General features: G+C 32.9%; 8 protein-coding genes across 8 annotated transcripts; 5 read left to right on the top strand and 3 right to left on the bottom strand.

The window, feature by feature from the left end:
* Nucleotides 1-23,122: 23,122 nt before the first annotated feature.
* LOC132738796 (beta-1,3-galactosyltransferase 1-like) lies at nucleotides 23,123-26,068 on the bottom strand. Its single transcript, XM_060726396.1, has one exon. It carries the CDS (start codon nucleotides 25,260-25,262, stop codon nucleotides 24,165-24,167), a length of 1,098 nt encoding a protein of 365 aa, XP_060582379.1. The 5' UTR covers nucleotides 25,263-26,068; the 3' UTR covers nucleotides 23,123-24,164.
* A 240-nt stretch (nucleotides 26,069-26,308) lies between these two features.
* On the top strand, nucleotides 26,309-34,073 carry LOC132738795 (carbohydrate sulfotransferase 11-like). Its single transcript, XM_060726395.1, has 3 exons — nucleotides 26,309-26,502; nucleotides 28,182-28,303; nucleotides 30,536-34,073. The coding sequence occupies exons 1-3, from the start codon at nucleotides 26,424-26,426 to the stop codon at nucleotides 31,433-31,435; spliced, it is 1,101 nt and encodes a 366-aa protein (XP_060582378.1). The 5' UTR covers nucleotides 26,309-26,423; the 3' UTR covers nucleotides 31,436-34,073.
* A 1,903-nt stretch (nucleotides 34,074-35,976) lies between these two features.
* LOC132738784 (collagen alpha-1(VIII) chain-like) lies at nucleotides 35,977-38,377 on the top strand. Its single transcript, XM_060726379.1, has 3 exons — nucleotides 35,977-36,198; nucleotides 36,487-36,689; nucleotides 37,347-38,377. Exons 1-3 carry the CDS (start codon nucleotides 36,018-36,020, stop codon nucleotides 37,563-37,565), a joined length of 603 nt encoding a protein of 200 aa, XP_060582362.1. The 5' UTR covers nucleotides 35,977-36,017; the 3' UTR covers nucleotides 37,566-38,377.
* Nucleotides 38,378-45,387: 7,010 nt separating this feature from the next.
* Nucleotides 45,388-48,313, top strand: LOC132738783 (carbohydrate sulfotransferase 8-like). The gene is made up of 3 exons (XM_060726378.1): nucleotides 45,388-45,748; nucleotides 46,667-46,728; nucleotides 47,148-48,313. The coding sequence occupies exons 1-3, from the start codon at nucleotides 45,658-45,660 to the stop codon at nucleotides 48,258-48,260; spliced, it is 1,266 nt and encodes a 421-aa protein (XP_060582361.1). The 5' UTR covers nucleotides 45,388-45,657; the 3' UTR covers nucleotides 48,261-48,313.
* Nucleotides 48,314-57,125: 8,812 nt separating this feature from the next.
* Nucleotides 57,126-63,932, top strand: LOC132738794 (retinal homeobox protein Rax-like). The gene is made up of 5 exons (XM_060726394.1): nucleotides 57,126-57,431; nucleotides 57,952-58,204; nucleotides 58,823-58,972; nucleotides 60,964-61,009; nucleotides 61,995-63,932. The coding sequence occupies exons 1-5, from the start codon at nucleotides 57,359-57,361 to the stop codon at nucleotides 62,478-62,480; spliced, it is 1,008 nt and encodes a 335-aa protein (XP_060582377.1). The 5' UTR covers nucleotides 57,126-57,358; the 3' UTR covers nucleotides 62,481-63,932.
* A 2,496-nt stretch (nucleotides 63,933-66,428) lies between these two features.
* Nucleotides 66,429-71,722, bottom strand: LOC132738782 (glycoprotein-N-acetylgalactosamine 3-beta-galactosyltransferase 1-like). Its single transcript, XM_060726377.1, has 5 exons — nucleotides 71,507-71,722; nucleotides 70,796-70,882; nucleotides 69,064-69,252; nucleotides 67,232-67,893; nucleotides 66,429-66,795 (listed from the first exon to the last, which is right to left on the bottom strand). The coding sequence occupies exons 2-5, from the start codon at nucleotides 70,875-70,877 to the stop codon at nucleotides 66,652-66,654; spliced, it is 1,077 nt and encodes a 358-aa protein (XP_060582360.1). The 5' UTR covers nucleotides 70,878-70,882; nucleotides 71,507-71,722; the 3' UTR covers nucleotides 66,429-66,651.
* A 6,091-nt stretch (nucleotides 71,723-77,813) lies between these two features.
* On the bottom strand, nucleotides 77,814-86,377 carry LOC132738793 (casein kinase II subunit beta). The gene is made up of 7 exons (XM_060726393.1): nucleotides 86,274-86,377; nucleotides 84,023-84,108; nucleotides 81,942-82,044; nucleotides 81,149-81,264; nucleotides 80,506-80,581; nucleotides 79,041-79,230; nucleotides 77,814-78,142 (listed from the first exon to the last, which is right to left on the bottom strand). The coding sequence occupies exons 2-7, from the start codon at nucleotides 84,092-84,094 to the stop codon at nucleotides 78,034-78,036; spliced, it is 666 nt and encodes a 221-aa protein (XP_060582376.1). The 5' UTR covers nucleotides 84,095-84,108; nucleotides 86,274-86,377; the 3' UTR covers nucleotides 77,814-78,033.
* A 3,805-nt stretch (nucleotides 86,378-90,182) lies between these two features.
* LOC132738792 (tyrosine-protein kinase ABL1-like) lies at nucleotides 90,183-139,507 on the top strand. Its single transcript, XM_060726392.1, has 12 exons — nucleotides 90,183-90,484; nucleotides 107,075-107,254; nucleotides 126,703-126,853; nucleotides 127,906-128,053; nucleotides 129,694-129,966; nucleotides 130,304-130,388; nucleotides 130,940-131,117; nucleotides 131,494-131,678; nucleotides 134,090-134,242; nucleotides 134,648-134,737; nucleotides 135,684-135,773; nucleotides 136,457-139,507. The coding sequence occupies exons 1-12, from the start codon at nucleotides 90,385-90,387 to the stop codon at nucleotides 138,691-138,693; spliced, it is 3,870 nt and encodes a 1,289-aa protein (XP_060582375.1). The 5' UTR covers nucleotides 90,183-90,384; the 3' UTR covers nucleotides 138,694-139,507.
* The last annotated feature ends 4,672 nt before the right edge of the window (nucleotides 139,508-144,179 follow it).

Below are 144,179 nucleotides of genomic sequence, written 5' to 3'. Positions count from 1 at the left end.
GTTATTTCATGTGTATTAACATTCTGTTCAGCAATTGTGTCAGGAGTGCGAAATTGCAGCCGACTAAGGTTAAAAGCTTTACGGACAATGTTGAAGTCTTACGCCGAATGTCCAGTGTTATGTGTGGGAAAAATCTGAGAGCTCACTCTTAACATTATTTCAGCCAACGAATACATATCAGGCGTATCTGTCTTACAGTCATGGGAATATGAATTTACTATTTATCGTCCTTTACAAGAATCGAACTCGCGTCGGTGACGAATATTTTTCCCTTCTTTAGAAAGAACATACGAGTTTTACAACGTTTAGATAGTGGTTTAAGAGCATGTTTGATGTTTGTATCTGAAAGAAAATAGCGTTAAATGTAAAAATAATCAGAGACATAGATAACTATTATCTATGTCTCTGAAATAATTTATTATAAAAGTTGCAAATTGAAAACAAAGTACTATTGAGATTTCCATACAAAATACTAAATCATTTTATATGTACTCACTGCCAGAATGCAATAGAAGCAAACAATGTTTTAGTATTTTTTGGAAACTCTAACAGTACGTCAAAAATAAAAGGCTTTTGAGAATTGAAAAAAGCATTTTGGGGCATAATGGGCCCTCAAAGGGCGATAAACTAGGAAACTGCTTTAAATGATTTTAAATTGTTATGCCAGATTCGGCCACGGACTCCGGTTAATCCGTAGTCTGCTGGCGGCAACAGATTCTACCCATGGATGCGACCAATGCAGTCACATATACCGTGAGGACTAATTATCGTCTGCAATGTTTGCAATAGAGCCAGGACATTTTTTTTAATTTAAAAAAAAATGATAAATGGTTTTGTCCAGATTGAAATATGGATAAGTCCATTTAAGATATTTAGCGTGGAAAACATCATAAATATTTCCATAAGCATAAAACTGTAAGAAAACTTCGGAAACTTTTCTTTACAGATTTTTCCTATAGAAAAATGTATAAAATGTTTCCATTTTTATCAGAGCCTAAGATAACATACAGTTAAAATTTAGATATAAATACTGTGTGATATCGCATAAAGAACGTTATAATCCAACATAAAGCGTGTTTATCAATGGCTTTTGTGTTATTATCAGAAATGGCGTAAGTTACCCTTTATTTGGATCCCCTCGGATATATTCATAAATCCATGTGATGTTCATGACATAGCATAAATTACGAAGCAATAATTTTTCGTTAGACTTTAAAAAAATTTTTTTTTATAGAAATGAAACAATATTACAATAGTTTTGAGACTTTGGCTGGAGCAAAAGCCATCATCTAACAATAAAGAAATAATTTATTACATGAATTGTCTATACCTAAAAATTGGAGTCAAACAATCTAAATTACATCTTTTACTTGGGCTGTTTCTATATTTGTATATTTTTGTTTATTAATTTATTTATTAAATTTAGTTATTTGTTTTTGTATTTATTTATCTATCTATTTGTTTGTTTATTTATTATTTATTTATTCATTTAATTGTTTATTTATTTAATTGTTTATTTATTCATTCATTCATCTAAAATATATTTGTATATTTATTTGTTTGTTTATTTATTTAACTGATCCTTCGTGCATACGTGCGTGCGTTCGTCTCATTCATTCATTCATTCATTCATTCATTCATTTATTATTTATTTATTTATTTATTTATCTATTTATTTATTTATTCATTTATATTATTCGTTTATCTAGATAATTTTCAAGAAAAAGAAATCACGATTTTGTAATAAACTGTTCTAATTCAATTTTTCATCTTTTGAATAAGTATATGTATGCATTAATTTTTATATAGGAAAAATGACATTATGCAATTATATTAAAATCCATATACATAGTATATAAAAGTTGCTGTGGATTTGCAGCATTCTAGTATATGATGAATGATGACTTAAGATCATTTACAGACAATTTAAGTAAGCTTTCTCTTAACATACCTCTTACATATATCCGTTTCTATTTCTTTAAGCCTAAGAGTAATTTTCACGCCAGTTAAATCACACGCGCACCGATCACTATCATTATTCCCATTGAATACAGTTTTCTACAAATATGACCAATCCGTTCTTTGGATTTAAATTCCGCGGTCCAGTTTTAAACCAATTCAAGTACGGCCTTATACTAGATATATGATAAAAAGCAGAACCATAAAGAATCTTTGATTAAACACGGAAAGCTGTTTTGTTCGGTTAAACACCAAAGATGTTTACTTATGAATATGCAACGTATTAAAACGGGCTTAAAGTAAATACGGCTGTCGACTTAAAGGGGAATACACTATTTAGTTGATTTAATGATTGAAAATTTTCACTGGCCCATTTAACACTTTTATGATTATGGGTGAAATATAAATATTTGCTAGAGAAGTGCAGTTATCGAGGTCTAAGTTTCTGGATGGCTATCACTTATGAATGAAATGACATCGCGTTGGTAGGAAAAAAAACTAAGGGATCATTTTTTTTCAACGCTCATTAGTACTGACTACATTTTTTTATAAAAAAAAATCTTGATGCAATTTTTAAAGAATGATAAAGAAAAGATAAACGAGGCTCTGAAAATATTCATATTTTTCGACAGATGTCAAAAGAATCTCTGAAACGATGTGAATAATTAACAACAAATTGTATAAATTCTGGGACACATACTAATATAATTCCTTTACTAACAGCAGAGAACTTGCTAGATGGTATTTTCCCTTTAAAAGTCTGCGCACGTTGAGTTTGACATATTCTTTGCTATTTTGGCGCCAAAATGAAAACCACTATATAGTGCAAAGGAAAAAAAGCTGGTCATTTTCCACTGGTTACGGATTAAATCCGAGGTATAAAAGTCAATGTTGCATCACAAATAAACAAATCTTTCCGGTTATATATCCAGATAATGAGCCTAATATATAAACGCCCTAAAATTAAAACGAAATTTTGAAACACGTTTCTTCAATAATACCGATAATTTACGACAATGTGGCCTACATGTTCCGATTCAATCAAAAGTTGAAAATAGGAATTGATATTACGTCCTTGTCATGAAATCTAAAGTGTTTAAACTTTTATATTTGTTTTTTTAAGTATACGCTATCAAAACGGGGTATTTAATATAAATCCTCGATAAATGATTTATTTAAGGCATGAATACAATACAATCTCCTACGGAAAGTAGAGCAAAAAGATCGCATTACATACATTGCAAAGCCGTGTATTACCGTTTGAATAAAAAGAAAACATTTTTTTTTATTGAAAAATTGAAATTAAAAATTATTTTGAATATAATTGTGCATATTTTACCGATGAAAATTGATATGAGCGGCCCATATCAAGACTAATTGACGTAATTTAGTACACGGTGCATTAATTTATTCAATGAAAATAGTTCATTATCTTTAAAAGAGGAAAAATGTGTAAACTTTGGCTTACATATTAATAATTTATATATTTTTGTATGAAGATGTAATGTTTCATTTTAAATCTGTAGTGGCTTCTTACACAAAAGTGTGATTAAAATATTTAGTTAAAATATATTACTGACTGCAAGATACTCAGCTTATGTTATTGAAACTTATTTTATTTACTGCAAAATGTTAGTCGAGCGAATAAATAAACAACTTCAAATAAATAAATAAATAAATAAATTAATTATCCATTAGTATCATTATCTTATCCACTTATAAATAGATATCAAACATCTTTACCTAAGAATATATATAGGCAAGCTCATCGAATTACAACGGGTTTGTTTCCTTTTTTCTTTTCTTTTCTTTTTCTTCGTTTGTTTTCATCTTTTTAATAGTACGTGTATTATCTTTTTTATTTTTTCTCCCTTTTAAGACATTTAATTTTGTAAAAATTAACTTAATTCACGCGATATTTTTACTCTGGGAAACTCCAAGAAGGGGGATCTTACAATGCAAGAAAATCAAATTTTTAGAGACATCCCAAAAACACGTTAAACATTTTTACAGAAAAACAAATTTTAAAAATTTCATATTTTCCCCAAAAGTGTTTTAATAAAAATGGGTTTGGAAAGTAAAACGCTGAGGATTTCTTTTTAAACAGCTTTTTAAAGAAGGGAGGGACAAAAAAGACATGGATATTTTGTGCAGGGTCACTAAGTTCATTCCTTTTCCGCAAAAATTAAAATTTTCCGATTTAATTGGGCGGCAGTGACTGGTATTTCTTTAAATAATCATGAAGACACCACTAGCGGTACGAGTCGGTACCAAGCGCCAATTCATATTAGCTTGAAAAAAAATAACTTGAAAAAATAACAGGGTGCATGTTTTATACGCCTAACAACGTAACCAACGAGTATAGAAACAATCAACTGCGGAAATGCTTCCTGTCGTCTGCTTTTCAGTTTAGATCATGGTTTTAATGAAAGTCACCAAAATTATAAAGATATTTGATAGCTGCATGCCTCCAGATGAGTCAAAGTATTTGTAGAAAATGAAACTTGACAAAAATGTACTAAGATAATTAGAAAATTAAAAAGATTCAAGGTTCAAGTAACAATTTACAATATATTTGCGATTATTGAGTGATTTTGCAGTATTTATTATCACTATATTTGTACTGCGTTTCTACTGCGTTACTAACACAATCAACAAACAAACGATTTGTGTTGATGGTAAAATTAGTATTTTGTTTTGGGTTTTACGTCAAATCGACACAGTATAGGTCATATCGCGACGTTCCAGCTTTACTGGTGGAGGAAGACCTCAGGTGCCCTTCCGTGCATTATTTCAGGCACGAACGGCCACCTGAGTAGAACCACCGACGTTCCGTAAGCTAGCTGGATAGCTTTCTCACATGAAAGAACCCAAAGTCCCTGTCGGGATTCGAACCCACAGCGGTGAGGGGCGAGTGGTGGTAAAATAAGTAATTCAATGCGTATGATAATCTATTTTTCTGCAGTTTCCAGAAGAACATTCTGAAAATTTTCATACAAGGAGCAAAGTGCTTGTACTGTTATGGGTAGACACGTAAATGTATGGAAAGTAACTTATTTCATTACTTAAAATATTTTCGGTTGGATTCGGTCCAAGAACGAATCATTCAATTTATATATTGTTTTGTAGTCATTGGTATTGGTTGTCAAACACTATGCAGACTACGACCAAAAGAAAATGTACTATTTATATAAAATACAGACGTGCTTTTTTTTTAAAATGTACAAAAAAAAGAAAACAGACCTTAAGTTGTATTTCAAAATTATAATACTATCATTTTCAAACGAAGATCTACATACTGATTGCCAATAAAAACACAGACACTTGGGGTTTGGAGCTCAAAACGCCTTTAAAATCCAAATAAAATGCATATTTGTCAATCCCAGGGCATGTACTGATCATATATATCAAAAAAACTTAATATAAGCCGTTTTGAAAAAAAATCATATTTCAACAACCTATAATATTATTATAGTTGTTGAAAATGATTTTTTTTCAAAAACGGCTTATATTAAGTTTTTTGATATATATGATCAGTAATGTCCTGGGATTGACAAATATGCATTTTTATTTGGATTTTAAAGGCGTTTTGAGCTCCAAACCCCAAGTGTTCTGTGAATAAAAATACAACGGCAGCAACACAACAAAAAAAACCCTTTCCTACTGAATTTTGCTAATGGCCTTAATTGTTCATAGGTTACTTTTTCGGATTGTCATTAAAAATGATCGGAACGTATTCTTCCATTTCCTGTTTCTTATTCAAATCCAACTCTCTGAAATGGCTGGGCCATATTATGTTTTAAACGAAAGATCTATCGCCTGCGTTTTAGAGGCATCTTCTTGGCGATCTAGAAATCGAAGAAAACAATCTCTCTTTAATCTACTAATTGATACATGTAAATCATCAGATTATTTTCTGAATATTGGGTATCTTCTGCTGCAAGAAGGCATGAGACATTAAATTTGTTAAGTGGCCTGTCATACTTGATTTGGTAATTTCCTTAGGCGGTCTGTTAATTACAGATGTCGAAACGCACGGTTAAAGTAGAATCTTCTCTCCAAATTCCATACGAGTGACACTATATTAGAAATATAGCAAAGACAATGCAACAATCTGTAATTTTCTGATTATAAAGGGAAAACTCTTTTATGATACTGTAGAACAATGATTTGTCGATATATTTTGTGTTTTCGCATTCTCCCAATTGAACATTATATACATGTATAATGATAGAATTTGAGATTAACTGAGCTCAACAATTAACTGTAAATTTAACCATGTTACTCCCCTTTATTTTAAAAATAAGAGACATATATAGGCAATTAATAGTTGTTGCCTATTTGATGATTTTAGTACCAGGGATGTGGTTTTTGTGGAGTAGCTGTACGGCTGCTCAATATATAAATGTTACGAGGTTCCAACGGTGTTTGAATCTGTGTTATAGCCACCACCTTATTGATACAGTGTCTAATTTACTTTGCAGTACGATACTTCTAATTTTGGTTTTGGCCAATTTTCACATAAGCATGCCAGAATGAACAGAAAGTTCTACGTTGGAAAGGCAAAATTTTATGTTCTTTGGCAGTAGCCCAAACTTAAGCACATTTACTCTTCAGAAATGAAGATGCCAACATGTTTTATTACCGTTGTAAAATATGTTCAGAGCTTTTTATACGCTATCTCTGTAGATAGCTCTGATGTGAATTTATTTGAGATAAATTTTCAACATGTGTCTTGATTATAAAACGTTTTAAAATGTAACAAAGGTTAGCATTTTAAACTTCCATTCTAAAAACTATAGATAACTTTATTCTTACTTATTACCAAACTGCAAACTGAATACCCAAATTAATATTTCTTTATAAAATATTCACAAAACTTTGAAAAAAGATTAAAACGCAAAACAGTATTAGAACTAGAAACATATTTAAATGTAGTCATTTGCGATGTTAAAAATACTAATAACAATACCTTTCTAACGTAACATGTAAAAACGTATATCTTTTGGACACATCTCTCCTTTACTGAAAATCCATATCAAACAACTTCAATTACCGTTTTTCTGAACGTTTCAAATTAGCAACGTTCAAATAAAACGTTTCATTTGATGTGCACGAAGTTAAATATCCCCACAAATTCACCAATCACATCCTAAACACAATCATTTATATATTGTATATCAACATTTGTTTTTCAGAACAGAAAAGAGAAAATAAATATAATATAAAAGTGTCACCCATAAAATCCGCTGAATGGAATCGTGAAATGCGTCTCTTGTAACAAACACTGATCAGGTCTGGCGATTCTAAATGTTTCACTTATTGGAAAATGCTCAATCGTATCAAGCTAAATAAACATAGGCGGTGAACTTAATCAATCCTGGTGCCGCAGAACAATACGTGCACCGTTCCATACGTGAGAAGAATTCCTTACTGTAATTTAGTATGTTAGCGCTCCGATATTGATACAAATATATTTGTTTGTAATTTTTCGTTTGTATTTTATTCGTAGGTTATTAGAAATATTATTTGTCAATGTTTACTTTCGCTGTTTTTTAGTTGTTATTTTAATTTTCTTAGTGTCTGTGTTGATATAGTAATATTTTAAAGTTTATGTTTATGTTGTTTTTGTTTGTTTGTTTTTGTTTGTTAATAATCAATTTCTGTCGTCTTATTCCATGTTTAATTAGTTGTAATTGTTCGCCATTAATCGGTTTGCATTGCACACCCCTGATAACTTTTTTTTCGACCTTATGTCGTCCATTATAGTTTAAGCTTGCGCATTGGACCAATTCAATATCGTAATGTTGGAATGAATAACCTTCTTATTGTCAGGTCACCAACAATTATACTGTCAACCATGCACAAATCAGTTTATGGTAACCAAATCATTAATGCGTTACCACACGGTAATCTAATCGTTAACCAAAAAAACATATCAATTTTGACCACCCAAAGCAGTTCATCGTTCAACACCTATCAGTTTTCGTTAAACCACAATCAATTTTATTTTAACCAAAAATCTGTGAATTGTCAAACCATAACCACATTGCAATTACTCATGTATTTTTTTCGTAGAGTTATTCTTTGCGTTGTTATGTATTTGTACCAGTAATAGGAGATCACACTGCAACATCTTGCCCTTTATTTTGCTTTGGTTGAAGCAGAAGCAAGTTTTGGCAACTAAATAACACAATATTGGTCGGTCATAGTTCGAAATTTTTTCAACGTAATAATTGTTTGTCCTGATCAAACATGTGAGAACAATTCTGCGATTTAGCAAATATTTTTAAATTTTTACCAATTTTTTTGCAACATACCTTGCCGATGCAAGTATACGATTAGATGCTGAGTAAGGTCTGATTGCCGTCACTCGCTTACTTATATTATCCACTTGCTCCATAACTAGGATTACATGCTCGGTGATGAAAATCAGTGTTGTTCGTATTTTGTATTTTATAAATTTCTATAGAAATTTATTTTAAGGAACGTGAATTTAATTTTGAGTTGATTTCAGATTATGTGATAATATAACAGTCACTCTTAGCTGGCGAAGGTCTTCATGAGAATTTGTGGTTAAGCTGACCCTGCTTGAACTGTAACTTGCTGATAGTTTCGCTGGCGAGATTCACGCCCATTGCGGAATGCGAACCCGTGAGTAGTAGGCGTCGTGATTTCGATATTCAACGACTTTGACTGTTGTTGTGCTTCCCTTTACATGTGAACAAGTTAATGAATTAAATGGCTTAAAGTTTAGAAAAATAAATTCGCGAAAGAAATTAGAAGATTTACTCATGGCCATGAGATAATAGAAAATACACGTGAGCTCTTTCAATGCTTCTCCCTTGCATAGCAGTAATTTCACGGCGTCTCAACGATTGTGATGGGTAGTTTTCGGTAGCATGGGCAAAAGTCACGTGACAAAATGCCTTTCGATTTCTAACAGCCGACATTTTATTGTTTTTACGTAATTATTGTACAGCCATTTCCGTGAAAAGTTACATAAAACAGTTTTTTTTCAAAAACCATATAGAATCTAAACAGTTATTTTTTTCAACACACGAAATATCAGCGGATTTTTATATTAACACATTTCCCGGACATCCTTTCGACATGCTTGAGAAATTCGCCCTTGAATGGATTATGTATGGTGGCTGATTAACGCCATCCAAATATTTTCGCGTCTTCGCCTCAAAATGCGAAAATGCGAAAAACACGAAGGAATGTTTCTCATGTCGGATCTATGTCTCTCTCGGAGTGAATCTTTTCACGTGTAAAATGTCTCTTGACATTACATTCCTAATTTCTATATTTGCAATTAAGAACTTAAATTGTCTTCTTTTTTTAGCTCACCACAGAGCCGAAGGCTCAGGGTGAGCTATTAGTATCAAAGGGGGATACTCCGGCGTCTCGGCGTCCGTCGTCATGCGTTCACAATCATCTTCTTCTCTGAAACTGCTGGGCAGATTTTAACTAAAATTTTTTGGTCTGTAGGCATCCTTGTGATAGTCACACTTTAAAATTTTGCTTCATGTCATTTCAATTGCCCCTTTTAGGGTTCAGCAGAGCTAAAATAGAAAAACCTTTAACATCTTCTAACTACAGAACTAATGGATGGATGATCACCCAACTTTGTCTGTAGCATCCTTAGGTAGTCTTTTATCAAGTTTGCTCATATTAATTTGATTGGCACTAGGGCTAAAATGGAAAACCTTTAGACAATTCTTCTACAGAACCAATTGATGGATGATCACAAACTTTGTCTGTAGCATTCTTGGGTGGATTTTTATCAAGTTTGCATCATATTAATTTGATTTGGCCCTTGTAGGGGCTGCTATAGCTAAAAAAAGAAATACCTTTAAACGTCTTCTTCTACAGAACTAATTGATGGATTGATCACCAAACTTTGTCTGTAGCATCTTAGGTAGTCTTGTTAGTCAAGTTTGCTCATATTAATTTGTTGGCCCCTTTTAGGGGTCACTATGGCTTAAAAATAGAAAACCTTTAGACATTTTCTCTACAGAAAAGCCAATTGAATGGATGATCACCAACTTTGTCAGTAGCATTCTTAGGTAGTCTTTAATCAAGTTGCTCATATTAGTTTTGATTGGTCCTGTTAAAGCTAAAGCTTAATGCACTAGCATTCTTTAAAATTAAAGTTTTTTAAAGATATTCTAAGCCTCTATTTTTATATAAAAAAAATATTGACAATGATACACAGTCTCTCCTTATAAATATAAATGATGAAATATACGTGTTTTGACTTCACAAAAAGTAGATATGTTATGTTTTTAAACTCTATAACACTATTCGTGGTCACAGTATAAATATAATGATAGTTCATTACAAAAACTTTTTTTTCTTTTTTTTTTTACATCTTTACATTGCCTCTAATAGCATATTCAGTTTCCTGTACATAGTATATTCATTCTTTTATCCAAATAAGACATTTTCAGCAAGATTTTCATAAATTTCATTGGCTTGGGTCAATGACCTGTTTATGATGTGTAAATATTTCAGGTCGTGGAATTCGACTACTGCTATCATTGTAAGGTCAGTTGTACGTCATTAACCAGGAAAAAAATAGGCCTAAAGAAAGCATAATTTGTTTTCTCCTGTACTTTACTATCAAAGATGAGTTTATTCTGCTCATTCTCTTATTGAATTTTGTAAAAAAAAATGTTTTTTTTCATTTTTTTTGTTGTTGAATTAAAAGGGACAAGGGGTTTAAATTCTGTTTCTGAATTGAATTTTGATATGAACTGGCTTACTTTTGATATATTGATATCGCCTTTACCTACTTTTTGTCCTTTATTGTCAGACGTTGAAAATTTGGACTATGGGTGTATTTTGTGTAATTTTGATGTTGAAAATCAATTTTGATACCAGCTGACCTACTTTAGGTATTACTGACATCATTTGACCTACTGTCTTGTATTTTGACATTTCAGATTTTAAATGTTGACCAGGTTTGTAAATTCTGATGTCGAAATGAATTTTGAATATCAAACTGACCTACTTTTGATATTTTGATATAATTTGACTTTCATTCTTGTGTTCTTGCATACAGACTTGAAATTTGGACTAGGGGTGTAATTTCTGATGCTGAATTGAATTTTTGATATTAACTGGCTACTTTTCATATTTTTTTACAGATGTTTGACCTATTGTCTTTTTTTGAGGTACAGTTATGTTACCATACAGAATGTATAAAAAAATTGTCCCCAAACTGTGAACTTCAAAACAACTACACCTTACATGTTTTTGCATGTGACATTTTGTGTTTTCATTCAAAAAAAGTTTTAAAAAATATTGTCTAATCAAAATTAATCCTGCTCTAGTGTCAGTTTGTTCTGCATTTATTCTACATAGTCTCATAGGAACACACTTGCAACATACATATTTTTTTAACAAATCCTTTCCAAAATATAAGGGCAAAATATTACAATTTTTATAGTGAATAATGAAATGATGGGTTAGATGAGTCATCTAGGGCCATCTTAGTGGTCCTATTGTTTATTATGAAGAAAAAAAGCTAAAACAATCAGTGTTGTGAAAGTATATTATAAAGGGCAAGTTAAAGTTGATCGAGCTGAACTGCCGAAAGAGCTGGACTTGCTCTTTCAGCAAGTTCTTTTTGAAAATTATTTCCAACACTGAAAAACAGTTGTTTCTGGTGAGCGACTCAGGGCCATCATGGCCTCTTGTTTAATAATTTCATTTTTGCTTGCGTGCAATTCTCTAAATGAGAACTTTAGGTTTTCTATATGCGTTTCACAATTAACATCATTCACTTATACAGGTTGTAAAATAACTTAATTTGTGTCTTAATCAGTTTTTACCACAACATCAAACTCATTCAGAATTCCATGTCACGTTATTGTGAGCAAAATTCCTTTAGATTGAACAAGAAAATGTTTATTACCCCCGCCGAAAAGACGGATATAGAATTAGTCTCCATCGTCCGTCCGTCTGTCCTTCCGTCCGTCAACTCTCACATTTTTGTCCGGAAGCATATCTCAAAAAGTATCAATTAGTATCAATTTTTGAAACTTCATAGGTGAGGTATCAACTTGAAACTTCATTTGTGATAAATCATATTTAGGAAAAGTGCAGTGCACAGAATGAATAACTCTACGCTGCATATTTATTTCATTGTTGCCTTTGTTATTCTTCAAACTCAATTTTTGTCCACAGCAAAAAGCCTTTGAGATATCAACATGAAACTTCATGTGGATAGATCTCACTCAGGAGGTGTGCAATGCAAGAGTGATAAATGAACCATTTCTAATTTTGAGTTAGTTGCTCTTTGTTATTTTTTCATACTTAATTTTTCACCCGAGTGGAGCATAAATTAACTAAAAAACAAACTTTGAGATGTCAATGTAATCTTCATAGGTAGATAGATCTTTTTGAGGATGAATGTTGTGCGAAAGAATGATAACTCTAACCTTTATAATTTTTGAGTTATTGACATTTGTTATTTTCTTACTTTTTGTCCGGAGAATATCTAAAAAGTGGTAGAGGTAACAACTTGAAACTTCATAGGTGGATAGCTCTTTTTGATGAGAAGTGCAGCAGACTAGAATGATAACTAACCGTGCATTATTTTTCAGTTATTGCCCTTTGTTATTTTTCATACTTAATTTTGTCCAGGGTATAACTACAAAGCCTTTGAGATATCTACATGAACATCCAAAGGTGGACAGATCTCACTCAGGAGATATGAAGTGCAAAAGAGTGATACTCTACCCTTCATAATTTTTATTATTGCCCTTTTGTTATTTTTCATACTAATTTTTTTCACCTCAGTGGAGCATATCTCTGAAAAGTCTTTGAAATGTCAACATGAACTTCATAGGTGGATAGTAGATCTTTTTTTGAGGAGGAATGTTGTGCGCAAGAATGATAACTCTATCCTTTATAATGTTTGAGTTATTGCCATTTGTTATTTTTCAAAACTTTTTGTCCGGAGCTTATCTAAAAAAAAATGTTAGAGTACAAACTTGAAAACTTCATAGGTGGATAGATCTTATTGGGGAGCATTGCAGCAACACTAGAATGATAACATACCGTGCATTGTTTTTTCAGTTATTGCACTTTTTTATTTTTCATACTTTATTTTTGTCAAGGGTATAACTACAAAAGCATTTGGAGATTTAGCATGAAACTTCATAGGTGGATGATCTTACTCAGGAGGTATGCAGTGAAAAGAGTGATTAACTCTACTCATAATTTTTTGAGTTATTGCCGCTTTGTTATTTCCATTACTAAATTTTTCACCTGAGTGGAGCATATCTCTGAAAAGTATTTGAAATGTCAACATGAAACTTTATAGGTGGATAGATCTTATTGGGGAGGAATGTTTTGTGCGCAAGAATATACCCTTATATTTTTGTTAGTTATTGCCATTTGTTATTGTTTCATACTTTTGTCCGGAAGCTTATCTCAATTATTATTAATTGAGCCTTTGATTTGGCAACTAAATGTGTCTGTAGTTTCTTACCATCCTTTACTGGTTTTAGGATTATCATTATTGTTTAATAGGTTTACTTAATTAATGTTGTTCATTATGTCTTATATATATATATATATATATATATATATATGGTTTATGTTTTATCGGATTTATGTAAAGCACTCTTGAACATTTATTATTTAATGAAAAGAGTGCTATAGAAATGTGGTATATAATATAATAATAATATAATAATAATAATAATAATAATAATAATAATAATAATAATAATTATATAATAAAAATAATAATAATAATAATCATCTCAAAAAGTGTTAGAGGTATCAACTTGAAACTTATTAGGTGGATAGATCTCATTGAGGAGGAGTGCAGCAACACACAGACATTTAACCTACCGGTGCAATTATTTTTCAGTTATTGCCCTTTGTTATTTTTCATACTTAATTTTGTCCATAGCATAACTACAAAGGCCTTTGAGATATCAACATGAACCTTCATAGGTGGAGATAAAATCTCACTCGAGAGGTATGCAGTACATAAGAATGATATTTATTCTGCTCTACTACACGGGGAGGAGGTGTTACACGAGAATGGAGTTCTTATGAATAACTTGTTCGGGAGTTTTGTGATAACTGTCACGGAGTTCGTCGAAAACATCTGTATATCTACAAAACACTCGTTAAAATGGTTATTTTCATCGTTCAAAAAATGAGTTTTAGATGCTAAATTAAACTTTAATGATTATAGCTTGTTTTAATCTTGTATTATGTATCAAAAACTAATTCACATGCCATTTTTAATCGCCTCTTGCTCAGTAAAATTTGGTAGTTTTCAGTAAAATTTCGAGAATAATTTGTGATTTTGCCAATTCACAAGTTTTTGACCTGTTATTTCTGGGTCTTCATCCCTGCCATAACATAATTACTACATTATAATGCAAAATTGCAAAAATAAAGCAGCCGGCTAACAGATATATACCCGATTTTTCAAATGTTCCGGAGTTCTTGTGATAACTCAGTCTGAAGATGTCACAGAGTTCTTATGATAAACTTTTGTTATTGCCGATGTGTTTCTTGCGCTAAATCACGGGCAACGTTTTAGCGTTTTTTATTATTTATAAGATTGTAAATCATTATGAAATGTAGTAACGCTCATCCTTTGCGCAAAAAAATAGGATATATAATGTTGGTTTGAGTGAATTTTAGTTCAAGAGATATTATTTCATACCCCCGTTTCTTTTGTTCATAGTAATTTTTTTTTTGTTTGACGCAGATTTTGTCCGGCTCCTAGCAGTATTTCTGGCCCTTTATCATTTTCATCCAGTCAATACAGACTATTTTTTTCTCAGTTAAGCATCTATGTTACTGCATCAGTCAGAGAAACAATTATTTTCTATGTACACAGCAGTCATAATAGTACAGCGATTAAATATGTTTCAAAGTTTTAAGTTACATTAGAGAACTTGCGACACTTACAAGCAACAACACTGGGGAATTCTAGTTTGAATGCCCAGTGCACAATAACTGAAATCCATTCTAGATAAATCACTACTTTTTAAACAATATATTTGCAGACGACACGGAAAAGTTTGGGAAGTTATCTAATGTGTATTTGAAAACCACAGCTTAACATTGCTTATTGGTAGCTGAATTATATTCAAAAAAAAAAGGTTCGAAAACTGCTCTGAAATTTTGAATAAATGTGAACAAAGTTGTTACATCTCAGGCCTAAATTCCATCAAAATGAAAATAAAAGAGCAACATTAAACATGATAATGCTGGACAGGTACCTAACTTTGTTCTGTCAAAGTTTGCACTCTTTGGTAGACAGATTTTTACTTTATTTTGTTAAAAAAGTTGCGATTTGGTGCCGGCGAAGCTGCTATGAAACTATAGGTGCATTTATGTAGTGATAAAAAATGCGCTCTTAGAAATATCAATAGGTATTTCTTATATCTCTTTATTATCTGAGGGAAAACATTGCTATTTTTCTTAATGATAACAAAAATATAAAGTCCAACAATGTAGTTCGCTTGAACCCTGGAGGAGACAGTTTTCCAAGTTTGTTTTTTTTTAAGAAATCGGTGTTTAAACATGATATCGGTACTTTTTTAAGACACTAGTGATGGAATTTTGTAGGTGTTTTATCTTATATATGGTGATTAAAATGATACAAAGATTCTTAGCCCCTAGTAAGGAAGCATGCTTATTATTGTCTGGTGTTAAGAAAGGTGGTATGCTATAAATGTGAAACTCAGAGAACAAACTCGGTGTTAGTATTTTGAGACCTTTTTGTTTTGTTGGTTTCAGACATTTATTAGCTGGCGCATATCCTGAACGCTGGTTCATTGTACTTGTAGATGATAGCTCCTTCAGCGTATTTATCCTTTGCGCATTATTGTGTAAAAAACTTTTTTTTTTTTTAACTTTTATTCTTTTTCAGGGGTTTATAGGTATGTTTTACTTGTTCTAATGATTTAACAATCTTATTGAATAATGATAATGCTTTTGTATTTAGCGCAGAAAACTACTGGCTAGTAACAAAGTTATATAAGACTCATTGAAATCTTCGAGAGTTTCACCAAAGAACTCCGGCATTTGAAAAATCGGCTACAGAAAGTCTGTTAGCCGGTGCTTTATGATTGCAATGTTTGATTTAATTAGGCTCAATTATGTATTGCAAGGATGAAGACCAGAAATAAAACAGGTCAAAACTTGTGAATTGCCAAGTTATTTTCGAAATTTTACTGAAAACTACCAGATTTGAAGCAAGAGGCGATTAAAAATGGCATGTGAATTAGGCTTTGGCACATAATACAAGATGTAAGACAAGCTTAATCATTAAAGTTTAATTTAGCATCTAAAACTCATTTTTGAACGAATGAAAATAACCATTTTTAACGAGTGTTTTTGTAGTATATACAGATGTTTTCCGACGAACTCCGTGACAGTTATCACAAGAACTCCTGAACAAGTTATCATAAGAACTCCATCCTTCGTGTAACACTTCCTCCCCGTGACTACATATAAACATGGCTCTTGTAACAAGTTACATGATTATGATATTTTAAAACCTTCTGAACAAGTTAACATGTCAATTCAAACAATGCTATTTGGAGATACCTTATCAATATATTTAACTGGGGTTTTTTTTTGTTGTTTTTTTGTGTGGGGGTTGGTTTTTTTTGTTTTTGTTTTTGTTTTTCGCCGTGACAATCATATTGCTGCATTTCCCAGCAATTTTTTTACTTGTTGTTAAGTTATTTTAGTTTGAGCGGGAAGATCGCTAAAACGGTATAACACCAATGCAGTGGCGTTACCGTTTCAAATACCATTATTATATATATATCATATTATATTCCTACTTTTTTACAATTAAGAGGTTTTTCATAGTGATAACTAGACCATAAAAAGAATAACACACCGCATAAGTGAAACTTGTGTGTTAAAAAATCAACATCTCTGTCTGTTTGTTTACTTAAAACAATATCCGAAGAAGAACTTTTAATTTACTCACAACGTGTTGCCGTGATCAATACTAATCGGAAATTGTAACATTTGTGAGAAATTTAAATGCCTTCTATGGAACTTGATTGGCATATGAACTTATGGTAAAGTAAAAAAATAAAGAATGTTAGAAAAGAAATAAATATGCACTGCCACCAAGTTTAATCAGAGACAAACAAACAATTCGGAACACCTCGCTGGTAATCAGTTATCATCGTCCATATCCGGAGTTTGACGGAAGGGACCGAGAAGTTGCAAATGCGGCAGTAGAGAGGAAAGTGTTTCGATAAACAGGCCATGAGTTCACAAAAGATCAAAATTCATATAGAAAGGGACAAAATGACTCAGCAATTTTTCTTTTCCTTACTTAGAAAGGGCAAAACGAGTTTCATACTATAAATAACGGTTTTAGAGCACGTGAGATGCTTATTACATCAAGAAACTAGTACTAAATATGTAATTATTTATCATCAAACGATCAAAATTTTAAGTATTTATCTTCCATACAAAATACAAAATCACTTCAACTGTACTACTCGCACTTGCCAAAAACAGAAGTAAAATATGGTTCATGTACGGTCAATAACTATCTTATACTATACCAACAATAAATAAAATGCTTTTGAGAATATGTCTGGAGATTAATGGGCCTTTAATTATTCTCTGCTTTCTGATTGGTTAAACATTTAACGTTAATAGTAAAGCAGCAGTTTGGGGCGTCCGTGACCGCGTGGTTAAGGTCATTGACTTCAAACCACTTGCCAATCACCGCTTTAAGTTCGAATCCCGACAAGGACTTTGGATTCTTTCATGTGAGGAAGCTATCCTGTAACCTTACGGAACGTCGGTAGTTCTACTCGGGTGCCCGTTCGTGTCTGAAATAATGCACGGAAGGGAACCTGAGGTCTTCCTCCACCAGTAAAAGCTTGAACGTCGCCAAATGACCTATAATGTGTCCGTGTGACATAATACCCATTGCTTATTGGTACTGAATTATATTCAAAATAAAAAAGGTTCGAAAAACTGCTCTGAAATTTTGAATAAATGTGAACAAAGTTGTTACATCTCAGGCCTAAATTCCATCAAAATGTAAAATAAAAGAGCAACATTAAAACATGATAATGCTGGACAGGTACCTAACTTTGTTCTGTCAAAGTTTGCACTCTTTGGTAGACAGATTTTTACTTTATTTGTTAAAAAGTGCGATTTGGTGCCGGGAACTGCTATGAAACCAGTAGGGCATTTATGTACGTGATAAAATGCGCTTTGAAATACTCAAATATAGTATTTTCATGCCTATTTCTCTGTCGGTGCTTGATGAGTATTTCCCCTGGAGGAAACTCTGCTACTTTTGCTTTAATTGATAACAAAAATATAAAGTCAAACTTAGTTCGCTTGAACCTGGAGGGACAGTTCAAGTTTGTTCGAAAGATCGGTTGTTTAACATGTATCGTACTTTTTTAAGACATAGGTGTGGAAATTATCCTGGTTATATACTTATTTATTATGGTATAAAATGATACAAATTACTTAGCCCCTAGGTAAGGGAAGCATGCCTATATATTGTCTGCTTAAGAAAGGTGGTTGCTTAAAACATGTGAAACTGAGAACAACGTGTACGTTTTGAGACATTTTTGTTTTGTGGTTTAAGCCATTATACTGCTGAATATCAGTGACCGCTGGTTCAATTTTTATTGTAGATGATAGCCATTCAGCTATTTATCCTTTGCAGACACTTACGACCAACTTTTTATCTACTTTTTTGTGCAAAGGATGATCGTACTGCATTTCATAATGATTTACAATCTTATTGAATAATAATAAATGCTGTGTTTTAGCGCAAGAAACACACTGGCAATAACAAAAGTTATCATAAGAACTCTGTGACATCTTCAGAGTTATCACAAGAACTCCGGAACATTTGAAAAATCGGCTATAAATCTGTTAGCCGGTGCTTTATGATTGCAATTTTGCATTATAATTAGGAAATTATGTATTGCAAGGATGAAGACCAGAAATAAACAGGTCAAAACTTGTGAATTGCCAAGTTATTTCGAAATTTTACTGAAAACTACCAGATTTGAAGCAAGAGGCGATTAAAAATGGCATGTGAATTAGGCTTTGGCACATAATACAAGATGTAAGACAAGCTTAATCATTAAAGTTTAATTTAGCATCTAAAACTCATTTTTGAACGATGAAAATAACCATTTTAACGAGTGTTTTTGTAGTATATACAGATGTTTTCCGACGAACTCCGTGACAGTTATCACAAGAACTCCTGAACAAGTTCTCATAAGAACTCCATCCTTCGTGTAACACTTCCTCCCCCGTGACTACATATAAACATGGCTCTTGTAACAAGTTACATGATTATGATATTTTAAAACCTTCTGAACAAGTTAACATGTCAATTCAAAACAATGCTATTTGGAGATACCTTATCAATATATTTAACTGGGGTTTTTTTTGTTGTTTTTTTTGTGTGGGGGTTGGTTTTTTTTTCGTTGTTGTTGTTTTTCGCCGTGACAATCATATTGCTGCATTTCCCAGCAATTTTTTACTTGTTGTTAAGTTATTTTAGTTTGAGCGGGAAGATCGCTAAAACGGTATAACACCAATGCAGTGGCGTTACCGTTTCAATACCATTATTATATATATATCATATTATATTCCTACTTTTTTACAATTAAGAGGTTTTTCATAGTGATAACTAGACCATAAAAGAATAACACCGCATAAGTGAAACTTGTGTGTTAAAAATCAACATCTCTGTCTGTTTGTTTACTTAAAACAATATCCGAAGAAGAACTTTTAATTTACTCACAACGTGTTGCCGTGATCAATACTAATCGGAAATTGTAACATTTGTGAGAAATTTAAATGCCTTCTATGGAACTTGATTGGCATATGAACTTATGGTAAAGTAAAAAAATAAAGAATGTTAGAAAAGAAATAAATATGCACTGCCACCAAGTTTAATCAGAGACAAACAAACAATTCGGAACACCTCGCTGGTAATCAGTTATCATCGTCCATATCCGGAGTTTGACGGAAGGGACCGAGAAGTTGCAAATGCGGCAGTAGAGAGGAAAGTGTTTCGATAAACAGGCCATGAGTTCACAAAAGATCAAAATTCATATAGAAAGGGACAAAATGACTCAGCAATTTTTCTTTTCCTTACTTAGAAAGGGCAAAACGAGTTTCATACTATAAATAACGGTTTTAGAGCACGTGAGATGCTTATTACATCAAGAAACTAGTACTGAATATGAAATTATTTATCATCAAACGATCAAAATTTTAAGTATTTATCTTCCATACAAAATACAAAATCACTACAACTGTACTACTCGCACTTGCCAAAAACAGAAGTAAAATATGGTTCATGTACGGTCAATAACTATCTTATACTATACCAACAATAAATAAAATGCTTTTGAGAATATGTCTGGAGATTAATTGGCCTTTAATTATTCTCTGCTTTCTGATTGGTTAAACATTTAACGTTAATAGTAAAGCAGCAGTTTGGGGCGTCCGTGACCGCGTGGTTAAGGTCGTTGACTTCAAACCACTTGCCAATCACCGCTTTAAGTTCGAATCCCGACAAGGACTTTGGATTCTTTCATGTGAGGAAGCTATCCTGTAACCTTACGGAACGTCGGTAGTTCTACTCGGGTGCCCGTTCGTGTCTGAAATAATGCACGGAAGGGAACCTGAGGTCTTCCTCCACCAGTAAAAGCTTGAACGTCGCCAAATGACCTATAATGTGTCCGTGTGACATAATACCCATTAATAAAGCAGCACTGCATGCATATAGGTTATATAAACACCACACTTATCCAATGAAATTTCAACATGACAAACGTGCAGACAAGTTATATAAGAATGTAACGGTAAAATAATGTAAAATGTTCAATTTTATTTTTATAAAAAGATATTTTAAGATCTTACACCCAACGTTCCTCACAATCTATATAAATGTCTTAAGATCAACAATTTTTATATAAAGTTATTTGTGTAAAAAACGGGATGGGAAGCAGAGCTCTGTTTCAAATAAACAGCTGTTTCGCACCAAATGAAAACATGTTGTAAATATATTGTATATACATGTTTGCATTGACACTTATACAGCATAAAACGTGTATGATGTTGCAATTACAGTATTTCTTAACACATTTATTGTTTATATTAACATGTATCATTAAAGTCGAGGTTTTAATGTGTTTGCCATTTTTACATTGAAAAGGAGAGGTAAGCTGAAATGCACTAGTTGAATTATAAACAAGAAAGCCATGATGGCCCTTAACCGCTCACCCGGATACAACCGCTCCGTATAAAAAAATTTTAGTTCAACAGACCAAAACAAAATAAATCTTTATGATAATACCACACACAAATTCTTCGTCTTGAGTTTCATCAAGATCTGGTAAATTGTTAAAGAGTGTGTATTTTTTCCCAAAGTTTGGTAGGTATTTTCTCATATTTTTCCTCATAGAATGGACATACATAGTCATTATTCAATGACTTGCACACTCGTTAGATCAATTACAAACACACGCGACATACGATAAACATTATAAACATTTCTAATGTGCCTCTTTCGTCTTTGTAAAAAAAAGCATGTTATTCGTCGTAATAAAGTATACAAGAACAATTTTTACAAATAACATTACGGCTTAGACTGAAACAACCTTACTGAAGTCTTTCCTCAAATTAAGATAAATGTTATCACAATATTTGTCTCATATACTGAAGAAAAAAGTTTTATTTTAGTTTATTGATTTATTTTATTTTATTCCATTCCATTTGATTGGAAATAGAAAACTCTATTTGCTCATTCCTTAAAGTAGCATGGAATTATATTTCAGATATAATATAACATTAACATGCATTTTAAAGTTGCAACAAAAACACATTTATTAATATGAATATAGAAAAACCACTACAACAACATCAACAACAAAACTTGAACTACATACTTAAAACAGTATTGAATAGGGCAATTATAATTTTTATTTTTACATTAATGGAATTGGTCCAAACATAACGGACGATTTGTTGAATCTCGAATATTAATGTTGACAATATTTCTAGAAAGAAATCTCAAATGGTGCCCTGGCATTTCTGTAACCTCGCATTTATTGGTAAAGGCCCATCAGGGCCCCAAAATAACATTATTTCAATTTCTCAAAACATTTAAGATTTTAATTTTTTTTGGTGTCCAGTTAAAGTTTTAAAAAAAATATTTTTTTATATTTATAAGTCCTGTTACAGGTTCAATAATGTTTCTCATTGTCTACATAGCTAAGTAAACTTTTGCCTATTTTGCCTTTTTGGCAAATTAGTTGTTACATTGAACGAAAGTCAAAATAGCTCTGTGTTTATATTTTACTACTTTGAGGACAAATTATTTTTCATTCATTGCGGCTTTCTTTCATTAATGTGCATCTTTATATCTTTATGACATGTTTTTTATCACATTTTAAAATATTATTAAATACAGGTTTGACTATTCTAAAGAGTAAACACGTCCTTATTTCTGATGCGTATTGTGCCTGCCATAGCAACTTCTGAGGTTTGCCTTTCACAGTCAGAATCAATAACACACGTGTAAAGCAACCACAGAGTTGATTCAAACCGAATTATATATAAACCAGTGCTTCTTTTTGTTCGCAGCTGCATGCAAACATGTTTTTCTGAATGTGAACCACATTTCTATTTGTATGCCAACAAAAATATTATACCTTACACCATAGTTCTCAATCGTTAATTAAATTAAGCGGTACAGTGTGACACATGTTATAATTGATAACCCAGTATTCATAGGGAACGAATAAAAAACGTTACTTTTTATGTTTTTTTCATCAAAGATCTACGGCTAGACAGCTTTGGTAGACATCGACACTGGCAGTTTTTTCGTTTTTATTCAAAATGAAAATTGCCATATTTAATGGATATCAACCCAACGGACAGTTACAAATACAAAAAGCAAACGTTTTATGTTATATGTTTTAGTTGTGCTTTGCTTGAAAGTAATTCTTTATATTTGCAATGGCCACTTGTTAAAGAAATAATATTGCTGATAGATAATCCATTGTTGTACTAGAGCTTTGCTGAATAATTACTTAAATCCATAAAAGAGAAAATAACTCGACAACAATTAATTAGTCTTGTATTTAAATACATTCCAACCTCGCTGGAAACCAACAATGCTATTTTTACTAAATTATTCACAATTAAAAACATGCATAGATAAATACAATCAAGTTGCCAATGTTGTCAATTTGATGCAACAAGCTGGAAGGAATAAATGTCATTTGAAACAAAAACAAAATTTTTGCTTCATATTTTCATACTATTAAAGTGATATTCAGTATATACTTTATCAATATATTGTATAATTAAAATGATATACTATAAAAAGCAACAACAAAAACAATACATTGAACAATGGTTTTGATAAATGAACGTTAATTTAATCTATCAATTTACAGTTTAAAAAGCACCCTTTTTGAAGATGATTCAGGAGGGCAAATAAGTAACATTTGATAGTAATCAAATGGATAGAGAAGATCCTTCGAAATCAAAGAAATGGGGGCGGGGAACGAATACAACTAAAAAAGAAGACCCAGTTGAAATAAGTCTGTCCAAAAGAGATAATGAAAATTGGAACATTTTTATGTCCTAACCTCGGTTATTTTAATGATTAAATGTCATACAGTTTTAAACAATACATGACAAAGGTTGAACCAAAGAAACTTACATTTAACAACATAACATAAACAGAAATAAATTATAAAGAAGAAATAAAGTAATGGTGCAAGCAAGGTAGCAATACAAGGAAATCAAGCAAGCAACAGTCATTTTCTAGAATTGTTAAGATAACTTTTACAATTGTCACCTCTTCATTTAATCAGCCAATCAATCAATCAATCAATCAAGCAACAAACCAACAAATCAAATTCACAAAAAAACAACAACCAACTAACTAATTGTCAACCAAACAATTAACCAATTAATTAATCTATGCTTGAATTCACTTCATTAAAGTCATTCAGTATTTTTTTCTTTAAAATGTACATTCAAACATAATAATCTTCATCAAACAATAAAGACATCTACAGATTTCACTTGTAAACGTGATAAGATAATTCATTTTAAACAATTAAAGATATTATTTGCTTCTTAGACAACATTTTATAAGCAATAATATTAGATCATATTCGGTGGCTCTGTTTTAACATAGAAGTCCAAATAGGTAACATTTCTCCTTCATGGGAGACCCCTGCTACAAACATCTCACATGCTGTCCTGTTAAAACATTCCATTACATTTGCTATGTCTAAATGAAAGTCATACCCTTTCCTATATTGTTTGTAACTTATACCAGGTATGTTTTGCATGACCAATCCATATAGGTAGACATCTTCTAACCAAAGGAATGGAGTAATTGATGCCGACTTCAGAATTAGTGGAACAAGGTCAAATGACATAAACACGAATGGTCCCTTACAGTATAATGGGTATGAATGTTGACCATAAAAATAGTTCTTTGGCAAGTATGATTTATGTCTTACTCCGCGGAATATGATACTTCTTGCACTTCTCCAACAGAAGACTTGCCGATCATGCAGCTTCATTTCTGGGACAACTTCTTCATAAAATCTGAAAACGTTGATAACAATATCATCGTCAGCTTTGATCAGGATTTTAGCATTTTTACAGTTTTCTGATAACCATTTGAGCCCCATTATTCCTTTTAATGTAAGGTTGGCATAGGTGTCTAAGAAATCACCTTGTAGTATATCCCCATACTGTTTGAATTCTTTATCAATTTCAGATTGCAACTCTTGTTCATTTGCTGTTCCCAAAAGGAAGATAAACTTTGTTGTTCCTAGATTTGATAAAAGCGTTTTATTTAACCACGTCTCTCGCATTATTTTGCGTCTTTCAAAATTTGCTGTCGCAGTGTAGACCATCACTGCAGCATCGACTATTTCAGATGAAGAACAGAGATGCTTGTTCTGGAGGAGGTATCCTATATTAAACATGGACGGAACGTTCTTTTCTGTTGAATTGATCATCTCTTTTAGCCCTGGTTTAAGTGTAATAGATTTTACATCAACAGCTTCGGTACCCGGCTGATGAACGGTTGTTACAAAAACTTTTCTGGTGAGTTGAGACAATAAAATGTAGACTATAAGAAATATTAGTAGTGCAAAATTAACATTTCTCCTAGACGTCCTTACCAGGAAATCAATTTTCAACCATTTTGATAGCCTGTTGCCATGACTTTTTGATTGGGCGCTTTTCATTTCCTTTTAAAAGTTTCTTTACCGCATATAGATTTTAAAGACTGGCATGTGCAAGCATTGTTAATAAACAAATTGACACATTTTTGGTTTTGGCAGACACGCATTTATGCAGATTGTAAAAACAACACATTTTACTTAGACAGTTTTTCTTGCAGATCGTACTAAAAACCATATGCATAAAACCATTAAATAGATGTACAAAAATATGCAAGAGTCGAGAGGCATTTCATAGGTGTGCAAAGAGCAAACTTCTGTCGACGCTTCAGTGAGAACAGAATTCTGTTCTAGCTAACTGTTGCAGCTGTTTAATCGACTGAAATCAATTTTATTTTTTTTCAAAGCCAGCAAGTTCAGCCAGATTTTAGTTGTTAATTTTATTGATGTCAGAACGGTGTCTTGCTAAATCACCTCATTACTTGAACATGAAATTTTTCTTTAACTGGAATATATGTAACATGTTTACTTCATTCCATTCCGATGTATGACAATTTAATGAAATGTCTGTCCTTGATATTCAGATCAATATACACTTTTTCCACATATGGTTCTTAAATCATTAAATTCACACATGTATTCGCCATTCCTTTTCACAAATGAGAAGATATGCTATAAGATTATGTCAAATTGTTGAATGTTTATATATATGAAAAAAAGCAACTTAAGAAGATGTCTCAAATTGTAATGAAACTTCAAATCTAAATTGTCTTATACAATTCTGCTTTGTTGAAATCAATTGTATAAGAAGTAGTAAATCCATATATTGACAGCTTCACAATATCGCAATACCTTTAGCATCATTGTCGCGCGAAGTGTCTTCTTTTTTTTAAAATCCAAGATTTTGTCAAAGCATCTTTTTTGTTACAATATGTCGTCAAGAAATATAAACGAAATATTTTGTAGAATTCATTATAGAAATATCGTAACGGTAACAAAAGGCAAGAAGAAGGCAGGTCGATTCTTGTCAATTGCACCATAGAGGTATTGAAAGTTACACGTCTTAAAACATCTGTCGACGGAAAATTGTTTCCTTTTTTACTTGTCGCTCCCACACTTTAGAACAGATCACCGAGTGTGTGTATAAGAACTTATTTAATAAAAAAGAAATAGCATTTATTTCTCAGTAAATCTAGAAAATTAAGGATATCATATATTAGTAAAAGTATGTTTCGAAGAAGGTTTAGCAGATGGTCGAGGTTTTTAGCTATTGTTGGACTTTGTAGCCTTGCGTTTGGATCTTTATGTAAGTATACTATTGTCTATGATCATTTTTATCAAATGAATAAGTTAAATTAAACCCAAATTGTTTGACTTTGGATTAGAGCAGTTTATATGTTTTTCTTTTATAATTTCTGACAAATGATATACTAGTATAACATTCAGCCAGTCTGAAGCCCACTTCTTTATTTTTTTCTTTGAAAATTTGTATTTAAGTGAGTACATAATTATGTCGTTTAAAATGGTTATCTCGTCTAAACCTGCTTTAAGTTTTGAACGCGTTCATTTAAAATATATCACCTTAGGAGAATTTAAATGCCACGTGACTCTTTACAACTGTATAGGAACGGTTTTATAAGAACTTGTACATGTAGCTTGTTTGTTTCAAACAACACTGGGACCGCCTCTGTGGTCGAGGGGTTAGAGTCGATGACTTCTAATCCAGTTACCTTTCTGGTGTGAGTTCGATCCCCAGGGGATGCTTTGGTAGTTTAGCGCGGAGGAAGGTAGTCTAGTACTGGTGTAACTCTCCAGGAACGATGGTTGGGAAACTAACCGCCTATATGACTGAAATACTGTTGGGAAAAGGCGTAAAATGAAACAAACAAACAAAAATCAAACATCACTATATATCAAAAATTGTGTACGACGTTCACCTAATTTAACCTCAGTTAGAATCAATTAAATTTTTTGTTAATGAAAACAACATGTTTTCTAATCAACAAACAGATTGGAATTTATGGTTTTAAACAACATTGCTAGGTTTATAATATTTACATTCATGGAAATTGATCGTGCTTCTGTTAAATTGTTTTCGTCAGATATACTGAAGAGATTATCTTATAGATTACAAATTAAACTCAAAAGTTTCATACGATCATATTTCAATTTCATGTTATTTTTATATAAAGCGATAAAACGTCTAAATATTCCAATGTACAGTGTATGACATTAAAATTTTTAAGGGTTAGCCAAAATGTTCATTTCGCAGGTTTATGTCCACTGAAAAACTTTGGATAGAAGTCTACGGTATCCAAGGATAAATGAATTGTTCTTAAAAAGGACATTTCTTTTGATAGATGTATTTATTTAGTAAAAATATTGAATTCACATTGCCTCTCTTCTTAATTTATTTATTCATGTTACTTTATTTATGTAATAGGTAAATATTAGTTAACTAACCTGAACAATCGAGAAGTAGGTGATACTATCAAATGTTTCACATGTGGTTTTAAAGACCTTAACTTTTGAAAGAACTATGTATCATTTGATAGCGCCCCTTTCCAAGAAAGAGCAAAATCCGTAAATGATATCAACATATTATCTAGGCGCATTCAACCTACTTAACCATATTACTATATAGAAATTAATATGTTTTGTCTTATTGTAATATTAACATTATTCTGCCTCTCCCAAGCGAGATGTCATGTGAAACCACTTTTCGTTTAATCTTTTTCCTTGAAGCTTTTTGGTTTGCTAATTTTATAAGACACCTACAGTGAATCAGCTTAAAGTGTATGAGTTATTTTCCCATTTACCAAAGAATTATTTCCCGTGAATACACATGCAATCTCGACTTCATGTCACGTATTGCCATGTTTCTATTTTTGTATGTACATTTGTATATATATTGATGCTTTGTCAACGGCTCTTTTTATGGCTTTAGTACAAATAAAAGTTCTTCTTCATGTTTTAAATTTTCAGATGTTAAGAACAATGATACATCTATCCTTAGTGGGGGCGACCCTTTCTTGATGATAAAAAGATCCGTTGAAAGCGAAGCAGCTCAAGTTAAAACTACTCAACCACCGACCGAAGAGGAAAAGGTATACCGAAAACAATTTTCGTACATCAAACAGTTGATACAGTTTTCATACATCAAACAGTCGAAATAAAATGTTTATATCTTTAACAATAAATCAAGCTATATATTTCACTGTTTAATATTTACAAAGATGCTCACATCTTATCAACTGCATGGTTACCTTTCATTTTTTAGTATCACTGCTAAGAGAACCCTTAAATTTATATATCGGAGTCTTTACATTGCATCATAGCAACTATAATTCACAGGAATAGTCTTCAAATCCGTGACCCATTTCAATCATGGTTATTGTTTAACCCTTTCCCTCATGAGCATATTGTGAAAAATGGCCGTTTTCATTGAAAACCCTCCTGTTACAAGTTCAAACTGCTATGAAACTATGAAAAATGCTTCAATACTAATCAAACTTTGCACAAATGTTGACTGGACCATTGTCTTTGTAACGACATGCTCAGTCTTAAATTTCCTGTTACCATGGCAACGAGGGTACATCTCAAAATTGCCAAAAATCGCTATTTTGCCTTGATTTTTTTCCATCAAAATTTATTTCAAAGCGCTGCAACTTCTTAAGGGATTGAGATAGAGTCAAAGGCTTTTCAGCGTTGGTTACACGTTACTTTATGATCGACCTGGGGTCTTTTTTAGCCTCTCACAAGTCCAAAATTTTCTTGGCGATGAGGGGGACTACCGTCCCCCTTCAACCCCCCCCCCAAACAGATGGGGACACAGCCCCCTTCTGGCAACCCCCTGATGTATCTTTTGGATGGGGGGGGGGCGGCCCCGAAAAAGTGCTCACTTTTTTTTAGCAACATTTCTCAAACGAAAACATGTGTTTGGGGCCCAAACAGGACATTTTTTCACTATTTGAGGCCTAACAGAGGGGAGGGGTCGAAAGTGCGTTGTTTCGCGTATATGAGGTAAAGGGTTAACAAAAAATGATGAAAAACTTTGGAATTACCCAAAATCTAGTTTTTCTATGTTAACATGTGGTCCTTCACCTAATTTTGGTGAAAAATTGTTGTTTTGTAACATTTTTAATTTTTTTACTTAACCCTTTCTCTCATGAGTATATTGTGAAAAATGGCCGTTTTCATTGAAAAGCCTCCTGTTACAAGTTCAAACTGCTATGAAACTATGAAAAATGCTTCAATACTAATCAAACTTGGCACAAATGTTGACTGGACCATTGCCTTTGTAACGACATGCTCAGTCTTAAATTTTCTGTTACCATGGCAACGAGGGGACATCTCAAAATTGCCAAAAAATCGCTATTTTGCCTTGATTTTTTCCATCAAAATTTATTTCAAAGTGCTGCAACTTCTCAAGGAATTGAGATAGAGTCAAAGGCTTTTCAGCGTTGGTTACACGTTACCTTATGATCGACCTGGGGTCATTTTAAGCCTATCACAAGTCCAATTTTTTCTTGGCGATGAGGGGGACTACCCCCCTTCACCCCCACCCAAAACAGAAGGGGGCACATCCCCCTTCTGGCAACCCCCTGATGTATCTTTTGGATGGGGGGCGGCGCCGAAAAAGTGCTCACTTTTTTTAGCAACATTTCTCAAACGAAAACATGTGTTTGGGGCCCAAACAGGACATTTTTTCACTATTTGATGCCTAAAAGAGGGGGGGGGGGGGTCGAAAGTGCGTTGTTTTGCATATATATGGGGTAAAGGGTTAAATGAAGGGTTTTTTCTTTATGTCAACAAACTCATTTCAAAACAAGCACTGGCAAATGCAAAATATCACTTTACTTATCCAGCACTTTGTAATGTTTGCACTGCCTTTCTATCATCAGGGTAATCTGGAATCTCCCTAATTAAAATAAAATTCACAGGCTTACCGCTGTACTATTTCTTACACGAGGAAACTCTTACTTATTCTTGAATTATATTATGCACTTAGATTATAAAATGTTAATATTCATTATATGACCATTATACGTGTGTTTGTTGGATTTTAATTCACACAGACACATCAAAGGTCATATGGCGATATTCAAACATTCACTGGATGACGTAGACTTCAGGTACCCCTTAGTGCAATATTTCAGGCACAGCGGATTCCTGGGTCTAGTCATCGATCTTCCGTAAGCGACCTGGATTGCTTTCTCACATAAAAGAAATCAAAATTCGAACCCACAGGTGTGAAGGCCAAGTAGTTTTAATTAAGTGAGTGACCTTAACAACTCGGTCACGAAGGCCCAATTTAATAAGAAGTATATTTATTTCAGGCTTTAGCAGAGGAGATGAAAGCCCGTACAGAAAGAGTAGATAAAATATGCAGAGAGATGAAGGAACAAAACATCACCTTGCCTAACGCCCAATCATTTGAAAACGAATATTGGAAACACTTAATGGTCATTGAGAAGACGAAATCAGTCTGGTGCTACCTACCGAAAGTTGCGAGTACAAACTTTAGGAGAACTATCCTAGGCATGATGGGAATTATACCTAAATCTGAAGTTCCGACGATAGGTGGATACGAAGTTTATAACATTCATGACAAAGAGTTTAAGTATATTAAAGACTTCGATGAGGAAAAGCAAAAAGAAATTATGTCAACATATACAAAGTTCTTTGCCACAAGAGATCCAATAGAACGACTTCTGTCTGGTTACATGAGTAAATTCCTACATCCAAATCCTGTTAACAGACAAGAATTCAATAAAAGAGTTTCTCTTTTCTACGGAAGCCATCCTGAACTGGACCAACTTCATAAAATGAAAATCGATTATGAAAGTAGATCGGTATTTTTCGAAGAATTTCTGGTCTGGTGGTCTGATTTGTATGATGAAAACTTGTATGTAAATGAGCATTTTGTACCAACTCACGTGTTGTGTAATCCCTGCGCGGTAAAATATGATTATATCGGGAAATATGAACATATCAATAGAGATATGGACTATATTTTTAAAAGTCTAAATATAGATGCTGAGTTTCCGGGACGAAATGACAATTACTCTGTGAGAAGAACCCATACCATGGTTGAGGAGGTATATAAACCGTTACCCGGCTGGTTGATGCAGAAGATATGGAATGTAATGAAATATGACTTCATAATGTTTGGATATCCTGTCCCGGACTGGTTACGAGAAAATATACACACTGGGGATGTACCGGATCAAATTTAGGTTCTCTTTAAAATTGACTAGACCTTTCGTTCCATTTAGAATAAAATATATTTGCATTTTTGAAAGCAGCATGCCTCCAGATTAATCGTTATAATGGTGTATTTCTTTGAAAATTGAACAACTTTTCAATGTAATAATGTTTAAGATGTGTACAAATGAAGGGGTTAACTAGCCCTAAGGACCGACTATCCATAGAATTTACCTAAAGCATGCCTAGATATGCAGACAAAGCTCATGCTCGGTAACATGGTAGAAATGATCATGGTGAGAATATTGTACTCATATATATATAATTACTTATTTATTTCTTTATCATTATTTTTCTTTCTTTTGAAAAGTATAAATTTATTTATCACTTTGGAGGCAATTCATATTTAACACGGGTTTGAAGTTTTGATGCGTAGGAATTGACCAAATGGCATCAAAACATAAGTCGTTGTTCACGAATAGTATTTTACTATAATTAAACTGTTTAAATATAGAATCTTCCGACATTTGATTTAATTTCTGATCGATTAAGATTTAAATTTTATACGCATAAATTTTGAGCGATTATTTCTTATATATAGTGGGTCATACGTAGATGAAATTAGAAGAATCTATTGGGAATGACTTTCGGGACTATTTTTTATTACAAATTTAATAAATAAAGTCACCAAATAGTGTGCAGCACGGAAAAATAAGCATGCATATTACAGTTATGTTTAAATACAACGAAGCAGTTTGCTAGTATTTGTTTTATATTTTTGCCTAAAAACTCGTTAGGCAAAACTTGTTTTTATATTTTTTGCCTAAAAACTCGTAAGCCAAAATTTTGTTTCATATTTTTGCCTAACTGCTTGTTGGGCAAAATTTTGTCTAATATTATTGTCTGAAAGATCGGGGTTTTGTTGTTTGTTTTCGTGTGAAATATTTTACACGTCATTAAAAACTGTAACAGATTTTTTTTTACTTCCCATTAAAATATAAATAGTTGGTGAAAAGACATTGTTATCTCAATTTTTTAAATGATAAGGATCTTATCTAATAAGCATCGCTTAAAAACTGAAGATTTGTCAATGATTTAAAAGGGTGTAGTGCAATAATAGAAAAATTATAAATATTGTTAATGGTCTACGTCACGTGACATTACAATCGTTTTCAAATATAGAGCAATATTATAACACATGTACATTGTACATTTATAGCATACACAATTTTGATACTGTAAATAGTGGAGTAAATTATACATGTATATACATATATATGCAGAGATAGGTTGCTGCCTATACATGAGGTAAGAGTGGAAGGCAACTTGTGCTGGTCTTAAAATACGTAAATTTTATATTAATTTTTGAGTACCTATTTCAAATTGCACTACATTTAGTTTACCTTTAGTTCGTTGTGTCGTTGAACTTAGCTTTATAATCAACGCAGCCATTACTACGTCACGTGTCAAATTTTCATTGAGCGCTTTCAGTCTACTAGGCAAGCTGTCTTCTAAAAGATTCTGTGAGCTGTAAATAATTCTTCACAATATGTTGAGCAGTACGTATGATAACTATGTGTTAAATTCTTTGAATAAGTGTCTATGTATACGTGTACATATGTGTGCGTGTGTACGTGTGCGTGTGTGTCCGTGTGGGTGATCCAAATTATATATTGAACATTGCTTGTAACGCTAATTTCGCTTATGACCATTTATGTACGACATAGACAAGCTTTGAGATAGCCATAAACGAGTTATAGCGTTATGTTGGCTTTTTTGTTATTCAGCAGTATTCTGTCACAGTTGTTAGTGTAGCTGATAGAAAGGTGAATTTAGTTTACAGTGCAACCTTTGCAGAGGAATAACCTCTTTACAACAATATTATCAACTCTCCCAAAAGTAAGCCTTTCAATAATTCTAACCTCTATAAAACAACCACAATATTTGTCTTCCAAAGGGTAGTTGCTCTACATATGTTGTTCTGTACCTTAAATAAACACGAAACATATGTATATCTTATTCGGATCATGATAATCTATGAACAGAAACACTCAGAAGATGTAAGAGTGAATTTTCAGTTTTTGTCAACTCATATTTTTTTTTTTGTCAACTCAAACTGATATCCATTCCCTATTCATATATGAAATTTGAATTCTGTGTCATTTAATATACATGTATGATGCCAATAAAACAATTATAACATTATATATCTTTTATGGAATTTCCCTTTGTTGACTTTTGAACAGTTTGAATAGATCAATTAAAAGATTTAACTCATATTTTTAATGTGATTGGTGAATCACAATTTCGTGTTTTATTTTTTTTTATTTCACAGTGAATTAGATACATGTAATGAGGTAAATAAATCATATCTCACCGATTAGTAATATACAGTATTTTGAAATCGATTTGCACGAGATAAAGGTGAATATATCATAAGATTTTTCATTATTTCTTTGAAAGCAGCATGCCTCCAGATGAGCCAAAGTGTGTCAATAAAATCAAACTTTAGAAAACGGTACTGATATTTTAGAAAAAAAGTAAAAAGATTCAAGATTCAAGTTATAATTTACATGTTTTGTGTGGTTAATGACTGATTTTTCAGTTTTTGTAACAATATTTCTACTGCGTTACTAACGTACTAAGAGTTTTTTTTTGCATATTGTAACCTCTTTTTTGGTAATTTACGTGTGTTTCAAGTGTCTTTGATAATGTGTTAATTTTTTCCTTCTGGTTACTTCACAATATTATGTTTTTAAATACATTTTCAAAATCGTCAAGAAAATATCATGAATCTGGAGGCGTGCTGCTTTAAAAGAAAAGAAACTTAAAGCAGACAAAAATCAATGTTCATATCATCTTTACGTGATTTTTGTTCGTCACTGAATGAAAATATATATAAACTGCTGTTGCCATGACAAACCATGTAAAATTGTATTTCAAACTTTCAGATATGTATCATATTTAGTTTAAGTTTTGTTTTGTTATTAGATAGATTATATATTGTAACGTTTAGATAATAAAGTAACATATCTTTGACGATTGAGAGAAAAAAATATATTTGGTAAAAAAAAACATGATAATTTGTCTTGCTAATGCATCCCGCGTGTATATTCCATGCATAATAAGGGTCCATCCGCCCTTCAATCACTAAAAGACCTAAATATTCGGGAATTTATTTCATTTTATTAGGTTTAGCTGAATTGACTTTTTATTTCAAAAGATTGACTGTTTTAATGGTGACTGACCAACAGTTGATATTGGTAAATGCTTAAGATAAAATATAAATATGCCTAAAATATAAAAAGACTGTCCCCACTCTTTTTATAAATTGAATTTTATAGATACATTCTGATTGACATTCACAGAAATTTCCTTTGGTCACGCGAGTTATTTATCGTTCATGCCAGGTAAATTATAAATTGAAAAGAAATATTGCAAAATGAAAACTTATTTTGACCTTTACCTGTTCACTCACTATATACCCTTTGGCGTGCATAATATTCCTTTAACCTTTCACTGATGATGCATAAAATGTACCTAAAATCATTTTATCAATTTTTAATCAAATTTAATGAAAAGCACTTTTTGCTGAATTTGCTGAAGTTGTTTCTGTAAAGTGGGTCAAGACCTCTGAATGAAACATGCCATTGTTTCTAAATACAAAAGTTCTTTCCGTTCATGTTGAACAGAACAAAACAATACAAGTTAAATTAATTTGCTCCTTGGCGTCTTATTCAATTACAGTTAAGTTATGAACATTAAATCGCCTACAGTACATGTACACTCATGACTCAAGGTCACGATGTTTTGATGGTCACGCCATGTTGTTGTTGTTTTTCCTGTTGTTCCTGTTGTTGTTTTTATCTTTTATAAACTATTTGTTTCTGGGTCATAATGGGGATTTAAAAGATCTAGCGTATATAGTTATTATGAAGAAGTTATGTCTGTTTTTTTTTGTTGTTGTTGTTTTGTTTTTGTATTTTGCTATGCGCCTCAAATTATGTCATTATTTTCAAACTCACTATACAGAAAAAATATATAAAAGTTATCAAACCTTCAAAAATGCTGAAGTTAATTTGCGAACGGAAAATACCCAAAAGCAAAAATCGCGGACCAGATATTATATTTCAAAAATTCTGTTACCGTAAAGCCATTTGTTTTGGGAAAAAAAATAGTTAAAGGCACATTCTGCCTAAGAAATCCATATTTTTTGTTTGCTAAGAAATGTTTACAAGTGTTAAATAATGTTTTAATGATAGATTTAATGCATGTAAGATGTTTAACGACTGAAGAAAGTAACGCTGAATGTGAAGTAATGTGTCAGGTAGCAAAATGTAAACAAAGTAGTACTTGTATTTTGACTTCTATACAAAATACTAATTTACTATAATCAGACCAATAGCCAACAGAGTAAAGAAAGCAAAAGATAGTTCATTTATGTTACAAACAGATAGAAATGATCTAGTGTTCTTAGGTATAATTGGCCTGTAAGTTATATGGCTCCATGCCTTCTAATCTAATAACGATATTTTGGTATAAATAGCCAAGAACATCAGCAGTCAAGTTCAAATATTTCTTAATAGAAATTTGTGCCAACATTCGAAAAAAATCATGCTAGTTTTACTTGTTATTAGTGTGGCTTTAGCATTTTTGAACCGTGCTGAGGGCGGCTTGGATATCGAACCCGGACAATGTTTGTCCAGGTACGACTATGATTACAAAGTTGTTAGACAACTGGTGGACCTTGAAACAAAACTTGAAAAATTACAGAAAGATGTGAAGCATAACCAAGGTAATTACTTTATATATATATCGAAACTAATCGTTAAACTAATTTATTGTATTTAAACTGTAGATAATGTAAGTGTTTTTGTTGTTGTTTATGTTTGCTAAGATTTCGATGTATTTTCTATATAATTTCAGGTAATTTTCAAGGAACTTATATATACATACACACACGATTATTGTTGTTTTTTTTTTTTGTTTGTTTTTTTGTTGTTTTTTTTTAAATTTTTTGTATACTTTTTTGAAGTTCGATGAACACTGTCTATATACCAATATCTTATTTATTATGTTCCAGAGAGGAAGTCAGTGGCTTTTATGGCAGAGTTGTCGACCAGTATGGTCAATCCGCCAACAGGCACCGAAGTTAAATTTGACACGGCTGTAACAAATATTGGCGAAGATTATGATCCTGAAAGTGGAATATTCGTTGCCAAGGTGGCAGGCACTTACAATTTCCACCTATTTGCCGCGTCTCCAAAAAAGGCAGTCGGAAACTGGGTCAGTATTTTTATAATATAATAATTTTGTCAAATGCATTGTAGCTCATCGGTTGAAACAGTATAAAAATTTTGCTTCATGAATATGTGAAAAAGAATTATATGTGAACTAGCAAATGTGTGTACATGTGTACATTTAGAAATGAATTTCAATATCAGCAATATCATGAGCAATTGACCGGAGTAAAAACCCTGATTCAAATTATTTACTTTAGCTTCCGTGATTGTTAACTACAAACCATTTTGCCCTCTACTGATTTGGGTTCGAATCCCGTCAGAGACTGAACTCATTCATACGAGGGAGCAGTATTATAAATTATCGTATAATGCTGCACGTTTGTAACGTCGCTTTTCATTGGACAACCGTGATGTTTATATAGTTTTATATACACGACTGGTGTAATTTTTTGAAGAAATCTCTTTTTTTTCTCTAAAAAAGAAAGTCTATTGAGTTATAAATTCTTTATAAAGATTCTTGACACAACATATACAATATAACCCTCGACTAGCTGCCCGGTTTATATAAACAAACAACTGTTTATATAGGACCATATAACCTGTCAATATAATAATATAATAAAACAAAAGCACGTATTCGTCCTGTAAAGATAAAACAAACGCAGATGTTAATCACCGGCGTATGCATATGTATTTACAGCTTCACCTGTTTATGATGAGGAACACGGAGCAGGTTGGATACGTTTGGATGGACGATAATAACGATCGTTGGTCAGGGCGTTCTGCTAGCGTTGTTGTACATTTACATCCGGGTGACAAAGTCTACGTCAAGGTTGGCCAGCTACGAAATTCCGCTACTCTTGCCGGATGTTGCTTCCACACACATTTCAATGGATTCCTTCTTCAACCGGACAACTAACATTTGATTGGCGGACGACTAAAAAGAAAAACAACAAACAAACAAAAAAACTCATTAATGGTGCATTAAAGGGACTTAACTGAGGTTAAAAGACATGACGGGACTGGATTTTTGAGATTAAAATGTTCTAGTTGATGCAGATCTAGACAAATAACTTGTGTTCATTAGCTCACTCCGTTCTTTGAGAATAATTATTCTAATTGTGAAAAATGACCAAAAATAACTTAAATCGGTCTGAGAGCTGAGAATAGCTCAAAAATACGATTTTCATTCTTTTTCCTTTTTTTATTTTCTTTTATTCATTTACTTTCTTAGGGGGGGGAGTGGGTATGACTCAATACATTTTTGCATACCATTTTATTTTAAGTGTCCCAGCTGATCCATAAAATACTTTCAAGTTTTATTTTTTTAAGGCTTTTTGGACCTTAAACTTTATTTCAGGATAACTTACCTTTGTGGTCGGCAATTAACTGATGTAAGATTAACAGTAAAGAGATAAATGCCGGGGGAAAAACTCCTGATAAATGACCGAAAATGATCTAGTTAAAAGTCTACTTCTACATCATAAATAAGTAAAGACAGATAAGATATGGACAACAATTCTCAAAAAAGTTCACCGACTGACCAGACGCTGTTTTATTTCGTCTGTTAACTGTAAACAATTTTATACTTCTTAAAAGATCTGCCATTTTAATGATCATATGTTACTAACCTTTACATTAAATATGGTTAATGTACATGTAATTTAATGGCATCTGTTACGGAATTGTTGTACTTTTAAGGTTCAAAAATAAAGTGAATATATTAAAACATGCCTGGTTCATGTGTTTATTCCTGGTAAAAATAGCTAAATTTAATCATTTAATCATTATATCCCTGAAGCATGCGAGGTCGAATGTGTTTTATATCATAGATGGCGGATACTTGTCCCTGTGTGTTGGTGCACACTCAAATTCCACAGGGGACTGTGATTTATTTTACGTGTGGTGAAAGTTATCCAGTTTATTGACGGGCGGTCGATTGAATCTACCCAGGTGCTATGTTGAACCCTTATTATACCAAGGTATATATGTGTGTGTGAGAGGGGTGAGGAGGTGGGGAACAGGGCCCCTGAGCATCTTGGATTCTCCATCACCCGTAAAGCCGGAAAAGTATCAATTACATTATGCAATTGATACACAATACCATTGTAAACGCACAAATTGAAACAAAACATTGCTTTTATTCTCTATAAGATACAGTTAAACTACTTTATAAGAAAACTGACATTTTAAAGGCACATTATGCCTTAGAAATCCTGTGTTTAATAATATTTTGATAATGGATTTAGAGCATGTAAGATGTTTATCTACTGAAGAAATAGCGCCGAACATGTAGTCATGTGTCGTAAAGGTAGCAAAATGTAAACAATGTAGTATTTTGACTTCCATACAAAATATTAAGGACGTTTTCGGGAGTTTTTATATAGACATATAGGCAAAATTAAAACTGTTCAATAGAATTTCTTTAAACTTGGCATGTTGTTAGAATATGATAACAGAAACATTGTAAACGAAAAAAAAATGGGGTCACCGTTCTCATTTTCGAGTTATCTGCCCTTGAATTGGACTTTTTCGTTAAATTCAAGGGCAGATAATTTACACTGAAAGGAAACAATACATTTTTTTTCTTAATTTCATGAGGCTTACCTAAATTTTAGTTGATATGCAAAATTTCAAGAAGGAATTTAGAGTGGATAGTTTTTTTTCCACTTCTTCTTTTAACCTGTGCATTTTTTTTCTTAAAAAATGGCTTATTTTTTAAGAATTTAAAGTATCTTTATTTTCATTGAAAAAAAATAACAGAAATGATATAAGGAATTGCATGTTATTATGTCTAGTAATCAACAATAAAAAGAAAAACATAATTCAGAAGTAAAAACAAGAATTCATTTAAGTATGTATAAGTTATCTGCCCTTGAAATGACCTCAATTAAGTAGAAAGTTCTGATTAAAAAAAACAAGACCGGTGACCCCAACTTTTTTCGCTTTAAATGTTTCTGTTATCATATTCTAACATGACAAATGTAAAGGAATTCTATTGAACAGTTTTAATTTTGCCTATATGTCTATATGAAAACTCCCGAAAACGTCCTTAATTCACTATAATTATACCAATTGTATTTGTCGGTTACCCATGGTATATATTCCGTACATTCTACATCATCTATTATCTATGTAGTATGTACGGAATATATACCATGGGTAACCAACCATGACCAATTGCCAACATAACAAAGTTCGCAAAAGATAGTTTATGTACATGGCAAATGAGTATTTCTTTTTTAAATTAAAGATACCAAAAACAAAGCTGTTTTTGGGAAATCAAAATGATAGCATTTCTGAGACATAATGTGCCTTTAACATCTTTATTGATTAAGAGGAACATTTGTTATAAGGTTTTGAAGATGTCAGATTGTATATAAAAAACAACATATTACAAATATTGATCAACGTCAGAGATGACAGTTATATTCTTGTGTTATACATGTATATGTAAATAGATAAATGACAATATTTAGTATACATGTATATGGATGTTAACAAGGTTTAAGTTAATTTTCCCTGAAAGTATCTTGGTAACAACATAAATTATGGTTACAAAACTGTTTGAAGTATTTATTTAAGTCACCACAAACCCCTTTTTTGTACAAATTGATCAAATGGCATGATTTCTTATAAATATTTTCTTGTTGAAAATATCTCTTTCCATAATCAAATTTTGATAAAGATTCAATCAATTTTATAATGTAACACTTACTTTACTATTATAATCAGGCATTTTAGCAATAAAATACAAAATAATTCTTGAATATTGTTCACCACCATGAAAATAATTCATTAAAATGTGTACATTATGTACTCGCCGAGGACACACGCCTTGGAAGTCATTCACATAGTAATTAGTACATTAGCGTTTGTCGGACTTAAATACTGTAAGTTTTTCTGACTGTTTGATTAAACATTGAGAATAATATTTGGTCTCTTTGCACATTTAAGTAGAATAGGCTGGCATGTTCCTCATCATACTGGTTCTAATCCCTATTAACGGCTATTGAAACGATAGGTACCAATATTTTACAGACAAACACATTGAATCAGAATTTTGACAAATCTACGATACACTAATCCGCGTTTTTCAGAAAGTTATTTCTAGATGGAAACGAGAAGCAAGTCTTTTATGAAATTGAATCAGTCTGTAATCGTTCCATAATTATTTTGTGAAAAAAAAGAAATAAAAAATGTTTTTAAAATAAATGTTACTTCAAGCACTGTAAACCAGGGGAAAAAACTGTTACAAATAATTTTTTTGAGTGTTTACGTGATTACTTCCCTTTTCCAAAGTATAGGTACTTGAGAAATATTGTTGAAATAAAATGCGTATAAATTACTTTTTCCGTATTTTTATGTAAATAAATTACATTTGTATTTCTCACTGCAGTGCAACATAAATTCCGTATTTTCACTGATGTCTGTCGGACTACTTTTTCTTCCAAAATGTAATGTCAAAAAAGGGAAAAATGTATAATAAACATAAAATGTACTACATCGTTTCTGGGCAGGCTGTCAAGCAGTTTACCAGTACTAGTTACCTTCACTTTCAGAGGAACTGATAATTTCTATACATGCCAGAGCAGAGGTACTGTGTGAATGACCATAGAAAAGATTTCATGACCAATCACAACGAAAGTGACCTGTACCGTCCAGGAATCGAACCCGGGTCGCCCGATTCACAGTCCAAGGCTATACCTATTGAGCTAACCGGACGGCACTAACCACTAGGCCACCGCTTAGTCATATTTTTTACACATGCGATATAACATCAGACATCCTAATAAAAATACTGTCAATTTTCTTTTACATGTTATTGATTCAGACGCTTGTGGGATGTAACAGTTTGGTAACTTTTAATGATATTAATTTCTCATCACATCACATCGCGCGTGCCTTCAGGCTAATTGTTAATGTATCAATTAAGCACCATTAGTCCCTCTGTCTTTCCGTTCTAAGCTAGATATATCGAATATAAGCATGCTGAGTTGTAATATAGAATTTGCTTAACCGTGTAACATTTTGTTATCAAACTTTAACATCTGTAAACAAACCGATTTTAAACTGCCTGCTAGGAGAAAAAAAACTATGCGGGAAAAAGATTTTCTAAAGTGCATGTATTGAGGTTTTGCAAACCCATTATGTTGGTTTTGTCGTGACGCGGCTCATTTATCGTTAGCGGTGTACAGATTTTATGTCAAACATTAAAACTGACTGAAATTTGGTGGTCCACATACAAGCGGTAATCATGACCCCCAACCCCCCCCAACCCCCCACCCCCATCCCCCAAAAAAACACCCTCGGTGGTATAATTTCGAACCTGTTAGGGAATAACATTGAATTTGTTTTCTGGTGTTGCTGCTGTTTTCTTACATACATGCATATGTACTTTCTTCGAGAGTTTAACAAACGGAACATTTTCTGTCATTTCTAGGTATTTTATTAGGTTTCGAGCCATCGACTAAACGTGTATAACTTTAGTAGGTACTCCTGTAACAATTTTGTTATTTTATATAATCTTAGCGTAAAACAATTTATTTGCACAAAATATGTTACATTTCTTTTCTTCGAAATCATGTTGGCTTTTTTCTGTGGTACATGTATTAATCAAAAGTGATATTCTTCTGCCGTTCTAATTTGATGACATATGTTACAAATATTTGATTACTGACAGAAAGTAAATGTAAATTGAACTATATTAAATGTTTTAGAACAAAAGAATGCTGCGTCTTTCATAACTATGGCAACATACGGTGTTTTGTTCGTATCTGTTCTTTTAAGTAGAAAACATAATGTGTTAGAAAATATAATTTGTAGTTTATATGGGCTTTGTAAGAAGTTTTCGTGATAACTGATTATAGTTTTGCTTACTGAACAAAAGGCTGGCGTGCGGTTCCATTGAAGAGATATATTTTCTAATAAACATGTTGAATTAATCAGCGTGTGAAAAGCAATAGCACGCGCACCTTTCGTATTTCCATTAAGTAGCATGGTATTCAGACGGAGATCAAACGGCGTGTTTTCTATAGACATATATTGTTTCTTTATAAGTATACAGATATGCAGCCGATTGGCCGTGCATTCAAAACTATGGCATGTATGGTCTATGGTTGATTTACCTTCTTTGCCTCTAACCAGCCCGCATAGCTCAATCGGTAAGAGCGCGATATTTTTGGGATTTGATTCCCGGGCTCGCCACCTAAACTGACAAGTCCTTCGAATGAGACTTTAAATCGAGGTCCAATGTATGAGTGCCTAAACACTTTGCACACTAAAGAACCAGGAGAAGCTTCCGGAATTGGAATATGGAATAACTTTCTGTATCTTGCACTGTCCTCCTAAATCTAAAATAACTAATACTTTTCTGGAGGACACGCCCATATGGGCAACCGGTGGCGAATACAAACCATTTACCTTCAAACTATATAGATGTAAATATTTTTTAACCAGAGGGGGTCGCAAAATTTCGACATGGGGAAATGATATCCAAAGAAGGGGGCGGAGAGGGGGAGGGGTAAAATGGTAAAATTAACTTTTTTCAGAGGGATCATGAGTCAAAGTGTTGCTGCTTTTTCACACGTGATATTCAAATCTCAGAGGGGTTCCGCATACTAGCCAAATTTAATTTGATAATTTTATATTATATTTGTATATATTAATACAATTCAACATCATTAAATTATCTGAAACATTAGTCATGACCCCCTACCCCCTCCCCCCACTCACTTCCCTGGATTTGCGCGTGATATATTTATTATACATGAAGTATGAAGTATTGCGGACCATCGTCACACATTCCGTATACAGTACATTTAATAATTTACCGATACATGTATAAGGTAAATAGCCTGGGTTAGAGCAGTAGACCAACCCTTACTGCGCTAAGTATGTTAGCGAACAGTGCAGACCATGATCACACGGTCGGCTTGTTTTGGTAGGTACTCGTCACACAAATTGGTAGAATCTATTGTCGCCAGTAAGGTAAAGGTTAAATTACGCTCACTTCAAATTTTGAACATATCTTTAACTTAACAAAAACTATTTTGGCAACTTTATGAAAGCTTTTATTTATATTTCATTAATTGCAAACATTGTGACAAATTTAGAGATGTAAGAATATAAGACAAATTTTATAGTGTTGTTGCCAGGCATAACTTGTCATCCATGTGCCATGTAATTTAAGAACACATGCTCTTGAAGGCCCATTATGCCTCAGAAACAAATAAATTTTTACTTCTATAAAAAAGTAAACATCAATTTTATAACGTTTAAATGATGGTTTTAGAGCATGTTGGATGCTTGATACCTGGAGAAAGTAGTGCTAAATGTGAAATGATTTGTCATAAAAGTAACAAAATGTAAACAAAGTGTAATTTTAACGTCCATACGAAATATATATTCACTATAACTGTAGGACCTACTAAATGAAAAAAACAATAGGAAAAAGATTATTAAAATTATTGTCCAATGATTAACGTTTTTGAAACTATAAAACTACACCAAGCATAAAATGCCTTTCAGATAAAGAAACAAAAGCAATTATAGTGCATGATGGGTCTTTAAGGCTTAATTGCTTATTGGTCTCGATATTATCTTCAGGTAAAAAAATGGTCCGATGAGCAACTATAACTTACAGACAAAAAAAATTGCCGAATAGTTTACTTTTTTATCACTAATTCTTTTTAAAATCGTCTTAAGCAAATTTGCATTTTTTAAAATTATTATTCAATTTTGATTTGGTTCAGCTTTCATTTTTAAAGAATTTAAGAGGAAGAAAAAGTTAATTCAACTTCTACATTTACAATGAGGTAGGTCCAAAAGCGAAAAAGCATAGATCGTGATATTTTTTATGTATTTCAACTGAGGAATTTAAAGCGACAGAATCCCAACAGAGACTTTGGATTCTTTCATGTGAGGAAGCTATCCAGCTAGCTCGCGGAACGGATGTTGGTTCTACTCAGATGCCCGTTCGTGCCTGAAATAATGCGTGGAAGGGCGTCTGAGGTATTCCTTCACCAGTAAAGCTGGAATGTTACCATATGACTTGAACTGAGTCGGTTGTAGAGCGGCATTCAGTATGAATAAACTTTTGTTTGATCTTTTTCATGTCAAAATTGAACCCTAGTTTTCGTTCAACAGCTTTGTGTCCATTTGCGAAATGTGCTTGATCCTTTCCCGTTAGAGATTTTCTACTTTTGGCATGAAATGACCAAGTGGTACCGGTTGCTGCTTTCGTAGTCTTATACAAGAAAAATATGGCTGGTAATACGTAATAGGCAACCCAGCTTAGATTCCTTATTACAAGACCTGTTAGCTCTTGTTTATCATTTTAGACCATAAAAGTATTTTCGTTTATAAGTAAAAGAAATAATGTATCCCTGTCATGCCAATGTCACTAAAGACCTTGTGTTGGGTTTTGAAAAAAATCTATATTTAAATTTAGTTTTGTATATTTTGTACCTATAATTAATTTATATCTATTATGGTGTCAATTGTGTAGACATTTTCGTTACATTTGTATTTATTTATTCTAAAACAGTGACAAAATATTTAAATCTAAAAATAGAAACATGAAAATTACAGAATTAATAAATATTTTTTTATCGGAGTGATGAAAAGCCGAAAGTACCTGAGTTTTTTTACCTTTATTCGCAAATGACCTTCCTTGGTGTTTACTACGTGCTTAATATTGACGTCACATATTTTTCCTCAATAATAAATCTAATTCTTTCTTAGAGAAACATATGTTAACTTGTAGATATTTTGTCGTAAATATAGCATTTCTTGCGCATATATAGAAAGTTTTTTTGTATTTATTAATTCAGCGTATTTAATCAAAAAGGGTGTAAACAAACGATATTGAATGGAATGCTGACGTGGTAAAAGTTTTAGATTTGCAGCAGACGACAGTTTCGTCGGACCGGAAATACAATCAGACGGCGTTCTAAGACCAGTATAGGATTTAAAGAAAATTCTGAAATAATCACAGATGTCTTCTGATAATGAAAAGAAAACGGCGTGGAATTACGAGACGACGATATTTTCTATTGTTAGTGTTTTTGTACCAGTTATGCGCCCTTAAATTCATGAGCGGTAAGTGCTTAAATCGTATTTATAGTATTTTATTAATTTTACGGTGGTATACAGAAATCATTTTATCCTGTTTTAACAAAATAACAATCAAGTCTTGGGAACGAGATAACAAGTCTGCGCACCAGACATGGAAACGACATAATTAGCCAATAACAACACAACTGATGACATGTTTTTTTTTAAACTTTAAGACCATCGATATTCAGTAACTTAACTAAAGTTAAGTTAAACAAGTTAAACTTAACTTTAAAAACTAAGGTTGTTTATTACAATTATATAAGTATATGTATATATGTATTGATTTTTTATGTATTAATTCTTAAATGTATTGACTCTTTTATGTATTGACACATTTATGTATTGATTATTCTAGTATGATACTTTTATGTATGATTCTTTTATGTATAATTCTTATATGTATTGATATTTATTTGTATTGATTTTTTATGTGTTGATTCTTAAATGTTTTGACTCTTTCATGTATGACTCCTTTATGTATTGATTATGTTATGTTTTGACTCTTTTGTGTATTGATTCTTTTATGTATTGATTCTTTTATGTATTGATTCTTTTATGTATTGATTCTTTTATGTACAATATGCACAATTGAAGGCGTTTTAATTTGCTCCACTCATGATTATAAACACAATTTATAGATGTCTGTGTGAGTGTTCATGTTAATACAATGAAAGCTAATTAAGTAAGTAGCCATATTTGAAAATAATGTAGACTTTTGACACTAAATCTGCCGGAATTGGAAGTGAGCCAGACCAGCCTGTACCTTCGTGCACCATGCAGTCTGAACAGGTCCTATACTGTTAGCGGTTTAAATGTCCCCAAATTAGTGGACGGTTGGAAGCCGGACAAGTCCATCTAAGAATTTATGAATGTTATGGGTTAATTATTGTTATTTTACAGATCAGTTTTGGGAAGCACGGCAAGCAAGTTTTATTGATAACCCTGGGACAACTCCAGTCGAGGTAAAAACCTTTGTTTATTCTTTTGTTACTAACTAAGGATATTTTTACTGTTTTTTTTTTCAGATTTTTTTACTCTATTGGGATAATTTTTACTTATTTCGGATAATTTTTTACTTATTTAGGATAATTTTTAATTATTTTGGATAATTTTCACTTATTTGGATAATTTTCACTTATTAAGGCTAATCTTTTATTAATACAGTATATTTTAATTCATCTGGATTTTTATATATAGGATAATTTTTACTTAATTAGGATTTTTCTTACCAATTTAGGATAATTTTAACATATTTAGGAATTATGTATTTAAGATATTGTTTGCATATCTAGGTACATGTACTTATTTTGGATAATTTTGGATAATTTTCACTAGTTTAAGAGAACTTTTACTTATTTGGGATAATTGTTTACTTATTTAGGATATCATTGTGACAGTCGAGAGGAGAAACAAAGAACGGCGTGAACTGATATGGGACGTCTGCCAGAAAATGGGATACAAAAACTATACGGATGAAATAAATATACGGGCACATATGACCCCTAATCACTCCCTCCTGTATTGCCGTATAAATAAATGTGCGTCCACCTTCACTCTAGAGGTTATACGGAGACTTTTTGACTGCGACACCAAATGTCTTATCAAATCTTCGATTTATATTAAAAATGAAACAAAGGCTGCTTTCGAAAAGATGACCAATGCATTCTCGTTTATTTTTGTAAGGGAACCATACCGGCGCTTGTTCTCCACCTATGCTAACCAGCTTTATCTGCCGAAAGAAGACTGGCTACATAAAGGGACTAAGATTGTAAAGCAATGCCGGAAAAACCCATCCGAGAGAAGTTTAAAGTACGGACATGATGTTAGTTTTGCGGAGTTCATAAGATGTACGCTTGAACGATATGAAAGTGGGGAAAGACTGGATGAATTTGTACGGCCTATGAGTCACCGGTCGTGTAGTCCATGTCATTTTAATTTTGACTTCATAGGAAAACTGGAGACATTTCAGCAGGACTGGAATTATATTGTTGAAGAACTGAATTTGAAAAACGTCACGAACGTTAATCCTCATGACGTCATTTCCGAAGTACAAAAATGGTCTATATTAGGACCAATCAAAAACGTTATCCATGCAGTGAATGTGTTCAGAAAATCGGGTATTTCCTTATATAATATGTACCTACGTGCATGGACATACTATCAGATAATAGGGTTCATCTCAAAGCAAATACCGATGCCTTATTCAAGGTCAGATGTCAATGACATTTCAACAGCAGACATTTTCAAAACCATCCACAATGCTATAGAATTATCGGAGTCAGATAGGGGAGTAAGCTCACAGAATGACGAGGCAATGATACAAGCCTACTCGACTATATCCCTGATCGACTTAGCTAGAGTTAGGAAATTAGTTGAACAAGATTGTTTACTATTCGGATATGACGATAAACCGGACATTTTGTTTAATAGGAGAAACAAAGAACAAAAAACAAAGAAGTTTAACTACTTTACAGGAATGGATATTCAATACTAAAAAGTATCAAGTAATTTTATGCCATATTGAGTGTTTGCGAGAGTTTGTGAGAAGTAAATAAAGATTATGAATTGTGCAAGAATCATGACAAAACATTGTTATTTAATTAACATTGTGATAAGAATTTTGAAGGATGCAAACACACATTACACCAACATTGCTGTATCTGCTCAAAGTATATTTCATAGAGCTAGCTTCATTTGTTAGATTATCGTTTTCGTCTGCTTACATGGTTTTTGCTTTTTTGCGCGGGAATCATTTCAACATCGTAATTGAGATTTAAGTCGATATTTTAGCTCAAAGCATTGTTCAGGTTTTATGTAGCTTTCATCAAGTTATAATATTGTTGTCGTCTGCATATTATCATTTAAAGGAAATGAAGAAGTGAACCGAGGCAACTTTAATTTATTAAATGGTGTGAAGAAATATTGGCAATACAATTTAGATGAAACGTTCTTAGTATGTGCAAGTCTTGAAGATAAAGGTCTATATTGGTCATATAGGTTTATATTAAACCTCATTTCTATATTTAATATGACGTCATCCGGTCCATAAACCGCATACAGACCGGGGGCGGTCCATAATTCTTATGAAGACCGTTTTAACGTAACTTTCACGACGTGCGAATTTCACGACGACACAAACAGACGATACTGCGATTCGCTTTTTTATCAGAGACATAAATTTATTACATGTTGATCAATAGTCATGATTTGTCTTTAATTTAATTCTAAATTTTATTTACACAGTTTGTAATATTCTTTAAGTCCGGGTTTTTTGCCTAGTAACATTAAATATTTAATTTGATTAATAAAAATGGAATATTAAAAGAAGAGCATGATTTTTTGCTACATCGCTTGAAAATAATAAAACAAAATCCGACTAGGGTTTGAGATATTTCACACACTGAACAAGTAAAATTATCATTTTAAAGCAAATAATAGTAAAATGACAGCACAAAACAAATGGATGAAAGGATTTAGATTCGGTATAATATAACAAATAAAACATGGCCTTTCGGGCAAAATGCAAGTTTACGGACTGGTTGGTCAGACTTTAGAAGGAATATGGCCCTCAGCTGCGCTTCGGGCATATACCTTCCTCAGTCTGACCAACCAGTCCGTAAACTTGCATATTGCCCTCAAGCCCATGTTTTATTTGTTAAATAATGCCGTAACGGAACAATTTCGTGGTAATATGGTCACGAATGTTTACAAAAAGTAAAATGCAATAAAACTGATCATCATACTCATAGATCTACTTATATGCTCAAAGCTTATTATTATTACAATTATCATCATCATTATTATTATTATTATTATCATCATCATCAGCAGCAGCAGCATCATCATCATCATCATCATCATCAGCAGCAGCAGCAGCAGCAGCAGCAGCAGCAGCAGCATCATTACCACCATTATCATTTTACTAACAGAAGAAAAAATAGTTCCTATCATAACATTTAGGCGAAAGTAACATTATAAAAATAAACAAATTTCTCAGTTCAAAGGCTTGAGACAATATTGAGTGTATATACTGTACATTTGCGACGTGTTAATACAAATATTGTTACACATTTACAAATTCATATTATTAAAATCATAGTAAATACTCAAGTGTATTTCTAGTGTTTATTTACTGTTAAAGTTTTTGTAAAGTGTTGTTTTTTCATTCGGCATTAAATACAATTTTGCATGTGTTTCAATTTTCACACACTCGTTAATATATGAGCCGCGTCACGACAAAACCAACATAATGGGTTTGCGACGGATGCGCAGGCTGGTCTGGATCCATGCTGGTCGCAAACGCATTACGTTGGTTTTGTCGTGACACGGCTCATATGTTTATTTTTTTGTTGTGTATATACATGTTAAATTTGTTCTCTGTTTGAAAGGTATCAAAGGCAAAACTTTCTCGTTATTTGCCTGAAAACTTTTTCCTGTTGTCTTATAATTATTTTTGCATGGTATTATTCATTGAATTAAAATCAATCGTTGAATTTCAGTTGTTTTGTTGTGTGTTGTTGTTATTTTCTAAGATTTCCTTCATGCAAAATCATTCAAAGGGAAAATCTATAGATAGCTATGACAACAAATACAAATGTATCAAAAGGTTAGAAATTGCTGTCTCGGTTTTTTAGTCTGTTCATGAAAGGTTATGAAAGTGCAATCTATCCTCCCGCCCACACCCTGGCACCGCGTGCTTTATAATTCAACTATAATCAATTTACTAGTCAGCATGTATGTTTGTATATGAACTAGTAATCGATAGCATGTATATGTTTCATCAAATAATGTTCTTGGAAGTGTTACAAATGTTTGATATTTTGAAGCGTTCCAACGACAAAGATGCGGCAGTGTCTATTCTAGGTTTCGAAAAACAGGGAGGTGGGGGATTTTTATCGAAAAATGTGAATTTATTACATTTGTTGATCTTTTATCTTCTTTCTCTATGTAAAATTTCCCCCCTGCCTCTGAAAAATAGGGGGGGGGGGGAATTCTCAAAAACATGAGTGAATCCTCCCCATATCCCCCCTCCTAGAATAGACACTGATGCGGGTGTAGTCAAAGTAGCTTAATCTGGCGTTCTTCTTATGATACTGAATGGTCCTATTGTTAAAGCAATATAAAATGTGTGGTAAAAGAAACTATGTTGACATTACCAATCATAATAATATCCTCATTCGTTCTTCAAAATAAGATTTATAACCTGAAAAGTTTTTTTGTACTTGTCGATATATGTCATAAATATTTTGTTTTCGTTTCGGTTAGGGTTTCTGTCGCACCGACTCTTTAAGGATCATAATTATACACAAAAATGTATCGAATTTCCGGTTCAGACCTCAGTATTTCTGGCACGAGTGGGCACACGGAAAGAGCCACCTACCTTTCGTTAATAAGCCGGATAGCTTTCTCCTAAGAAAGTATTCAATGTCTTTGTTAGGATTTGAACCACGACTGTGAGGGGCAAGTGATTCGAAGTCAATGACTTTGACTGCAGACGATGTCACATTGACAATGACATGGTCAAATGCCCACTTTCCAGATTAACACGGGTTGGAAGACCCCTGTTGCCCCTCAGTGCATTATTTCAGGCACGCACGAGCACCCGAGAAATACACTACTGTTGGTTAAGTAACTTTTAACAGTCATCTTCAATTGATTTTAGACAGTTTCAAAACTTAAAGCAAGGCAATTCCGCTACACAAATTCAGCAGGTCAATGTTTAAAATGAGCTGCAGTTAGGACAGTGAGATTCCCCTTGTGGCTGAGGGGTTGATGCATCAGAGTGATCGTAAGAGGCGACTAAATTGGTTCGAATAATTGGAGTTTTTTTACCTCTAAGCTTCAACAGGCGACAGCGGTTTTGATCCATGGTGTTGCTTTCAGTTTGTAATATCCAAGGTTCCTGTTTTGACGAAGTGAAATAACCTGTGTTTGTGCGCCGTAAATCCAAACAAACAAACAAAACAAAACAAAAAACAAAAAAACAAAAAAAACAGTGAGAAATTATTAATTGGGTTGCTCCAATACGTAATTTATGTACTTCTTAAGTAAGCCAATATAACGGGGAAGGGCGCGACCCGTGGGGTGAGGACACTACTTGCGTTTACCTATGTAGCTTACATCTAGTCTGCTCATTAACATCACATTACATAGTAATTTCTCTTTACTGAGAATTATTTTCATCCTCATATAAAGATTAATAATGAAATATCAATAAAAATGTGTTTATAGCGTTGTACAAAAAGTCACTTTCTCAGTTCTACATACGGTTATAGATTTTGAGAGTTGAACTAAAGATTTTGTGCGAGAGCTGGTGCAAAAGATACAAAATATCCGAGTCACGGTGCATATCCATATCGGTACCCTCTTTGCGAAATCTGCTGAAACGGTACCCTCTTTGCACATGCACAGGCCACTCTCTGCTAAAAACAAACCAGCGATTGATAACAATACAGTAAAATTTCAATATAATAAGGAAAGAAGGTATGACACGTAGAAAAGATGTATACCACGGAACACTAGAATGTTTTATCTATGTGCTGATTTGTCATGTTCCCGTTTTTCATGTACTACAAATTCACAATAAGCTACAAAAAATCGACATGCCTTGCTTCGACCATCACCTCGACATATTTTTTGGGCTGAAATAAACCTGTGGCTTGATTATATATGCATCATACATATTTAATATGTTCATATACATATCATCTTCGGACAAATGGCAGTATAGTGTCAAAAATAAATGAAAAATTCATAAAAACATCCTACTTTCGGTTTTGCAACGGCACGGGCTACCTCTCTTCATTTGAATTTTTATATCACAGGTACCCTCTCATTTTTTTTCACATATAGGTACCCTCAAGGCACGACATATGCTTTTATTTGCGTTAATCGTTAGGTATGTAATATTTCTTTATTTATGTAAATATTACATACTTAACGATTAACGCAATTAAAAGCATATGTCGTGCATTGAGTATACCTATGTGTTAAAAAATGAGAGGGTACCTGTGATATAAAAATTCAAATGAAGAGAGGTAGCCCGTGCCGCTGCAAATCTGAAAGTAGGGTGTTTTTATGAATTTTACCATTATTTTTGACAATGTACTGCCATTTGTCCGAAGACGATATGTAAATGAACATATTAGATATGTATGATGCATATATAATCAAGCTACAGGTTCATTTCAGCCCGAAAAGTATGTCGAGGTGATGGGCGAGGTAAGACATGTTGATTTTTTGTAGCTTATTGTGAAGTTGCAGTACATGAAAAACGGGCACATGGCAAATCAGCACATAGATAAAACATTCTAGTGTTCCGTGGTATACATCTTTTCCACGTGTCATACCTCCTTTCCTTATTACAATGAATTTGTACTGGCTTGTTATCCATCGCTGGTTTGTTTTGAGCAGAGAATGGCCTGTGCATGTACAAAGAGGGTACCGTTTCAGCAGATTTCGCAAAGAGGGTACCGATATGGATATGCACCGTGCGAGTGGACAGTGTGTTTTATATGACCCCATTAAAACATATGATTAACAGTTTACATTAAAGGCCCGTTAAGCTTAAATATGCTTAATATCTTAATTTTCTAAAAGATTTTTATTTAAGTGTCCTGTTCAATTCAATTGAATACTCTTTATCGGTAAGTCAGGTTACAAATATGGTAACAACATGACAATTTATCTAAAATATTAACAATATGTGGGTTAAATTTAAATCATATATTAAATAGCTATTTATCAATATAAGGTAAATGAGCATTATGTCACGGGGACAGAATAATAAATACGTTCATGTTATTCGTCAGATGGAAAAAACAACAATAGTGACAAAGAAAAAGACAACAAATACAGCAAATGTTGATCATCAAAATACAGTCAAACCTGTAGTTAATGTAAACAGATACCGTGGGAATATTTATTTACTATAGTATTACTATTTAAAGTAGGCACGCTTTCTATGAATTATTCGTGGCATTTCCTTGTAATTGCCAGACCTTTTTTTAACAAGGTTAAAGCTGCATGCCTCCAGATGAGTCAAACATATTTCCAGATGAGTCAAAAATATTTCAATAAAATCAACTTATGTTTGACATTTTTCGTAGATTTTAAGTGCTGTTTGTAATGGGTTAATTACTTTCCTTGTTCACTTGATATTATTTTGCTTCTTAATACATTTTAAAGTTGTTCATGAAAATTAGCACGAATCTGGAGCCATGCTGCTTTAAGTGCATCGGGAACAAAACAAAAAAGGATAATGCATAAAAAAAGGATTACTAAACAAACATTTAACTGGTATGGTTATAAATGCAATTTGTTCTTCGTGCTTAATTTTAGTTTTTCTTTTGGATATTATACCAGTTGTTATCAAATATTACATTTATTCTTATTGCGCAGATGTTAAGTAGAAGGATGATATATATATAACGTAGATTTAATGTGATTGGGGAAAATATTTTACTTGTATGGTGGCTGATTTGGTACACTTTGCGCGTTGCGTTGTCGATAGCGACAACACCCTATATCGGAATCGCCTTTTTGTCTTGTCGTCCTGTCGCTAGCGAAACACGCCAAACGGCTTGCTGTCAAGTGGCGCATTGTCGCGATGTCGCAAGTCCTTCGATTTGAGCCGAGCGACAATGTGCCATCGCGACAACTCGCTGCCCGACAATGCTCCGTCGCTAGCGACAACACGACGCACAAAAGTGTTCCAAGTCAGTCACCATATAGTTCAGCCGACCTTTCTTGAAACGAAAGGGAAAGGTTAACTTATTGGACACCAATTGTATATTATGTTAATTTGGACTATCTTTTAAATGTTGTCAGAAAAGGGCGATATTTTTAAGTTCCTTGGTAGACTAAGAAGACAGAAGTTGTGAAACTTTAAGCATATTGAGCCTATTGATATAGTACAGTTTTATATAACGTTTTCTAGAAGCTAGGAAAAAGGACATTTGAGAATATAATGAAACTCATCTTCCAAATCGTTAAGTTGACATTGTTGGCATTTTCGTTCAGCATGTGGGACAAAAGACTGCCTCCACCCGTACTGCCTGTTTCTATAGGGAGCCTGGGGTTACCTGTTCTTAAGTTTAAAAAAGGTCAATCTTAGATAATTATGTAGTGTAATGAGGTACTGTTCGAAATTATTGTCGCATTTAAATGATTGGTATGTCAGACCTTTTGAAGAACCTGTGAATGAACTATTCCAGTTTTGCAAGAATTGGTCAATCAACGTACGTTTTATTGTCATACTGAACATTTTTAAGATTGATATTCATTTGGTTTTCCCATATGTATGTTTTACCTGTGTTATTTAAAATTTGTTTTATATACTGTAACCATTTATAACTTTAGTTAGAACTGAGCATTATATCATAACATACTTGAGAAATTTTATTTCTTTTACCCATAACTAATTTACACCAATAATTCACCATCCTCGATTTAATGACTATTTCCATTGGGTAGCGCCCAAGCTCTCCGTATAGCATATATAATGGTGTACTTTTGTGCTTTTAGTAATAGTTCTTAGGAAGTTATTTGTACCGTTTCAATTAAATCTAGTTTTTCGAATTCCCGACCTTCGCAGCTAAAAGTAAGTTTATGAACAATAGTTTGGTCTCAAATAATTTTAACTGATATCAACTGGGATATTAAGGTTAAATTTTTTTTATTAAAGTATATGCATTAATTGCTTTATTTGCTTGGTTAACTAAATATTATCTAGCTTTAAGGAAACTTCCAAAAAATTAGAAAAGTACTCCCAAGTATTTATATTCCTTTATTATTTCAAGTGGCTCGTTGTTTAGGAGGAAACGGAAATTACCGGGTTTATTCTATCCAAATATAATTATTTCAATCGGAACAAATTCGGCTATTATTCATAATCCGAAAACTGACGGAAAGGGCTGGAAAGTTGCGATTGTAATTATTTTAGTTAAGTAGGCCTCAATATCAAATTGTTTATACTCTAGAAGTTTGAGTCTATCATCCGTGACTTCATGTTTAGCACAATTCAAATACATGTATCGACTCGATATTTTCGGAGACCCATCATAGACATGTTTTCGATAATAAAGTTTAGCTTTTCATCTACAGGGAGTTGTTTTATATGTTCAAGTCCATGGCCGGTTGGATTTGTGAATTTGAGTGTATATTAGAATTTGAAGTTGAATGACAAAAATGTTCTACTGACGTCACACCCGTTGATCGACGTTGACGTTTCTGCCTTTGAACATATTCACTGTTCTCTCTGTCAAAATTGATGTTAGACATTGTAGCAGTATCAAAACTTCACTGGGATTTATTTGGGATACACAACTTACTGTTATCAAGTTGATATCAAGCTAAAAAATCTTGTTTTCTTTCGATAAAATCAGCGTCAAAAATAAGACGTCCGCCTTTTTTGTACCCACAATTCAATCTCATTTCTAAATTTTAGAAAAAAAATGTATTTTATTCCAAATCTGTACGGTAAATTATGTTTAAAGTTTATTCAAATATTGATTGACCGAAACAATAGAAATGTATCATTTAGATACTATTGTAAAATGTTGTTTGAAAAATAAAAGTTGATACAGTTCTAATTAGAATGAATATTTATATGATGAATATCATCATTTTGTTTTAGAACATTTTATTATCTGCTAAAGAAATAAATATAATATCGGATCATATGTATCTCACACTTGCCAGCATCTTCCATATATAGTTGTTTCTTGTTTTTATATTATTATTATTATTATTATTATTATTATTATTATTATTATTATTATTATTATTATTATTATCATTATTATTATTATTATCATCATCATCATCATTATTATTATTATTATTATTATTATTATTATTATTATTATTATCATCATCATCATTATTTTTATTATTATTATTATTATTATTACGTCTGAACGTAAAATATTCATTGTATTCCAGACCTTTCATTATAGACCAAGTCACTTTAAAATCTATAGCTATCTTTGATAATGTCTTTTGAAATTAAAATCTTAATGTAAGCTTTACAAAAATGGAGAAAACTATAGATTTTGTTCACAGCTGGTGTATTTCGATTTCACGTTACACGAGCGTTAATTTCTTATTTTCAAGAGATGCGTCAATAACAAATATAAACACAAGTTTAATCTAGCACGCGCCTTGTGATAATAGGCTGGTTTTAAACGATATTACTAGATGGAAAATAGTTATTGCGGCGGAGGCAGGCTTATTGATTCATAATTAGAAACACGCCCTCCTAGTTAGTTACTGCTTATTCAAAGACACGCCCCATTATTGATTAAATCTCTCTCGAGCGTAGCGTATACGTTCTATTATGGTTAAAATAATTTTAATTATATTATAAATATGTGTTAGATGAATCGCAAATCTTTTCCTCTCATAATGATATGAATATTTCACTGCTACCGTATAAGGTGTTGATAAGATAGGCATATAAGAATTTTACAGAAGACGATATTAAATACCCCTGGAAAATATAGTGTTTATTTAATAAATAACAAAACAAAAAGAAAAAAAAACTTTAATTTATTTGGTGGTTTTAACTTTTCGTTCTTTTATCGATAGAAGATGAACAGTAAATTTTTCAGCATTGATTCTTTGATTGGAATTAAACAAAATAATGAGGAGAAGTCAAACCGAGGTGAGATATTATTATAGTTATATAACCATTACTACCATTACTTGTCCATTTTTCAATCTGGATACAACCATTCGTCGTTTTCAGAGAAAGTTTTAAATTAGGTACTGAAAATAGCGATCAGTGCAGACCGTTTTTTGGTCTGCACTGGTTAATACATGGGTAGAATCACGGTTAAACGTTTAGAGTGTGTAATGCTATACATTACTATTGTTATAATTATTATTATTTTTTTTTTATTATTATTATTATTATCATCATTATTATTATTATTATCATCATTATTATTATTATTATCAGCATCATCAACATCGTCACCATCATCATTTTCATCAACATTTTTAATATCTTGTTTAATATACATTCATGTTGCATTTTATTAGTTTAATAATTTTACAGTGAATTTATTTTTGGTAATTGTTCGTGTTGGTATGGACGGATCACCCAATAAACAGCGGCCGATTTTACCTACAAAAGCAATAAGTCGGATTTTTGAATAAATCTAATAACATCAATGTTTCAGCGCCAAGAGATGACGATAGTGAAAACGATGACCTCAGCGATGACAGATTAGAAGATGATGATAAACATGATAGCGATAACAGACGGCTTAAAATACCCTCATTTCATGCAAGTATAAGAGACAGTAATAGACATTCCAGCGTGCACGAGTCATGCTCGAGCACGAGACACGAAAAATCCATACCCGAGTCAACCGTACCCGGTAATTGTCGACCGAAAGCATGTAGTTCACACCATGTGGAATCAGTACATAGGTATTTAACAGTTTTATTTTATATGGGACATCGCTTGATAATTTCATAAACCCAAACCCCTGCTAAATGTGTAATATAGATGGGGGCCTAGCAGCCTAGAGGCGTGCAGTTTGTGACCTAGCGACCTGGCAAAGTGTCTTTCTTACAAGTCTGAAAGTCGCCTGCTAGTCTTGGGATTTTTTATAGGCTCTACAGGAATAATATAAGTCTGTTAAAATCAAAGATACTTGAGTATGTAATGATTAGTTTGAAAAAATGTGAATGAAAGGCAATTTATTTTGATGTATATAAGAAAACTGAGTTCTCTAATATTCTAAAAGATCTGAATTTGCTAGCTAGTAACATACTATGTATGTATAATCTTTCAAATATAGTTTTAGAAATTGTTAGTTTGCTTAAAGCACAATAAGAAAAACATAACTAGCGATACATGTATACAGTTTGTCTCAGATAAATATTAGGGGCTTTTCAAAGTAACTAGGTATTATTTTCAAATAACATAACAATTGATAATGAATTCATCAAATCGTACGAAATTGTACAATAAGTTTCATCAATTTAATTCAATAAAAGGAATTAAACGATTTTTATTTACGATTTTCTTTGCTTTGCTTTCAGGTATGAGGACCACAGAACTTTATCCGGCGAAACATGTCCGAATAGCTGTAAACTTCCGCCAAAACAAAAACGACTGTCCCTCACGAAGCACCAATTAGGGGAGTTAGAGAAATGTTTTCTGAAAAACTATTACCCTACCGAGGCAACTAGGTGAGTAATTATTATTGAAGGAATAAAATCCTTTTTTAATATACAAATCAAAAACAGTACTTAGTATAAAAGACTCTAGTACATGTAGAATCCACACAACCCAGCAGAATCTTTTTATTTGGTATTAAAAATTTACAAATGTACATGTACATAAATAGTCATTCAAAATAATGCATATTTAGGAAACAAGGAAACGAAATAAAATTTACTGGAACAAATTTAGAGCGTAACTGGTATTAACGTGAATATAGATAATTATTATCTTCTTAAACACATAAAAACGAGCTATTTTTTAGATGGATTTTTTTTTGTAAATTAAGTTTGGAGGCAATAAAGCGTGCAAATGAGCTGATGAATCCTCAAAAATACATACAAAGTTTAAAAGTGCATTTATAGTGACTGAAATAAAATAAAATTATATTAATCTGTAAGAAACAATTTGAATGGTTTATACTAAATATGACAGAATTGGGTTATTTCATCCATTCCATTACCGTGCTAAATATGTTTAATGAACTTTACCAGCATTAAATCTGGACGAAACCATTTATCATTTTAGAAACAATTTTGAAATATGTATTGACCGAATAGAAACAGTGCAGACCATGGTCAGATTATGATCTTGTCTCTGCACTTTTCGCATAGGTAGAATAAGTTTGAGCTAGCGGAAGTAGTATTATGTGGATAGGAAGTGACGTAAGCAAAGATAAATGAACCGTGCCATGACAAAACCAACATAATGCGTTTGCGACCAGCATGGATCCAGACCAGTCTGCGCATCCGTGCAGTCTGATCAGGATCCATGCTGTTCGCTTACAAACCGTATAACAAGTAGAGAAACTGATAGCGAACAGCATGGATCCTGACCAGACTGCGCAGGCTGGTCTGGATCCATGCTGGTCGCAAACCCATTATGTTGGTTTTGTCGTGACGCGGCTCATATAGTTTTGAAGACATTTTAACTTACCAATACGACTAATTAGTATGTATTACAAAAGAGGCGTTCTGCTTTAAAGGAACTCCACTGGTCCAAAAAGCTTAAAACATAAAATTTGAATTACTTACATAGATTAGCTGGGACACTTAAAACAGAAGGATATGCAAATGATAGTTAAAAATGATACTCGTGAATTTTTGTACTGATCTAGCTCCTTTTTGTGCAACGCTTTTCATTTTTGGTAATTGGGTAATAATTTTGAATAATAATTCTGGAAAAACCGAGTGGGCGAATGATCTGAAATTTTGCGCACAACTTATTTGTCTAGATCTACATCAAATCGAACATTAATTTCGAAAAATTATTCCCAGTCCTGTCGTGTCAAAAAACCTCAGTCGAGCCCCTTTAAGCATATTAAAATAATATGTTATTTCGTCGGTACGATTGTTTCATATTTACTAATCTACATGTAACGTATCTCTATGCATTACGTTCTCCTTTGTAGAGAAAAAAAATCAACCTTATGTCGCAGATCGATTTGATCTTAAACATTGTTTATCTTCAAACTTCATTTAGTTATTGTTTTCTATGAACATCAAAAGGTATTTATGGCTCACCTTTTCATTTTCATGCTTTGTCATAAAAGTATGAAAAAAGTAATGTTCAATAACAAATGTTTTAATTGCCGCTAACTTGTTGTTTCAAACTATAATGTTCTTAATGTGATGTTTTTAGCATCTCGATTGATTTTTACCCATTTATTCATATCTAAGGAAACTTTTTAGCTTTTTCTGCCAAAGAAAAGTCAGGTTTCCCCTCCGTGCATTATTTCAGGCACGTGCAGACAGCTGACGTAGAACCACTGACCTGTGTTGCATAATAATATTCGGATTCCTTACGGGGTTCCGAACCCACAGCGGTGAGCGACAAGTGATTTGAAGTCAATTATCTTAATCGCTTGCCCACCATGGGCCCAATTATTACTTTTATTGTTTTATGTTAATTCTTATCACAAAAGAAAATTACAAAATTATTAACTATGTTTTATTTTCAGAGAAGAATTAGCTGTACGGCTCGGTTTGTCACATGCCAGGGTCAAGGTATGGTGATTTTTTTTTATTATCTATTCATCATTTTGTTTTGTCTAAAACACACATATATGGTATTCCTATTAGGACCGTGTTAGGTTTTGTGCGCGGTAGACCGAAAAGTACGGAAAATTATATTTAAAAAACACAACTGTTCGTGTTTTCGTTTATTTGCCTATTCGACAAAACTTCGAAAAACTGTATCATTGATATAGTATATAGGTTATTTTTTTACATGTCTGTAAATATCACTTATTTGACAGAATTTCAAGTTCCTCTGGTTCAAAATTATTGTTTAATTCAAGGTATACACATAACATGAAGTATATCCTCACAAAATGTACGTATGTTTAAGTAATAGGGAGAGAGAGAGAGAGAGAGAGAGAGAGAGAGAGAGAGAGAGAGAGAGAGAGAGAGAGAGAGAGAGCATCGAAACACGAGGCCGAGTGTTTTGATGTTCTTTCTTTTTTTATCATAGTCAAACATAAAGACACGGTCCCTGTTGTCACAATATGAAACCCCAGAAAAAAGTAACCAATGAACGAGCGTCTGAATATGATATTGCTATCGCTTTCCCTTTCTCTTCCGTCACAATAAGTAAACCCCAGCAGAATTGAGCCAATTAATGGGCATGCTCTGGAGTGCAGGTAACTAATACCTGCACTCCAGTTAATATATATATATACATATATATGAGCAAAAACGCTAATTTAAATTTGCCGTAGCTTTCGGCCTTGCGGCCTTCTTCAGCAGCATTTATTTTTCACGTACATATATATGTATACGATTTAACCCTGACACATTTTCAACAGAAAGGTCCCCAAACTGCAAACTCTAATACAATCTCATCTAATAATTCGTTTACCATCTGGTATATAACCTATCAAATTGAGTTGTTGTTGTAAGTAATTATGTCTGCACATATCGGTTAAGGCATGCATATCATGTTTTCTTTCCTTTTTCCATTTTCTTTTTTCAAAATTATTTTTACTTTCAGGTTTGGTTCCAAAACAGACGCGCAAAATGGCAGAGAAATCAAAAGATTAAAACCGAATGGCAGTCATTCCTACACAACCCATTCACCGCAGCCATAGGGTTATCTCATCATCGTTTATTACTGCAGCATCAGCACCAGTTGCTAGCTGATGCTCAAACCAAGGACTATGACCCTCAGAGTCTTCAGACTCCTATACCGTCACTATACCCCGCCTTTCCTCATACAAATATGGCGTATATGTTACCAAGACAGGACCTGATGTCATACACCATTGGCAAGCCACCAATGCAATCTTTAAACGCTTACATTTTGGCAAAGCAAGCCGCCGTAGAACATGAGAATAACGCTAAAATGTGCTTAACGGATGAGTCCGACAGCGAAGAATCAACTAAAAGTGTTCAGAATAAAAGCATAGCAAATGTGACTAGCGCATCTAGTGTACCTGATAAACCATCAGGGCTTCAAGCGGGTCAGTTCTGGTGGTAAATTATTTGTATACGGAATTATATTGTAATATTTAGGAATTGAATGATATGGTATTTATGGATATATGATAGCAGCTTCGTTATTTACCATTTTTTAAATCAGTTTTAATTCAATTTTCCAAAATAACAAAAATTAATTGTAATATTAGCTTTGAAGTGTAATAAAAGATGTATTTATGAAATATACAACCTCAACTAATACCTCGACGAGTATGGAAATGGATTTGTAAATCCTTCAATCTGGACTAAATCATTAAAGCGACATGCCTAAAGATGAGTCAAAATATTTCAAGAAAATCAAACTTGAGAAAAATAGTACTGATATTTTAAGAAAAAATAAAAAGATTCAAGATAAAAGTACATTTGTAATAATATCCATGTTATATGCGGTTAATGACCCATTTTGCAGTATTTTTCAACATATTTCTGCCGCGTTAGCTTATACTATGTTACTAACTCATTAATGGCTAATTTTGCATATTTTGACCTCTTTTGGGTCATTTACATGGGCTGTAAGTTTCTTTTGCAATGTGTAAATTATTTTCTTTGTTCACTTCACAATATTTTACATTTTAAATACATTTTCAAAATTTACATGAAAATTAGCATGTTACCTACAGGCGTGCTGCTTTAATCAATTTAGGGAAATTTTCAAAATATGTGCTGACTAAATAGCGAACAGTGCAGACCATGACCAGTAAGCACGAATGTTCCGGCTGGTCTTGGGCTGCATTGGTCACATGGGTTTATTATGTCGCCGCCAGCAGGCTTCTGGGTAATATAAACTAAATATATAATAATTTACAACAATAGGTGCAAACCTCTAGCATATTGGTTTAAACATATTTATTCAACAAAGTATTTAACAAGTGAACAATATTTACAAAGTACATTTTGGGATTGGGCAGAAAGCATATTAAGGTGTAATAGTTACCGATATAATAATGCCAAGTTTTGATTTCATCCGCCTGCAATTTGACTTTTACAAGCCCCAGCGAATTGATTTGGATTAATACCATCAGAAATTAGAGCATTTGGGCGCTGTTTAACATAGAAATCTTTAACAGTCATGCCGCACAGTATATAACTTTACAAAGATTAAAAGAAATAGATGTGAACAAGACTCCAGATTGATAGGGGAAAAAACAAGCTTGGAGAGTCGGGTATTTAACGTGTAAAGTACGTGTAATTGTAATGTAATGTAATGATCTATTTATTAATAGAAAAACGAAAGTATCCGAATATCATTCTAGTCAAATGTAATGTAACTATTGTATGTATTTAACTTGAACTAGTCATCAATCTAACAAATGGCTTTGTTTATTATTACAATATTCTGTCCACATGAATTTTCAATGATTTTCATCTTTACATGTTATATGCATTATTTACATATTTCTATATTTTAGAGTTTATATATATGCTGGGAAGAATAAATAAAGTGTTTTATATTTAAGAATTGGTGTCTTTTTTATATATATTTATATATATTACAACGATCCGTTAGCGGCGCATTTTTACACAAACAGACACAGTGATTTTTCAATAACGGGGCTGGAAAAAAAACTATACGGATATGACCGATACCGAAGAACAATAGAAAATTTGTAGAAAATGAATTAAAAACCTATATAGACCATATGAAGTAAATACTAAAGAATAACGCGGCAGACGACAAACAACGCCACGACGGGCGTTTCCATTATTTTGTTTGATTATATATATATTTCCATACAACATAAGGTATTTCTTGCCATTTGTTCTTGTCGATAATTCTATTAAATTCTATCTTTGGTTTATCCAGTACATTTTAGGTGATAAGCGCTAAATGAAAGAGAGAAATAAACTTTTTACATACGACACCACGCGCACACACGATATGCCATGCACGCGCAAACACAATGTGTTACAAATGTATATCTTTTTTTGAATTTGCACGCGAATTACGTGCCATTCATCAAAAGTAATAATGTAATTTAGATTTTATCTAGTTTTATCTATAGATGTCCCTTTTATATTCATTGATGTCGTTTGCTTCTAATATTGGTAGATAAGTTGCCTTTGACGAGAAGTATCAGAAAAGATAAAAAAAAAATTCGTTTGAATCCAAATAATGGGGAAAATATTTCGTTTAAATTATAATTAATAAAGACAGAGATTCGTCAGATAGGAGGTAAATTAATGACGAACGCGGCATTTGAAGCGTTGTCATACACGGAATGATTTTGCAACAGTTTGTGAAACTGTTCTTTTTGACAATTGTCAATATCTGTAATAATCTATGGCTAGTTAACTTTGATGTTTTCCGCCGATGATTGTTTTTTCTTTCACAACTCAAATAATACTCTATCCCAGTTATCACATTGTACATAGACAGGATTGTTAATCGATTAACGAAGAAACCTGTTGCATCTATCATTAGCAATATTGAGGAACGAACGAGTCGCAGAAGACAAAACGAGGAAAAGAAAGTACGAAGACAGGCATGCTGTGTCGATATCAAATCTGACAATCTCTACGATTTGTACGGGAAAAAAACCACACACCTTTCTTTTCATTGCGGACGCCCCACAACCGTTAGCAACATTTGGTAACAAGAAAATCTAATTTTTTGACTAAGTCAAATGTAACATGTTGCAGAGAAAGGCAGTGAAAGTGGTAATTTGTGAGATAGCTTTTTAATCAAGTTTGATGTCACTGAAGCGTGACGCTTACATACAGTTGATGACAAGCTGACAATTATTCGGGTACAACGGAAACAAGGCTGACGAATAATATTGAAAATGTACTAATTATGTACCAGCGTGTTTCCATTTTCCTTTTGCAGCGCTTTATACAGAATAACTCTATTCTGTTTGACTTTATATTAATTAAAAGCCGCTAATCGGAAAATACGGAAGCGTAACTACGCTACTACTCATGTTAACGACAATTTGTCATGGAACGCTCGAGAAAATCATGGATACTTTCATAAAACCAGATAAATAATCCCATTATCTTACATGAAAGTTTGTGCGTTAGTTCTTTAAACAGGCAAACGTATGTAAAGCCAAATATTTTCTATTGAAATTGAAACTAATTTTAGCAATTAAGTGATAAATCTATTATTTTCACAAAACTTTTTATATAAAACTTAAAAGGTGGAATTTTAAGCACTTTGAGAAAATTATATAACTTTTGTCAAAAGCTGTTCCTTATCTTAATTTTTATGGTAAATTATCATGAAATCTCCAATTAACGTTAACTTCTCATTTTCTTGTAAATATATGATAAAAAAATGATGGCGCATCTATGTTTCCGTGAAGAAACACTCCTTTGATAAATTACGCATATGTTACAACATGTTTTCAAACGTAGATATCATTATTATTAAGAATGCTATCAATTCCATGTAACAATAGAAAGGGTGTTGTTTTGTGAGAAATATATTGAGTATATAGAAATTAATCATTCTGATATGTAACAGGTCGTTTGCTGTTTTCTCTGTTTCTCGTGTTATTTTTGCTGCTCCCGGTTCCAGTATTTTTGTGAAGTGTTAAATATTCAACAATTGTAGTATTTGATCAAGTTATCTCGAATTACCAGTTATCTCGAATTACCAGTTATCTCGAATTATCAATTATCCCGAATCACCAGTTATCCCGAATTACCAGTTTTGCCGAATTACTTGTTATCCCGAATTACCTGTTGTCCCGAATTAGCGGTATAACAATGCAGTATGAATCAAAGGCCTTTTTATATAATGTATTGCAACATTGTAGTTCAATGGAACTCCATTATCTCAAAGGGATTATTGTTACTGACTTCTAGTATTGCATAAACATAATTATACAAAGAGTTTTCAAGTTTTGCATGGGCATTCCTTCTTTCTTTTCTAATTTATAAAACAATAATGAATAAGATCTATATAGAATTTTAATTTTTAATAAAAAAATATTAGTGAATTTCTAAATGTACGCAAAACTACATATAAAATACATTTTCGTGTTCATAAACACTTAACCACAAAAAAAACAACAGTCCAAAAGTAATTGAATAAAAAACAAATCAAACTCAAATATTTTAAACATGCCGAGGATCTGTTCGACATAAATAAGCATGATTGTTCAACTGTACAATTCTTATTTGCGTTTCAAACACTGCTGAAGTTGGGTCTGAAAAGTGCACGGAATTCACGTGTGTTCTTGATTAATATCTTCAGTGACATCAATTGAAATCCCATATGGTCTGACGTGGTATAGAAGATGATGGACAGTTAGAATCTGATTCTCCATGTAATGAAATGAGATCGGGTGCTTACTCATGCTCTCTGTTCCCTAAAAAATAAAAAATGTTATATTGTACAAGTCAAATTTTGCTCATATATACACTAACGCCCCCCCCCCCCCCCCCCACCGAAGTGCTCCGAAACTGGGCCAGGGTTATAAAATGTAAACTGTTGTGCTCAATATACCTTCTTTCGAAAAGGGTATTTTTCATATCATGCGAACACCGTGCATTTTACAAAGTACAAAATTGTATAATCTATTTTGTAATGTAAAAAGTTGGTGTGTACTCAATGAAAAATTTAAAAAGTATATGCATTTTTCAAGCCATGGTTTCTGTTTCTTTTACTGTCACGCACCCTGCAACTTTTTTTGTTTTCTTGTTGTTGTTGTTGTTGTTGTTGTTTTCTTCAAACATTTGTAATTTGATGTACGAGTAGTATAAGTAGATGTAAATTAATATGTAGTTTTATATTCTATTACTTACATATCGGGCTCCATTGGCGTCATATGAATAGTACCATAACGGATAGTGTCCTCTCAAATGTGTTTCCGGATTAAAACAATGGAATCTATTCCTTCCGTACTTATCTGTTGAGTTACCAACTTTGACCCCTAAGTTCCGCATACATTTACCAAAATTTACATCGCCTGCTACGCCATGTTGATTTCTGCATAAATTTGATTCGGTGCCATATTTACCAAAACGTCGCATCGCTTCCTTGCTAACCACAAATCCAGACCCGCCGCTAAAATAATCCTGCTCAGCGATTGGTTTAAAATGATGACCGAAATAAATCGGTTCTTCTGTGTTTTGATTGGATAAAAAATATTTTAAATTTTCGACAATGACATAAGCGTCGTCGTCTGCTTTTAAGAACCAGTCACCGTCATTATAATGATATTTGTAAACATAGTCAAAGCCAAGCATAGTTTTCTCTGTCAGATGGTACCGGCCTTCGGATGTATCAACACCAAATGTAGGGAAAGTTTTGTTCGTCTGCGAACTTATAAATATATGCTGATCACATCGTCTGGCCCATGTTCTTTGTACGTATTTCGCACGCTTCTCCAAATTCGCTGGGCTTGTCATTATCCAACAAAATATGCGAAAATTACGTTTTGGTGTATTTTCGGTGCTTCCTGTGTCTAAAACGAATGAAAAAGATGGAAAGGTATTAACCGGTTTTTTTAAGTAAATCAGACTTCAAACATACACATGTAGATCTAAACAAATAACGAATTATTTCGATGAAAAGTTGAATTTTATATTCCTAAATCAAGCTTCAGAGAACCGCGTTCGTAAAAATAGACATGTAGTGACGTAAAATAAAGTGAATATTAATGAAACCAAATAAAGCTTGACACTGAGTATGTAGCTTTTCTACAGAAATACAGAAACATTCTCGGTCGCTATCGCCCCCGTCGAAGTTTTGGGTGGAGTTTCACTCAATTAATCAGTGTAAATATGCATGGTCTTCAACTCCACTAGCATTAAATTACTATTTGTTTTCATGTTTAGTTTCTTAGCTTAGGTTAGACCGAAATCCCGTTCCAGTATTGTGTCCGAAGACTGACGATAAGGGTCGAAAAGTTGCGATTGTAAATTATGTACCTAATTCTCTAGATTTACATACATAATGTCTGTTGATAAATGCAACAGAACGCATATAATCAATGAGATAGTCATGAAAGAAGGGTCAACGATGAGAAACTTGAGGTTCGGCACCCGGAGTAAATTCCACGGCAATATTTCAACGATTATATATAACGTTTCACGAGAAAGATAGGAAAATTTCATGATTATAAAATCTGATTCAAGCAAAAGATAAAAAGGTAAATTGGAAACAAATGTTGCGAGAGCTGTCTAACTTCAAAACATCTTGTTGTAATTGATTAAAATATTACAAAGAAACAAGAAAATACGCATTCTTAAGTGAAAATGAATTTCTTTCATTTATCCTGATATATATCATAGATAAAGTGTGGCATATGTTGTTTTCAATATAACTATTTGTTTTAAGTTATGTCTTAATTTCGTTTCCATGGTAACAACGACAGACTTCTTCCTAAAACTGTGTATCTTCATTGTAAATCAATGTTAAAGCATTTAAATTTGTTTTAAAAAAAATCACGTTGAAAGATCTTATCAAAATGAGCGACACGTGTGTCATTTACGTGACAAATTATATATCGTCTGCTAAAGCTATATCCCACGATCCAATGCGCAATATGTTGTTATCGAACCAATGTTGTTGATTTTTTTCCCTAAAATTAAACAATTTACTTGATTACAAATACACTTTATGATTACTGCACCATTTTTTGACCGTGTATAGTTTGTTGAGTTTGTTAAGCGAGTAGCATCAACGTCTGTAAGCAAAGTTTGAACACCATCTTCCGTGGCGGGTTCACTTCTTGTGCTGTATTTTATTGGCAGCGTATCACGTACGGTGTCTCTAGACTGGGCACAGTTACACTTTAGTGATCGTCGGTTGGAGAATGAGTCTACAAAATGATGATACAAAAATCAGAATTAGTGTCATTGTCGCACATTTCTTTCTCTTTTGGTTCATTTTAAAAACTTTTGTGTATTTATGCGTTTTGCAAACTCGACGAAATACAATAAGTATTGTTCTTACTTAGACTGGATATACTGAAGGGTCGGGAAGGGGTGGTATATGTACAATGTATACATACGTATGGCTCTGGTTTAGGTACGGGTCTGGTCACTGGCGTATGGAATGCCTGGTAGAATTGACCAAACATAGGGGACTGTGTAAGGATTGCTGGCCGCGTGGGTTCAAACCCCCTCTGGGCAAGGCTATTGTTTCAGTGAGAAAGAAATTTTAAACTCATTGCTTAGAACTGGTTGGTTCCAGGAACGGATTCGAGAGTGTTTTAATAGGCTTAATTATAGCTTCCAACACATTCAAACTAAAATAAATTTGTATTGTGTAAACTATAAGTAGGAGACTATTTCAGGACGAGTTGACATGACATTCTAGTTTATTGATGGGTCAGTTGTATTGAAGGGTTGGTGTTTTGGAGGGTTAGTTGTATTGAAGGGTTGGTGTATTGGAGGGTCAGTTGTATTGAAGGGTTGGTGTATTGAAGGGTCAGTTGTATTGAAGGGTTGGTGTATTGGAGGGTCAGTTGTATTGAAGGGTTGGTGTATTGGAGGGTCAGTTGTATTGGAGGGTTGGTTTATTGGAGGGTCAGTTGTATTGAAGGGCTGGTGTATTGGAGGGTCAGTTGTATTGAAGGGTTGGTATATTGGAGGGTCTGGTGAATGGCAAGGCTGATATATTGGAGATCAAACGTAATGAACGGTTTGTAAATTGGAAGTTCTGACGAATGACAAGGCGGATATATTGGACGGTCTAGATATGATAAGGCTGGTAAATTAGAGGGTCTGGTGTATGGAAAGGCTGGTGTATTAGAAGGTCTTGGATATGGAAGTGCTGGTATCCTGGAGGACCTGGAGGGTCCAGTGTATGAATGGTATATAGGAGGGTCTAGTGTATGGAAGGACTGGTTTATCGGAGGGTCTAGTGTAGTAAAGTATATAGGAAGTATATAGAAGGCTCTGGTATATTTGAGGGCCTGGGCTAATGAGGGAGATGGTATGCCGTAGGGTCTTACGTAGAGAAGGAGTCGGTATTTTGGAGGGGCTAAGGTATGGAAGGGGCGAAAATATATGAATGGGAAACATGTGATCTTCAGCAAACTAAATTAATAACGAATGCGTAAGATGTTTGAAAGTTCGAAAAAAATATCATAATTAACCTATGTATTTGACAAATTAACTTGCATTAATGCAAGTAAGTACATACATCAATCTGCTTTTAATATCAGCTCCTAAATAACGCTACGCATTACATGCAAGAAATAAGCAGATCTAAACTCTAGTTAGATTCAATGCTACATATGATAATTATGTAATTCTTTTGAAACTGGCCTGGAAACTATGGAATATGTTTTCTAATGTTTTGTCCTAATCGGTTGACCTTTGTTTTGTTTTGCGCATACATAATTTGATATAACTTACCAGATAATAAGAAAGCATTCAAGTAGGCATAGACAAACCCTAGTGTCAGACCAAATACAAACTCGAGCGTCGGTCGCCACATTTAAACTGGAAAACATTAAATAAACCAGTGACATGTTATGTTCATATAAAATTTCTTTATAGAGATTCCAGCATTTACCATCATGAATTTGTAACATGGATTTGCCCAACTTTGAATTCGGAAGAGTCCATTAATCCCTGTGTTATCTTAAAGAGGCGACTAAATGGGTTCGAATGATTGGAGTCTAGGCATCTCTTAGCTCCAGCAGGTAAGATGGTTTTGATCCCTGGTGTTGCTTTAAGTTTGTAACACCCGACGTTAGCCAAAATTATCTTTCCTGTTTCAGCGCCATATGAACAAAAATTGCGTTGGTGCGCCGTTAAACCAAACCAAACAAACAAACGCAAATGTGTTACGTTAATTCAGCAAGTAAAAAGTCACAATGACAAGTTTGGAGAAAAAAACACACCAAAAATCTTGTGATAATTTGTTAACAAAGGGTTGTGCTATTCTTATTCAAAGCACACGAAGAGAAAAAAAATGGTTACCGTGTATCTATTACATGTATCAAATTTTTAAAAGTTAAAGTAGTTTTCGATTTCAATAAAACAAAACGTTAAAATTTATAGATCATCCCACACCCTTGAGCAAATTACGAAAAAATAATCAACAGCTTTAAACAAACATACCTGTTTTCTCCAATATCTGTTGTCCACGCGCTTCCTTTCCGCGTCACTCGTCAAATATTGAATCAAATGCCAATTGTATTATACTTATGTGTGTATTTAGGTTTCATTATTGTACATCGCAAATAGAGTATTATCATAAAATATAGTCATTCATTATTCAATTATATGAGACTATACTATCGCAGATTCCTTTTACATGTAGGGATGTCACTTGGAGCCGAAACCGCCATCCGGATATCCGGATCAGACATTTGGATACATCTTTTTTCAAAGAAGAAAAAAGAAAAAAAGCATGCAGTCACTGTATGAGTGAAATATATTAGAATCATAAAATTATGAACGGTAAATATTGACACAAAACTGTTATTGTGAAATGTTTGTAAAATTATATAGGTAGAAGATGAAAATCATTTAAAGTCTACATTTAAAACAATATTGATCTAATAGAACAGCTGTTTCTTAAAGGAACCAAGAAATCTTTATATATAATTTTTAATTATATACCTTTTTCTCTTTTTGACATTTTAATGTAATTTGAAAGTTTGAAAGACTACCCCTTATTTTGTGTTTTGACTAAATTTATTAGAAAGTATAGTCCGACAAAACACCAGGGAAAACTCAGAAAATATGTTTCACTGCAGTGAAAAAATAATTTCTTACAGTTAAAATATGGAAAAAAAATGAAATTACACATTTTATTTTATCAATTATTTCTCAATATTTCATTCGAATAAGTATATAATCGACAACGATATCGTACAATAACAAAATAATCAAATAATTTAAGTCTAAACTAAGATAATAAGCCTATAATTAATTTATTAAGTCATTGCCTAACTACATTGCTGAAATATTATTCCTACCTGAAAATAACGGTAGCTCTGTCATTTACATTTGCCATTACATGTACTTTATAAAATACATGTACTTTATTAGAAAATCAAATTGTTCAATATCAGAGGAAAAGCACATTCATACCTCAGAAAAGAATATTATTTTCCTTCTTTGGAAGACAAAAGCATGAGTTTTGTAACATTTGAGTTAAAGATCATGGTTGATGCTTATCACCTGAAGAAAGTAGGACTGAAGGTGCAATTATTTGTCATAAAAGTAGCCAAATGTAAACAAAGTAGTATTTTGACTTCCTTACAAAATATTAAATCACTAAAAATTAAAATAGTTGACAAAATCTGAAAGTCTATATGCACTCTTCAAATACGCAAAATAATTAACGTTTCCTTAAACGTAAAAATGTGTTATTAATTATTTGTTTGATTGGTTGGTTGGTTGATTGATTGATTGATTGATTGATTGATTGATTGATTGATTGACTGACTGATTGACTAACTGATTGATAGTTGAATTATTTTTGTTCGGTTTAGTTTTTTCCTATGGAGCGGCGGTTTTACGAAAGGCGAAATCATGATTAAATTGTTGAGTTTATTGATAGTGATACCGCCAAAGCAGAAAAGAATGATTAAAACAAAAAATCAAAGGGCTGCATGCTCTGTGGTATTTTCTGATCTTTCCTGTATAAGTTTATTTTTATATTTTACGCAGCGACTGCGTTTAACAGTTTGTGATTGATACATATGGAATTTTGCATGCCTAGAGTTGCATCAAAAATAATTTTTAATTTTTTATTACAGCCACACTTTATCCTTGCATATCGTGGCTACTTCCTTAAAAAAGACACTTCAAAAAAAAATGTTGCCTCGACAAGGATTTTAACCTTAGGCCTCTCACACCCTAAACGAGCGCGCTACCTCTGCACCACAGTGAAGTAATAAGTATGTAGCGTGAATAAAAACAAATATATTGTAATTCTAAAATTGAGAATTTTCATTTCGTATTTGTAATCCTTATTAATTTCAAGGTATTTTGTTCACGATAAACCTGTTGTTAAACACTGATGAAAATAATTTAGCGAAAATCCTCTCGCCAAAACAGTCCGACATGTATATATTCCGTTACTCCACAGTCAGATTTATTTGTGTACTACGCTCTGGAGTATTCGGTAATCGACATAGCTAAAAATAGCATTTTCATTGATTAAGCTTTACGGAAATAGTCGAACATTTTTCATTGGGTAAAAAAGATATTCATCCGCGAAATTTGTGATTGTAACCTCATATTTCTATTGACTAATGTAAACTTTAAATGCACTGTAATTCGTTTAATGCCTACATTAAAAATTATTCTTTCTTTTAAATTGCTGGTTTTTAAGCAGTTTTGAGTGAGAACTACTTTGCGTTGTTAGGTCTGTGAGGAAATTTTGTGTTAGACCGTGCATGTTAGCTATGTATTTACTGATCTTGCGATCAGAAAATACAAAAAAACGCAATGTGGCTTTTCCATTTAACCTTTCCATGTATACATATGATGACGCAAATCGGCTGCAACAGTTCTCCATTTACGAGCGCTTACCTCCTAATTTTACGCAGATATCTGTGGATAATCATTAAGGACATTCAAAACCAAATGTTGAAATGGCAATTTTCAAAGAACTATATAAAATAATTCGCTCTTTTACGGCAAGTTAATGTTGTTTTATAAACTACCCATCTACAGTTAATATCTCGATCTGCCTAAAAGGTAAAAAATAATAGCATTGCAACAGATTGGTGATTTTAGAGTAATTGCTGGCACTGGGTGCTACTTTAATTAATTTGCTCGTTTTCTCTAGTTGTCGTTGTCACACCTTAGGCGAATTTCCAGAGAAAACAAAAACAGTTGTTGCTTTTTCCAATCCGATAAGTGTCTGACTGTTACGGTTTTAAATAAAATTTGCGACATGCTGAGCCATTAAAAATGATGACAATATCAATAAAGGATAAAACATCATATCTAACGGTTTTTAGCTCCATTTTGATGTCGTTGACTATAAAAAATATTGAACATTTTCAACGAAGAAAAACGTCTTCACTATTCTAACTACAAAATTAATGTACTTTTGGTTGGGTTTTGAACCTTAACGCCCGTTGCATTCAAGCTTTACCTCTGGAAGATGTCTATACAAAAAAGATTCAGGCATCCGGATTGAATGATCCTGAAATTGGTTTCATTTCTTTAAATCCACATTGTTCCTCAGAAATTGAAAAGACAAACATGTGTTACATAATTGGTATTACGTCGCATCGATACTGTAAAGGTCATACGGCAACCTTCCAACTTTACTGGTGAAAAAAGACCTCAGGTGCCCTTCCGTGCAATATTTCAGGCACAAACGGGTACCGGAGCAGAACTGGCGATGTTCAGTAAACGAGCTGGAAAGCTTCCTCATATGAAAGAATTGAAGTCCCTAGAGGGACTTGAAACCACTGTATGAGGGGCTAGTGGTTTAGAGTCAATGACCTTTATCACTCGGTCAAGGAATTCGTTTGGAATCTGTAAACAGACACAAACATATATAAATAAAATTAAAATCTTTAGAAAAATAATACTTTAGCATTTCTGAGGCTAACTGGACCTTTTAGCATAATTAAAGGAAGGTATATGAACTTGACCCGTTGTCCATCTTGACTGCCCTATAAACAAATCTGGTCTGCAGAACTCAGATCAGCTATTGAATTAGAAATTTGAAATACATGTATAAAGATAGAGAATATAGTAAAAAGTATGGCTTCAAAATAGAAAAACAAGGGCCGGAAATGAAAGAAAAAAACACCCATTAGGAAATGATGTGAATATTTTAATATACAAAGATGACATCACTCAAAACAACACAATATTATACATTTGTATGTCAATATTTTTTTCATGTTTTCAAGCACTTTTACCAACACTGAAAATGTTGACATTCTCTCCAATATTAATTACAAGGTATCATCCTATTACTAGTATATATATATAGACACATTTTGTTATGCCCCCAAGATATGATGTAAACCTTGTATTTTTTAACATTTCATTTCGTTTCGTTCAAATTTAGGTTGGCAAAATGCTTGGATTAGATGTCACATTTAAGAATTACTGCCAGATTATAAAAAATACCACATATGTATATGCCATTCTACAGCAATTCAGAATTATTTCAGGACTGTTTATTCATTATCTAGGTAGTCCTGACCTCTGTACATTATTTCAGGCACGTGCATACATTATTTCAGGTTTTTATACCTTCAAAACCTAATCTCCATACTATAAATTAAATCAGGCCCCTTTACTTTTTATCATACAATAATTCAGGCACCTACATTATTATTTCAGATATTTCAGTACATTATCAATATTTCAGTACTAACTTAACCATTATTTCAGACACTTTTCATCCATTATTTCAGGCACCTGCATAAATATTTCAGGCTCTTCAAACATTATTTCAGGCACCTCATCTACACACACTATTTCGGTACCCTTCAAACATTATTTCAACAATACACTGTTTTCACAAACCTCCGTGCATGACTCCAGGCAAAAGCAGGAACCTGTGTATAAAAATATTGTTCACAATAATTCTAATTCCCATACTTAATCTCAATACAAATAATACATAATACATTAATCTTAAAAAGATTAAATTGAATTTTCATGAAGTATGACAAGCTTTCAAGACAGACATACAAAATGTACAAAATAAAATTCATTTCATTACATTATCTCAAAACTGTAAAATCCAAAATATTTGTGACCAATAATTTTTCAATGATTTTTTGCTTGAAGATAACAAATCGGTCATTATCTAATTGTCCTCATATTTCCTCTTATGGTATAAAATCTTAAACAGAATAGAAACTACAAACAAAAACATAAAAAAAGAATAAAAAGCATTTATGTATCATTTAACAATATGTTACAGTTATTTTTAGTTTAGCTATTCACATGACTGTATCCAGTCACATGACCCAAAGCAATCACACAATGAAAGTTAATCACATGACCATATTTAAGTTCATAACCTTTATTAATAACACATCTAGAGAAAGTCACATGACCACATCTAGTCACATGACCACATCTAGTCACATGACCACATCTAGTCACATGACCATCTATATCCAGTCACATGACCACATCTAGTCACATGACCATCTATATCTAGTCACATGACCATATCCAGTCACATGACCATATCTTGACATCGTGAGAATATGTAGTCATATGACAATATCTTGTCACATTACCACGTCTAGACAACGCAAAGAATCAACCATTAAAGCCATTAATTATAAAGAAAATCCAAGTTCATTGTCTTAAGAATTCTGCAAGAATATCAAAAATTTAAATTCCATCAGAATCAGACACTAAGATATCAAGGTTTAACTAAAATGTATTTGTGAACTAATTTCTTGAACTACCAAATGTTACTTAAAAGGGACTTCTAAAATTGAGATAAGCAAAATTGAGCTGCCAAAAACAAATAGACTTGTCAGAGTTCATAGAAGTGGTGACATGCCTAAATCTACTCTAGAAATGGCGATTCAGTATTGCCACCAGTACAAATACAGAGTTAAAATTGCCAGATAAAACAAAGTCCTCAAATGGTGTAATAATAAAAATTACTTAAATTAGTCAAAACTAAATGTCAGTTAGCAACTAAAATTCGACACTGATAGTAATGTTTAGTAAATCTTCTAAATTCACACTAATGGCTACATACAATGATGCTTACAAATACAAGTCTATCTGATGTAACAAGGTGATTGGACACAATATAAAAATGTTTTTGATTCATATATGATGATATCTAAACATGCTCTGACATGTGAGGTCAAAATACTGAACAAAAAATATTGGTACCACCAATGGCTTATGACATCCAATGACACTTTGACAAAGCAAAATAAATAGTGTTACCACCAGGAAAGTACTAAGAACATAGAAAAAAATTTCCTAGTCAACCTGTGTCCCAGGTTTATCATTATATTTAAAACCTCAAACTAAGATCTCTAGTATTTGAATGGTTAGGAACAGCTACAAATTGTAAATTGACCAATGAAAGTTCTGATTTTTACAGAGTTCAGAAAAAGTTTCTTTTTATAAAACCAAAGACCTGAAATCCAAGCCAATAGTGGTTCAAAGTAGACATACCAAAATGCCCAAGATATAAGTCAATAAATGAAGGAATTATGAGAAACAGTGAGTTAAAGTGGTGACAGAAAAGACTGACTGTCAAACCTGGACATATGTGCTCCACTGTAAACTTACAGGGCGCAAAAATAAACACTCAGAAAATGTGAATGCTTGTGTCCAATTGTAAAAACCCATGCAAAACAGTGAACATTATATTCTGTTCACAGAAATTTAGATTTGATTCATAATTGTACACAATAAAATGCACCTAAACTATTAAAGTCTAAGTTTATCAGATCCTATTCATAACTCATTACCTTACATGACAGTTCCTACCTGGAACTCAATGACTAATTAAGTATATAGCTTTTATTAATCTATGTCACTTATGTGATGATAATGATGTGATATTTTATATAGAAAATGTCGTGTTTATAGTTTAAACGGAACAAATTTTGAGATATATTTGTACAAAAACTGTCACAGTGATGTCAAACTATCATACACGTCTCTGTTCAGCGTTTACTGTTGTTATGTCCTATACCCCTCATCGGCATTTTGAAGTTAGCGGCTGCCTGAAACTGTAACTGGTACGCTAACGGGTGAATCTTGAATCCATATAACCTGAAATAACACAGGATAATTCATTGTTGAGATATTCACAAGAGGTATAGAGACAGACAGTTAAAGGGAGAGAATTCAAATACAAGCTGCTTGCATAGAGCTTCATTACCATTTCCACGCTTGAACCTAGAGAGATAAGCTGTTGCGGTCAGTATAAAGCCAGACCAGCCTGCTTTTCAATCCAATAGCTGTCCGGTATGCTCAATAGGTAGAGCTTTGGACTGTGAATCGGGCGTGTTCAAATCTCATATGGTCACTATTGTTGTGAATGTTCATGAAATCCTTTGTTCGGTCATTCACACTGTACCTCTGCTCTGGCATGTACAGAAGTTATAGTTGAGACAGTGAAGGCAACTAGTACTGGTTGGCATCTCCTTGTTTTTATTTTGTGATAAAAATCCTAAGAAAAGAATAGTTTGTTTCAAATTTAAAGCAAAGCAAATCTATTGCCAAGAACACTTTCAATTTGTATGCCACAAATTTTGACTGAAAATAATATGAAATCAAGACATTGCACATCCTTCTTTTGAGAGTAAATAAATTTTTTTTAAGTCCAGCAAAATATTGAGGTATTTCATAAAGTGCAAGACTAGCTACAATGTAAGGTACCCACTGTACTTCATATTTCCATAAATTTGTTAGAACGAAAAGGACTTAGTTTCACCGACTTATTTTACAGGTATTGCCGATTGCTTCTGAACTTTAAAGTACACATATCTAACAATGTTAAATAAACAATTTTTAGGTCAATCCGCACTACGTATATGCATATAAGCATATGTTCGATTAGCCCGAATACAGAAGACAAACAGGGATGTGTTACACATGAGAAATGTCATACCAGCAACCCATACCCTAAGAGGAGTACTATAATAGAAAATATACAACTATCATATACCTTGGTACAAACTGATTGGCTGGTCTCTTCGGTCTGTATTCAGGATGAACCATGAACAGCATGTGTGGGAACCCAGTACCGAAATAAGCGCCATCTGTATGATGGTGACGGGAAGATTTTGGCGTGTAAACATCTTGACATTTAGGACAGTACAGCTTTACCATCGCTTCACCAGGAACATCTGATAAACCTACAAGTGTAAAAATAAATACAGAATGTATGAATTTATTTTGGAAAGACAATGATTAACCTTTAACCTGCTAAATTTTGTGTTAAAAGTAGCCCTGTTTTAAATTTGGAACAGTCCATTTGAATAATAAAGGGATTTCAATATCAAAATACACAAATTGAGCTAATTCAAACCTATTGAAAGTGGCCAGACAGCACAGAAGTGTAGTTTTGTCTGGCTATATATTGTAGGCAAAGACTAATTACTTTTGGTTTATGCTTGGTAAGATTAAATAATTGTTAACAAATTTCCTAAATGGACTTCCAATTTAAAACAGTTTATTGTCAATTTCAAAGAATTATATAAGTTAGCTGTGTTAATATGATAAAAAATGGAACTACCAAAATAAAGTTGGAGATAGTTTATGTTTTTCTAAATATTTCACACCTTTTAAAGTGTTACATAAACTAATAAAATAGGTAAGTTTAGAACTGACAATTGAATGCTGGTAATTTTTCAGTACCATTGCCTTTTTGAAAAAAATGGGTCAAAGACAGAAAAGGCCGGGTTGCATTTGTATACCAAATATCATGAGGCTGTGATGTTACAAAAAATGTTTACCATTGACCATTAATGTCAAAAATTTAACTAAGTCGGTAAACAGGAAGTGGATGAGCGACAGACCTGAAATTGAATCCCACAGTATGGGACCATGAGGCAATGCTGTATGCTAAATATCAAGAAGCTGTGATAAGTAGTTGCTGAGAAAACTGTTACGAAAATTTCCTACCATTGACCATTAATGTTGAAAATTTAACTAAGTCGATAAACAGGAAGTGGATGAGCGACAGACCTGAAATTGAATCCCACGGTATGGGACCACGTGTCAATGCTGTATGCCAAATATCAAGGGGCTGTGATAAGTAGTTGCTGAGAAAACTGTTACGAAAGTTTTTCCCCGCCCGCCGCCCACCGCCCGACATTCACCATACTATAACCCGGGTTTGCACCAGTGCAACCCGGCCAATAAAATACATGCACGCAATAATCGCTGAAAAAAAAATTGGCTGACAGAAAAATTTGCCAGTGCTAGCCCTGGCTGAGATATAACTTATTTCTGACTATTTTTACCAATACATTTGATGGCAAATAGAACAACATGTTATGTTTGTTGTTTAATGTCAGTGTCCCAAGATATGGGCAGAGAGACCTACTTCAGGTCTGAACCTGGTAAAATTGGTATCATTTAAGACAGCTGCACCTTATTTTACTCTATATATAATGTACATGTATTACCTATTGGAAGCATTGGTTGATTTTCACAGTAAACTCTTGGACAGTAACCAAAGTCACCTTGTTGCCACTTCTCAATCTGAAATATATATAATATACTGTTAAGTTATACACCAAGGGTGGTTAGTTGTAAAATTTGTGGTAAAATTTGAAGCTGATTCCCTTTGCAAAAACACTGATCTGTGGTGAAAAACTTAAGAAATCTAGATCCAGGTACAGCAAAATAACAAAGAATACAAGTGCAATTCAATTGGTAGTAATATTTTTATGGAAAGGTGAGTGGTGGCTTATTGGTGAAGGGGCCCATTAAGGTGTCTGCCTCTCAACCCAGGAATCATGGGTTTGAACCCTAATTGGGTCAGGACCATGTTTCTTCATATTACACCAGTACTGGTTGGTTCCGGGAGGCCAACTCTAAAGTGATTAATATAAGTTGCAATCAAGCTTATATAAATATGTTTAAACAAATATATCTATGTGTAGGAGTGTTGCCACCTTAAACATCTTCCCTATTCCCCAAACCCATTGAAAATGAATAAATATAACTTTACATGTTTCAAAGCTTTAAATAAAATGTATAAAAAATTGTATAAACTTTGGCATGACTATATTATAGATTATATAATTATATGGATAAAAAGTTTACCATTTGTGCAATGCCTCTATTTGTCATAATATATCTAGCATGTATAAGTCCGTACAACATTTCTGCTGCCTGCTCTATAAGATCACTCTGATTTGGATTGTCTTCAAGTTCATCATCTGTAAATATATTACATTATTGAATGAAAGAAGAACGAATAACAATTAAAAAGTAAGTGAGCGAGTGAGCAAGCAAGTGGCCTCACCTGTATAAGTTTAGATATATATATGTATCTGACTGAAAGACTAAATGAATTTAGTGTTAACTTGTATCTGATTCGTATTATTTCTCACTGTCTTAAACTGTGAAATAATCATACTGCCTTATATATTCTTTTACACTGTCTTTTCTTCTATTAGTCTTACTGTTTCATATACCATTGTTTACATGTCTTTACATTCACCAGTACATGACACACCCACTTCTCATGAAGTTATCAATCACAATGACGATGGAAATACTTCTTTTCAAATCCAGAACCATTTTTAATTTTATAACATAAATCATTTTAGGTTTTATATTAAATACAGATATAAAAGAATTTCTTTGTCAGAAATAAAAACATTTTTTATAGACACCTTTTTGGAGATATAGCAGAGGCTGTGTATCTGCATCTTCCCTACAAGAAAATTCTTTTTAATAATCTTAATCATGCAGTTTACTCCTAAATTTCATCAAGATTTTTCTATTCCTTTTTCAAAATTACTATGTGTACACTTTCCCCAATATTAAAGAAAGGGACCCTTTTCCTATCTGTGACAGAAAGCCCTGGTTTATATACATGTAAGTTTTTTACCTGGTTCTAGATCAAGTATCATGTCAAGGGCTTGTCTGTAGTGAGGTACTTGTTCATTTAATCCGGTCAAGTTGAATTTATCTTGTATATAATCTTCATCCACCTGCAAAAATACATAATGAGATAAGAAAATAATTTGAATTCACTTAAATATAGTGGGCATGAAATTTTGTCTAAAAGGAAATTTTGTTAATTGAGTATTGTTTGTTGGGGTTTTTTTTGCAAAAAAATCACATCATATCAAAGGATGGCAAATCAAATATTTTACAAAAATCAAAGAAAATGGCAAGTACATGTAATCCTAACTGACTGTATAGTGAACAGTGCAGGGCATGATCAGACATCATCGATAATTATTTAACCCTCAGTACTGTTGGCATGCTAAACTGTGACTTTGCACACTGCTCTAACCAGCACAGTGACCAGTTTGTTAACTGTTAAAACACCAAGATGCATATTTCACATGTGAAAAAGGCTGAAAAACAACTATTTACAGCAGTATGGGGGAAAACATATTGTATGACTTGTTCTTATGAACAGTAATATATGCAACATAATGTATGCATACATAGATAAATAGCAAAATAATAGATATGAACTAATGCATAGTGCTCTTGTCAGCAGTCAAAAGATTAACTCAAATTTTCATGTAATTGGTCATTATTTTGAGAAAACTTTTTCTCATATTTACATCAATATCTTCCATTTAACTGTTATTTCAACATTAAAAATCTTGTGCACACCTATTCCAAAGAAGCAAAAATATTTTCAGGGCTCACACTGGCTCAAATAAAATAATAGCCAATAATTTCAACTTAAAAAAATAATAGCCAAAAGTTCAGCGGACTATTCACGAATTAGCGATTAACAACATAAGCAGTTGATTCAAATAAACATTACATTTATATCTTTCAGTTTTATAAAGATTCTCAAATAAACTGATACATTTGTGTATATTGATAACTACCTTTTTTAAATAGAACCACAACTTTAATTGTTATTATAGAACAGAATAAAAACGTTATAATTAGTATAATTACTGTATAACAATGATATTAAAGATTCATTATAACTTTACAACTCAGACAACTTTTTTTGTTTGTTCTAATCAAATTTTGTCAGCTATAACCACTGTTAATTTCCACATTTCACACAGAACTGGAGTAGATCTAGGTCATATTAGCCTATAGAAATTACACAAGTTTGCAAACTCATTCACAGAATGCAGCCTTTTTTCTGAATAATTTACTGAAAAATATCATCATCACCAATGAAATACAAATTTTCTGCCATAGTAGTAAAGATTTTTAAACAGAACATAGCTTATTTCACCTTTAAATAAATATCAAAATTATCGGTGTCGCGAAAATATGTGACAATCGGATTTTTCCTGTTTTCTGAAGAAATATTCACAATTTTGGTTGTTGTGCAAATAGTAGTTTGGAAGTTAATACTTTTTAAACATTTTACCATTGTTTTCCACTGGCGATTTAGTCAAGTAGCTTAAAACAAAAAAAATCAAAATTTGCAATTACTGCAATTCACGGTAAATTTTGGGCAGTTTATCAATTTTAAAACGATTTTTGTGGCTAATTGACGGATATTTGATGGCTATTATAAATGCTGGACAATATCTTTAAAGTATTTATACAATTATACATCTCGCATGTATTTTATCACCTCGGGCAATATAGTTAGCAGCACGTGACCGGTAAAAAGTTGACACTCGATTGAATGCACCCCGCTGGTGTTAATTGGGTCTACTGCATTCATTATCGATTTTTACACCTTATATAAACACTGTTGGAAGTAAAAAATAATCGCCAGATTTTGTAGCCAAAATGCAAAAATAATCGCCAATCTTATAAAATAATCGCAAATGGCGACTATGGCGACCGACAGCGTGAGCCCTGATTTTGTTTCTGATGGTTAATGTGCCTTTAAAGTTTAAATTAAACAAATATTTATTATCTCTACTTGACTGATATGAATTTTTGTTTTCATGCAATTTACCTAAATCCATGATTAGGTTGGCCGGCCATACCCATTCCTAAAAGAACTGCAGAAATGTGCCTACTCACCTCACAGAAGAATTCATTTCCTCTGAGCCCACAAAACCAAGATATCCATGACACCTCCTCTGAACTACTCATTATCAACTGTTAATCTGAAATGAAGATAATACATTATACAATTAAAATAAATGAATTAACAACTTGTCATAGTTTAATAGTCTGTTAAACACAAAAATATGGTGACTTTTTTTAAATTTAAATTTATATGAGGATTTTTCCAAGTTTACCAACATGGCAAGGGCTAAAATTCAGTTAAATTTCATTCAAGAGTTGTGGGTCTTGGAAGTGCCAATAACGAGGAATTCTACCAATGAAATATTTTAATTTTCATACAAAATATCTTCACTCGTATTTTAAGATTGATTATTAACAAGGAATAAGTTCACATTGAAACTGGTAAAGACAGAAGATACATGTATCCCATAAATTTCAAATAAATAGTCTCAGGGATTTTTTTAGCTTATTTTATAGCTGATATTCGGTCATATTCCCAACTGAAAATAGACTTAGTGTATTATTTTCCGAATCCATAGGAAAAAATTCCCAGTTGAAAATTACAAAATAAAAATATTGAATAACAAATTCTAAAATTTTTGAAAGTAAGGGCTTCTTCACCAGGGGTTTTTTTTGCTATATAACTGTAGCCGTTTAACGGCTACTTCCCCAGCTGAAAAAAATTTCCCTTGAGCTGAAAAATTCCCCATGGTCTGAATAAAATCAACTATTATGGCTTGTTTGTTTAAAAAAATCACATTTTTGTTCAAATAGTTAAAATTTTTATAGGGCCTTCAGTGTTTGATATTACTGATTGTCCTGCAAGTAAAAAGTCCAACGCCGCTGATCGGCAACCCTCTCCCCTACGCTGATCAAATCTCTAAACATCCTGTCTTTGTGAAAATTCCACTCAAAATATGCAGAAATTTGTAAAAATATGTTTTCTTATTTATTCTTATAGATTTCAATCATAGTCTGGGGGAATATGGAGTTATATTAATACCAAAAATCGGCAAAATATTCTATAATCACATATTTTCGCGACCTACTTCCTGTTTGGTTTTCGGCTGGAATTCGGAGATGAATGAGTTAGTTTAAGTAAATAAATTACAAAACATAAAATAATCAATTGATTTTTATGCATTAAATGTCAAAATGTCATTTGAGAATCATCATCTAATTAATTTAGCACTCAACGCAGTTTTAACATAGAAAAATCAAAGCAACCATTCTGAAATAAATAGGGGAGGTTTGTGAGGAGCTTACAGCAATGTTGAAGCTTGGCAACACCACAAATGATATTAACTCAAGTGATATCCAACTTAAATAAAGTGGTATTGTATGTTAAGGAATTCAAGGCCAAGAAGATGGTTCTGAGATTTGAACTGTTTTCATTGTGTATTACTCACCTGACTTTTGTTCCATGTTTTTATTGTTTATTTTAAAGTGATTTACTTATTTTTTTAATGTAAGAGATTTTCCCCAAAATGTCATTTTTTCGCGCATTTTTTTCCCCTACTGAAAGGCCAGGCCTTTTCCCCAAAACTGAAAAAAAAGCCCTGTTCACTGTTATGGTGCTCAAATGTTTGAGGATGCCATCCTGACAGCGATTCTTTAAATTCATGCAATTACTGCAAAATTTAAATCATGTAATTTTTCCTAATTTATCAAAAACAAAACAAATTTTCCCAATTCCATGGGTATGGCTCACGTTCCCAAAATCCTGGGAAAGAAACCTGCGGTATAAAAAAAAGGAGAGAAAATCTCTTGTTTTAAGTGACCATCTATTTCCAAATCTACGCTTGTGCAAGTCATTGCATCCTAGGAAAATAAACAATATATCAGATGCAATTGTTTTAAATGTAAATGTGACACTTAATGCCTTTCTATTATCATTGTGACAAACAACAGAAAATTTTATTTAAAATTTAAGATCTAGCTATGTTTTTATTTATTTTAAATCTTTTTTTACTTTTTAAATAAACATGTGTGTTCAACAAGCCAAAAATGGTCTGCTTGGAAATAGCATTAACTTTCAAGTAAAACGAAAATAAAGTGCCGAAATATAAAGTTGCATTAATAAAAAAAACATGAATCATTTTGCTTCACATGGTTTTCAGTTTCAAGTTGATCAACTTCGACGTCAGGCCCAGTTACATCCTGATTTTTACTATTTTCAGGTTTTTTCTGACAGCACCAAAACATGAATTATCACATATGATAAACTATTTGTTAATTCTGAGTACAAACTGTCTCAACTAACCAATATTTGCCGAAATGCTAGGCAAAATCGATTTTTTCCTATATATCGGAAGCGGAAGTAATGTAACGGCGTGAAATAAAATTTTGATTAATTATACATTCTACTCATACTAGGTTCAGCGCCACTAAATATCTCGATCGGTGCATAATCGTGTTGAACTGTTCCTAGCTTAGCCCTTCCGGACAAAAACCCTCCCGGACAAAAGCCTTCCCGTCTAAAATTAAAAAGGCGGACGAAAGCCCACCCGTGAAAATGACAGGGCGGACAAAGCTCTCCCGTGAAAGGACTGGGCGAACAAAAGCCCTCCCTTAACAAAAAAAGTAAATACCTGTGTTTTTTTCCAATGCACTCCTAGCAGTTAATTACAGCATTTATGATAGATGTTATTTAGATGTCAGTCATATTAAATAAGATCACATCCTTCTAATATTTGATGTTTATATTACATATACCGTACCAACCCAATAACATGCAATAAATCCTGTATTGTAGCAGAATCATTTGTTATAAATTAATATAAACAATACGTTTAACCATCTTTTTTTCTTTCAGACGACTGAGTGACAATTGATATTCTGCTTAAAATCCTTGTCACATGGTTTTATCTTTAGGAAGTTAAATATTTTCATTTGCCAACATCAACTTCTTTGATATTTCTTCCAAAAACAAAAAAAAACAAAAAAAAAAAAACCATCACGTCAACATGCAGGGTTGCTTGGGTCTGTTCACGTTAGGTTTGCGTGTTTTTGGTATATTACATACCTATTTTTCTTCCAAAAACTACATATCTTCTTAAAAGATACACCATACTTAAAATTTGATATTTGAAATGACTTATAATTGCTATGTACAGTCTCTTTTTTCAATTTAAATTATCGTAGGTAGCATAATGTAAATGAAGTAGAGAAAAAAACTGAATCTCCAAAGAACGCCCAAACGACAAAATTGAAAATATTGCAGGCTCGGTTTGATTGGCCTGTCCATGGACGGTACTGGGAAGCGCAAGTTTCCGTCCACGCCCCTTAGCACCGACATAAGCAAAATTCAACATTCAAATACAGAAATTGTTGAAATTTTGATTTTAGAAACATCCGCCGATGTCTTCATACGGTGGTTATAATGGGGCCTTTGGCGGTTAATTATCATGGAACCTTTAAATGTGACACGTTAGTGACATTCCATGAAAAGAAGCGGCGTATGATTCCCACATTAGAAAGTGCGCTAACGAAAAAAAAAAAAAAAAATGGGTGGAACTAAATAAAAATGGAATTTTGAAATCTAAGCTTGCATATCACAGACAATACATCAAAAGACAAATTTAAAAAGCAGACGTTGATTATACAGTATTCAAGTTGGAATACTGGAACCACCGAAGTTGAAAAAGGTGAAATAGAAGGAACTTAAAGTACTTGATCACTTTTACTGTACTTGTTGCCCAAAAGCAACACACGCAACAAACGTTTGCCCAGGTAATTGGCCAATCAGTAACTTTTTGGAAACAATAACTTAAATATAAAATCTTTTTGGAAATACACTTTTTAAGGTATAATGTGGCTTAATATAATTATAAGAATATTACAGCTTTTCCTTTATTTTTTAGACTTTCTTTTTTCAATTTGGTCCATTTGGCCCCTGGTAAATGTAGTTTAGTCTATGAATGTATACTTAAAACTTTGGTTTAAAAGTATCTTTATAGAACTTATTTCTGTATTTGTTTTTACTTTCTGTGGGTTAATTTTTAAACGAGTACATACATGTATCATGATTATGAATTGGACAAGACAATGTTTCTTAACGTGTCTCTACCAATGAAAGAATTACGGTTGTACAATCTACATGTTCTATAGACAGGTGATGCCACAGTCAAATACTATACTGACACTGTTTTTATCCATTTAACCCAATGTAACTTTTTAGCATTGCTAATGTTGGGATGCTGACACTGGAGTAAGGTTACTTACACTTACCCGAAAGCAATGACTTACCAATAACATTTACAAATATTCTACATGTATATACATGTATATTTTTACTCGAATTTTACAAATACATCTGTTGACCAGTTAATCAAATTAACATGTTCTCCATTAGATACATTGACGAGGTCGATTTCTCTCGAGTTGACAAAAAGACGAATATTGAGTTGATCGGGCATTACGTGTCAGTTGATAAATTGTGTTTGCTGCCCATGCATTTGATATTTTCGACATATTTTGATTTGATAACCACACAATATTTTATGTCTAAATTCCTTATCTCCTTAACTTATATGTTTTCTTTTCACGAAGAACTTTTGAATATTTTGATCATCTATATCAAATCGAATTTAAAAGATTATCTGTATGAAATCGAACTGAACGGGAGATACAAATTTATGTGTGTGTACATTGTTTTAAAGTTCATTTATACTCGTTACCGGCTTCCCATTGTTTTTAAGTTTATTTATACTCGTTACGGCTGCCCATATGGGCGAGTCCTCAAGACGAGTATTAGTCATTTTAGATTTTGGATTAAAGTGCAAGATACAGATACAGAAAGATGCCCCGATTTCATAGGCTTCTCCTGGTTCTTTAGCGTGCCAAGAGTTTAAGCACTCATACAGGGGACCTCAATTTAAAGTCTCGTCCGAAAGATTGATAAGTAATTTTAGTTTGCCAGCCCGAGAGTCGAACCAATAATGTCGAGATTACAAGTCGCACGCTCTAACCAATTGAGCTATGTGGACTGGCTTAAACGAGAGATGATCCCTCACATGGTGTAATTATTGTCCTCGGGCGCTTGTTTTGCATGTATATTCAGCACTGATAGAATTCGAAGTGAAGGACATAATCTGCTTGTTGTTGAACTCATAGGCATAAAAAAAACCTTTTGAGAGGTTTGTAGAATTCAAATTTGATAGAAAGTAATGATTTTTAAAGTAGGTGTCTCGATTCTAAAAACGTCATTTTCGGATATTACTAAAATGAGGTTTTTATCCCGAAACCAAGTGTCTATGGTTGAACTGGGCTTACGTTATCATATCAAACCGTACATTCATTTCTAAACTTAATTTTTCCTCTTATTTATTTAGATTTCATTGATAAACTTAGGGTTATCTTCTCAAATGCAATATGTGTTGGGCAAATTTGTTTGAACTCATACAATTTAGATGCTGGTGACAAATTCTTTATCTTCTTTTTGTACCTTATTTGCGTAAGCTGAAACCTTTAAAGAAAAAAAGCTCGGTGAAAAATTTATTGAAAGAAGACTTAAAATGTATTTAAAGAGCGTTTTAAATATCATTTTTGTAAATTGTTCGATTGTCTTAATACTTGTAATTCTCATACTGAGAGAGTATTTAATGTCATTAATAAATGTGCAAAGAAAGGTATAAGTCACCGTGGATTTTTTTTATAGATATACCTCTTTTAGCCAAACTACCGTATTGAAAAAGTCTAAAAGTGCGTGCAGTCCTTAAAATTAGGGTAGATTCTATATTTCTATATTTTTTACTGATTCAACTAAAATACGGCACTCAACAATATTAAACAGTTTTTTTTACAACTAGTAGATTTTTTTTTGAAAAATGTTGTTATATACTAGAAAAATCATGCGCTTTAAATTTATAAAATCGAGTTGCATTACATGAAAACTAAAGTTGATCTGTTTTGAATTAAAAATGTTGTATTAAAAGTTCCAATAATTAACTGTTCTCCCGCTCTGTGCTGTTCTACTCGACATATTGTCTCTTTATTTTTGTTCGTATGACCGATTTTCAAGTTTTAAAGAAGTAAGTAGTGTTATCACACTTTTGAATTTTTATTAAAGTTATCACGTGCTATTTGGGCAGGTCTGCGACGCGCACTTTAGTCGGCACATCCGCATTCTCCAGCGTACCGTCGGGGGTCATTTGGTACATCGGCCGAGCCTCGTTTTCAATTCTCGAAGCAAACCAAGATGGCGGCCGCCTGTAAGGGGAGGAAGTAGAAAATAGTGAACAAATTACATTAAAAATTACCGTTTATTGTTAAAATTTAAAAGTAGAAATTGAGTCTGAAGTGAAAATGGTATGTTCATGAAATGATTGAAAGGGTTCAGTGTACAGAAAAGGCATATTTTGGGCCAAGATAATATGGGGGCCCAACAAGCAAAAGAGACAAAATCCGGGAAACGAGAAAGGAAAACAAAGGATAATCGGCAAATTATTCAGAATTTTGCTCAAGACTCAAATGGTAAGTTCGGTGCAGATGTTGATTTTTAATCATTTTTAGAAGTATTTAGTTTGCAATAAATGTCAAAGTGTAGAATAAACGAAAATCGGCCAATAATTATGACTCATCAACTCAGCTGAAAACAAATTTGATTGACAATCCCAAGTTTTTTTTATTCATGGAAAGGATCTCACTACAGCAAAACCCTTCTCAACAGTGGAAATATTATTTTGAAAATATCTTTATTTTCATCATTTTAAACTAAAGGTATATTTAAATTGCCCAAGTTTAGAAATAAAGAACTATATTGAATTGGTCTAAAATCAAAACTATATGTAGATATGTGCACTGTCAATCAGACAGTATAATAAATAAATTGAATAAATTTGAGTGTTTCAGCCCAGGCTACACACTGGAAGTAAGAAATAAGTTAAAAATGGACTTAGTTAAAGCAATCAGCGAGAATAAAATTAAAGTCAGTCAAGGTTAGGGTTGGTTAGTATATATGTTGATGTGCAGACCTATGCAAGGAGTGGGAAGTAAAGTAGAAAACCTTACTCCATCAGTGTCAGCATCCCAACATTAGGCTAAGTAATGAGCAATGTTAAAAAGCTACATTGGGTTAAATGGATAAAAACAGTGTCAGTATAGTATTTGACTGTGGCAACACCTGTCTAGAACATGAAGATTGTTCCATAGCAATATGGGGGTGTGGGGAATTATGAATATTTATATTAGTTAGATGTTACTTGGATTACTCTCAGGGTCTGTACTCTCAGTGCTTGAAAGTGAAAGGACGGATAGACCCTTACAGGGGTGTGGAATTCCTATGTCCGACTTGTCCGACTCGGGCCTTTTTGCCAGCGGACAAGTCGATTTTTTCATTGGACTTGTCGGCGGGCAAGTGAATTTCAGAGCCATTTAAAAAAAAAATAAAAGCCAAATTTTGGTCACAGGTTACTCTATATCATTTTATTGGTCGGGTTGCACTGTTGCAAACCCGGGTTATAGTATGGTGAATGTTGGGCGGCGGGCGGGCGTCCGGGCGGTGGGCGGGCGGGGAAAAAACTTTCGTAACAGTTTTCTCAGCAACTACTTATCACAGCCTTTTGATATTTGGTATACAGCATCAATTCATGGTCCCATACTGTGGGATTGGATTTCAGGTCTGTCGCTCATCCACTTCCTGTTTGCTGACCTAGTTAAATTTTCAACATTAATGGTCAATAGCAGGAAATTTTCGTAACAGTTTTCTCAGCAACTACTTATCACAGCCTCTTGATATTTGGCATACAGCATTGACACATGGTCCCATACCGTGGGATTGGATTTCAGGTCTGTCGCTCATCCACTTCCTATTAATCCACTTAGTTAAATTAGTTAGATTTTTCGACATTAATGGTCAATGGTAGGAAATTTTCGTAACAGTTTTCTCAGCAACTACTTATCACAGCCTCTTGATATTTAGCATACAGCATTGACACATGGTCCCATACCGTGGGATAGGATTTCAGGTCTGTCGCTCATCCACTTCCTGTTTATCCACTTAGTTAAATTAGTTAGATTTTTGGACATTAATGGTCAATGGTAGGAAACTTTCGTAACAGTTTTCTCAGCAACTACTTTTCACAGCCTCTTGATATTTGGCATACAGCATTGACACATGGTCCCATACTGTGGGATTTGATTTCAGGTCTGCAGCTCATCCACTTCCTGTTTATCCACTTAGTTAAATTAGTTAGATTTTTCGACATTAATGATCAATGGTAGGAAATTTTCGTAACAGTTTTCTCAGCAACTACTAATCACTGTGAACCTCTTGATATTTGGCATAAAGCATTGACACATGGTCCCATTACCCTGGATTGGATTTCAGGTCTGTCGCTCATCCACTTCCTTCCCTGTTTATCCACTTTAGTTTGAATTAGTTAGATTTTTCGACATTAATGGTCAATGGTAGGAAATTTTCCTAACAGTTTTTCTCAGCAACTACTTATCACAGCCTCTTGATATTTAGCATACAGCATTGACACATGGTCCCATACCGTGGGATTGGATTTCAGGTCTGTCGCTCATCCACTTCCTGTTTATCCACTTAGTTAAATTAGTTAGATTTTTCGACATTAATGGTCAATGGTAGGGAAATTTTTTCGTAAACAGTTTTTCTCAGCATCTACTTATCACAGCCTCTTGATATTTGACATACAGCATTGAACACCATGGTCCCCATTACTGTGGGATTCATTTCAAGTCTGGCAGCTCATCCACTTCCTGTTCACATTTTATTTGTCACTGGTAGGAATTTTCGTAACATTTTTTCTCAGAAACTACTAATCACAGCCTCTTGATATTTTTGGCCATACAGCATTGACACATGGTCCATACTGTGGGATTCATTTTAGGTGTGTAGCTCATCCACTTCCTGTATACCCTACTGAATTAAATTTTCAACATTAATGGGTCAATGGAAATTTTTTTTCGTAACATCACAGCCTCATGATATTTGGTGTACAAATGCAACCCGGCCTTTTCTGTCTTTGACCCATTTTTTCATTCCAATATTGCATATCACCTTTACAAACTAGTTTAATTATATAACCCATTTTGTTTTGCTTTTTACCCCCTATGAAGCCTCTCAATAGACGTATGTGCTATAGGAACTCATTGGTTGTATTGCGGCAAAAAATATAAAGCACAGATGATTTCATTGCAAAGTTTATTTCTTTGCATACAAAAAAAACTTTAACAAATTCTTTATAAAGAATGAATAGTTCAAAGCCTGTAGAAACTCCAAAGAGTCAAAAAACGAAGTCAGAGAGAGATACTAGAAAAAATTAGTATGATTCGAAAGGAATACATTTATTTCAGGATAGCTAGTTTTATTGTCTGGCTGCCAAAGAAGGGTAATTCAGGACAATGTCTATGGTCAAACTTGCAGATAATGTTCAGTTAGTAAAATATAGCTGCTGAACTTACATAATCCGCACTGTTTTTGGGGGGCAAGTAAATTTGGGCTGCGGACAACTAGAAATTTCAATCCAACTTGTCCCTCGGACAAGTGGAAAAATTCCAAAATTCCACACCCCTGCCTTATTAAGCTTAGAAACTTTGAGACTGCAAATTTCTGGTTGGCCTTTATAATTCTATGAAAGATGGCAATTAAATTGCTACTAGGTTGTGGTAGATCATATAGAACACTTCATGATTCTTGAGTCATATCTGCGATGTTCAAGAGAATGCGAGAAAGAATCGTTGTAAGCTATGCTGCATATCAAGGAGGCTGGTTTGTCAGGAATAAATCCTTTTTGACTTCGCCTTAGCCTCCTTTTTGCCGGACCAATCTTCGACCTGTTGGTATGTTGAAGCACCAGGGAAGTGGATGTATATTCAAAACTGGAATCTAACAAAAGGATTTTTGTGGGCACATTTCTTTACCTATTTCCCTTCCTTATAATAAAGCCGTGGCTCTTCTTTGTGTTTTGTTATGTAGTTCTTGGAGATGTTTTTACTGTATAATATTCAGATAAGAGCGGCCCTGAGTCCGAGGCCACTAAGTGACAAAATATGCCTCTATAAGAAATTGTTTAGCAATTGACATTTAAACTTTAACTGAGTAAGAATATTCTCTGAAATCATTTTACCAATTACCATACTAGCAGTCTTTGCAAATTTAATTTCACCAGACGCAAACAAATAAAACAGTTATAGATGCACTATATTTACCAGGATTTTTTTTTGATGACCTGGGGTGACGCACCTGTAAGGTTACAGGGGTACTGGGGGGACATTACTCTAATAAATCGTCGGAATTTATCTTTTAGAATTTAAAATAAAACATTGTTATTATTAAATTTTCCAAATTTAACCGTGACAAATTATTGGCCTTTTTTTCCTTTCTATAATAACCCCTACACCCATCCCAAGGCAAAATTTTTTTTCATTTGGGCAGGTTACAAGACTAAAAGCTTGATGGCCTCTGACCACATTGGACCACTCCATCAGGAATGCTATTTTTTAAACCAGGCAGGGTCTTGTGGGTCGATTGTCATTTTTCAGAATTTGGACTTTACTTTGAAGATTTTCATTAGGCAAAATTTTCAAATTTTTGTATCATAAATTCAAAAGCAAAAAAATTAACTCATTCACTGTTATGAATGAAAAATCAATGGGAAAAAAAACTAAAATTGAAAATGAATTTGTTCGTAAGAAAGGAATTTTTTACATTTTGTTATATTACCTGACCAATTTCACTTTCGTATACGTTACTATTTTGTAGATGATAAATATTGCAGATGCTCCTCTATCGCTTTGGTAACCGCTAGTGTCAAAAGCATGTCTGGTGCCCGAGCAGAGCCACAAACCATCCCTTTCAAGATTCCTCTCATAAAAGAAGAACATTTATATTGTGAGTTCAACAGCAAACATCACAGAAAGTTATAGGTACCCACTTGTGACAGTAATAATGCCACATGGCACCTAAGGTCTTCCTCCAACATAGAACTTAAAGAATGCAATTGCAATATGATGGTTTGAATAATTGAGTTTCTGAAACACTCTAGAAAAAATGACAACATTTTTGTAAACTTTTTTTTTCTTCAAAAATTAATGTTGCTGAACTTTGAAGTTTCCAGCCCCAAACTTTGTATAATTAAAGAGAATCATAATTAATTTTAAAACAAATTGATGAAATAATAAAGAATTTGGGCATCCTTTCTACTATTTAAGTTATCTGCCCCTGACACAGGGAAATGTAAAGATTTTACCTTCTGTAAGTCCCTGTACTACTAACTTGGTTAATTATTTTACAAGCTGAAGCAGGTAGGGGTCTGTATCAGATGTTTGATAATCCAAAAGTCACCCAATATTCCCCAAGGTTAGGGAGCTAGGGTTGCTTTGTGTGAATACATGAAATTTTGTTCCAATCTAAAAAAATAATAAGAATAAAAGAAATAATCAAGCAACAGAAATATGATAAAGTTATCATTGGTCATTATTCTTAAAAAATGTCTTTGATTTGACTATAAACATCAATAGACATTGTTCTGTTTTTGTTTCTTTTTCAGAACAAAAACCATTAATTTTGGGAAAACCCCCCCTTTAAAACTGTTTTACGGGAAAAAATACTGAAACATGTAGACCTTTAAAAAGGTTTCTACATTTTGAATTTTTGATAATGCTCTATTGGGGTTTGGGTTTAAAAATTAAAAACCCAGTTTTTTGGGGAACTTTTTCTTTTACGGGGTTTGTTGTTCCCTAATTTATCCCAATGGGTTTAAATGTTTAAATGAAAAATTCAAAAAATTTTCCCGGGTAAAGTGCCCCAAGTTGTTTTGGTAGTTTTTTCCCCGAATCGGGGCAGAAACCCACATTAAAATTTACCAGAGCATGTGATCATTTTTAAAAAGTTCATATTTTAAGTCTGTTGTCCCTTTATGTATCAAAGTTATAAAATTTTTTTGAGACTAGAAAATTTTCCCTTTTGGGACTGAATTGGCCCCTTCTTTTTCAATTTACCTTTTATCGTAAAATCGGGTTGCATCAATCCCCCACTTTTTCATGATTTTTTTACCATTAGGATTTTGCCCGGGTTTTCCCCATTTTTGAACTGTCCAAAAACTCCTTTTTTCAAATACGGGAATTCAAGGGTTAATTTAAAAAGTTATTCATTTCAATTTTGGGAATCGGGCTCAAATTTTTGGGGAAATTTTTTTGTCACTTTTTGGTGCATTTTTTGAGACATTCATTTGAAGAGGAATCCAGCGGGCATTACTAGGTTACCCAGAATGCACTATTTGACCAATGGTAAAAAGTGTCTTCCTAGTATAGTATTACCTGAGGTTACAGTGTGCAAGATGGGTCATACTGTTAGTATCTTTATTATGCTTCCCCGAAAAAAATTTCGGGGAGCATATTAGTCGGCGGCCTTGTTTCCGTCTGTCCGTCTGTCCCGTCTGTCCCGCCGGTCCCGTCTGTCCGTTCTGTCCGTTCCGTTGTTCTTGTCCTGGTCGGAGCATAAACTTTTGAAAACCCCCTTGGGAGATAATTTGTTGAAACCCCTTCATAAACAGTGTAAGAGGGACATCGAGGGGAGTTGCAGTTTTCCCAAAGAAACCAAATAACTCTATTTTGCCCCGGTTTTTGAAAATTATCTTCCCCTTATAGAAAAAATCTTGTCCGGGGCATAACTCTAAAACTATAAGAGATATCAACATGAAAACTTTGTAGTTGATAGATCTCAATGGGTAGGATGTTGCATAAGAAACAATAACCCTTTTTGTCCTAATTTTGGAGTTATTGCCGCTTTTAATTTTAAATACTTTGAAACTTTGTCCGGAACATAACTTGAAAACCCTTGGAGATAATTTGTTGAAAACTTCATACAGTGGTAGAGGGCATCGAGGGGGAGTGCAGTGTCAAAGAACCATAACTCTATTTTGCCCGGTTTTTGAATTATCTCCCCTTATAGAAAAATCTTGTCCGGGGCATAACTCTAAAACTATAAGAGATATCAACATGAAACTTTGTAGGTGAATAGATCTCAATGGGTAGATGTGCAGTGCATAAGAAACAATAACTCTTTTCCCGTCCTAATTTTGGAGTTATTGCCCTTTGTTAATTTTAATACTTTGAACTTTGTCCGGAACATAACTTGAAAACCCTTGGAGATAATTTGTTGAAACTTCATACAGTGGTAGAGGCATCGAGGGAGAGTGCAGTGTCAAAGAACCATAACTCTATTTTGCCCGGTTTTTGAATTATCTCCCCTTATAGAAAAATCTTGTCCGGGGCATAACTCTAAAAACTATAAGAGATATCAACATGAAACTTTGTAGGTGAATAGATCTCAATGGGTAGATGTGCAGTGCATAAGAACAATAACTCTTTTTCGTCCTAATTTTGGAGTTATTGCCTTTGTATATTTAATACTTTGAACTTTGTCCGGAACATAACTTGAAAACCCTTGGAGATAATTTGTTGAAACTTCATACAGTGGTAGAGGGCATTGAGGGGGAGTGCAGTGTCAAAGAACCCATAACTCTATTTTGCCCGGTTTTTGAATTATCTCCCTTGTAGAAAAATCTTGTCCGGGGCATAACTCTAAAACTATAAGAGATATCAACATGAAAACTTTGTAGGTGAATAGATCTCAAATGGATAGATATGCAGTGCAAAAGAACCATAACTCTGTTAAGCCTTATTTTTTGAATAATCTCCCCTTTTTAGAAAAATCTTGTCCAGGACATAGCTGTAAAACTGTAAGAGATATCAAACAATGAAACTTTGTAGGTAGATAAATCTCAATGGGTAGATGTGCAGTGCACAAGAATCATAACTTCTACCTTGCCTAATTCTGGAGTTATTGCCCTTTGTTTATTTTTACTTTTTGAATTGTCCAGGAACATAACTCGGAAATCATAAGTGATATCATCAAGAAACTTTGTAGGTTGATAGATCACATTGATTAGAAGTGCAGTGCAAAGAACTGTAACAGCCTTGCCTAATTTTGGAATTATTGCACTTTGAACTTTTTCCACGGACATAACTCTGAAACTACAAGAGGTGTACTTTCCTGTGTCCAAAACCTATTCGGGGAGCATCACCCGGCTCAAACCGGGCTCTTGTCTCAGCTAGCTCTTAGTATTACAGGGTTAGTTTGGAGTTAAGACTGGTCAGGGAGAGGTCAGTATCCCAGTACTTTCACTGTCCAGGGAAATATGAATATTTCCCACTTGAATCACGCCAACCCTGATCTGTCTACTGTGACTGAGTGGGGTGTAACTTATGGAGTTTGCATGAAAATTGTAATACCATTGAAATATAAAAATTGAATTCAGCGTGGTCATTCAGGTAAAAATTGTGTTTTCTCCTGTCATTTAGAGATATTGTATAATATACAATATATAACTTCTAAAACCTTGGGGGTGGGGGAGGGGTTGTATTGGAAGACATGTTTTGAGGGAACACTCTCAGACCTCCCCTGTTGCCTTCATATTATGAACGATAATGTTGCCTGTGAGATTAATTTCTGGCTTACATACGCAGGCCTTGATGTTATCATGGTTTGGTGTGCCACTTAATCAGTAAATCCCCTGTTTGAAAGCAAGAGCTCCTCAGCTTCTAATTAAAAAATGCTTTGTGTATCAAAAAAAAAGTCAAAAAGTCATGTTGATAAGCACTTTTTAAATTTTCATTCTGTGAATTTTAAATTTGTAAAGCATATTTGCAGTACAAAACATGTACTTCTTACACTGGCAATTTAGCTTCCTTTTTTTACACCCTTTTATAAGAATATAAGGCTTATTCTGTGTATATAATGAGTTGAATGAAGATACATTTAACACTTAAAAAGGTTTGATTTCTTCCTCTTTTATTTCTTCAACATTCTATTCTTACATTTTGTACATGTAGTAGTTTGCAACTTAAAGTGTTACCATAATTAATTTTCAAGTGAATCCAATTTCTTGTTTTCCCCCCCAAGGATGTAAAAATCAAATTGAAAGTTATTTTAGTGGTGTTTTTTTCTGCTAACAACAATGTGCCCTTTGATACAAGAGTGATAAATACTCCAGTTTTTTTTTACTGAATTATATTTTCCAGGAAAAAAAACATGTTTATATAAATATAGCTTTTTTTCAGCTCCCCTGAGCACAAAGTGCTTTGATTGTAGAGATGAGCTTTTATAATGGTATGATGACTTTTGTTTTTTTGGAATCCACTATTTCTTTAAACATTATCGCCTTAACCAAGTGGCAGGATTTTATTAAATTTAACAGGAATTGTTTTAATAGTAATAATACAGAGGCTTTTTACAAAAGTTTCATAAGTTGATCATAGTGCCTGAAAATAGAAAATCACCATCAGCTTTTGTTCACTTGTTGTTGTTGTTGTTGTTGTTTCTGAGTTCGTTCTCAATCCCTAATTTCTGCTTAATTTTGTCACTCTCAGCTTCGAAAAAAGAAATTGTATTCCGGGCGTTTTCTCTTTATCACCAGAGGCTGATATAAGGCACCAGACCCGATTCAAAAATCCTCCCCGAAAAATTTTTTTCCAATTTCAAAACCCAACACTTGCAAAATATATCAAAATTTTTTAACGTTTGAGAACTTTTGAACTGTAAAAAAAATGGTTTAGATGTTTTTCTTCAAGTTGACAGGTCATATGAATAAACTTGCAAGTCATGTACAAGGTTGTTTTTTTTTCTCAAATTTACCAAAATGTCCTAATTCCCCCCCCCCCCCCATTTATACCAAGGACCTTTTCCCAACGTAGCTGGAAGAAAAACTCGGTGTCCAGCTTAACAGTCTTAGTGGAAAAGTGTTGCACAAGTGTCTTTACTGCTTCCAGATACTTTCTCCATACTGCCAAACATATTTTGAAACCAAACCTGTAGAAAATAGACTCCTGTGAAATCTATTAGTATTTGAATGACATAATGTTTGTTAGCTTCAAAGAAAACCTGAATAATGTAGGCAGTTCATCGTATTAGTAGGTCAACTGGTATATTTTGCAAATATGAACTAATATGAGCGGTAGCTATGTCGTGTGTTTTAGATTAATTTCTCTTTTTATCTTTCATACAATTGTAAAGAAACTCATATTGTAAAATTTAACTTACTCATTTTGATAAATTTGTCTTCTAAAATCTTTATAATGATAGTATTTGACAAGATATCGGCAGTAAATTGTTGATGTGCCATTAATTGTTACCCTTCATGAACAGAAACTGATAAGCCTTTGCCACCGACCAGCCTTCACATCCCTGCAGACTGACCATGCTCCATATTGTCTGCTGGCTCGCATCAAAATCTGATCTATCCCCACTTCAGTGAGCAGTTCTAAAAATAGGAGGTTTACAATTAGTCCATTATAGGTCAATAAAGTCTCAAAAATGCCATTATTTTGTGTCTCAAAAGCATTTTGTTTTTGGTGTTTTGTTACAGTTTCCAAAAAGATTACACATTGGCCATAAAGTTGATCCATCTTTTGCTTCCTTAAATCTTTTGCATGTTGGCAATCAAAACAGTTATTGTGATTTAGTATTTTGTATGGCAACTTTGTTTACCTTTTGCTACTTTTATGACAAATTATTTCACATTCAGTGCTATTTTCTTCAGGTGATAAGCAGCATGTCACAATCATGTTCTTAATCAGTTGTTACAACTTTATAAAACACATACATTTGTAATACACCTTTTTATTAAATAAAAAATGTATTCATTTCTGAGGCATGATGTGCCTTTAATTTTAAGAAATTCTTATTCATAAGGGTTAATCACAAACAGTGATTATTATAGAGCTACACCGCCTGTTTGCTAATAATAGAAATACAGATAGCAGGCCCTTAAGCAAGCAGAACACTAAAGATTTGCCCAAATAACTGTTTGTTCATTCATAAATCATAACTTATAATTAAATAGGCTGTCCAGCATGGTTTGTTTTTTCTTTTGTGAAATTCAAGAAGAATTTGACCTGGGGGTCTGATATTATTCAGCACTATGGTGATTAATGAAGAAACATCAAAGATTATGACTCAAGCTTCAACCCTCCTACTATCTGTTTATAATAATGGACTAGCTCAATTATGAAGGTGGAACAGTTCATTTTGTGTTTAAGGGGTGTCAATTATCTTAAAATATTCCTCTTAAATCTAAAACTTTACATAATTAGCAAAAATTTTTTCCTTTTTAAATTTTAAAGGGGTTCTTTATCTTTGGAGTGATAGTGTAGTCGTACCTCATGGTTAGCCATGTCAGGCTCCCTGTCAGTAAATTTCCCCCTTTTTCTTTTCTTTAAAAAGGGGAATTTTACCCTAAAAACCCATTTAAAAAAAATTAGGAAAAAATTAAACAATTTTATAAAATGTCATGTTGTTACTGTATAATTAAATTTAAAAATTTTTTTTAGCAATTTGAGTTTAAAATTTTAAATTTTTTTCGGAAAAATTTTAAAGAATATTTTGGTTTTTTTGCTGTCAAAAGAAAAATTGATTTTTGCGGGAGCGTCATTGCCCCTTGTTGTCATAAAAACTTTTTGTAGCTCTTTATTTAATCTTTTAAAAAGTTATAACATAAATCTTAAAAAATTGCTTCATGAAAATTTTGCTTTTTAGAAAAGGGCGTCAAAAATTCTGAATGCAATTTTTTTTAAAATTATGCCTCTTTCTTAATACTTAAATTTGTTAATTAATAGAAGAAGGTTAACTATGCATGCTATGCTCTTATTAATATTAAAGGTTTATGTATTATTTTTCTCCCAACAAAATGCCGGTATTTGGCCTCGTACTTGTGCCATAACATCGCTGCCTGGCTTTATTTTGGCACAGGACATGTATATAAGTTAGCATTAAATGATATCAAGTCAAGAGAACTATATATTTGACTTTATTATAGAATTGTTTTACATTTTAAATTTTATGAAACAACCTAACATTAAATTCAAACAAATTTTGAAATATAGGCGGAAGTTAAACTAGTGGTACTTTAAAGGTCATATTAAGCAATTTAAGGATCAGTGATTAAAAATCATGGAACAATAAAGAAAATTTGTATAATATATCCAGTGTCACTCTATCTTACAGATAATTATCTTAAATTATCTTAAAGCTTGTTAGGTGTACTACTAACAGTCATTTCTTCTGTGGTTTATGTTTTCAGTCAGTACTTAATAATGCAAATAAAATTACTTTTTTGCATCGTCAAAAATTGAATAAAATCATTTTTTTCCTCTCTTTATTTAGGGTTGACACAAAGTCGGTAAGTTTACAATGAATTTATTCTTCCACATACATCGGTCTGAAATAATGTGTCTTTCCATTCATTGTCAAACTGTATGTTCATTAGAAAAGAAAACATTAATCTTCACAATTTACAAGTTCTGTATTGGTTTGAAAGAAAAATGTTTACATTTGTCGATAGAACAGTCATCCCTCTGTCATAAATGATTAAGGTACGATGTTTAACGCGGAGATTTTTTTTTCACGGGTGAGCGTGTCTTTGGTCATCGTTTGTTTTGTTGCGCAGATAGTCAACTCAGACTGAGACATCGTCAAATTTCGAATGGCTTTTTTTACGAAAGTTTTTTGAGTGTTGGATGACACCCATAGTGTGTTGATTTTGAAGATCCTAATCTGCCCGATAATGTATTGAACTACTTTTTCGGTGAATTGTTGATAGTCGTCGGTTTTTGTTAGTCAGCCCTGTTTGTGTACATGTACACGGAGATCAGTGATGTTTGTTTAAAGATTATTGAAATGTTTTATCTGCGGAAAAGAAGTTTAACCGCACAAGTTATTTTATCATTACGTAATAAGTTGTTTAATTAGAGGGGTTGGAATAAATAATAGGAAAGATGCATTTGTTTAATGGAAATTTCAATAGTGCGAGGGTGGTTCACAGCACTTTGATAATAGAGTTAATGTATTGGGAGTGATTTTAGTGATTAACTTCTGGTCTACCGCTGACTTTTTGTTGGATTTACCATTGAAATTGTGACAATTTTTATTACTCTTTGATGTTTGAAATTGCCAATTGGTTATGATGGCATTGTGACATGAATTATTGTTACACTGACATGTTTTAAGACTTCAATATTATTGAATGCTGGTGTAAAATTGGCCGATATCGATGGATAATTAAGACAAGATATGGTATTATTTGCAGGTATTATGCTTAACCTTTGCTGAGTATTTCTTCCTTTTTTCTAGTCGTACCATTAAAAAGATGTACTTCCATATTCATGCTGTTTATGAAAACCTAAAAAAAAATTTTTAACTCAGAGAATCAAGATTTTGACAAGGCACCAACACTACTGAAGTCGGGCTAAATGTATCAAATGAACTTCTCAATCTGTTGAAATTTGGAGACAACCATCATTTTAGAGAATATACAAAAATCCTTTTTGACTGAAATGTGAATATTTCAGACCATCATGAAACAGCATAGATGTGCTGGCTGATCTTGGTCTGCACTTGTCTCAATTCTACAATCTTTTGCCAGAAGCTGGCTCTGAGTGAGTTCAAGTATGCTGAAGAAGCAGAAATAACCTCAATGTACAACACTGTAGAAATATGTGAAAAAGACAGAAAATTCGGTCACATTTTGCATAAAAGATGCAAAGTCTCTTCTTGAAAAATGAATATATTTACATTTGTTAAACCCAGTATTTCTGGGTTTTTTTTTAATCGATACTTGCTTTTCTAAGAAAGGAGGGGTTTTGCTTTAAAACTGGTATGGAAAAAACTTTAAGTGGAGAATGTGTTTGAAATTTTGATTAAAAATAAGTGGGTTTTTGGGTGGATGTTGTGATTATAATGGGTTTGAATTACTGGAGTCCATACATCTCTTAGCTCCAGCAGGTGAGGTCAATCCACGTTTTGACCATAAGTTTGTTAGCCAAAATTATCTTTCCTGTTTCGGCACCTGATATGACGTAAATTGTGTTAGTGCGCCATAAAACCAAATAAAAAACAGAAAACATACAATATTTACATTGCCCAGTAAAATTAAGGTTGTAGGACCTTTTTATTTCATGTGCATGGTAAATTTTGACTTAAATAAGTTTAATTTTAGAAATGTTTTGCATTCTGAACCCACATAATGTTATAATAAATAGATCTAATAAAGTTGTGTGTAAAATTTGTTAAACTTAGATAGTTTCACCTTACCCATCACAAGATTGCCTGATGGATCTGACTAACTGTGAGGTGCCTGCTTGCATCTATAGATACTTGACTAACTCTTCATAAATAAAGATAGAAAAACCGTCATTCAACCTTAACAGTGTTTGTCTGTGTGTGGCTTAAAACCCAAGCAAAAATTAAATAAATTTTTTTTGACCGTTTAACCCTGAGCTAAAAATTACAATGCTTGCGATACTAATTACAGGCTTAGGCCACCTCAGTATTTAATCAAGCCAGCTTTTTCATCCATGGCATGATGCAGTCTGACCAGGCTCTTTTACTATTTAAAGCTGCTGCTGAAGTTATAATTTTGTTGTTGAAATCCCTTGAACTAGAAATAGACTGTTCCAAATTCAAAGTGAGGCAAGTCCATTTTTAAAAATACAGGGATGGATAACTGTAAAGGTTTAACGGTCATTTATATTTTGTTGTGAAAGTCCCTAAAAACTAGCAATGGACTATTCCAAATTCAAAGTAGGACAAGTCCATTTTACAAAATACAGGGATGTGTAACTGTAAGGATTTAACAAAGTCATTGTATTTAATATAGTTGTCATGTATTTCATAGAGTGTGTAATACATTTTTGTATCCATGGATGATAATTACATGGCACACTGAGACATTAAAGACCTTTAGGCTTTACCCACGTTAAAAGTTTGTTAAACTAATGACTACCCTTTCTATCGTAACGACCATCTTTATATCCGATGTTTAAATACTTGTTTTATGACTAAAAAAAGGTCGATGTTTAACAAATGAATTACAAATAGGTGTGTAGTTAGAACACATTAGGTTAAGCAGGGCCTTTTTACCTTCTATAACAGGGGCCGGTATAGGGCTGCTTCCCCAAAGAAAATTTCTTTAAAATCATGCAGTTTTCCCCCAAAATTAAATTTACATCAAGTTTTTTCTTCCCCTTTTGCAAATATACCATATAATTTTTCCCCAAAATTAAGGGCTGGGCTGCTTCCCCAACCTGTGAAAAAAAGCCCTGTTAAGGTTAATATATTGTTTGAAAGAAAACACTTTTTAGTCATATAATAATTATGGTATTGTAAAAAATTAGAGAAAAAAAGTTTAAGGTATGTCCTCAATGCTAGAAATCTCTTGCAAAGGATTTTAACCCTGCAAGTCTGCTGGCAACAACTAGATTAGGCCATGCAACCAGTGCAGCCGGCACATCCATGCCGTTTGATCATGGTCTGCACTATTCAGTCTGTCTTTACATATTTTTAACTTATCCTGAAAAAGGATGGATTAAAAGATGGCCAAGTTCATAATTTTTAATTATAAGATATATAAAGCAGGGTTGCGGTAAAAGACCCTAGAAATTTCTTTTGTTTTTGTCATACTGGTAAATGTAAATTGTTAATTTTTGTATATGTTAATACATACATCTATCAAACTTCCCATGAAATTTGCTTAAGTTTGAATTTTTAACGGAGAAATAACTGTAAGTCAAACAGTATAATGTAGAGAATTTATTCATATACATTTGTATGAACCAATAAAAATCAGTGTTGTAGAAAAATTGATAGTGTGTCGCTTTTGGACATGTCATGGCTATATAAATAAAATGACATTTAAGATAATCTGCCTCAGCAATTTTTAACCTGCTTAATTTTATATATTACCCTGTTTTCAGTTGACAATTGTCAAATTTAAATTTAGGATTATTATGTAACATAATGCAGTCAGCAGTAGATACAATACTGAAGCAGGCACAGTCCTGCCCCCTAGTAGTTTACAGGATTTTTAACACTTTCAAACCATACTAAATAATTTGTTATATCTTAAATGGACAAATTTAATCCTGAATTTTAAGGAAAATTTTAAAAGTATGTCCTGTCTGAAAAGATACTGTGCAGAATATGAGATGTCTAAAAAAATTTACATGGCTATATTTGATATACATGTAATATGTACATGAAATAAATTATATAGTTTCTGTTTCATGTACATGTATATGATTAATGATGTATATCAAAATGTATGAATGGTGAATGATTTTGAAATAATAAACCCAGATTGATTGATGTATAAAAGCACAGACCAATTGACTATCAATAAAATAAAGCAGATCAATCAATCAATATATTGGACTTGAAAGTTGAAATAATAATGAATAATAAGGATCAAAATGGTGCTTTTAACTTATGACCCGAGTGTTATATAAAATTATTACAGATGCTGTCATAGATCCATTATACTTAGCTTTTGTATTTGATTAAGATACTCTAAACTTGCCTGTATTATGTTTTTATAGACTATGATAACTATGCAAAATAAATCATTGGCATATACAGTCTCTTTAGCCAATTAATCAATTAAAATTAGTTAGCTTGATATCCCAAAGAATGATAATGGACAGTTCCAAATATAGAAACTGAACTAGTCCATTTAAGAAAAACAGAAGGTTAAAGATTTCTTATTATAATTTTACTCCATATCAGTAAGTCACGAAGTCAGTTATGACTTACTGACATTTCAATGTACTCTTGAAGTGTTTTGATATAACCCAAGAATAACTTCTGCATTAGTATGCTGTATAAACCATTTTATAAAAATTATGTGTGCATTGAGAGTAATATTTGATAGGTTTTTAGCTTGTCCATTTCAAAGAAAAAGTTGAGCTATTATGATAGCTGCTTCATCATTGTTGTGACAAATAACTTTAATTTAGCCCATTAGTTAGATATACATATTATATAATCTTTTCAAAAGCTATCAACACAAAACTTGGCTCCCTATGACAAGATGCAATTGTGAGACGAGGGGCATAGTTCTGAAAGCAATATTTTTGGAGTTGTGCCCCTTTTTAACTTAGAATTCTTAATGGATGAACTTAAACTTATCTTAATTATATAAAAACTTTGCCGGTAAATCTCAAGTGTCATTGCTTAAATAAGGTTCTTTTTTCTTTTTTTTTCAGAAACCATATTCCAGGCAAGGCCTCTACCTGATGCCCCGGGGTCAGGCTTGGATACCCTCGGGTCAAAATGGATGTCCAAAGAGAACCTCCTAGCTAACCAGGCAGAAGATGATCCCAACTTGTTTGTAGCTCTGTACGAGTTTCAGTCAGGGGGAGACAATCAACTTACAATTGTTAAAGGTAAATTCTTTTACAATGATCATTAAATGTAAATGGTAGATATATAGGTAGATGAATAGAGTTACTCTTGAATAATGGATATTTCGAGTATTTTTTTTCTTGCTTATCCAAGTGTACAAACAAACTTTTACAGTTCCACTTCTAAAATGATGTAATGGGAATGGTGGTGTGGCGTGAAATGGTAAAAGTTTTGTGGTTCAGGTGGAGGGAGGGTCCAGCTAAGAAAATCTGCATTTTTTGAGTTTCTGGTAACAAATATTTCTGTATAAGGAATAATTTTAGATGTTCAATATAATAATAATACCTCTGGTCATCTGTCCATTTGAGCAACTAGATTAGCTTTAGTGGCATTTTTATGGTAAATAAATGATAAATTCATTCATTCAGTTACATTAGAATAAGAGACCACCCCACTGTGCAACAAAAGGAAAAAATAACAAGAGTGATGGCCCCTCAAGTCTAATTTGGTCAAGAAAGTCTATCCTTAACAGACCTTAAGCAATTTTGTGTCTGTTTTGTAGTTTTTAAATTGATTGAAGAAAATTGTTTCTATGTGGCAGAAATGTTAACCGAAATTGAAACTGCTTGGATGTTAACCATAATAAGATGATATGTAGATCGCAGGTTTGATGGTTCCACGGATGATTATAGGTCATAGGTCAAGGTCATATTTGTTCATTTTGTAATATGCCATCTAATAAGCATTTCTTTGACAAAGAGGAAACAAGTAATGTTGGAGTACAGTTTCTCGAGAATGTGATGTAATAAAACTCTCTTTAACACAATGCTTGACATTATTTCTAGCTTCTTTTTCCTTCTGGTTTATCAATGATTAGTAGTTTCATATGTTAGCTGTTTTATATTATAGCTTTTTATGGTACTTTCACTAAATTGGAAAGAGGCCTTAGCCACTTGATTTGGGGAAAATTATCGCTGAAATTGCATATCCAGGAAGTAAAAAAAGCTGACCACTGTAAGGTTATCTTTTTTGGAAAAGTGTATGATTTTATAGAAAATTTCCATTGGGAAGAGGCCTTATAAAGGCCTCTGTTATATGAGGTGAAAAATTACCGTTTTTGGGGAAATTTTGTGGTTTGAAGGAAACATTGAACCTTTATGCCTTATGTCTTTGTCCCTGCAAGGGGTTTGACATTAAGTATAGGTTAGAGTGCATATTTGTTGTTCTTCGTAAATAAGACAGCTAAAAAGGAGCGGAGCTTGCGAAGCGACTGTAGCTTTCTTATTTAAGAAGAACATCCAATATGCACTCTAACCGGCTTAGTGCTCCGCCCACTTGCGTTTTATAATATAAACGTCCAGTTTATATAAAATCTGTTCTATTAAGATTTGAAACCTGAAAATTTGAAATATCCTTGTCGGTGATTGGCTTTAAAAAATTGGCGAGCACTAATGGAAGATAAATACATATAATGAACTAGTCTATCTTTCAATCTGTGAAGGTAGTTGGGGGCAATTCAATCAATGGCTCAGAGGTATATATTATGCCACTGAGTTAGAAGCACAGTTCTTTCACTAAATGGGGTTCAAACCCACTACAGATCACTAAATTTGTTGAAGTGACAAATTTGTTAACCACTTAACCTTTTTGAAGATTAGATTCTCTTCTCAAGTGCTTGATTACTTTGCAACAGAATAAATTCAAGGGATAACAGTACTTGTTACAGTCTGGGCACTAATAGGGGTGCAAACCCACTCTTGATCATTAAATTTGTTAATGTGACAATTCGGCTGTTTACTTATCTTTTGATAAGTGTGAGACTGATTCTTCTTATTATAAGTGTTTGCTTGCACCATAATTAATTTACAGAGGTGTCTTTGGATGTCTTCTGGTCACTCCCACAATTAAAAGCTCCATGACCATGCATTATAAGATAATTAATATTCTGACCTTAAAAAATGTCATTGTAGCGGAGAAAACCCCCCCCCCCCAACCCCACCCCCCCCCCCCCCCCCCCAAAAAAAAAGAAAAAGAATTACAATCCATTTTACATAAACAATATTAATTTTATTGTTACTCAGGGGAAATATTTCAATTTTCAAACTGTAAATTTGAAGATTTTTGACACTTATTATTTTCTGATATCAAGGTACAGACATTCCTACTGTTGTCTGTGAGATGGAAGTAAATGTTTCTAACAAACAATAAGGTTCTGATTAGCGGCAGTTTATAGAGTTTAGTAAGTAATTACTTCATTTCATGTTGAAGTGATTGCTAGAATCATGACATAATATAATGGCATTTTATTGTAATAATTTCTACAGACTGGCACACAGCTGGTTAAATTCAGACTGGTTTTTAGCTCGACTTTTCTATGAAAAGGGGAGCTATCCTACTCGCCCCGGCGTCGGCGTCGGCGTTAGCGTTAGCGTTGGCGTCACACCTTGGTTAAGTTTTTCGTACCACCCCACTTTATTTCAGAAGTATTACAAGTATGGCTTTGAAACTTACCATACTTGTTCACCATCATAACCTCCATCTACAGACAAGAGTACATAACTCTGTCAAGGTTTTTGACAGAATTATGGCCCTTTTTTGACTTAGAAAGTGTATTGAGCTTGGTTAAGTTTTTTGTACCACCTCACTTTATTTCAAAACCATTGGAGGTATTGCTTTGAAACTGACCATACTTGTTTACCATCACGGCCTTCATCAACAGACAAGAGGACATAACTCTGTCAAGGTTTTTGACAGAATTATGCCCCTTTTTGACTTAGAAAATACATTGAATATGGGTAAAATCCACTTATTGCCTTAAACCCTTTGAGATATTGCTTTGAAACTTTTTAATGCTATTTCACATCATTACCCCCATCTGTACGCAAGAGAAGGTAACTCTGTCAAGGATTTGTTTTAAAAATTAAGGCCTTTTATCGACTTAGAATCTTGGTTAAGTTTTTTGTACCACCTCACTTTATTTCAAAACCATTGGAGGTATTGCTTTGAAACTGACCATACTTGTTTACCATCACGACCTTCATCAACAGACAAGAGGACATAACTCTGTCAAGGTTTTTGACAGAATTATGCCCCTTTTTGAACTTAGAAAAATACATTGAATATGGGTAAAATCCACTTATTGCCTTAACCCTTTGAGATATTGCTTTGAAACTTTTAATGCTATTTCACATCATTACCCCATCTGTACGCAAGAGAAGGTAACTCTGTCAAGGATTTGTTTTAAAAATTAAGGCCTTTTATCGACTTAGAATCTTGGTTAAGTTTTTAGTACCAGTCCACTTTTTGACTGAACTGTTTGAGATATTAATTTGAAAGTTGGAATACTTGTTTACAATCATGATTCCCAAACATGTCCAGGAGAAGGTAATTCTGTCAAAGATTTTATTTGAATTATGGCCCTTAACTGTCAATGTTTTGTATTATAGGCAAGCACTAAAAAAGTCGAGCGCGCTGTCTTACGGACAGCTCTTGTTATTTTTTCTTCCCTATCCCTGACTGTGCATGTTAATATTTTGCTGAGTCATGGTCTAAGAGAGAGAGTGAGAGAAAAACCGAATACAAATGAGTCCCAGTCTGTTATTGTCATCAGTGGTAATGTTGTGCATATCTGCTGCTATAATACCTAACAGTTTCTGAGAAATAATTTTAGTACTGTAAAATGAGAAATTAACGATTTGTAACAGTTACCATTCCATCTTGTCTTATTAATGAAAATAGGACTGGTTATTTAAAAAAAATTCTTTCGGAATTTGCTTAAGAATGAAATTTTTGCTGATGATGTAAGTTGATAAGTTCATTTGAAAAAAATTATAAATTGCAGATTACTTTAGACAGGGTTGCATAATGGCTATAGGGTTATTAGATCTAAGACATTACACTGGTATCTAAGCCCTTGCTTTAAATGTTACAGACCATAATGGTTTGCATATCGTCACCTTAGTGCAATAACTGAATATGTCCTACTAAATTCAATAGCACTTAATCAGTTATTGCACCAAGGTAACGATATATAAATACTTTTATTTTTGTTTTGAAAATGATGGCAACCTATTGACCCAACAGTGACATGATCGTAATCTCAGAGCTGGGTTTGAACCCATGATCCCAGGGTAAAGAGATAGGGCCCTTAACCACTAGGCCACCTGACTGTTCGCAATTCATTATTAAGAATACAATTTAAGTTCAACTAGTTCGGAGCAACTCCCATATCTGTACTGATACTATCCACGTCTCGAATTAAGTGGAGAAGTTGTTGCATTTTATTGAAGGAGCTGAATAATTGGAGAGAAAAAAAACATGCCATACAAAAAAAACCTCGTAATACTAGTAATTTGCAGTGAAAAAAAAAATTCTGTTGAAAAAGTTTGTTTTAAACCATTGGCATTCCTTTATTAAATAAAAATCAAAAAGGAGAAACAATAAAAAAGGAAGTATTGTTGAAATAAACCGGTAAGCTGTGAGCCACTTGTGTGGAGCTATCTCCCTGTCAGTGGATAATGCTCTAGTGTATTATTCATTGTAATTCAGGGCCGATCTGTGAGATATTAATTGCGGTAATATCTAACCAGTATTGTGCAATATACCACTTCACAGTGAAGAGCTCTCTATATCTGTAACAAACAATCCCAGCGATTATTGGTTTTCCCAGAATATAAACGATATAAGTGGCAGTCTGATTTCATGTTTCAAAGAATGTAAAAATATTTTCTCTTTTTTTGATCAATTTACATATAATGCAGATGGTGTACTGCAGATTTTTGATCTTTGATCAACTGTTGGTAATAGGTTAGATTTTAAAAACCCTTAGCCTGTTGGTGGCTAGTGATGTTTCACAAGCGACCAGTGCAGACGACATTCATTTATATAAACAGTTTAGAAACATTTCAAACTGTATGGAAACATTAATGTAAATTGTATAGAAACAAGTTTACAAACATGTAAAGTGTATGAAAATATCTATGTAATTTGTATGGAAACATCTATGAAAACTGTATAGATTGTTAACTTTGTGTTGTTTGATTTTGCTGCGCACCAATACAATTAAGGTTGTATGGGGCTGAAACATTGAGTTTGGCTAACCTTAGGTGTTACAAACTATGTAGAAAGATCTATGTAAAATATATTGTAGGATCTATGTCAACTGTGCTTGAACGTCTATGCAAACTGTATGGAAACATCGATGTTAACTGTATGGAAACATCTATCTCAACTGTAAAGAAACATCTATGTAAACTGTATGGAAACATCTATGTTAACTGTATGGAAACATCTATGTTAACTGTATGGAAACATCTATGTAAATTGTATGGAAACATCTATGTAAACAGTAGGGAAACATCTTTATTAACTGTATGGAAACATCTATGTAAACAGTAGGGAAACATCTATGTTAACTGTATGGAAATATCTATGTAAACAGTAGGGAAACATCTATGTTAACTGTATGGAAACATCTATGTAAACTGTATGGAAACATCTATGTTAACTGTATGGAAACATCTATGTAAATTGTATGGAAACATCGATGTAAACAGTAGGGAAACATCTTTATTAACTGTATGGAAACATCTATGTAAACAGTAGGGAAACATCTATGTTAACTGTATGGAAATATCTTTGTAAACAGTAGGGAAACATCTATGTTAACTGTATGGAAACATCTATGTAAACTGTATGGAAACATCTATGGTAACTGTATGGAAACATCTATGTAAACAGTATGGAAACATCTATGTAAACTGTATAGAAACATGTATGTAAAGTGTATGGAAACATCTACAAGTAAACTGTTTGGAAACATCTATGTAAACTGTATGGAAACATCTATGCAAACTGTATAGAAACATCTACAAGTAAACTGTATGGAAACATCTATGTAAACTGTTTGGAAACATCTATGTAAAGTGTATGGAAACATCTATGTAAACTGTATGGAAACATCTATGTAAACTGTATGGAAACATCTATGTAAACTGTATGGAAACATCTATGTAAACTGTATGGAAACATCTATGTAAACTGTATGGAAACATCTATGTAAACTGTATGGAAACATCTATGTAAACTGTATGGAAACATCTATGTAAACTGTATGGAAACATCTATGTAAACTGTAAGGAAGCATGTAATATATGGAAGCACTTTTATCTCACTTTTTCTTAAAACAATGGTATATATATATATCCCTCATTGGAAACATCTACTGTCCATGTCCATATATCTTATATTAAAACATCAATGCAAACTGTAATCACATTTTCATAAACTCCATCATGGAAATTTTCATAGAAACCATGGAAATATGTCCAAAGCCTTTTAATGTTGTACCAATTGAAAAACATGTATACAATGCCGCATCATGACAAAACCAACATAGTGCGTTTGCGACCAGCATGGATTAATACCAGCCTACGCATCCGCGCAGTCTGATCAGGATCCATGTTGTTCGCTTACAAACCCTATTACAAGTAGAGAAACTGATAGCAAACAGCATGGATCCTGATCAGACTGGGCGGATTCGCAAGCTGGTCTGGATCCATGCTGGTCACAAACGCATTATGTTGGTGCAACATCTGTGCAAAAATGTATTCTTATATGCCACTATTGAAACATCTGTCGATACAATTTGCTGGGAAAAATGAAACTGTGGTAGAGTATCAGAGTGATAATCACTTGTGGTGCATCTGCAGGAAATTCTCAACAATCGATAAAAATAAAATAAAATGAAATTAACTTCAATGATGAATATTTTATGCCTTTATGATAATTTTTTTTTTGCGTGTTTTTTTTTGTGTACTTACTCATCTCTTTTAAAAAATTTATTGTCAAGAGTGAAAAATTTATTAGAATTTAAAAAAAATCAGAGGGCTGATACATGATTGTCACTGTGTAATAAAGATAGATAGAATTTTAAGTTTTTCAAGTTCTCGCACTATGACATTATTATCATGTATATAGTTATTACATGCATACTAGAGAATACAGTTTTATGTTGTTGTATCAAATTTAATTGTTGTACTTTAGTACTTAATGTGGTGGAGCAGTTACTAAAGTGATTGCATCTCTGAATTAGCTTAATTGACATTTACACATTAATCGAATGTTATAATAATCATATTTGCGTACAACATTTTGAGTTTTCCACAACAGTGTCAATTTGTAGTAGAGGACTAAGTTAGGGATAGCACATGCAAATGTCATGCATAGGAGGCTATCATTATAATGTTAGAAGGCAACTTGTATGGTTTATTATATATTTTAAAAAATCAATGTTTTCATTTTAATAGAACCGATTGATAAAATTTTCTGATTTTCTCAATGCGATAGGAAAATTTTCTAAATTTCTTGAAAGCATTGGCTGTTGCAGGAAAAATAGTTATAATATCACTTGATGTTTCAAAGACTGGATTATTGTTTCAAGTAGAAGGGAAAACTTTTTCTTTCTGTGGTAGAAATCTGGCAACATTTCATAAGATTGTTTCATCCTTCTCACCTGTTGTTCTTGTACATAAACATATGCCTGTTATAGATTATCATGAAAATATGCCTATATAACTTTCAGGTTGATTAAAAATAATGTGCTCTCAGTAATAATTGGGCAATAGGTCAGAGGGGACGGTTGTGTGTGTGTGGGGGGGGGGGGGAGAGGGGGTCTGGGTGATGGTTACAGGATTCAGGGCTTTTTTTTCACAGGCTGGGAAAGCAGCCCTGCCCTTATTTTGGGCGAAAATTTTTACAGTATATTTTCAAAAGGGGAAGAAAAATCTTGATATAAATTCAGTATTCTGGGGATAATTGCATTCTGATTTTAAAAAAAACTTTTTTGGGGGGAAGCCGCCCTTAAACAGCCCCTGCTATAGAAGGGAAAAAAGGCCCTGGGATACAGGACTGTAAAGTGTTCTTGTGTAAGTTTTCAACTAACTAGTAACCTGTCAAATGCGATGTAATAACCTAGTTGATGGGAACACTGGTATTATCAAGTATGAAAGGTATTGACGCTAATTGTACAATACATAAAATACTGAGAGATTTTGTGTGATGTTAAGTACCACTTACTAATCAAGAGCTGTGACTCAAATATTCAGAATTTTCCCAAGAAAATTATACTGATGGTCAATTTCCTATTCTGAGAAAAGTCTGAGGTGTCTTCTTTATAGAGACAGAATGAACTGTCAATCTATTTTTGTCTGTCCATTTGTTACTTTGGACCATATAATTGATACTTTATATATGTACATATTTCAGGTTTTCTAAAGTTGACTGTTTTGTTAGCTCACCTGTCACAAAGTGACAGGGTGAGCTTTTGTGTTGCTTTTCGTCCGTCGTCCGTCCGGCCGTCCGTCCGTCGTCCATCCGTAAACTTTTACTTTAAATGACATCTCCTCATAAACCACTAAGCCAATTTCATCCAAACTTCACAGGAATGTTCCTTTGGTGGTCACCTTTAAAAATTGTTCAAAGAATTTAATTCCATGCAGAACTCTGGTTGCCATGGCAACCGAAAGAAAAAACTTTAAATATCTTCTTTTCAAAAACCATAAGAGGTAGAGCTTAGATATTTGGCATGAAACATCTTCTAGTGAGTGTCTACCAAGTTTGTTCAAATAAAAGCCCTGGGGTCAAAATTGGCCCCGCCCCAGGGGGTCATTGATTTTCCCTATATGCATATAGTAAAAACTTAAAAAATCTTCTTTTAAAGAACCCAAAGAGCTAGAGCTAAGATATTTAGCATGAAACATGTTCTAATGGGTGTTTACCAAGTTTGTTCAAATAAAAGCCCTGGGGTTAAAATTCGCCCCGCCCCGGGGGGTCATTGATTTTCCCTATATGCATATAGTAAAAACTTAAAAAATCTTCTTTTAAAGAATTCAAAGAGCTATGGCTAAGATATTGAGCATCAAACATGTTCTAATAGGTGTCTACCAAGTTTGTTCAAATAAAAGCCCTGGGGTTAAAATTGGCCCCAAGCCCTGGGGGGATCATTGATTTTCCCTATATGCATATAGTAAAAACTTAAAAAATCTTCTTTTAAAGATCCAAAAGTGTTAGAGTTAAGATATTTAGCATGAAACATGTTCTAATAAGTGTCTACCAAGTTTGTTCAAATAAAAGCCCTGGATTAAAATTGGCCCCGCCCCCGGGGGGTCATTGATTTTCCCTATATGCATATAGTAAAAACTTAAAAAATTTTCTTTTAAAGAAATCAAAGAGCTATGGCTAAGATATTTAGCATCAAAACATGTTCTAATAGGTGTCTACCAAGTTTGTTCAAATAAAAGCCCTGGGGTCAAAATTGGCCCGCGCCCAGGGGGTCATTGATTTCCCTATATTTGCATATAGCTAAAAACTTAAAAAATCTTCTTTTAAATATCCAAAAGAGTTAGATCTAAGATATATTAGATGAAACATGTTCTAATAAGTGTCTACATCAAGTTTGTTCAAATAAAAGCAAAATTGGCCCCGCCCTGGGGGTCATTGAAATATGCCATATAGTAAAAACTTAAAAAATCTTCTTTTAAAGAAATCTACTAAGATATTTAGCATTAAACAATGTTCTGGTGTCCTACCAAGTTTGTTCAACATAAAAGCCCTGGATCAAAATTGGGCACCGCCCCGGGGGGTCATTGATTTTCCTTATATGTGTAATAGCAAAAACTTAAAAAAATCTTCTTTTGAAAAAACCCAAATAGCTAGAAGTTAAGATATTAACATGAACAATCTTTTAGTGAGTGTCTACAAAGTTTGTTTCAAATAAAAGCCCTGGGGTCAAAATTGGCCCTTGCCCCGGGGGGTCCATTGTTTTTCTTCATATGTGTATAGCAAAAACTAAAATCTTTTTTTGAAAAAAACCCAATATCTAGAGTTAAGAATATTAAGCAATGAAACATCTTCTAGTAAGGGTCTACAAAGTTTGTTAAAAAAAAAGCCCCGGGTAAAAACTGGCCCCGGCCCCAGGGGGTGTCTTGTTTTTAACTATATGTGTATTGGGTAAAAACTTAAAAAAAAAATCTTCTTTTAAAAAGTCCAATGGCTAGAGGCTTAGAGTTAGCATACTAACATCTTCTTATGGGGTCTCCAAGATTTGTGCAATAAAAGCCCTTGGTTAAATTGGCCCTGGCAAACGTTCGGGTTGGGGGTGGGGGGGGCCTCTATATCAGGTGAGCGACCTCAGGGTCCCATCATGGCCCTCTTGTTTGTTTAATGGACTTGCCCAGGAGACAAATAACCTGATATGTCAATTAAACTTACTTATAATTTGACTGAAGAACAATTTAGCAGTCAATTAACTTTTATATGGCAGAAACCAGACTTTTATATTTTGGCAGAAGAACAAAATAATGTTTATTGAATATTTAGCAGTCAATTAATTGTATGAATTTTGTGATATCCGTCCATAATTTTTGTATGTATGAAAAAATGAATATTTAGCTGTCAATTAAAACAAAATTATTTAGCTGTCAATTAATTAAAATGAATATATTGCTGTTCAGTTAATTGGTTGTCTGTATAAATAAATATTTGTTATATTTGCAGAAGTCTGTTCTTTTAGATTACAACAGTGGAAGGAGGACAAATCCATTGTAAAAATGTTAACTGAAATTAAAACTGTTATAATTTGAGGGAATAATGCTTTATATTTTTGTTTGATAAGCATGCCTGTGCTTTCAATATAGAAAATAAGGTTTACAGATCTTAATTAAATGTCTTGTATTTGAAAGTAATTAATGAAAAAATACTTTTGTTTTATTCCCATGCTACTACTTTTGATTTCAGTCCCAAAATTTAAATATGAACTTATATGTTTGGGGTTAAGAAAGGGGAAGGGGAATTTGTTCGTTGTGGGCCCAATTTTTAAATTTTTTTTTCGGGGTAAAGAGATGATAAATCAATTTCCCACCGCACTTACCTTTCCAAAAAATTTTTTAAATTTTTCAAGGTTAAGTCATTAATTTTTTTTTTCCGCTTAAAATTTTAAGCATTTTTTTCCTCCCCTAGACGAGATGTTTTAATTTGTTTTTCCTGGTTTAATTACATGGTGTTTTGGGGACTATCTCGATTTTTTTTCAGGGGGAGGGAACCCTTTTACCAAACCCCTGAAAGATCGTGAAATTAGATTGGGAACATAAATGGAATGTTAATTTTGACCCCGTTTGACAGCCCTTGTTTTTTAAAACTAAAAATTTTCATGCCCTGAAAAATTTCCAAGAGATTTTTTTAAGTTTTGATTGATTTTAAAAAGGACATTTTTATTAACATTGGTGCAAATTTCTTAATTGTTTAGTTGTAAATTTGGAGAAAAAAAAATCTATTTCATTGTTAATTTTTTTTATCATTTTGTGAAATACTGTACACATTCTTATATACTTCTTGTATTAACAGTTTCATGAACTTTCACATGTCTTATTACGCAGTATACATAGTATACATGTATCTTATTGAATGCACTAAAAAATTTTATGGATGCTTCTTTAACTTATTTGGAAAAATATATATTTTTATTATTGTGAAGAAAAAACATTAAATTTATTGTAAAAAATACAAAGGAAAGAAAATTGAAATTTAAAGAGTCCAAAAAAAATTGTTGACAAAAATAATGGTTTAAAAGTGCTTTTTGTGTTCAATTAAGTATGATGAACAGTTTTATTTTGTAATTTAAAAATTTTTAGTAAAAAAATCTAAGGGCAGGGAAAACAGAAATGGGGGTGAAAGGTCAGTCAAGATGTTGAATAAGGCCATTTTTTAGTTCACTTGCTATTTTTTTTTTAACCCTGATGACAAAAGCTTCAAAAAATACTGCAGCAATTATATACATACATTTTAAATATTGACAAAGTGACATGACATAATCACTTACAGCTGATTTAAAATTTTTTAAATAAAAATGATGAAAAAAAAAAAAGTTGCTTTAGGGGGAAACCATATGGGAATAAACAAAAATTGTAGATTTTGGGCAGATTTGAAGAAAATGATATGATTAAAAGATTTTGATAAGATTTGGGCAAAAGTTTTTGTCTTTTAAACCCCATCATTTTGTCAGCCCCTGTAAAATTATCTCCCCCGATAAAAAATTTTTTTCAACCCCCAAATTTTATAATTTTACCCCCTATCTACTGACAAATAATAACCCAAATTTGATTTTTCATTTGCCCCCGTAGTTAAAACCCAAAAAATTTTCAAGTTTGATTAAGTTTGTGAAAAAGGGAAAAGAGACTGTTTAGGGGAGGTTTGTTTAAATTTTTTTTAAATTTTCCCCCAGCGAGGACGTAGGGGGAGGAAACAAAATATCTTGGCTGTTTATGGGAGGGCCTTTTTTTTTTTTTTTGAAAAAAAAAAAACGGGTTTTTAAAGGGTTTTTTTTTATGGGAATTTTTTTTCTTTAACGTGGGTTTGTAGATGCATTTCCCGCAAAAAAAGGGGCCCGGGAGGGAACCCAAAACGATTTTAATAAAAAAGGTTTGTTGGGAATGTGGCTTTTATTTTCCCGAAAAATTTAAACTGAAAATTTTTTTCTTTGGGGGGATCCCCCAAAAAAACGGAAAAAAAAAAATTTAAAAACGAAAAAATTTAGGAAACCCACCCTTTTTACTGGTTTAAATTTTAAACGGGAACAGATAATTTTGTTGGTGTTAATGAAAACCCTTTTAAGGGTTAAAACCCCCCCAAAGGTAGAAAAAAGTTGACAAAATAGCCCACAAAGTGGTTAAATTTTGTTCGGGGAAAATTTGTCCCGGGGGTTAAAAAAAAAAAAAAATTTTTATATAGAATTTTTTAATTTCCCCCAAAAGGCAATTTGATTAAAAAAAATCCAAAATTTCTAAAAAGTGACTATTAACCAACCAGGATATATTTTAAAAAATATTTAAAAAATCCGGTTTTAATTTATTAAGGTATTTTAATTTAAAAAAAGAAAACGAAATATAGTAGGATTAGACGGAATAAGTTAATTGACCCTACAAAAGGAAAAAACTAAGCTTATTAAAAATTTGCAACCGGAAATGATTGCTTTCGGATTTGTTCCGGGGAATGGAAAAAAAAGTACCCCAACCCCTTTATAAAGTAGAGGGGTTCCATCCCAATTGAAATTTTTTTTTTAGGGGTTTTAGGGGAAAAGTGGGTTTCTGTTTGGGGGGGCTTTTGTTAGATTCTGTTTTAAATTTTTGTTAAAAAGATAAAGCCCTGCTTTTTTTTCTTCCGGGAAACCATAACAATTTGGGGTATTATAATATTTTTAAAGGGGGGGTTTTTTAATTAAAAAAATTTGAATTTTTAAACCGGCTAAAAGGGTTTTGGGGAAAGATCGAGGGGAACACAAAAATGCTTTTTGAAAATTTTAAAGATTTTGATTTTATTTTTACTTATCAAAGTTAATTTGAAAATTTTTTGGGCTTATTTTTTGGGGTTTTAATTTTACAATTTTTAATTTAAAAGCAGAGGTTAAATAATGATTTTTGGAAAAATATTTCAAAAAAAGTTTTATCAATTTTTGACAGCCCTTAAAAAGAAAAGGGTTTGGGATTTTTTTAAACTTGTTTTTCAACTGTTTCCCTTTTTTAAAGGGGAAAAAAAAATTTTTTTTTTTATTTTTAGGGGGGGGTTTTTAAAAAATTGAATTAAAAAAATGGAAAGGTTTAAAGTTTAGAAACATTAATTTTTAATTTGGGAACCCAAAAAGAATTTAGGACCTTTAAAAAGGGGAAAAATTTATGAAGGGAAAATAAATGTTTTAAAAGAGATTAAAGGGGGTTATAGGGAAGTTTTTTATTTTTTTTCCGTGAAAGGGTTATTTATGATGAATTATCTGTGTGACCCTTAGGCTTAGCTGTCTCAGACTGACTTTTAATAATGACAGCTGCATTTAATTTTGATTTTAAACCCCTTTCTAACTAAAAAAACCTTTTAAAAGGGGCCCCCTTTCCCAAAGTGTCCATCTTTTAATTTTGGACATAACCAGTTCATCATTTTTACGGGGAAAATTTTTAAAAAAAATGCTTCGGGCTGAAAGTAAACCCCTTGGGAGACCATGACAATGGGATGGAAAGTGTTATCTGATTTATGGTTCTGCCCCCTATTTGTTTTTGGATTAAAAAAATTGGGGTTTTCTTTCCCCCGCATGTGCGAGTAAAATTTTAAACCAAATGTTTTGATTTGACTATAGACATTTTCAAATTTAAAGCATATACTATGACTAATTAATCCATTGACTGTGTAGAATTTATTTGTATTAATTTAGTTTATATAGACATTCCCTGTTGGGAAATTTTCCATTTTTTTTAATTGTGGCTTATTCCAACCCTCAAAAAAAACCTTTACTAATAGCTAAATAGGGGCAACAAGAGTAAATATGCAATTTTAAACCTGTGCTTTTAGAAACAATAATTTAAATTTTTCAATGTTTTCAAATTTAACCCTTCCCCAGAGCAATCAAAAAACCATGCTGGGGAACCCGCCAACATTTTTTGGGGTTCCAAAGGGGATTGCCCCGTACTCTTTCCCGTCTTTCGGACTTTTTTGGGTTTATCAAACAGAGCCTGCAGTATTTTCAATTTTCCATTTAAAGGCCTTTTTTAGGGATTTTAAAATTTATTTAAAAATTATAAACTTTCAGTGGGCTTCTTTTTTTAAATGCTCATTTGTACAAAAAAAACTTAAAGGCCCCTTTCACAGGGGTTATAAAAAATAAAAATTCAAAATTTGATTTTTACATAGGATTATATAGATTAAACAAATATTATATTATTTTTTTTGTCAAACTTTAAATAATGGAAATTTGCAGTTTATAAATCATGTCACTTTTCTAGGGCCCCGTGAGTGGGAAACCCGATTTTTAGCAATTTTATGACTTTGATTATAAATTCAAAAAAATTTAAAAACGAAAAATTGGGAAATTTTAAAACCCTTACCCCTTAAAAATTTATTTTAAGGGCTTGGTCAATTTTTTTTAAAAACTTGGGAAAATTTAGCTACAAATTTGTTTTGTTTTTGGACATAAAGGGAAAGGTAGATTTCATTGTAAAAAAGTTTAAACTTAATTAAAATATTTCCCCGCCCCAAAAAAAGTTTTTAAGGGGGTTTTACTGGAAAACACTTTTTCCGTCCGGCTGTCCGTTTTCCCTCCGGCCGTCCGTCCGTTTGGTTTTTTTTTTGTCCGCCCCAAAAACTTTTAAAATTCCTTTTTACCCCAGGGCCTTTATATTTGGCCCTGATGAGGATTAGTCATGATTAGTAGATGACCCCTATATGGATGTTTGAAGTTCACTAGGTCAAAGGTCTAAGCCCTACAAGGGCCTTGACTTCCAAAAAAGCTTGTCGCGCCAATACTTAAAGTATTCCTTTGACCCTTACAGTCGTCATATTTGGCATGGAGGTTAGTCATGCATTAGTAGATGACCCCTATTGATTTTGAGGTCACTAGGTCAAAGGTTACAAAAGGTCACAGGGGCCTTGACTTTCAAAAAAGCTTGTCCGCCCTATAACTTCAGATTCCTTTGAACCTACAGTCTTCATATTTGGCATGGAGGTTAGTCATGATTAGTAGATGACCCGCTATTGACTTTTGAGGTCACCAGGTCAAAGGTCAAGGTCACAGGGGCCTTGACTTCAGCAAAAAGCTTGTCCGCCCAATAACTTAAGATTCCTTTGACCCTTAGTCTTCATATTTGGTATGGAGGTTAGTCATGATTAGTAGATGACCCCTATTGATTTTGAGGTCACCAGGTCAAAGGTCAAGGTCACAGGGACTTTGACTTTAAAAAGTTTGTCTGCCCAATAACTTTAGATTCCTTTGACCCACAGTCTTCATATTTGGCATGGATGTTGATCATGAAGGGACTTTGACTTCAAAAAGTTTTTCCACCCATTAACTTAAGATTCCTTTTGACCCACAGTCTTCATATTTGGCATGGATGTTGATCATGACTATAAGGTGACCCCGAATGATTTTGAGGTCACTGGGTCAAAGGTCAAGGTCACAGGGACCTTGACAAAAAAAAGCTTTTCTTCTCAATTGCTAAAGAATGTCCTGTCCGCAATGTATTGATTTTGACATTTTCACATTTGAAGCATGTAGAATACATAACTTAGCAATGCACTGGCTTAGTAACCTCAGATTTGGCAGGGAGGTTGTCCTTGAGCTCTAAATGGCCACTGTTGATTCTGACAAAGTGGTATGCGGGGGTATTCACGCCATGATAGTGGCAGTTCTAGTTTATTTAGATGTTTTGTATCTTATTGAGAACCAATACATATCTTGAATGACTTATATTAAAAATGAGCAATATAGATTATATTTCATTTTGAATGTTCAGTATTTCATTTAATAGCATGAAATAAAGACATTTCTTACGTATAACTAACATAAAGAATAGTAACTGTTACAACTAACAAGTTTGTTTCTTACCAACCCTTTGATAATATAAAAGGTCATTTGAAAATTAGAATAAAGTCAGAAAAATCAAGTTGTGTTGGTGCCCCCTAAAACCAAACAAAAGAAACTTAAGAAAAGTCAATTTTAATTACTGTTCAGAATTATTATTAAATGACATTTATTTATGGTGTACACCTCTTCAGGCAAAATCAATTGTCCGAATTGCCAAGGTTTTCCCCGACAAGTGGGAATTTTTAAGAATTAACTATATTATATAAATATTGATGGACAGGTTAAGAAATGCCTTAAGTAAGTCTAAACCAAATTTTGCCCGCCCTGCCTTTTGTAAATTTATCAATGAAATTTTATGTTACATTCATAAACGTAAGAAATGTAGTGAAACCTTGTACTTAAAGAATATTACTTTTCTTTTTCAAGAAGAATAGCCATTATTTATTGTCCTTTGTAATTTATATCAGTAATTTGATAAAAACTGTATGACTCATTTTTTTTCCCCAGTCTTTAACTTATACTGTACAGCAGTCATTAAAATTGGACAAAAATCGAACATCACCGAAAAAATCTTGGCATTAGCCCATCAATATTAATTTAAGTCGGTTGAGATTTTACAATAGTGTACTACTATACCACACATATCCTTAAAGTGGATATTTGTCTTATCACATCTAGGGTAATCCTAACTTTAAATTAGTTGACTTTAAACGCCCACGTTATAAAACAATATCGTCCATCCCCGATGATGATTTATAGACTGTTATATTTTCTTTGGATGGCGTAAAAAGTGGCTGGTGTTGGTATATATGAATGTTTATTGAAGTATCGTGGTTTTTATGATGTTGTATTATGATATTTCAAAAAGGTTGTATTTTATATTTTAGTTTCATTTCCTTCCATTGATGGTTCAGAGATGTTTTATTTGAATAACGGCCAATAGCTGACGCCTCGTTTTATACAGCATATTGAGTTTGAACATCATTACCATTGGACTCTACTGAGGTTTTAAATGATAGGATGTGATTGGAAGTTTTTTTTTTTCTAGACTTGTGTTCAATTTGGTGAAGGTCTTTACCAATAACATGACTTGTGTGCAAAATTTCAGATCCTTAATTCTAAGAATTTTCGTAATGATACCTACATAGTCACATAATTATCATAATATAATTATTATCAATCATAATAATTATAACCATCATAAAAATGAAAAATTTATCATCATAATAATCATCATCACTATCATCTTCTTCAGTTCTTTGTCTTCAGTGTTGTCATTTTCGTTCCCATCAACTAACAAGCTCTAATCATCATCATCATCAACATCATCAACATCATCACCATCATCTTTATCACAGACATCCTCATTTCCTTCATCAGGGTGATCATTTAATACTTTCGTTTATCTACAAGAATTGAACAGTTAAAAATATCGACTTGTTGTGCAATTATCCAGCATTGTTCCTGATAATGTATACAAGAAAAAGATTATTTAGACATGCTCAGACACACTATTTTGGTTAAATAGCAGGTGTGTATAAAAAGTCGGTCTATACCAGTATAATAATGACCTTGTGACATGCTAGATATGGTATGACTGTGTAAAAATTATTTGCGCTACGTCAAACGTATTTCCCACAATAAAGCATCGCTTCGTTCACCACAGTTATATTTCACACCTGGTTTTGCCTATTTTGTGGTTAAGTGCCCACAAATTGATGACCTTTTATCGCCCATTTACCCAAATTTGGCAAACATAACTGAAAACTTATGATTGTTAGATAAGATAAGGACCGTATGAAATATTGAAGAGTGTAAACATGCGATGTAAGAAATATTTCATGAAAATATGTAAAATATTGTAATTGGGCTATACATTTTTCTGCTTTACTCGTTATTGTTTTTTTTACGGATGGTTGATCAAATAAGGAGATATACATGTATATTATATATGTTATACAATGTACTATGTAGTATGTTAAAAAAGAAACCATTAGACTAAAAAAAGTATATATTATCATAATTAAGTGTGTTAAAGACCAACTGTAGCAGTGTGAATAATTATGTTAAAGCAAAATAAGCATGGCATGTGAACCAAGTTAAAAATTATGAATTAATTGGTATTAAGTAATATTAATCCAGTTACACTGCTAAAACGGAAGCCTTCACCAGTCGAGTATAGAGCAAGGTTGTGCATTCTGGCCATTAGGCACTATATAGTACTGTTGGTTGACCAACTTCATGTTCTCATCTACGTATCCCTTAAATAGATAATGGACTGTTCCAGAAAAGAAGCCTGGACAAGTCCATTTAAGAAATTCAGCAGATTAAGGGTTAAATACTGTAATGAAATTGAAGAGATTAAAAAAGATCAAGCATTACACCCATAACACCTGCTTATCATAGAGTTTATAGATCTGTTAAAGACTAGCCATGATCTGTGAAACTAAGTTGTAGTTATGCTTTAAAGGTCACCAACTTTAATGCACTGAAATGTGATAAAACTGTTCCAATTGCAGTCATTTCAACATGACTTAATGTGAAATTTCCTAGTGATTGCATCTGTTGAACCACCATTAAATCAAGTAATTTTTTGTGCATGCTTTTGAGAAATGATTTTTCCCTTGTTTAAAACTTGATGTCAATAATAAAGGGGTTTCACAGCTGAAAACTTTGTCCAACAAATGTGCATGTCCATCATTATCAAATATGAACGTTGAATGTGGTTGCCTAGTGTTTCAGATGTCGGCCTCTCAACCAGGGGATCATGGGTTCGAGCCATTCTAGTGTCACAACCGTATTTACTTTGATGATACCAGTACTGGTTATTTCCAGTAGGGGAACTCACGAGAGGTTCAAACATGCTTCAAGCTGTCATCACAATTAGATAAAAATAGAAATGTTGATACGAAACTTGTCAATTCACATACCATAACTGTCCATGCACAAAATGACAAAATAATCTGTTTCTACTTTGCTTGAAATATTTCAGTTTTGAAATGTTAGTGAAACAGTGGCAGATTTATTTCTCTAGGTAATGTTTGTAATGTTTTAGCATGTGTTTTAAATGTTATCGACACTTGTATATTTCAGGAGAGCAGATGACAATATTAGGGTATAACAAAGGTGGGGAATGGTGTGAAGTCAAGAACAAGGCTGGTGAGATAGGCTGGGTACCAAGCAACTATATAGCCCCTGTGAACAGCCTGGACAAGTTTAGCTGGTACCATGGGCAGATTTCTCGGTAAGTTATTAGTTAAGAAAAGGATAAGCCGGGCACCAAGTCTGAATTAATTTAGCTGGTACCATGGTTAGATTTCTCTTTAAGTAAGTATGTGAGGAACCCCTCACCATAAGCTTGTCACCAAACCTGGTCAAGTTAGTCATAGATTAATAGGTTGAATAAAAAGTATGCAACTATAATGCACATGTGAAAAATCTGAACAAATATGCTACAGTGGGTACTATCTGCATACTTCACAATAAGGTCGAAATGATTGAATTTTTCTGATACCATGCATATTTCTAGTACTCATATGACTGTAGATTGCATCTATAAATAGCCATGACAATATATGATGCTGGTTTCACAAATATATATTTATAGTCACAGTTTTTGCAGAAAGCCAGGTTCCAGGAAACCATTTTCTATGCTTTCATAAGCAGCATTGATATATGCTGGTGACTAAGTCTTAGTCAGGCTGTCATTCAACTAGTGGATACAAACTCTATAATAAGCTTAACTGTAGCAGCAGCATTCTGTTAGTTGTCTGCATAATTTGTATATTTGAATGATAAACAGTTGATGCCTGGTTGTCAGCTTATAAATTTCCAAATTATTAAAAAATTTAAAAATTTGCTGCTGTTGAGACAATTTTTTTCCCCATTTCACATAATTTCTTGACTCAAAATTTAAAATTTTCCAATTAAATAGACCAGTTTAAAAAAAGGAGCAAAAAATAAATGAATAACTAAATAAAAATCACTGGAAATAAAAAATCATTGCAATTTAAATCAAGGCTAGGGTACGTTATTATTTAATCAGTTGTTAGTTTATTCAGAATTTATTTATGTTTTATTGTGTAGGAAGCTATAAGCTGATGAGCATAGACATGCTGTTAAATCCATTCCTGGAACCAGCCAGTACTGAGCTATATGAGTAAGGTTTCTTGCTCAAGGAAATAAGGACTTGCCCCTGATGGGGCTTGAACCCATGTGACTTGCGATCTTAGATTACTTGTCTGACTCTTATTTCGTCAGTTAGTCAGATAATGCATCTTGTTTTGTTGTTTTCAGGAATGCCTCAGAGTATTTACTGAGCAGTGGTATTAACGGAAGTTTCCTTGTCCGAGAGAGTGAAAGTAGTCCCGGTCAACGGTCAATCTCTGTTAGGTATGAGGGTCGAGTTTATCACTACAGAATTAGCGAAGATTCTGATGCAAAGGTATGTGAGAAAAGTGACAAATTTTCTTTGAATAAAGTCTTTTGCATTACATATATAACAATTATATGTACTTTTATGACCAAGAATTTCTTTCAAAAAGAATATTTGGTATAAAAATTCTGATGTTTTTAATTGAATTATAAATGACATCAAGTCACTGACAGTCTTCATAGTCAGTTCAGTTATCTATTGTATAATGATAATATATTATATAACCATATCTTTTGAGAAAATTGTTGAGTGAAATAAGCACACTATGTATTTACCTTTTAAAATGATGTTATTAACAGTGTGGTATTGCCACATGGAAAATGGTTATATCAGTCTTCGATTTGTTTTTAGTACCAAAAAAAATTGTTCTAAATTTTTAGCTCGACTATTCGCAGAATAATCGAGCTAATGCAGTCACCCATTTGTCGGCGTCGGCGTCCCTGTGGTTAAGTTTTTGTATGTAAGCTGGTATCTCCATAACTACTGAAGGGAATGGATTGAAACTTCACACACTTGTTCTCTGTGATTATCTAAGATGATTGGCACAAGTCCCATAACTCTGATTTGCTTTTTTTCATAATTATGCCCCTTTTTCGACTTAGAAATTCTTGGTTAAGTTTTTGTATGTAAGCTGGTATCTCCATAACTACTGAAGGGAATGGATTGAAACTTCACACACTTGTTCTCTGTGATTATCTAAGATGATTGGCACAAGTCCCATAACTCTGATTTGCTTTTTTTATAATTATGCCCCTTTTTCGACTTAGAAATTCTTGGTTAAGTTTTTGTATGTAAGCTGGTATCTCCATAACTACTGAAGGGAATGGATTGAAACTTCACACACTTGTTCTCTGTGATTATCTAAGATGATTGGCACAAGTCCCATAACTCTGATTTGCTTTTTTTCATAATTATGCCCCTTTTTCGACTTAGAAATTCTTGGTTAAGTTTTTGTATGTAAGCTGTTATCTCCATAACTACTGAAGGGAATTGATTGAAACTTCACACACTTGTTCTCTGTGATTATCTAAGATGATTGGCACAAGTCCCATAACTCTGATTTGCTTTTTTACATAATTATGCCTCTTTTTCGACTTAGAAATTCTTGGTTAAGTTTTTGCGTGTAAGCTGGTATCTCCATAACTACTGAAGGGAATGGATTGAAACTTCACACACTTGTTCTATGTGATTATCTAAGATGATTGGCACAAGTCCCATAACTCTGATTTGCTTTTTAACATAATTATGCCCCTTTTTCGACTTAGAAATTCTTGGTTAAGTTTTTGCGTGTAAGCTGGTATCTCCATAACTACTGAAGGGAATGGATTGAAACTTCACACACTTGGTCTCTGTGATTATCTAAGATGATTGGTACAAGTCCCATAACTCTGATTTGCTTTTTTGCATAATTATGCCCCTTTTTCTACTCATGAATTCTTGGTTAAGTTTTTGCATGTAAGCTTGTCTCTCCATAACTACTGAAGGGAATGTATTGAAACTTGAAGAGTTTGTACCTTTTCGGACAATTTTATGTATTCATATAGGTAAGCATTATTATACTCAATGAAACACCCTTGTGACAAATTTTCAAATAGTCGAGCGTTACTGTCCTCCGACAGTTCTTGTTTATTTATCTTTTCACGCACCAGGTATATGTGACAGTTGATCATAGATTTAACACGTTAGCCGAACTTGTCCATCATCATTCTATACATTCGGACGGCCTTGTTACAACGTTACTCTACCCTGCACCAAAGAGGACAAAACCGACGGTGTTTGGTTTGAGCCCGGAACCGGACCGCTGGGAAATAGAGAGGACCGAGATTGCAATGAAGCACCGGTTAGGTGGTGGTCAGTATGGTGATGTGTACGAGGCTGTGTGGAAACGATACAATAAAACCGTTGCTGTCAAAACTCTGAAGGTATGAGTAATAAAAACTTCAAACAAATGCCAGTGAGATTTTAAAGTCTACACTATAAACTATAAGAATATTATTCGGGCTTGGTTCTATGTTTTCTAAGAACTAGTGGTTTAAGATGCTGAGTAAAGAGCTTTTATGGATTAGTATTTGGAAAAAAAAATTCATGTGAGGGTGCCACCCCAGTTATCTTGAAGATAGTTTGTTGTTGTTACCAACTTCTTGTTTGTGCTTAAAATTACACAAATGATAAAAACTTCATTTCACATGATTATATATGTAATTAATTAGAATAGGATGGAATTGTAAATTGTGTTGTATTTTCTGCCATTTAAATTAGGAGGACACAATGGCCTTGAAGGATTTCCTAGAAGAGGCAGGAATCATGAAAGCTATGAAACATCCCAATCTTGTTCAACTGTTAGGTGAGATCCTTTGTTACCTTATTAAATCTATTTATCTTAAAAGCATTAAAAATTGGTGAACATAATTATGATGATCTGCCATCAATATGCTTGTATATTTTCTTAGCTAGTTTCCTTTAGAGAAGTAAAAATGGGAAACCTTTGCTAAGAGTAAGACCCACCAATATATAGCCTGGCTTGGTCAGTATGTCCATAAAAGAAGCAGAAGTTACAAAAGTATGACCAACCAGTATAGAGCCTGGCCAATATGTTCATTAAATCCATGCAATGTGACCAGACATATACTTTTGATTTTAGTATTTTGATATTAAAATTCTTAAAACTAAACAAAGGAAAGTTTAAATGTAAAACAGTCTAAATCCTTTGTCATACGTTTTTATTCTTTCAACAGATATGATAGTGTTAAACTCACAATATTGTGTTTTAACTTTGAAATAATGCAATATTAAAAGGAGAAGTTTATAGGCCTTGAATTAAAATAAACAAAACAAAGTGGGTACTTTTATAATAGCTCCTATAGTTTGTTTTACCATAGTCATTTTTTGTTGCAGGTGTGTGTACAAGGGAGCCCCCATTTTATATTGTCACAGAGTTCATGACCCAGGGAAATCTGTTAGATTTTCTCCGAGGCCGCAACAAAGAAGATATAGGACCAACTATATTAATGTACATGGCTACACAGATAGCGTCAGCCATGGCTTATTTAGAAGAAAAACTTTTTATACACAGGTATATTAAACTTGATATATTTCTAGAGACTTAAATCTTTTGTAAAGACCGTCAAATATAGCTTCAAATATAAACCGAACAGTTACGGATAAGATATTTTCATAATGGCTGATCACTGTAGATTTAGGTGGAAAATGGCAGTTAGTCCAAAGGAGAACTATTTCTGTTTAGAGCCTACCTACCTAACATCTTTTATAACTGCTAACCATAGCCTTATTATATGCTTTTCAGCATTTTTTCAAAATATTTTCTTTTCAATGTTAAGATTTAATTATATTTGGGAAAATAAAGAAGAAGAAAAAAAGAAATTTTGTACCTATCTGTCCTTATTATTCAATGTGTTTATTACATGATTGTTGTTCTGTCATGTTTGTAGAGATCTGGCAGCAAGAAATTGTTTGGTAGGAGACAGTCATTTAGTAAAAGTGGCCGATTTCGGTTTAGCGAGGCTCATGAAGGACGACACATACACCGCCCATGCTGGCGCTAAATTTCCCATCAAATGGACGGCACCAGAGGGACTTGCTTTCAACAGATTCTCAACAAAATCTGACGTCTGGGGTACGAACAAATTTCAGTTCTTACTTTAGAAACCCTTCCTTTGCATATGTTTCACCTCTGTTTAAAGCTGCATGCCTCCACATTAGCGAAAATATTTCAATAAAAACAAATTTGAGAAAAATGTACTAAGATTTTAGGAAAAGTAAAAATATTCAAGATTCAAGTAATAATTTACATGTTCTGTGCGATTAATGACTGATTTTTCAGTATTTATAATTATATTTCTACTGCGTTACTAAAGCAGTAAGGGCAATTTTTGCATAATTTGTCCTCTTTTTCATAATTTACGTGGGCTATAAGTGCCAATGATAATGTGCAAATTCTTTCCTTTTGGTTATTTCACTAAATACTACTTTTGAACATATTTTCAAAATTTTCATGAAAGTTAGCATGAATCTGGAGGCATGTTGCTTTAAATTTATGGGAAATTTGAATTTTCAAAACAAAATCTCGTGTCTGGGGTATGAACAAGTTTTAATTCTTGTTTTAAAATCCACCTCATTTGCATAGCATTCACCTCTGTTAAAAACACCCAACAGTTTCAATTTAATGAAAAATTTGAATTTTCAAAGTCTCGCTTCATATTGGAATATTTCCACGTATTGGTTTTGAATTGTATAAAACCACAATTTTAAACAAGCAATGATGTCCTTTTTTATCGGAGAATGTCACTATGTTAAATTTTTATATGTGTTAATAAACATTTTCCAGGCCTCCCAGAAGAACAATAAAATTGTCTGGGACAGTTAGATGGAGAATGTTTTATTGTTTTGAAACTTTTAAATGAGAAGAATTTTTATTTAGATGTTGTAAAAATTTGTGCCAGAACTCACATGCCTAGCATTAACCTATTTACATTGTAATTGTAAAGGAAAACACAGGTCAGGTTGATGGGGGCAGGATGGTCATAAAAATTGTATGAAATACTTTTTCTATTGTAAGTCAATGATAAAGGAAAAGGAAAAAAAAACAATATCAAAAAAATCAACAGATAGGTGGTACACTGTATACAAATACACTCACTATTCTTTTCCCCATGACAAAACTGTTTGAAATTTTCATTAAATTTTAAAAAATATTTATTGTGAAGATTTTTCCCCTCCAAACCCTACCTTTTAGGTCTTTATTAATTTTTGCTAGAAACATTATTCTTATAATCTGTAAAAAATGGAATTGTCTTAACAGGTTTCTTAAATTTTCCCCAGTTTTCTTATGGCCATCAAGATAAAAATCCAAAAATCCCAAATTGTGAAAGGCATGGGTTATTGCACTGTTATAATGTGATACTGGCATTTACTAAAAGTGTGCCCAGTATCACATATTTTGTATAATCAATTTGCTATTCTGTAATTACAACAGATAAATCACAGACAAGTTTGCTGTATATCTCAGGGAAAGTATTCACTCCCAGATCTAGAATTGGTCTATCACCCTTTTTGACACAGTTACTTTGAATAATACATAACTTTCTATAATTGAAGTGGGAAGTGGGAAGTTGTAGACATCGATGAATGATTTTATGCTATATATAAGTAGATTTTAGCACGTTTTCTTATCAGAAATGCCAAAGAGATTAATTGAATAAATGAAACTTGAATGGATTTTGCTCTGTATATAGAATGTAGGGTATGAAATGACCTGTTTTGAGTTTTAAGATACTAAGGTAGTGTGATATATATATATAGTTACATTATATAGAATCATACATCAGTTGTCACTCCACATAGACCTCATTAAATGTGTCTAGGAATGTGTTTTTAGAGAGTTTATTATGAAATACCCCCCCCCCACCCCCAATAAATAAATAACAGTAAAAAAATATAATAAAAAAAATAAATAAATGAATATATACATTTATAAATAAATAAGTAAATAAAGTAAAATAAATAAATGAATGAATGAATAAATAAATAACATTGAAAAATATATATAAATAATTGAATAAATAAATAGAATAAAGTAAATTAGAAAAATAAATATATGAAATAAAAGCCTAATAGGAAATACCAATAGTTATTGAATGTGGATATATGGATAGTCACCAAGTCACCAATTATTTATTTTACACATACACGTTTTACATCATGAATATTTATATTAACCTGTCCTGGGTTATATTTAGTAATATGTAATGGTTAATAAAAGAATAAAAAACAAAACCCCAGCAACATCATTTCTGGTTTGTTTAATTATTTAAGTTAATTATTTTTAATAATGAAATAAGAAGAAGGACTTAATGAAATATAATGTGTCAGATTCACATATATAGATTCTATCTACAAATAAACTTCAATGAAAATAGCTTTTTGCTCTAAACCTTAAATAATCATTTTACTATTGATAGTTTTTTCAAATGCATTGTTAATTTACTTATTGATTAACAAAACATTTTTTTCTCTCATATCTTTCAGCATTTGGAGTGTTGCTATGGGAACTAGCTACCTATGGTATGTCACCATATCCTGGGGTGGACCTCACAGAGGTGTACCACTTGTTAGAGAGGGGATACAGGATGGAACGGCCCCAGGGTTGCCCCGCCCACATTTACCAGCTCATGATGAGATGTAAGAATTTATATTCCACTCTCATAACTGTATTGCATTTTATGTAAAGAGTGAGAATTAACCAAAATTTTTTAATGTTTTAATTTTTTTTTCTTTTCATGCTGTATATTCAGATCTACATTAGTCAATTTCTGTACCATTGCTTACTTATTTACTGATACATACTTCTAAATAGTTACATTTTGATTAATTTTTCCTGCAAAATATATACATTAATGATTTATTGCACAAAACATATAGGTTATAGGTTATAAACAGAGTTTTAAGAAATTACGAAGTAAAGCCGAGTTATTAGTTAAGATCTTACATACTTATTACTTAAAATTATTTTGTCATATTGACCTCAGTACTCAATAAAATTCACTACAGAAAATTAAAATGAAAATCTGTGTTCATATATTTCAGGTTGGCAATGGGACCCTAAAGACCGACCAACTTTTCACGATATTTTATTGTCATTAGAGAATATGTTTGATAAAACTAATGTGAACGATGGTAAGCTCTCGATATTTTTTTACTTTCCCAAATAGCTTGCTGTGGTAACAAGTTAACCTACGCTGCCACCAGTATAGAGCCAGGCCAGCCTGCACATCCATGCAGTCTGACCAGGCTCTATACTGTTAGCAGCTCAGGTTTTATGATTTTAACATTGAAATGTCTTAAATTAATATCAAATCAGTGTAAGTTAATTTGAACTGTTGTATATTTGAGTCAATCATGGGATGTTAGTTAATTTCTTGTGAGGAAGCTATCCAACTGCATTAAAGAGTTTTTCGGAAGTTTTCATATAGACATATAGGCAGAATTGATGTTTCTACTGAACCTAAATGTCCGCCCATGCCTAAAGTTATTCACCTCTAATTGATATGAGGTACTCCTCATAGTAAAAGCATGACCCACAGACTGTGGTGTTGTTGTGACTTTTATTCTCACTCAGCTCACATGAAAAGAAAATATGAGAAACCTCAAGGCTGATGAGTCCTTGGTTAACAAGATTTACTGTATCCGATTCTTTGTTCACTAATTGATATTATCTTTCTGATAATATTTTCAACATTAAAATAGGACTGTGTATTTTCATGAAATTTTTGAAAATGTATTTAAGAGTAAAATATCATGATGTGCTTACAAACCATTTAAATTACCAAAAGAGGTCAAAATATGCAAAATTAGCCCTCACTATGTAAGTGGCGCACTAGAAATATGGAGATAAATATCACATAATCAATTGTAAATCTCACATAAAATGTAAACTATTACTTAAATGGTGATTCTTTTTACTTTTTTTAAAATATCAGTACATTTTTCTCAAGTTTGAATGTCTTGAAATATTTTGACTTGTCTGGAGGCATGTAGCTTTAAAACATAGTCAGAAATAGATATTCATCTTGTATAATTTTAATTCTATTCTGTTATAAAATAGTAACTTATTGTATTTTAGAAGTGGAAAAGGAACTTGAGAAAACTGACCCTGGTGGTAAGAAAGTGCGAGCCCCAAGCTCTGAAAGTAGTGATGGCCGACACAGTGCAGGTATATACTAACATTGTTCAAATAATTGAACTATTTTTATGCCTTAGTTGGTATTTAAACCTCTTTGATCTGTTGGAATCAAAGGGATAAGCCTTTGCTAACATTGTAGAGCTGGGTCACCCATGCGACCTGATCAGGCTCTTTACTGTTAATATCTCAAAAATGAAATTAAGTTAATAGTTGATTATTCAATTTGAAGATATACTATGCACAAATTTAATTTTAGAAAATATTGATAATTGCTAAACAAAATAAAACATGTTTTGAATTTACAAGAACAGATATGCTATGTTTAAAACTCTACATGTTATAGGTGGTCACAATATGAATATATAGTGTCATTACCAAGTTTACTTGATATGGAACACAGCAACCTATACATAGTTTATTTATTCTTTTATTCATATTAAACATATTTGGTAAGAATTTTATAGATTTCAATAAATTTCCAGAATTAAAATATTTTACTCAAGGATGAGCATTGTTATCTTTATCAATAGATTAGGATTGGAAATATAGGTCCACAGGCCTAGGCTTTAAAATCATAACATTATAAAAACAAAAACATTAGTAATATCATACCTTATTAAGGCAGGTTTTTTACATTATGTGTTATTTTATATATCATATAACTTTATTGTGAGGTTAATGGTTATATAACTTGTAAATATCTTTTTTCTCAGGTCCAACACCACCAGCTGGAAGGAGAGTTCTTCCCCCTGATACAGATTTTAGTCTTCAGCAAGTTAGTGATATTCTTGGACGTAAATCAGGTGGTCGGAAGAAGGGCTCGGCACCAACCCCTCCCCGTCGCACGGTTTCTGCCATCAAAGAACAAGAAGAGAGCCCTGAATCAGAGTTGAAATCCAAAATGAAAAAACAAAAAGCTAAAATTGAAAGTAGCACAATACCGGAATATCCGTTTGAGTCGAACAATTTTGCAAATACTACAGATCTGAGTGAATTTATTAATGCTCCACGTATTCCACAAATGCCCCCAAGTCAGAAGGGCTTCCAGAGAGCAGATAATTCTAAGGAAGCGGGAGGAGCAAAAAGTGGCGACCCTCGAACTGGAATGGAGGATTCTGGGATTTCACGTGGAACTGGAAGTAGTGACAGTTTAAAGCATTTAGCTATAGACAAGTCGAAGTATATGATAAATACAGAGACAGCCACTCGTTCAAATGATACTAAATCTCCCCGACTGCAACAGGGACAAGACCCGCGTAGCAGTGGGAGAAAATTTTCGTACCCAATGATTAAACAGGAATATAAAGCAGCTAATGAATCTGCTGGCACTCGTAGTGTGGACATTGGAACTAGTACAGGTGATGAAAATTTACACGTGGCTTCAACCAGTTTCCGTGGAAAGCAGTATCCCAAGGTGCCTTTACCGCTGCCACAGTCAGCGAGTTTACGTAAAAAACGTATAGAGCGTCCAAAATTGAATACCAGTCATAGTATGGATGCTGAGAGCGACGAAATAGTTACTGTAGGTAAATTAGATGTAAATAATGTTACGCAGACTATTAATAGATATGGAACCATTCCTAAGGGCGTTAGAATTGGTGAATATCTTGCTTCGATGCAAAGTGACGCTGCTGCTCAGCAACATCGGGAATTATCTACGGTAGAAGATCATGACTCAGGTACAGATACCGCTAGTGTTTCCTCGTGTCCGGTTTTACATCCGAACGGGGTTCAGCATAACTTGGCGGGCAATACAAGTGGGGTTGTGGGCGTGTCTTCAGTGACATCGGGGTCGATGGGTGCTAGGGGTGATAACGAGGGTGGTGGTATACAACAGGAATCAAACGTTAGACCCTCGGCGGTGGTGAAATCTCAGTCCTCACATGTGATAGTAGATAACCCAAAAGCTCAATACAGTGGTCTACAGCGACAAAAATCGGACCTTATTCCTGGCTCAAAGCCAACTGTCGAGGGGAGGGAATCACCTCTTGGTGATCAACGACCAAAACCTAGTCCTAGATTCTCAAGACTTTTCTTAGATCAAACTGAAAATGTGTTAAAATTAGAGGAACCTGATAAACATTCAATTCATAGCCCTCCAGATCGGCCTGTTTCTTCCCCAAAACTTGGGGGACAGAATCGTCCTAAAGACTTGACACAAAGTCAGTCAAGCGAGTCCACTCTTGTAAGTAGCCCCGATTCAGTATTTGACCCGAGAACACGGGGTTCGCTGGAACATAAAGTTCCTTTACGACCTCCGTTTCAACAGAAACCCAGATCTGGTTCCGCCACTGAAGAATTTCAAAGAGAGGCTGGAGATTCAGCAAATGTAGGTGGTGGGGACACTAATTCTAATGCCTCTGTGTTATCAAAAGTAGCAAAGTTTCAACCTGTGGGTTCTGAATTTAGTTCCTTTAGGCCGTTTCAGCGTGGAGAGCAGGGGCGTGATTCATTCAAAGATGACAAAAACTTAAAAATTCCACCAGATGTACCAAATAAACCTCGAGCTCCGGACGAAAAGCCGATTATAAGTGGACTTAAACCGGTTGGGGCAGGTACCCCAACCTCTAACAAATCAGTTGTTGAAAGTTTTAACAATGGTGAGAGTGCCGAAGATCCAGCTGAAAAACCAGTAACAAAAGAAACTATAGTAAGTGCTTCAGATAGACTAAAATTGTGTATAGACTCTTTATCAACTGTAGGGAACAAATCAAGTGTGAATTTTATGGAGCTCGTAGAGGAAATGCAATCTTTTTATGAAATGTGTTCTGTGTTTATAGATAGTTTGCCTCCGCATGCGAAGTTTCACACGAAAGAACTTCTGTCCCGGTTGCAGTCGCAGCAGCAGAATTTGAAAACTTTTACGAGCTCGACACCCTCTGGTGGCGGGAATTTGCTCGGTGATATCCAATCAGTGAATAAAGAAATAAAGGAAGTTATACAGAGATAAGGCTACACAACGTTTAGATCTTATTTAGTATATATGTGCTGTAAATTCATTTAATTTTGTGAGCTGTTTAAATTCATGGGTTTGTGTTGAACATTTAAATTTGTAGGTTGTACTTTTTCTTCAACAACCACAAAAGCCTTGAAAAAATTTTAAAATTCTTCATGAAAATTTTACTATTTTCCTGAACAATTCAATGGCTTGTTTATAATAATATAGGGAATTTAAATCAGTTTTAATATAATGCTGCAATGGAAATGTTTTGTACCATTTCTTGTGAAAGAATTATTTCCAGGACATATAAGAAAGGTGCAATACAGCAGAAGTATTGGAAATTTACAGTAAAAATAAATTCAACAAAATGTAAAATTTAATAAAGTATTATGTTTTATTTTGGGTTTTTATTATTGATAGAAATGGCATATTGTAGGTTTAAAAACTTTTGGACTACACAAAAAATCAAAAATCAACTTTATTGGAGTTATATTCTATTAAGTTATATTATTATACTTTAAACAAAGTAGGGTTTCATGTTAAAATACAAGAGATCTTGTTTTAAAAATTGTTTTGGACTTTTTTGTCGCAGAATGTTATTGGCCTCCAAATCTGTGCCGTCTGATCATAGTCTGCACTGTTTGCTGTCCATTACATATTTTGAAATTTTCCCTAAAATCAATTGTCTTGATTGAAAGATGGATAAGTCCATAAACTTATTTTCTGCAATAATTCTCCAGAAGTTGTGGTGTTAATGTAAGGTATTTAATACATTACTGTAGCACATTGTTCTTTAGGCTTTTGCCAATAGTTTTTCATCCTTTAAAACAATTTAAGCTATCATTTTAGAGCATGACTAGAAATATTTGTATCATGCTTTTTCTTGTGCTATGTTATGGTAAATTTTGATGTACATTGTATTAATACTTGACCCTTGACCTCATTTAATAGCCAAAAACATGTTATAAGTAAGAGTTGAAAAACAGAAGAAACCATATAAATTTTCTTGCACTGTCTATAAATATGATGTCCATTTTATTGCAACAGGGCACATTTTTCTTTCTTTTTCTGTCATCAAATGACACTGGAGTTGCTTTCTTTTTTTCTAGAGTTTAAGTTATGAATGTATGGAGATACTTGAATGTTAAAATGTAAATTAAATTTTATGGGACTTTGTGAAATATTTTTTTTTATTTGGGAAAGAGTTGTCTTTTAGTATATTTTAATGATCAGAATTAAAAGTTAATATTTGAACACTTTAAGGGGATAAAAACCTGTTTGGAAGAGTCTCATTATCATAGTTAACTGATCATTAATTATCATTGAAAATATAAATGGGCAATGAAAAATGATTCATACATTGTAAGTATGAAACATTTTAACAAATAGGCAGGCTAAATATATGAAATCCTCAATTTTTCAGGATCTGTTTGGGTGGTTCTCTCCCTTTTTTCCATATTTTTTGTCAATTTGTCAGAACGTCTTTGAAAATGTTTTGTCAGTTTGTTTAAATCATGCCTCATTCAGAACCATGGATTGTCATCTCACATTTTTGATAGTGAGGGAAAAACTTTTTCCCATTTCTGAAGTTTTAACCAGATTTCTATGAATGGTGATTATTCTGATTAAAATTTTGTATAGATATAAAAGCATTAAAGGCCCATTATGCCTCGGCAATGATTTTATTTCTATTTCTAAAAACGACGTGATCTTGTCTTGAAAAATGTTAAATAATTAGAAATCAAAGGCCTCAGGTAGAGCAATTTATTGACAGACAATATTATTGTAATTTTGGTTAAATGTATGGCATTATTGGCATATAAACCTTTTCACACAGTACATTGAGAAGGATTTTAGTCCTTTAGTCCCCCTACCCCACACACACACATAATCTTCATGTCTGCTAAGATAGTATTAATTGATAAAGTTGCTTTTATTTAAGGCTTGCCAATGCCACTGATGTAAGGTTTATGCTGCTTTAAAGATTTTAAACAATCTGGCAAATTTTAGGATTTTAAGCAATTTGGCAAATCTTAGTTCGGGTTTTAGGCAATTTGGCAAATTTAAGGCATTTAGGCGGTCTGGCAAACTTTTTTAGGCAATTTGGCAAATTTTAGGCCCCTTTTAAATTTTAGTATTATATTCAGTAAGGCAAATTTGAGGTAATCTATCAAATTTCAGAATTTTATGGAATCTGGCAATTTAAAAAAATTTAGGAGATCTGGCAAATTGTGGACAATCTGACAAAGGACCTTAAATAATTTACTGCTGAACATCTGTTGTTTTGAACTTGAAGTGCTCATAAGATAAGGTTTTTATTCTCAAATCTCAAAACCATTTAAAAGCTCTTTGATGATATCAGTTTCTTGGAAAGCATTTCTGTAAGTACTTGAGTTACATTGAGTCAAAATATGTTCTGTAAGGTTTTGATATATATATAAAAAGATTATAACAAATTCACTCGAATTTCTGTTTCATAAAATTTTCCAATTCATTTACATTTTACAAAATATCACCTAATTACAAAGTTTGCCTGATTATGATTACAGTATTAATACCAGGTCAGTAGCATAACTTTTACATACTGTTAAATTGCTTGCAAAATTATCATTCTCACAAGTTTAAAGTTTCTGAATGCACTCTTACACGCTTTAGTAACGTCCTTTCATCACCAATAAGGCTTTCTACCATTTTGCTGCCTTCAAACCAGACTCGATATTGTTGGAGGAAATTTGTTTTTAAGATATTGACAGTTCTTATATCCATTATACAAAGGTCAAGCTGTGAGCAAGCGGTTTCGACAATGTTGCCTCATTTTACAAACTGGTTTGTTTTTGTTGTTTTTTTAACTTTGGAAACAATTTTTTGTGTGTGTTTTCATGTTAGTGTGAAGATAAGTATTTAGGGTGTTTAATAACCAGAAATTCCAGTTTCCCCCCACTTAAAATATAGTACATGTATACTATTATATTTTTACTTACATGTGAAAAAGGTTGATAAATATTATTTAACCATAAATCATAAGGGTTGTGTGCTGAAATACATATATACTTATATTATAAAACATTTGAGCCGCGTCACGATAAAACCAACATAATGGGTTTGCGACCAGCATGGATCAAGACCAGCCTGCGCATCCACGCAGTCTGATCAGGATCCATGCTGTTCGCTTACCAACCCTATTAGGGAAACTGATAGCGAACAGCATGGATCCTGATCATACTGCGCGGATGCACAGGCTTGTCTGGATCCATGCTGGTCGCAAACGCACTATGTTGGTTTTGTCATGTCATATTTTGTACTATAATTAGATTGTAATAAACAGACTGGTACTAGATCTTCTCCACCTGATATTTCACAGTGCTGACTAATTTTCCTTTATATGTAGTGATCTTATACAATAACTTGGGAGTTTTGTTTATAATTACATATTTTCAATTACATTCTTTTGCACATTGATAGGTTCTTATTAACAAAATCTTGAATTTACTACTGTTGAACTGGCCTGACTGATTAAAAAGAATAGTTTTACAATAGCAGTTACAAATAATGAGAGTAATTTACTCTAGAGATTTACAATTACAGTTAACCAGAACATTACAGTTACAGTTTACAATTACAAATAATGAGAGTAATTTACTCTAGCAATTTACAATTACAGTTAACCACAACATTACAGTTTACAATTACAAGTAATGGAAGTGATTTACTCTTGCAATTTACAATTTCAGTTAACTACACCATTATAATTATAGTTTACAATTACAAGAACTGATAGTTATTTTCTTAAATAATTTACAATTACAGTTAACTACATTACAATTACAATTTACATATATAATTTACTCCAGCAATTTACAATTACAGTTAACCATTACAGTTGACTATTTTTATATGTAGTGGTTAAGGTCGTTGACTTCAAACCACTTGCCCCTCACCGCTGTGGGTTCAAATCCCGACAGGGACTTTGGATTCTTTCATGTGAGGAAGCTATCCAGCTAGCTTACGGAAGGGCACCTGAGGTCTTCCTCCACCAGTAAAGCTGGAACGACGCAATATGACCTATACTGTGTCGATGTGACGTAAAACTAAAAACAAAAACAAACAAAAAAAAAGCTGTAATATGCCATAACAGTTGACAATTACAGAAGTAATGTACTTTACAAGTTTACCATTACTCTTTACACTTATAACAATGATGGTAAAGTTTTACAATTATGTATGAATGTAACAATTCAAAATTAGTGGAAACCTAAGTAATATATATCACAAGTTAACTTAACAACCTTGGTATTGCTTACAATTACAGTACATGATACATGAGCATAGAAATTTACAATTACTGGATACCATGACAATGTACAGGCACACATTACCATTACAGTTTACAATTGTTTCAAATTACAATTACAGTTTACCAGTACAGGTCCTTCAACCAAATGAGAAGCTAATTAATTTATATAAGATTGTTTTACCAGTATGTCAAACAAAAGTTATTCAGTAATTCCTAGAATTCAAATAGGTTAACAGTTTTTTTGGTTGGGCTTTGTTTATGTGATATCATAAGAAAGTTAACTGTGATTTTTAGCATGTAACTGTTTTAAAAATGAAAATAACAAATAAAACATCTTTGAAAAGCTTTGTTGACAAATAATTATGACAAAGATCACTGTTTAGTCCATTCTATATCTATTTCAGACCAGGCTTATAAAATTGTCAAACACTTTCTGAAGAATTCAATATTGTAAATTATGCAAAATAAACTCTATAATTTCATTATGGTGCTAATCTTTTTGTTTATCTGTAGTCATGATTTATTTGAAATTTCTGTTGTAAAGAAATAAAGATTCTTTGAGGTCATTTTTATAGCATTAAAATTACACCATTTAACAATAATACAGAAATGTGTCACTGCTTATGTGAAAATATTACAGTGGCAGATGTGAAAATATTACAGTGGCAGAAATGTGTCACTGCTTATGTGAAAATGTTACAGTGGCAGATCTGTGCCACTGCTTATGTAAAAATACAGTGGCAGATATGTATCACTGCTTATGTGAAAATATGTGGCAGATATGTGTCACTGCACATGGTAAAATTCAATGTATGAATTGGACAGATATGTGTCACTGCATATTTTAAATATGAAAGGGGCAGATATGTGTTTTTTTATGTTGGAAAATGGCAGTAGCATATCTGCCATTGCTTTCTTTAAAGAATGATAAAGAAATTGTAATTTTTATGCCACCGCAGCATCTGCGATGCGGTGGCATATAGCGATTCACCTGTGTGTGTGTGTGTGTGTTTGTGTGTGTGTTTGTGTGTGTGTTATATAGATTATATAGTGAACTTAAAAAATCTTCTTGTGAAAAACCACTAGTCCAATTTCAACCAAACTTGGCAGGATTGTTCCTTGGGTGAAGGGCTTCCAAAGTTGTTCAAAGAATTTCATTCCATATAGAAATCTGGTTGCCATGGCAACCAAAAGGAATTAT

The sequence above is a fragment of the Ruditapes philippinarum genome, unplaced genomic scaffold (genome assembly GCF_026571515.1).
Source record: "Ruditapes philippinarum isolate M1 unplaced genomic scaffold, ASM2657151v2 ctg1078_1_1_1_1, whole genome shotgun sequence".
NCBI lineage: Eukaryota > Metazoa > Mollusca > Bivalvia > Venerida > Veneridae > Ruditapes > Ruditapes philippinarum.
The sequence above is the reverse complement of the archived record's forward strand: the minus strand, read 5'-3'. Positions and strand labels throughout refer to the sequence as shown.

Bases quoted from the DNA above. Each gene is read 5' to 3' on its own strand.
- LOC132738796 (XM_060726396.1), bottom strand. From the start codon at position 25,262: ATGAAAAGCGCCCAATCAAAAAGTCATGGCAACAGGCTATCAAAATGG.
- LOC132738795 (XM_060726395.1), top strand. From the start codon at position 26,424: ATGTTTCGAAGAAGGTTTAGCAGATGGTCGAGGTTTTTAGCTATTGTT. The intron at 26,503-28,181 runs GTAAGTATACTA...TTAAATTTTCAG, and splicing joins CCTTGCGTTTGGATCTTTAT to ATGTTAAGAACAATGATACA. The intron at 28,304-30,535 runs GTATACCGAAAA...TATTTATTTCAG, and splicing joins CACCGACCGAAGAGGAAAAG to GCTTTAGCAGAGGAGATGAA.
- LOC132738784 (XM_060726379.1), top strand. From the start codon at position 36,018: ATGCTAGTTTTACTTGTTATTAGTGTGGCTTTAGCATTTTTGAACCGT. The intron at 36,199-36,486 runs GTAATTACTTTA...ATTATGTTCCAG, and splicing joins AGATGTGAAGCATAACCAAG to AGAGGAAGTCAGTGGCTTTT. The intron at 36,690-37,346 runs GTCAGTATTTTT...ATGTATTTACAG, and splicing joins AAAAGGCAGTCGGAAACTGG to CTTCACCTGTTTATGATGAG.
- LOC132738783 (XM_060726378.1), top strand. From the start codon at position 45,658: ATGAAAAGAAAACGGCGTGGAATTACGAGACGACGATATTTTCTATTG. The intron at 45,749-46,666 runs GTAAGTGCTTAA...GTTATTTTACAG, and splicing joins CGCCCTTAAATTCATGAGCG to ATCAGTTTTGGGAAGCACGG. The intron at 46,729-47,147 runs GTAAAAACCTTT...TTACTTATTTAG, and splicing joins CTGGGACAACTCCAGTCGAG to GATATCATTGTGACAGTCGA.
- LOC132738794 (XM_060726394.1), top strand. From the start codon at position 57,359: ATGAACAGTAAATTTTTCAGCATTGATTCTTTGATTGGAATTAAACAA. The intron at 57,432-57,951 runs GTGAGATATTAT...TCAATGTTTCAG, and splicing joins TGAGGAGAAGTCAAACCGAG to CGCCAAGAGATGACGATAGT. The intron at 58,973-60,963 runs GTGAGTAATTAT...TTTTATTTTCAG, and splicing joins TACCCTACCGAGGCAACTAG to AGAAGAATTAGCTGTACGGC.
- LOC132738782 (XM_060726377.1), bottom strand. From the start codon at position 70,877: ATGTGGCGACCGACGCTCGAGTTTGTATTTGGTCTGACACTAGGGTTT. The intron at 69,253-70,795 runs GTAAGTTATATC...ATCATTTTGTAG, and splicing joins GAATGCTTTCTTATTATCTG to ACTCATTCTCCAACCGACGA. The intron at 67,894-69,063 runs GTGCAGTAATCA...CATTCGTTTTAG, and splicing joins CTATACACGGTCAAAAAATG to ACACAGGAAGCACCGAAAAT.
- LOC132738793 (XM_060726393.1), bottom strand. From the start codon at position 84,094: ATGAGTAGTTCAGAGGAGGTGTCATGGATATCTTGGTTTTGTGGGCTC. The intron at 82,045-84,022 runs GTGAGTAGGCAC...GTATTTTTGCAG, and splicing joins GAAATGAATTCTTCTGTGAG to GTGGATGAAGATTATATACA. The intron at 81,265-81,941 runs GTAAAAAACTTA...ATATATTTACAG, and splicing joins GATACTTGATCTAGAACCAG to ATGATGAACTTGAAGACAAT.
- LOC132738792 (XM_060726392.1), top strand. From the start codon at position 90,385: ATGGGGGCCCAACAAGCAAAAGAGACAAAATCCGGGAAACGAGAAAGG. The intron at 90,485-107,074 runs GTAAGTTCGGTG...TTTTTTTTTCAG, and splicing joins TTTTGCTCAAGACTCAAATG to AAACCATATTCCAGGCAAGG. The intron at 107,255-126,702 runs GTAAATTCTTTT...TGTATATTTCAG, and splicing joins TCAACTTACAATTGTTAAAG to GAGAGCAGATGACAATATTA.